Source organism: Vigna umbellata, chromosome 5 (assembly GCF_029865625.1).
Source record: "Vigna umbellata cultivar VRB3 chromosome 5, Vumbellata_1.0, whole genome shotgun sequence".
Taxonomy (NCBI): Eukaryota; Viridiplantae; Streptophyta; class Magnoliopsida; order Fabales; family Fabaceae; genus Vigna; species Vigna umbellata.
Window position 1 is genome coordinate 5,126,672 of NC_142169.1, and position 144,179 is coordinate 5,270,850.

At 36.5% G+C, this 144,179-nt stretch overlaps 8 protein-coding genes across 10 annotated transcripts; 4 read left to right on the plus strand and 4 right to left on the minus strand.

Moving 5' to 3' along the window:
• Positions 1-27,413: 27,413 nt before the first annotated feature.
• Positions 27,414-28,925, minus strand: LOC148197573 (uncharacterized). The gene has a single exon (XM_088115575.1). It carries the CDS (start codon positions 28,923-28,925, stop codon positions 27,414-27,416), a length of 1,512 nt encoding a protein of 503 aa, XP_087971701.1.
• Positions 28,926-49,779: 20,854 nt separating this feature from the next.
• On the plus strand, positions 49,780-55,148 carry LOC124824878 (dual specificity protein phosphatase-like protein). 3 transcript variants are annotated; one of them, XM_088115272.1, is made up of 3 exons: positions 49,780-50,007; positions 51,816-52,086; positions 54,857-55,148. In XM_088115272.1, exons 2-3 carry the CDS (start codon positions 51,852-51,854, stop codon positions 54,928-54,930), a joined length of 309 nt encoding a protein of 102 aa, XP_087971398.1. In that variant the 5' UTR covers positions 49,780-50,007; positions 51,816-51,851; the 3' UTR covers positions 54,931-55,148. The 3 variants fall into 3 exon arrangements, with proteins under 3 accessions (XP_087971398.1, XP_047153342.1, XP_087971399.1); XM_047297386.2 differs by lacking the exon at positions 54,857-55,148 and adding an exon at positions 52,177-52,526 and having other exon boundaries at positions 49,817-50,007; XM_088115273.1 differs by lacking the exons at positions 49,780-50,007; positions 54,857-55,148 and adding exons at positions 50,092-50,157; positions 52,177-52,526.
• Positions 55,149-67,726: 12,578 nt separating this feature from the next.
• On the minus strand, positions 67,727-68,352 carry LOC124824879 (uncharacterized). The gene is made up of 2 exons (XM_047297388.2): positions 67,961-68,352; positions 67,727-67,769 (listed from the first exon to the last, which is right to left on the minus strand). Exons 1-2 carry the CDS (start codon positions 68,350-68,352, stop codon positions 67,727-67,729), a joined length of 435 nt encoding a protein of 144 aa, XP_047153344.2.
• Positions 68,353-75,154: 6,802 nt separating this feature from the next.
• On the minus strand, positions 75,155-81,454 carry LOC124824877 (uncharacterized). The gene is made up of 2 exons (XM_047297385.2): positions 80,878-81,454; positions 75,155-76,743 (listed from the first exon to the last, which is right to left on the minus strand). Exons 1-2 carry the CDS (start codon positions 81,141-81,143, stop codon positions 75,366-75,368), a joined length of 1,644 nt encoding a protein of 547 aa, XP_047153341.1. The 5' UTR covers positions 81,144-81,454; the 3' UTR covers positions 75,155-75,365.
• Positions 81,455-86,109: 4,655 nt separating this feature from the next.
• On the plus strand, positions 86,110-92,472 carry LOC124824876 (oleoyl-acyl carrier protein thioesterase 1, chloroplastic-like). Its single transcript, XM_047297384.2, has 7 exons — positions 86,110-86,808; positions 87,540-87,673; positions 87,749-87,862; positions 88,542-88,637; positions 90,358-90,445; positions 90,606-90,674; positions 91,815-92,472. The coding sequence occupies exons 1-7, from the start codon at positions 86,467-86,469 to the stop codon at positions 92,085-92,087; spliced, it is 1,116 nt and encodes a 371-aa protein (XP_047153340.1). The 5' UTR covers positions 86,110-86,466; the 3' UTR covers positions 92,088-92,472.
• A 13,590-nt stretch (positions 92,473-106,062) lies between these two features.
• On the plus strand, positions 106,063-108,248 carry CDC45 (cell division cycle 45). The gene has a single exon (XM_047320252.2). The coding sequence runs from the start codon at positions 106,202-106,204 to the stop codon at positions 107,963-107,965; it is 1,764 nt and encodes a 587-aa protein (XP_047176208.1). The 5' UTR covers positions 106,063-106,201; the 3' UTR covers positions 107,966-108,248.
• A 4,707-nt stretch (positions 108,249-112,955) lies between these two features.
• On the minus strand, positions 112,956-118,976 carry LOC124843491 (RPM1-interacting protein 4-like). The gene is made up of 4 exons (XM_047320250.2): positions 118,770-118,976; positions 113,645-114,178; positions 113,308-113,496; positions 112,956-113,194 (listed from the first exon to the last, which is right to left on the minus strand). The coding sequence occupies exons 1-4, from the start codon at positions 118,773-118,775 to the stop codon at positions 113,165-113,167; spliced, it is 759 nt and encodes a 252-aa protein (XP_047176206.1). The 5' UTR covers positions 118,776-118,976; the 3' UTR covers positions 112,956-113,164.
• Positions 118,977-131,040: 12,064 nt separating this feature from the next.
• Positions 131,041-141,039, plus strand: LOC124843486 (uncharacterized). Its single transcript, XM_047320243.2, has 2 exons — positions 131,041-131,804; positions 140,335-141,039. The coding sequence occupies exons 1-2, from the start codon at positions 131,519-131,521 to the stop codon at positions 140,703-140,705; spliced, it is 657 nt and encodes a 218-aa protein (XP_047176199.1). The 5' UTR covers positions 131,041-131,518; the 3' UTR covers positions 140,706-141,039.
• Positions 141,040-144,179: the final 3,140 nt, after the last annotated feature.

Below are 144,179 nucleotides of genomic sequence, written 5' to 3' on the forward strand. Positions count from 1 at the left end.
AGCAGGTGGCGGAGCGGAAGTTGTTTTAGAGGGCCCGGATGGGTTACTGGTTGAACAGTTTATTCTCTTTCGATTCAATATTAGCAATAATCAAGCTGAGTACGAAGCAATGATTGTTGGTCTTGAGTTAGCCAAAGACTTGGGGGCAGCTTCCATTGATTGTCGAACAAATTCACAATTGATGGTTGGGTAGCTGAACGAGAGTTTTCAGACGAAAGACGACCAACTGCTTCGTTATTATCACAAGATCAGGGAATTAACTAAACATTCCAGACAGTTGAGGTTAAACATGTTCTTAGAGGAGAGAACGCTAGGGTCGATATCTTGTAAAAACTGGCCAGTGGGAAAGAGAAGAGTCAGTTGTCATCGAACATACGACAGGTCATGATGAAGCCATCCATTGAGTGTTTGTCAGTCTTTTAAATATCCAATCGTTCTGACTGGAGAAAAGAGATTGGAGAATTGATCCAAAGACAAGAGGAAGGCTCATTGATTAAATGGTTTTTGCTATCAATTGAGAATGTACTTTGATTGGTAGTATTAATTTCAACTATAATTAATTGAAATTATCTTTGAGTAATTAGCTTTTAATTTGGTTAGGAGGTTCAGGATACATACCTTTTACAGAAGTCAATAAGAATGGTTCATCCCATACATAGTACTTCGCCTCACTTTTCAGTTTGGCTTTCTCATATTTGGAGAAAGATGGAGGAATAACTGAAACAACCAAATAGTTAATAGTGTCAGCAAACCAAGGTTCAGGATACATACCTTTTACAGAAGTCAATGCTAGCAGGACTTCATCAGGAAAGTCATCATGAATAGGAATTTCACCTTCTTCTTTTTCAATACTACTAAGATGGTCTGCTACTAGGTTATGGGCACCACTTCTAACCCGAATCTCAATGTCAAACTCTTGGAGCAGTAGCATCACTCTGATCAACCTTGGTTTGGAATCTGCTTTCTTTAGAAGGAATTTCAATGCAGCATGATCTGTATTAAATTTACATTGGATCCAAGTATGTATGTTCTAAATTTATCCAAGGCAAATACAACAGCTAGTAAATCCTTGTCAGTTGTGGTATGATTTTCCTGTGTAGTGTCCAATGTCCGCGAAGCATAGTATATCACATGTGGTAGCTTCCCATTTCTTGGTGCAAGTATCGCTCCCACTGCAATGTTTGATGCATCACACATCAATTCGAATGGCAATGTCCAATCAGGTGGTTGTTTGATAGGAGTGGTAGTGAGTGCCCTTTCCAAGGAATCAAAATCGGCTTTTCACTTCTCTCTAAAGTCAAATGGTACATCCTTCTGAAGTAAGTTTGAGAGAGGATTTGTGATAACGGTTGATTTCACCGTTATTTAAAAGTAAATTTTGATATCAAATGAACCTTTTTTTACTTAGAAACTTCTTGTTCTCTTGATTTTGGTTTATTTTGGGAAATAAGAGAGTTGAGGTTACACTTGAAGATTTTATCACTAAATTCCCTTGGTTTTGTAGGAAATTAGGATGAATTAGAAGAGGAGTTAAGTTATTAAGAAGTTGAAACTCAAAGGATAGAAAGAGCACTAAAAGAGAAGGTTACAAAAGGTCGAACTTACGCTTGGGCACCCCTTTCATGATCGTCAGTGCTGGAGCTTCGCAATCACGCCTGGGCGCCCTGTTTTGGGCTCTGAGTGCCATCTTTTCTGCAACGTTTCACGCCTAAGCGCCTTTCATTGGACGCTGAGCGCCATTCTCTGGCAAACACGCCTGAGCGCCCTAAGTAAGGGTGCTGAGCGGTGGCAATGTTGGCCCATGGCCCAATTCAGCTCTATTTAAGGATTAGCTCGACCTAGAGAGGGTATCTCTTGACAAAATTGACACAAATTCAGATTTTCTCCAACTCTCTCAAGGCAGAAGTGGATGCGGAAGCTCTCCTCTTCAGTTTTTAGGGTTTTCTATCTTTTTCATTCCATTTTTCATTTAGTTTCTCCATGACGATGGGGGAACTAAACATTCTTTGTTGTTGGGGGATGATGTAACCTTGTGAACTCTCATGTATTTGAATTTATTCTTATTTATTTATGCTTCTTTCATTAATTGTTAGGATTATTCTTCTTTACTCAATGCTTGTTATGTTTAACTCAATCATGACATGATTATTAGTTTTTGTGATATGGACACAAACAGGGAAACCTAGATCTAGAGAATTGCTCCCAAAAGCAGTATTGCCTAGACATAGGGATATGAGTTTTGGTTATCTTAATCTTCTATGCGTATGTAATGCAGAATTAATTGCTAGGGAGACAAGACATTGTAAACTAGTAGTTAAGGATAGGCTCTCTTCGCCAAGACATCGGGTTTTAAGTAATTTAGAAAGTGATATTAACATTAATGAAGAAGATGACTTCATATATGCATGAGAGGAAACTTGGTGAAATCTAAACCCCAACAACATATTCATCTCATATTTTCAACATCATTCATTCACCTTTGTGTTTTTCTTTCAATTGGTCAAAATTACATTCATGTTTATTTTTATAGCATTTGCATTCAAAACCCCTAAATTGTTCTTCAAAAGTCTCAATTAGTTGGGTAATCACATAACTATTTAGTGTCGTGAGTCCTTTGGAAAATGATACTTGGTCTTACCATTTTATTATTACTTGATACGATTCGGTACACTTGCCGATATCTTAACAATTAGCTACCTTGCTAAAGTACTGTATAAACCTCCTGTAAAACCCTGCATGACTAAGAAAAGATCGAACCTCTCGTACGAAAGAGGGGTAAGGCAATTGTGAAATAACATCAATTTTAGTAGGATCTACAAATATACCATTCCGGGAGACAACATGACCCACTACTATACCTTGTTCCACCATAAAATGACACTTTTCAAAATTCAAAACAAGGTTAGTTTCCTCACATCTTTGCAAAACTCTTGCAAGAATAGTCAAAAAATTATAAAAAGATGAACCATACACACTGAAATCATCCATGAAAACCTCAATACAATGCTCCAATAAGTCTGTAAAAATACTCAACATACATCGCTGAAATGTACCAGGAGCATTGCATAGACAAAATGGCATTTTCTGATAAGCATATGTACCAAAAGGACAAGTAAAGGTAGTCTTATATTGGTCCTCCGGGGCTATATAGATTTTGAAAATACCCGAAGAATCCATCTAGTTAACAACAATGTGACTTACCTGTCAAACGGTCTAGCATCTGATCCATGAATGGCAAAGGAAAGTGGTCCTTTCGAGTGACTTGGTTCAATCTCCTATAGTCAATACAAACCCTCTAGTTATTCTGAATACAAGTAGGAATCAACTCATCATTCTCATTCTTTACCACTATGGTTCCAGATTTCTTGGGAACCACGTGTATAGGGCTCACCCAAGTGCTGTCAGAAATTCGGTATATAATACCTGCTTGTAGCAACTTGGTTACCTCTTTCTTGAATACCTCCATCAGTTGAGGACTCAGTCTTCTCTGAGGTTGTCTCACAGGTTTAACATCCTCCTCCAAAAGTTTTTTGTGCATACAAAAAGAAGGGCTAATACTAGGAATATCTGCCAAAGTCCAGCCTATTGCTTTCTTGTGATCTTTGACAACATGTAATAGTTGTTTTTCCTGCTCATTAGTAAGAAATGCAGATAATAATAGGGAGTTTCCCATCCCTCTCAAGATAAGCATATTTCAAATGGGATGGTAAAGGTTTCAACACCAAAACGGGTGGTTGTACCACAGATGGCAAGATTTTACTGCCTAAGGTAATTTCAGCCACCTCCACATCACACTCGGATGCCATAGAGGTATCATCTATTGACACCACGTCCTCAATATCACCTATTTTACAATTTTCTTTGTCGCCCAAAATCAGGCACGACATGTTTGAAAAAGAAAAGTCCAAAGGTGGAGAAAAAGTTGAAAAAACGTCCAAGAAACTAATAGAAAAATTATTTACAATTTCACTTAAAAAATCAATACAAAACAGATAATGCTCTTCAATTGAGTGCTTTGTGGCTTCCAATACATTAAAATGCACCATCTCGTCTCCTATCTTCATGGTCAGTGTTCCTGCATGCACATCTATCTTGATTTGTGATGTCATCATGGAAGGTCTTCCCGAGATAATAGTTGATGACTTGATTCCTTCTTCTTCCTTCATATCCAAGATGTAGAAATTTATAGGAAAAATTAGCTTGTCTGCTGTTGAGTCACCAGCAAGTGTATCAGATCGTACAAGTAATATAAAACGGTAAGACCAAGTATCGTGTCCCAAGAGACTCTCGGCACTAGACAGTCTTGTGATAACTCAATTAATTAAGACTTAAAAGGAACAAAATCATTGGTTTAGAATGCAGATACAAAAAATTAAATATGAATACAGTTTTGATCAATTGAAGAGTAGCACAACGATGAACGAATGATGTTTATGTTATGAGATGAATATATTGTTGGGGTTAGATTTCACCAAGTTTACTCTCATGTATATAATAATTCTTCTTCTTTCATTAAAGTCAACGTCACTCACTAAATTACTTAAAACTCGATCCATCGGTGAAGAAAGTCTATCCTTAATTACTAGTTCATACGATTCCTAGCATTCCTAATAATTAGTTATGAAGATCAGGAGCTTAAGACGACCAAGACTCATACCCCCATCACTAAGAAATACTAGTCTTGGGAATAATTCTACAAGAACCTGAATTGTAAGAAACCTCCCGAAACTCATGCAATTCATACATCATGCTATGAATGAGTTAAACAAAGCAACTCTATATATTATTGGAGACTCTGCCAGGCACATTATTAGCTACAAAATAAAGGGAATTTAGTGATAAAATCATAAAGTATAACCTATACTCACTTATTCGCAAAAACTAAATCAAAAACATGAGTTCAAGCAAGTTTCTAAGTCAAAAAGGATGCGTTTAGTATCAAAATTGAATCACACATAACGGTATTTTCAACCGTTATCATCTGCTCATACAAGGACATCCTCTAGCACACTTGCAGGGTTAACTGTGCTATAGTTGGCCAGTTGAATGACCACACCAGTAGTCTTAACAGGTCACAGATAGAGAAGTAAACACTGATAAAGGCATTACATTAATGGAAGCCCCTAAATCTAGCATGGCATTGTCAAACTTTGAGTTTTCAATAACACAAGAAACAGAAAACATACCTGGATCTTTGCATTTTGCGCGGTATTTCAATATGCTTCTTAACCAAGCTTGACACATTTCTTCCCAAATTCACAACCTCATTAGCCCTAATGCGTCTTTTATTTGTGCAAAGTTCTTTCAAAAACTTAGCGTACTTAGGGATTTGTTTAACAACATCAAGCAAAGGAATGTTGATCTCCACCTTCTTGAAAGTATTTAAAATCTCTTGGTCTAATTCCTCCATTTTTTTGTTTCTCGGCTTCAACCGATTTGGATATGGAGGAGGTGGAGAATAAGATGAAGAAGAATTTTTAGAAGAAGAGTTAGAGGATACTAACCTGGATTTTTCAGTGGTAGTCTCAGGTGATGGTTCACTTGGTCCTCCATTGTCATCATTCTTCTTTCTCCTTATCTTCATCCTCTTGGGCTCCTTCAAGGCCTTCTACTTGCTTACCCGTTCTCAAAGTAACAGCATTTTAATTTCTCAGGTTGATCACCGTTTGTGCAAGCAGTTTGTTTGATTCTTTAGTCTCTAACTTATCCACCCTCTCAATCAACTCTACAATTCATTTTTTGATTTCTGAATTTTGATCAACTTATTGAGATTGTTGATAGGGGGAGCATTGGTTTAGCTGAACCCACAATCTTAGTAATATCTGAGTTTTTGATGATGACAAAAAATAATTAATAATACATGTGTATTTTGTGTTACATGTTTTATGCTTACATGTTATATGTGTATGTGAGAGCATGATTGTGTTATTGTTATGTTGTTCATTGCATTTCACTGCATTCCACTGTGTTATATATGTGATTTTATACATGAATGCATGACACATGTTTCTGGATGAGAAAAATCACAAGCACTAATGTTGAATTTTAATTGTGTGGCAAAAAAACAGCTTTAAGTCGATCTCATTATGGGGTGAGTCAATTAAAACTCGTGTCTTTGCACAAACCTTTTTCAAAGTGTGCTGTGAGATTTTTCAAAGAGAAATTTTTTCAAAACTATGATTTACACTATTACATAGTCAATTATATGCGTGTTGCATTCGACTAAGTCTGTTACTGTTTTGAAATTCTGTTAATGTTTGATATAACTGTCTAACGGTCATGATTTTAAATATGTTGACCAAGCATTAAATTTCATTCGACTACATTAATTATGAATTCAATTAATTGCTTTGACTGGTGCTAACTACTATAACATAATTGTTATATTCGACTGCATTAGTAGCTTAGTCGATTAAAATGCGTCACAGATGTGTTATACTATAAATTGATGCGAATTTGATTTCTGTAAGAACTTTTGTGAATCTAACAGTTTTCGTGATATTTTTCAGAAAGTACCATCTTTTAGAAAGTACCATCTTGCAGAAAGAGGAAAAAAGCTCTAAGAATCAAGAAGTGACTCTAGTGATAATCTCCTTGTGATTTCTTAAAGAGCAAGTTTGATGTGTATTCAAAGGGCTGATCAAATATGCACATTTGGTTGTAACTGCGAGATCAGAGTCTACAATCTTGTGAAGATTTGATTGAGGTTCCCTGTTGCGACTAAAGGAAGAAGAGTGTGCGGCGTTCTTGACTTTGAGAGGTGTCTCAAAGGGTTTAGACAGTAGGAGAGGGGATTCTTGTTGTTGGTCTAGTTATTGTACTGCCTATATTTGATTAGAGGGTTAGAGAGGTGTTTTATATTTTTGACGTGAGGTCTCTATAAAAGCCTTGTTGTAAAAACCTTGATCATTATAGTGCATTTGCTTCCCGTAGTTGGATGGACACTAGATGTAGGCAGGTTAGCTGAACTAGTTAAAAAACAGTGTTTGAATTTTTTTTATCCCTACTCTTTTACTTTTAATCGACTTTACTCTATACTTATTCAATTAAATTTTCACTGCATTTGAGAGTCTTTTACCTTGCATTTGAAGAAAGCTTTAAAGGCATCACCTTTTGCGAAAAAGATTTTAAGAGACTTTGTTTTTACATTTCAACAATTCACCCCCCTCTTGGTGTGAGAAATTGAGCCATTCTATTTTAACACAACTATTGTCTTCATGAAATCTTGCATTGACATTTCAGGTTGAGATTGCTGCCTTAGTTGAATTGGAACATAAGTTTGCATGTTCTATTAATACCTATTGGAGGATGAATCATGATAATTCTGGTATGGTCTATTTCCTCCAAACATGTTTGCAGCAAAAGCTTGAGATGAGTTTTCCATCGTAGTTTCCATCCAGCTAAGACATTCATCAGTGTAGTTATCAGTTGAAATGCAAATTCCACATTTCTTAGCGATTTGTGGAGTTGAGGTTTTAAACAAGCTTGCAATCTCGTCGAGTTTGCTTTCTAGCTTATTCAATCTTTCTATCAGTTGGACTTAAGCATTCATAAAAGCTTAGTATGAAATCTTCCATTTGGAGTTGAGGGCATGAAGCACATAGTTTCTTGAATCTTTCCCAATATTCACTAAGATTCTCTATATCTCTTTGTCTTATGTCTTGGATTTCTCCACGGATGGCAGATAATCTGGACGTAGGAAAATATTGTTCAAGAAAGAGTCTTTCAATAATTTCCCAATTTTTAATCCATGCAGAGAGATAATACCACCAATCTTGAGTTACTCCTTAAAGAGTAAATGCAAAAGCTCTCATTTTAAGGCTCTCTATTGTGATCCTAGGAGATCTAAAATTTTCACACAACATGTGGAATTATCTCAAGTGTTTGTGTGGATCTCCCTTGATAGCCTATTGAACTTTGGTAAAGCATTTAACAAGTCAGGTCTCAACTCTCACTCCTTATTAGGGTATTCAATGTTACTTCGGATAACTGTATTGTGGAAGGTGGCTAACTGTCTGATGGTTCTTTATGCTATATTGTTTGGGTTAGGATCAGGTAAAGGATTAGATGGTATATTTGTAACTGGAAATAATGAAGGTGGTACGGCTTCAGATGTAGGAAGTGTTCCCTCCGTAGAACACCAAAATTTCAAACTTTTTCACAGCTTACATAAATTCCTTTCCACTTTCGGGTTAATTTGAAAAAATTATCCCGGATTAGCTCGGGTCATGCACTAACGAAAGAAGTTTTTTTTATCTTGTTGCTTTAGAGAAAGATTTCAAATAAGAGATACGAGAGATTTTGTTTGGGTCCATTCCCGTGAAAGAGAGGTGCGTCACAATAAACAACTTAAGTACTAAGTCTTTCCTAGCCAAAGTATATTCAAACTAGCCTCAAGTATTTCTCAAGAGAAATTCTTAATTAAAACAATAACAAATATTTTTGCTAAAATAGGAATTACAAAAGACTACAAAATAACTCCAACTAAATTAAATGTATATGCGTTAGGAAAATCAAATAAAATAAAAACAAATGAAAATAGAAATAAAAATAAGAATCAAAATATTCAAAATACTAACCGTACTCTCCAACAACAGCGCCAAATTTGATACGATGTCGTTGAAGCTATCAAATTAATACTACTTTTCAAGGCAACTTCAGTGTTGCCAAGTAGTATTCAAGAAAGTAGATAAGGTTAAAGTAACCCTGAGTCGTCTCCCAATGAATACAGAATTGCTTTTCAATATTTGACTCTTATGAATGTTATGCAATGCTTTATAAAAGTGAAAACTATGCTAATGAAGTTAATGTTGGAAGAATATTTTAGGAACAAATAGGAAACCTAGAAACAATTATGATGAAACAGGCTAATTTCACTACTTTTCCAAGATAGATTCATCATCGGTTATCCACATATCATTGTTCAATTGATTATTGTTTGAGTTTAAAATTAATTAAAGTACATTCTTAATTAATTTAAGGGCGATCATGTAGTTAATCAAAGTAGATTCTCAATCGAATGCAAGAGCTTTCTAGATTATTCACAATAAATTCAATCAAAGTACATTCTCAATCAAATTCTATAGTGTTTAATCAAGTCTATTCTTAAATCTCCAAACCAAATTAACAAATAATTAATCAAAGTAAATTCTCAAATAATTATAGTTGAAATTATTACCACTAATCAAAGTACATTATCAATTGATAGCAAAAATCATTTAATCATATGAAAGTTCCTAAATTTAATCAAAGTAGATTCTCAACCAAACCTATAAACCCTTGAATTCATATGATTAATATGCATGTAGATTCAAACACCTTATGATGCAAAAATAAATACTTTTAATATGATTGAGAGATGGAAGACATAGAAAGATAGCAACTCAAATAATTAATCAAAAGAAACAATTGCATTAATTCAACTTAACCTCAGAATCCATAATAAAATTACAGCGAAATAGCCCTGGAGCTTAGCCCTCCATGGATGGAGTAGAACACATGATGGAATAAAAGTTATAAGAGTGGTGGATGCTTGCTTCTAGTGGAGGAGTGTGAGAGAATGAATGAAGTGTGTTTTCTGCCTCCCCTGAGTCTCTTTATATAGGGCTTGATTGGGTTTGGACTTTGAATATTTTGTTGATAAAATATTTTATCTTATATCATATATCTTCCAAATAACTAAAAGATTTAGATAATAATAATATGATTTGGAACATATTTTCTCTTGATATTCCCAAATTAAATTAATTCATTAATTGAATTTTATCTTTTAGCCTTTCTGAAATTTCCAAAATTGCCCATAAGCCCTGAAATTTTCAATATTTACACTTAAGCCCCTTTGTTTCTTTTAAAAATTGTAGGAAAGCCCTTGAGTTAACCAACCTTTTACTAGATTCAAACAGCATTGACCAACTTTGACTCAAGAGTGATGCGCCAATGGAATCTTGACACGTGTCAGCCTCTTCCCCACCCAAAATTAAGATTTTAGATTGAGGGGAAAGCGGGAAAAGCTTCCTACGTCGTTGTGGAGAGGATGGAGGCACACCCTACTTGTGTCGCAACGTCACCCGAATGAAAATGGTTTCACAACTCTCGGCCATGGAGGCGTTGCCATTGCTATCATGGTGACTCGACTAAAACTGCAAAGTGGTCTTGTAGGGTTTGCGTCGATGGAAGCAAGGTAGTCATTCACGGTGCTTGGCAGGTTGCAGGTTTTTTCACAACGCGATGGTTATGGAGGTTTGATTGTGCGATTGGGGTTTCTTCTTCATGGCGGCGTGATTCCTAGAGGGTGGTTGTTGTAAGAAGATTCAAATGGTCTCTGCGTTAATCTATGGGGAATGTGATGATGGCTGCCGATGAGGATGGTGGTGAGGCAGTGCTCATGGCGGTGGCCTCTCGCGGATGGTGGCTTCGTGATGAAGAAGGGAGAGTGGCGGTGCGATGAACACCGGTGGTGATCCGATGAGAAAGGAGGGAGAGTACCCTTTGGTGGTGGCCTTGCGCCGGCATGCACGTGGTGGTCAGCGTCGTGGTTGTTGGTTGGTTGGCTGTAGCGGGTAGGGTTTGGCTGCATTAGGGTTCCTCTATTAGAGAAGATTGTGATGACATGGCATGCGATATGGCAAGGCTACTATTGTGGCACTTACATGGCAGCATTGGTGGGTTTGATTTAGGAGTAGTGTAGGTAGGGAAATTTAGGGGTGTAGAGGTAAAGGTTTATTTATGGCCTTTATGTTTGGCCATTTTTAGAAAAGAGGGGTGTACATTTGTAAAACAAAGGTGCATTCAGCCCTTTTCTTGAATAAACTCATTTCAATTTTGGGCCTCAATTTTTGCATCTTTGAACTAATAAACTTGTAATTTCAGCTGCACAAATAAACGTAAGAATTTCTTAGAATAATTTATGCAATAAAATCACTTTTTAAGCCCCTTTTATTTCCAAACACAATAAATCCAATCATCACAAATCCTCTTCAAATCAACCATTTAAGCACAAATTTTAAAATATAAATGCGGGCATAAATATGCATTCATCACTCATCAATACGAGCGACAGAGGCCAAGAAGATAGCTCGGTATTTCTTCATAGGCGACAACCTTTATAGGCGGGGGTTCTCCTCACCGTTGTTGAAGTGTGTCTCGCCAGGGGAAGTCGAGTATGTCATGAGGGAACTACATGAAGGGGCGTGTGGAATGCATACAGGGCAGCGAGCCCTTTGTGCAAGGATGATGGAAAGGGACTGCAAGATGTTCATGCAGAAATGTGTGAAGTGCCAAGAGGATGGGAACAACTTTCATTTGTCGCCTGCGGAGTTGTGTGGTTTGGTGTCTCCCTGGCCATTTGCACAATGGGAAATGGACATTGTTGGACCCCTTTCGATCGGTTGCTCCCAGAAGAAGCTTCTTCTAGTGGCCATTGATTACTTTACTAAGTGGGTGGAGGCAGAACCTTTGGCTACGATAACAGCTGCTCGAGTCCAAAAGTTTGTATGGACAATCATTTGTCGCTTTGGCTTGCCACAAACAATCGTGACAGACAACGGGCGACAATTCATAGACAAACGACTAGCTGATTTCTATTCGAACTTAGGAATCAAGCATGTCACAAGTTCAGTGGAGCATCCTTAGACAAATGGGCAGGTAGAGGCCGCCAACAAAGTCATAATGTCTGAGTTGAAGAAGCAATTACGAAGTGGCAAAGGAGCTTGGGTCGATGAGTTACAAGAGGTTCTTTGGGGATACCGTTGCACACCGCAGGGTACAACCAGAGAAACACCTTTAAAGCTCACTTATGGTACCGATGCTATGTTGCCAGTAGAAGTGGGGGAACAAACGCTTAGAAGGAGATTGGAAGACATACAGGTGAATAATGATGACCTAAGGGCGGACATGGACACCCTAAGGAAAGAAGATAAATAGTTGTTGTCCGACCAAGGGCACAAAAAAGGCTTATCGCTCGTTGCTACAACACCAAGGTAAAACCAAGGCAGTTTACCGAGCAAGATCTAGTTTGGCGAAAGACGGGAGACACTCGGAGAAACCGAACGGTGGAAAGTTGGCTACAAATTGGGAAGGTCCTTTCAGGGTTGTTGAAAACTTGAAGAACGGAGCTTACCGTTTGGAACACCCAATAGGAAAAACTATTCCCAACTGTCGCAACCGAAATCGCGACGAGACGACGATCCAAAAAAAAGACGGGTTTTGAAAAGAGATTTTGGAGTCGCCACCATAATTTATTATGGAAAACTACGGAAAAACCATAAAATAATAAGACACGGTCCACGAAAACCATATTCTGGGTTCGGGACTCGGTTATGCGTAGGGAAGGTGTTAGCACCCTACAACGCCTGCCCTAAGGCAGTACCTTTAACTAAATACACGAATATGATGTGGTTTTCAAAATGTTTAACTATCCCATAAAATAAAATTCTAAATAAACAAAATATATTTTTTTAGTTTTTTGGGCCCGACAAGGATTGACCTTGCTCCTACGTATTCTCATTCAAAATGAGAAATCAGGGCTACGTAGTTCTTTTGGAAACTGTGTTGGAAATTTTGTTTAGAAATTGTTTGCGAATTTTGTTTGGAAAGGATTATGGATAATTTTGGATTTTTGGGAAGTGAACCTGACAAGGACCATCCTTGCTCCTACGTATCTCCACTCCTGATGGAGAATCAAAGATCACGTAGTTCTGGGTTAAAAGATTGTTCGTTGCTTGAAAAAAGCAGATGTTTTTAATTTCTTGAAGATTTTATGTTGTTTTTTTTAATATTTTTGAGAAAAGAAGGTAATGAGCACTAGGCCGACGCGGACGGTCACACGAGCACTCATACCATTATTTAAATTTATGTAAATCAAAGAGAAAGGTATCGAATACTAGGACGATGCGGACGATCTCACGAGCGTTCGACCTTTAAAACATATTTTTGTAATTTTATTTAAAAAAAGAAGAAAAGGTTTTTAGCACAAGTACGACGCGAGCGGTCACACGTGTGCTTAACCTTCAAAACATATTTTTTTTAATTTTATTTAAGAAAGAAGAAAAGGTTTTTAGCACAAGGACGACGCGAGCGGTCACACGTGTGCTTAACCTTCAAAACGTATTTCTTGTAATTTTATTTAAGAAAGAAGAAAAGGTTTTTAGCACAAGGACGACGCGAGTGGTCTCACATGTGCCTTAACCTTTAAAATATATCTTTTGTAAATTTATTTTTTTATGTATTATTAAATATATATTTTAAAATAAGTAGATATTTAGAATAAATAAATAAAATAAAATAAAACAATAATAAAAAACAACTGAAATAAGAAAAATAAGGGAACAAAATAAATGAAATAAATACAAAGCAAATAAATAAATAAATAATAAAAATAATGTAAATAATAGGGGGTGTGTAAATGAAAAAAGGGTGTCTAAACTATTTTTCCTTTTATAAACAGATTGGGCCTAAACCCAAACTGAAAGGGGGTGTGGAAGTGAGAAACAGGGGTTGCGCGAAGGAGAAAGGAGTTTTTTTTTCTTGGGCTTGACCCAGCACTAGCCCGGGGGTGGTATGGGGGTGCGCGGGTGAGAAAACAGGGTCTGCAGAACGGAATTGAGGCTCTTTTGGTTTGCAGAAACGGAATGGGCTTCAACCCAAACAGAGGTGTCAATACCGAATTTCGTCCGGATTGATTTTTGACTTTACTATTAATGTGTTCTCCTATGTTTATTATTTATTTAGTTTTATTTCTTTATCAATTTCATTTTTATTTTTATTTTTATTTTCGTTTTTATCCCTTTTTACTATTTATTTATTTTTTGTTATCTATTATTATTTTGTATTTATTCTATCTTTATTTATATAAATCATCTTATTTTATTTTGTTCTCCCTTTTATTTATTATTTCCTTTTTGTTTTGTTTTACCTCTTTATATTTTATTTTATTTTAATATAATTAATATAACTAAAAAAAACAACAAGAAGAAAAAGGCATTTTTGTTTTTTAGTAAAAAGAAAAAAAAAGAAGAGAAAGGAATGTTTGGGGTTAGGAGACAGGGTACGGGGTGCGCGTGTTGGAAGGAAGGGGAGCAGAAACCGTTTTACAGTGTACGCGGGTGATGGCAGAGACGTTTTGGAATGGCAGAGACGTTTTGGGATGTACGGGATCGGTACAAGGGGATTTTGATACGGGGCACAGAGAAAGGATCAATAAACACATAGCGAGAGAGAGCAGAGGGGAGGATTATTCTGGTTTTGGACAGAAAAGAGAGGAGAGTTTGGAGGAAGAAAAGAAAAAAGGGGATTTGGACACTGTCTCTCAGACCTTCATCTTGGGCACCATTGGTGAGGGCTTCGAGAGGGCATTCACCACGTTTGGCACCTGCAAAAAGACGCGGAAGCCAGCTTGGAAGAGGAGGAGGAGGCACCGGATTCACATAGTTAACGGCGGCCAGTGGAGCTCCTAGAGGTAAGCACGCCTTATTCACTTGCGTAGTCATACTGCATTATACTGTGATGTTGCTCTGTTTAAGTGTGTTTGGATGTATGAATGTTCCCGTCCGTCGTCATCCTTCCACGCACAATCACCCTCCCATATTCACCATGTGACTTCCCATGTATGACTTTGCCACTAATATCTTCAGTTTCAATCTCCTGATTACCTTGTTCCTGATCCTCCTTGTACTAAAAAAAATAAGCAAACAAAAGAGACCAAATCAATATCCAGCCAAACCCCTCGGCCTTCTCCAGTGATTTCAACACCATCCCCAATTTCTTTCACCTGTAAAACGCTAATCCACCACTGAACCTTTGCATTGTCATCCCCTTTCATATCCTCTCAAGCATTCTAACCAAACCACAACCAAAAGCAATTATCAGCAAAGCCGCTCATTGCCAAATCACCAGCAAAGCAAAGGATTTGAATAGGCATATACAGAAAACAAAAAAAAAACCAAAAGCATAAGCACATTACAATATCAGATTAAAATCTCAACCCCCAAGCACGGTCTCGGTAAGCTTCCATGGTTGCCTTCACTGATAACTCATCTTCATCTGCAAACACCCGCATAAAGTCGAGCCTTTAAACCGTTTTCTTCTCACCAGCTCCACACCTTCATCTTCTTCCTCACCAAACAGCACACACGCACATAGTCTGTTATACGAATTAAGGAGATAACGATGGAAAACAAGAGAGGGAAGAGTGGTGTTGCCGGGACGATTAGCAGTCGAGAGAATCCGCGAACGGAGAGGGAGGAAAGCGATGCTGGTAGCGCCGGTGAGGAAGCGCGCTCCAGTTAGAGGCGACGGTGGCCGGCTCTGGCAGAGGCGGCGGCAGGAAGTGCCCAAGGTGGGAAAGCCTCAACCCTAGGCTAGTGTGAGAGGAGCGAGGGAGAGAAAGCAGTGGCGCCGCGGTCGGCAGTAGGGCTGGTGACGCGAGTTGTCGCCGGCGAGGCCAAGGCGTGTGCTGGTTGAGGCAAAGGTGGCCGGCGCTGGCGTAGGTGGCGGCGAGCCCGCGAAGAGAGTAAGAGACCTTGGGTCTCTGGAGAGTGTGTGAGTCGTGGGAGTGAGCTTACGGGAGAGTGTTTGAATCTGAGTGGGTGAGGAATGGAAGGGAAGGTGCCAAACCCCTAGGAGATTCTAGGTTAGAAATCACCCGGGTGGGCCAAGCCCATAAATAACGCACGTTAAGCCTTTTTAGAACGTTCGTCCCCTACCTCCTCAACGAACGTCTGTCCGTCCACTTCTTGGACGGACCATTTGGTGACCAACTCCCAACCGAACGCTCGCCAGCAACGAACGCTCGCCAACGCTCGTCATTCAACGACAACAACGAACGCTCGCGAACGCTCGTCATTCAACGACAACAACGAACGCTCGATCCAACGAGCGCTCGTCATTCAACTCCTGACCGAACGCTCGAGCGCTCGTCATTCAGCCCTTTCCCAACGAACGTTCGTCCCCAACGAACGCTCGTCCCAGCGAGCGCTCGTCATTCAACGCCAACAACGAACGCTCGTCCCAGCGAGCGCTCGTCATTCAACCCTTTCCCAACGAACGTTCAACTCCAAACCGAACGCTCGTCCCCAACGAGCGCTCGTCATTCAACGCCAACAACGAACGCTCGTCCCAGCGAGCGCTCGTCATTCAACTCCAAACCGAACGCTCGTCCTTAACGAGCGCTCGTCATTCAACCCTTTCCCAACGAACGTTCGTCCCCAACGAACGCTCGTCCCAACGAGCGCTCATCATTCAAATCCAAACCGAACGCTCGTCCCCAATGCTCGTTCCTCCTCCTCATTCTCAACGAACGTTCGTTAATCCCCGAAACGAACGCTCGTTATTTCACTTCGTTCCCAACGTCCGTTTATATTTCCCCCAACGCTCGTTATTTAACTTCATTCCCAACATCCGTTCATAATTCCCCCAACGCTCGTTATTTCTCCTCATTCTCAACGTCCGTTTATGATCCACCCAACGCTCGTTATTTTTATTCGTTTGTTTTTCTTATTTCATTTTATTCTATTTCATTTATTTTGTCTATCTTATTTCATTTGTTTTATTTATTTCTTTTATTTTTATTTTATTTATTATTTTATTTTCTTCTATCTACTCATTCTACATATTTACTTATCCTAAAATATATATTTAATAATGCAATATTTACAATTTAAATAAAGTAATTTATCAAAATACGTTTTAAAGGTTTAGGCACATGTGTGATCGTACGCATCGTCCTTGTGCTGAAAACCTTTTCTCTTTCTTAATTAAAATTACAAAAAATACGTTTTAAGGGTTTAGGCACATGTGTGATCGCACGCATCGTCCTTGTGCTGAAAACCTCTTCTCTTTCTTAATTGAAATTACAAAAAAATGTTTTGAAGGTTTAGGCACATGTGTGATCGCACGCATCGTCCTTGTGCTAAAAACCTTTTCTTTTCCTTAAATAAAATTACAAAAATATGTTTTGAAGGTTTAGGCACATGTGTGATCGCACGCATCGTCCTTGTGCTAAAAACCTTTTCTTTTCCTTAAGTAAAATTAACAAAAAAAAATATGTTTTAAAGGTTTATGCACATGTGTGATCGCACGCATCGTCCTTGTGCTAACAACCTTTTCTCTTTCTTAAACAAAATACAAAAAAAGGTATAAAATCTTCAAAAAAACCCGAAAACATCAACAATTTTAAACAACAAATAGTCTTGCTACCCAGAACTACGTGATCCTTGATTCTCCATCAAAAGTGGAGATACGTAGGAGCAAGGCTAGCCCTTGTCAGGTTCACTTTCCCAAAAATCCAAATTTATGCATAATCATTTTCCAAACAAAATTTTCTAAACAATTTTCAAGCAAATTTTCAAGCAGTTTTCTAAAAGAACTACGTAACCCTGATTTCTCATTTTGAATGAGAATACGTAGGAGCAAGGTCAATCCTTGTCGGGCCCAAAAAACTAAAAAATATGTTTTGTTTATTTTAGAATTTTATTTTAGGGGATAGTTAAACATTTTGAAAATCACATCATATTCGTGCATTTAGTTAAAGGTACTGCCTTAGGGCAGGCGTTGTGGGGTGCTAACACCTTCCCCACGCGTAACCGACTCCCGAACCCAATCTTTGGTTTTCGTAGACCGTGCTTTATCGTTTTATGGTTTTTCCGTAGTTTTCCATAATAAACTATGGTGGCGACTCCAAATCTCTTTTCCCTACCCGCGATTTCTTTTTGGATCGTCGTCCCGTCGCGATTCCGGTTGCGACAAGAGGGGGGTGTGAATGAGAAATGCGCGTCAACATGAAGAAGAGGCAGTCCCCGCTAGGCCCAAAGCCTCTCTATTCAGAAACCCTAATCCCATTAGGGGTTTGGTTGAATTCCCCCATTTTGCCATCAGCGTCCGAGAGGTCCCCTTTCCTCCTCCTCTGAACAAACAGAAACCGTGGATATTCACCTCTGACACACGACGATCATCACTCAATCTTCACACAATCGGCAACCGCGAGCCACGGTCCATGGCGTCGCCCGTGACGACGTTCGTCGCCGGAGCCGTCCCCGGTCGAGGCGAAAGCTCTCCCTTTTCTGCCGCTCGTCGCGCGCGAGTTTGGACACGCCCTCGCCGCCGCCAACGATGCCCATCGCCACAGGCCACAGCTCCAGGTTCTCGCCTCTCCTCCTCTTCTTCGCGCGAGAGGCAAGACACGTTGCTGCTCTATGACGAATCCTCACCACTAGGAGCAGAGCCAGCCGCCACCGATGCGTCCGCGGTTCGCCCCTACTCGCGCCGGTGCCGCTGTGACTCCCCAGCCACCGTCGCCGGCGTGCGCCACCCTCCGATCTCTCCCTCTTTCTGTCATTATTTCCTTGATTGTATGATGGGTTGTTATGTGCGTGACTGTTGTTTGGTGAGGAAGAAGATGAAGTCGTGGAGATGGTGAGAAAAAAAAACGGTTAGAGGCTCGACTTTATGCGTGTGTTTAGAGAGGTGGTATTTGCTGCTTGAGGATTCAATTTTGCTGGGGATTGGAGATGAACAGAAACGTTGAAGGGTTCCATGAAAGCGGGGAGAAAAGAGAAGAGAAGAATGGGTTTTGTTTTTGTTTATGTTTCTGAGTTTGGTTGACTGCAGGTGAGGGGGAGTGACACGCCGAGGGAGTTCTCGGTGGATTGTGTCGGAAACGAAAATTGATGATGTGGTTGGGAAGGTGGTTCCAGTGGGGAATGGAATGGTTCAGTGAGGATGAAGACACTATTCTATTGTCTCTCTTACATGATTTTTTTGTTGTGTGTTTTGTGTTTACTGTTTCAATTTCAGTATTGATGATTGGAGATGAACAGAGGCTTGGGGGGCATAGCTTATGGAACCTACCTCATTTTGAGCTTGCTTGGAACAGAAAAATAAGACCATAGAAGTGGACGTGGGGAGGGTGATGCAACAGTGAACATATACAGTGGAATGTATTCAAACAACAGTCATACGCAAACAGCAACTTCAACAGACATATGTGTAAGGGCAAACAAACAACTCTCTAAATAGCATTACTTACCTCTCGAAGATCCGCTTGCTATGGTCAATCTCGTGCTTCCAATGAGTACTCTTCTCCCTTGAGTGGCTGACTTCTGTCTCTCTTTGCAGGTGCAAAAATGGTGAAAAACTACTCAACAATGGATGATCCAAGATGAAGGCACGGAGCTGTGGAAAAAATCCTTTTACTTTTCCTCCAAAACCCCTAAAAATCCAATCTGCTCTCCGTGCTTGTTTTTGTGCAATTCTCTGTGCCAAATTGCTTGTATTGATTTCGTACGCACCTAAAACGCGTCTGCCACCCTGCTCTCCTCCAAAACGTCTCTGCCACCACCTTGGCTCTCTGTAGAAACGGTTTCTGCCCCCTCTTCCCAGCACACACACGTACAATGTTCCCTCCAAACCAAACATTCTTTTCTCCCCCCGTTTTTTTTTAAAAAAAACAAAATGCCTTATTTTTCTTTTATTTGTTTTCTTTTAGTTATATCATATTAAAACAAAATAAAATAAAAAGGGTAATAAAACTAAAAACAAAAAATAATAAAAAGTGGAGAATGAAATAAAAATAAAAATAAAAATAACATATATAAATAAAGATGGAATAAACCAAATAATAAATAAATAAAAAAATAAAAAAATAAAAAAATAAATAAAAAATAAATAAATGGCAATGAAAAAATAAATAAGTAAATAAAAATAAAATAAATAAATAAAATAAAAAGGATAAAAAAAAGATGAAAAATGAAAATAAAAATAAAAACAACAATATAAATAAAAATAAATAAATAATGAAACCTAGGAGAATAGACTACAGTAAAAATCCAAAAACGATCCGGACGAAATTTGGTATTGACAGTTGTCCCTCTTTACTTAGATTTTACTAGATAATATGACAAAGTGATGTTTTCATATTATATAGTAAAAGATAGGTAAAGATAGAAATACTAATTTCGTCTAGATCTTCTAAGGAAATGAAATGAAAGAGGATAAATACAAGACATAAGATTAGCCGAATCCATAAAACAAAGATTGCAATAAAAGAAGACGACCCTTGCCAAGCAGGGAGTCGAAACATAAAACAACAAGCTGGATTTGACCATTGCCGAGCAGATGGTCAACAACATAAAACGAAAATCTAGACTCGACCATTGCTTAGTAGAGGGCCGGTAACACAGAACAACAAGCTGAATTTGATCGTTACCGAGCAGAGGGTCAACAACATAAAACGAAAACCGAACTTGACCATGGCCTAGCAGAGGGTCAACACGTAGAATAACAAGCTGAATTCGACCATTGTCGAGCAGAGGGTCAACACTATAAAACGAAAATTTAGATTTGACCATGGCCTAGCAGAGGGTCAACACATAGAATAAGAAGCTGAATTCGACTGTTGCCGAGCAGAGGGTCAACAACATAAAACGAAAACCGGACTTGACCATGGCCTAGCAGAGGGTCAACACGTAGAATAACAAGCTGAATTCGACCATTGCCGAGCAGAGGGTCAACATTATAAAACGAAAATTTGGATTTGACCATGGCCTAGCAAAGGGTCAACACATAGAATAACAACCTGAATTCGACCATTGCCGAGCAAAGGGTAAACAATATAAAACGAAAATTTGGATTTGACCATGGCCTAGCAGAGGGTCAACACATAGAATAACAAACTGAATTCGACCATTGCCGAGGAGAGGGTCCAAACATATAAGAAAACTTGGATTTGAAACTTTCTGAAACGTTGGTAAACGCTGAGCAAAACATTGAATAGACTTGAAAGAAAATGTCGTATTATCCTTTTCACAACTTCTCTTGTGCCTTAAGGATTTTTCAAACAAAATACCTTGCTTATTATGAAATGTATGATGTAATGTCATGAGGATGCATGCATACATAAACACGTGAAACCTTTGCTCTCCTCTTTTTCCTTTTTTAAATTGTGCCACTCTCTCTTAATTAGACTGCCCATGTTTGAAACTCATTGTCAACATCGTCATCAAACTTGATGTACATTCAAAACGTAATCATAAAAATGTCAGGAGACAGTGAGCCCTCTAATGAGAAAGAGAAGGGTGTAACCATGAGTTCAAGTTCTCTTTATTGCTTCCTGCAATCCAATTTGGCTTGAACCCGAGAAGGTGAGGGAAAAATAGGGACGAGAAGTAGATAGCTGAATGATTGTATGTGGAGCTAACATTTGTGTTCTCCTCATCTGGGGAGGTATGGTTAACATAGAAACATGTAGGGCCCACAAGACTGCCCCAATTTTACTGTGCACAGTAAGTACGATTTGGAGAGGTGAAAAGGTTTGGGTGGGAAGGATTGCCCCAGTTGATGACGATTGATGGGGAGACTTTACATTATATTTTCACTTTTCATTTTCAATGTCCTTTCTTTTCTTCTAGTGATGATGTCAGTCACCACATCATTCCTTCCCAGAGTTAAGTTCGTGAGAAAGATCAGGACGAACAATCTTCAGTCGGCGTGGAATTTAATCGGCTTGTAACGTGGCTAAAAGGCAAACGGGTTATGAAAGAAACAGATAATGAAAGCTCAAATAAGTGTTTAACGGTTAAACCATTTTAAAAAAGAATCATCTGCAAAGTGCTAAGTCAACCAGTTTCTAAGAGTTTAAAACTCTGGACATTCTTTTATTATTTTTCCATTCATTCCTTTACTTTCTTTCTTTCCCTTTTGGTCACTTGTTTTGTTGCCTCTGTTGTAGCCCTTTTTTTAGCTTTTTTTTTCTTATCCTTTTTACAACAATTTTCTCATTGATTTTGGATGTCCTTGATGTACCTTTTAGGTTGACGTTGATATGCGAATGATTCTTGTCTAGGGTGATGAAAAATGATTACGACTTATGGTTCAAAGTGGGTGCAATTAATTAAACTTCTTTTATCATTTGGATAAAGAAAATGGTCACACGTCATCCTGAAGCTTGCTTGACTTGCCTTCCACAACCTTAACCATGAGACGAAATTCTGTAGCGGTTGACACATCGACTTCATTTTTTTATTTTATATATATATTTTTTATTTATCATTATTTTTTTTTGCTCCCCGATCACGGATCGTTGGGCACCGGTACCATGATGACAACTGCCCCAGTATTATATCCACAACAATCCTTTGTTTTGAAGGGAAATGAAAAGGTTAGGGGTTCACGCGATATGAAAGCAGATGCTTTAACGAGAAATGAACACAAGTTACCCCCGAAACCCTGAATCAGGAGAAGACTCCACATCTTTGCCACTTCAAGTTATTGTTTTTTCAAAACTTTATTTATTTGCTTGTTTTTTGAAAGTACCATGCCCTAGACAACTTAATTGACAACGAATTCAACATGTTCATTTTTATTCTCTCCTTTTTTAGTCTTTCACGACATCCCTCAGGAACAAGCTTGTGCCAACCGAATATACTCGCGATGCTTTTACTCATGTGTGCTTAATTATCATTACCTTTATTTTCCCTTATTTACCTAAAAGCTCAGCGCGACATGCAATATTTCAAGAAGCATGCGAACAAAAATTATGAATGAAACCATGCAGTATTTATTGAATGAAATAACACAGAGTACAACAAACTGTAAAGATCATGTCAATATCCCTTAACAGCATTCCCCCATCACGGAATCATCATGTGTAAAACTTTTTGACCGCATCCGAATTAACCGGTAACGGTAACTCCTCTCCATCCATCCTTGTGAGAATTAGTGCCGCACCAGAGAATGCTTTCTTCACTACGAATGGCCCTTCATATTTCGGGGTCCACTTGCCTCTATGATCCTTTTGTACAGGCAAGATCTTCTTCAACACCAGCTCGCCTTCGTGGAACTCTCTTGGATGCACCCTTTTGTCAAATGCATTTTTCATTCTTCTTTGGTACAATTGCCCATGACACACTGTTGTTAACCTTTTTTCTTCAATAAGATTGAGCTGATCAAATCGAACTTGAACCCACTCAGCCTCCTTTAGTTGGGTTTCCATTAACACTCGTAAGGACGAAATTTCCACCTCAAATGGAAGTACTGCTTCAATCCCATACACAAGCGAGAAAGGTATTGCGCCGGTTGATGTTCGTACCGATGTGCGATATCCATGTAGAGCAAAAGGAAGCATTTCGTGCCAATCTTTATAGGTGACCACCATCTTTTGCACAATTTTCTTAATATTCTTACTGGCAGCCTCTACCGCCCCATTCATCTTTGGATGGTAAGGAGAAGAATTATGATGATGAATCTTGAATTCCTCACACAACACCACCATCATCTGATTGTTCAAGTTAGTGGCATTATCAGTGATGATTCTGTTAGGGAGCCCGTATCTACAGATCAACTCCCTTTTTATGAATCTGGTCACCACCTTTCTAGTTACGTTGGCGTAAGAAGTAGCCTCCACCCATTTGGTGAAGTAATCGATTGCGACTAGTATGAAACGATGTTCATTTGACGCCTTCGGCTCTATAGCTCCAATGACATCTATCCCCCACATCAAAAATGGCCACGGTGCAGACAACACGCTTAGAGTCGTAGGTGGCACATTGATATTATCTGCATACTTCTAACATTTCTCACACTTTCTCACATGTGTGCAACAATCACTTTCCATGGTCAGCCAAAAATAACCAGCTCTCAATATCTTCCTGGCCATCGAGTGCCCATTCATGTGCGTGCCAAAGGTACCCTCGTGCACTTCTTTCAATATCAACTCGGCCTCCTTTGCATCCACGCATCTGAGGAGGACCATGTTGTGATTTCTCTTGTATAAAATATCCCTACTCAAGATAAAATTGCCAGCCAATCTCCTTAGCGACCTTTTATCGTTTTCAGATGCTTTCTCAAGGTATTCTCGGGTCTTAAGATAATGCTTGATATCAAAATACCAAGGTTTACCGTCTAATTCCTCCTCGATGAAATGGAAATATGCTGGCTCTACATGACTCTTCATTTTAATCATTGGTAATTTTGCATCTTGGTCAACTTCAAACATTGATGACAAGGTCGCCAACGCGTCTGCCAATTGATTTTCTTCTCGCGGTATGTGGTTAAATGTGATGGAATCGAAATACTCCATTAATCCCCTGATATAAGCCTGGTAGGGAATTAATTTTGTAACCCTAGTCTCCCTGATATAAGCCTGACCAAAGCTGAATCTCCGTATACATCTAGAACTCTTGCCTTGGACTCGATCGCCGCTCGAATACCCATAGCACAAGCCTCATATTCTGCGATGTTATTCGTACAATTAAAACACAACCTTGTTGTCATTGGTATGTACTGCTTCCCTGGAGAAACAAGCACTGCCCCTATTCCATGTCCCATCACATTCGAGGCTCCGTCGAATAATACCGTCCATGCTTTTTCGTCTCGATCTTCTTCGTTCTCTTCGAGTATAGCCATGATGTCTTCATCGGGAAATTCAGGTTGCATTGGTTGATAATCGCTAATGGGTTGATGAGCCAGGTATTCTGCTAGAGCACTACCCTTGACGGATTTCTGAGTAACATATACGATGTCATATTCTGACAATAGCATCTGCCACCGAGCTATCCTTCCAGTGAGAGCAGGCTTTTCAAAAATAAACTTGATCGGATCCATCTTGGCTATCAACCAAGTAGAGTGACTCAACATGTATTGCCTTAAGCGATGAGCAGCCCATGCTAATGCACAACAAGTTCGCTCTAACAACGAATATCGTTGTTCACAGTCTGTGAATTTCTTGCTCAAGTAATATATTGCATGCTCTCTTTTTCCAGCTTCATCATGTTGACCCAATACGCAACCAATTGACCTTTCCAATACAGTTAAATACAAAATGAGTGGTCTTCCTGGCTCGGGTGGACGCAATACAGGTGGGTCTAGCAGGTATTGTTTGATATTTTCAAAAGCGGCTTGACAATCCTCGTTCCAAACCACAACCTGATTCTTTCGTAACAACTTGAACATTGGTTCAGAGGTAGCGGTTAATTGGGAGATGAATCTAGCAATGTAGTTCAATCTACCCAGAAAATCGCGAACCTCCTTTTTCGTTCTAGGCGTAGGCATTTCCGATATCGCTCGCACTTTGTCAGGATCCATTTCTATCCCCCTTTGGCTAACCACAAAACCCAACAACTTCCCGGATTTCACTCCAAATGTGCATTTGGCGGGGTTTAACCTGAGTTTATACTTTCTCAATCTCTCAAATAATTTCTTCAAGTTGAGGATGTGTTCTTCTTCCGATTCAGACTTTGCAATCATGTCATCCACATAAACTTCGATCTCCTTGTGCACCATATCATGAAAAAGTGTCACCATCGCCCTTTGATATGTTGCCCCGGCATTCTTGAGTCCAAAAGACATCACCTTATAACAAAAAGTCCCCCACAACGTGATGAAGGTCGTCTTTTCCATGTCCTCAGGCGCCATCTTAATCTGATTATACCCCGAGAAACCATCCATGAATGAAAATAGCGAGTACTTGGCCGTATTATCAACCAAAGTGTCGATGTGCGTAACGGGGAAGTTATCCTTCAGACTTGCACGATTCAAATCCCGATAGTCAACACACATTCGAACTTTACCATCTTTCTTAGGCACTGGTACAATATTTGCTACCCATTGTGGGTATCTCGCCACAGCCAGAAATCCTGCGTCGAATTGTTTCTGTACCTCTTCCTTGATTTTCAATGACATTTTTGGCTTCATTCTTCTTAGTTTTTGCTTGACTGGAAGGTATTCCGGTTTAAGTGGGAGCTTGTGTTGCACAATATCGGTATCCAAACCTGGCATGTCATTGTAAGACGCAAACACATCCTTAAACTCCTTCAATAGGGCTCGCAACCCTTCCTTCACTTCCTTTTTCATGCCAATACTGATTTTTACTTCCTTTATCTCCTCTTCCTCTCCTAAGTTGAGTACTTCAATCTCTTCCTGATGGGGTTTTATCTCTTTAGACTCTTTTTCCACTAATCTCAAGAGTTCTGGAGAGGGTTCCGGATCATCTTCACATTCATCTTCCGTATTATTGACAGGGTGCTCAAAATTAGGAATATCGACATTGTTATTTTCAAAACTTTCATTGTCATATCTGCATTATTTAAATTTATGAAAAAAAGAATAAATAAACGGGAAAAATGATGAAGAATGCCAAATGATGATAAAACACAAACAAACACGATTTGATTATCACGTTGAGCACAAAAACTAAAACGTCAACCCGTAAGTCATGAATCCTAAAGCCCCAGGTGAAGCTATAGGATTAATTAAAACTATTACGTTTTATTCAAATTAAGCATCACTGGTAAATTCAGAGTTTCCCAATTGTTGAGTGGTGCATCTGGGGAGCAGGCCCGCACGAAACTTGAGCATTCAGAGCTATCTTCATCCTCCACGGCTGCTATATGGCCCGCGTTGATCCATCCAGCACTACGAAAGCTCTCCTTGATGTCACGAATATGAATCCTTTCCACCCTGGGTTCTCGCCTTTCTACACGAGCCAGACCGCGCTCTCTCCTTTCTTCCATCAGTCTTCTCTTGTCCTCTTTGGTGGGCTTGTACCCTAGGCCATATCTGTTTCTATTCTCAACGACCTTTAGAGGGAAAGTTTGCCCCTGCCCATGCTTGCCTAAACCTCTACCAGGCATATACCCTTCTTTCAGCAAGACCTTGGCCATGATGATAGAAGCACGTGACAAATGCGGGTTTACTGGGAATGGCTCCACATAGGCATTTCCCACAATCTCCAATGACTGGAAAGTTGTTTCAAGAGCTTCCTCAGCCACCTCAATATATCGCGTGGACGATGGTCCGCTCACAAGGAGGTCCTCCTCTCCTGATACTATCACCAACTTATCTCCCATGACATATTTCAGCTTTTGGTGTAGTGTGGAAGGCACAACTCCTGCAGAATGGATCCTCGGGCGACCCAACAAACAGCTATAAGCCAGGAGGATATCCATAACTTGGAATGTCACTTGAAAGACACAAGGACCGACTTGGACTAGCAATTCAACTTCTCCCATCACTACCCTCTTACTGTCGTCAAACGCTCTCACAATCATAGAGCTTGGCTTCATATGCATTTCATCACAGGGTAGCTTCTCCAATGTCGATTTTGGCATGACGTTCAGAGAGGAGCTACTGTCCACCAAGACACGTGTTATAACATGATCCAAACATTTCACAGAGACATGAAGAGCCTTGTTATGCCCTCTCCCCTCAGTGGGTATCTCCTTATCAGTAAAGGTGAGGTAGTTATTAGCGATAATGTTGCCAACAATGCCCTCAAACTTGTTCAACGAAATACCTTGCTCAACATGAGCCTCACTGAGTACCTTCATCAACAACTTTCTGTGAGAGGTAGAATGCATAAGCAATTCTAACAAGGAAATCCGAGCAGGCATGCGGTTCAGCTGTTCCACCACCTTATACTCACTCTATTGAATGAATTTTAAAAATTCGCAGGCCTCTTCTTCGGATATTTCTTTCTTTTCCTCCTTGTCAGGGGTCTCCTCTACCTGCGCGCCCTTTCCTTTTAAGACCTCCTTGGCTTTTGCGACCATTGTTGTTTCATTATTATTGGTTTCCTCTCTTGTCACCATTGGTGACGCGAAGATTCGACCACTTCTCGTCATCCCACCTATGCTTGTTATGTTTTCAATGGCCGAATCTGCGCCTTTTCCCTCATCTAACACATGTGCTCCATACATCCAAGGGAAAACCTTCTCGTTTTTGTAAGGAAAGGGAGACGGCGCCCGGATGACGACAGACGGCTTTTCTTCAGCCACTGGCGCAGGGGTGGTTCTAGTGAAATGGATCACCAACGGCTCAGGCAGAGTTACGTTAGATTCCCCACCAATTTGTGTGAACACTTCCCCCTCCTTATCCTTGTAGCATACTTGCATCAAACTTCTATCCAGCAAGTCTTGCAGAATATCTTCAAATTCAACACATTCCTCAATAGAGTGCGCATCATTCGGATGAAGCGCACACGTTACATCCTCGTCATAATCACCTTTTAAAAGGCCCACTTTTATCAACGCCTTAAAAATAAACTTTCTGGAACTTCGGATTTTACTCGCATCCCTTATGAACTCATGTTTTCCATCCTCGATGGCATTCGTCGAGGCACTCCCATGCCCAGAAAGCGGGTTAGTCTCGATGCTAGGTTTATCTTCTTGAAACTTTAACCACCCAGAGTCGATTAGAGCCTGTACTTTGTGTTTAAAAGCCAGACACCTCTTAGTTGAGTGACCAACGCCTCCCCCATGATAACCACATTTGGCCTCTACATCATAACCCCTAGGGTACGGAGGTTGCATAGGCTTCATCGGACAGATAGCAACCAAACCCCTTTTGACGAGATGGGGTAAGAATTCTGCGTAAGTTGTAGGGATAGGGGTGAAATTAACAAATTGGTTCCTTCTTGGGTAAGTGTTTTGGCCCGCATTCTGATTTGGACCCGCAATTGCCCCAGCCCTCCAAGTATCAGTCGGGGGCAACGACGATTGATAATACCCTTGTTGTTGTTGAGGCCTGGTTTGATGAGCAAACGCCGCGTTAGCCGCATAAGGGGGTTGACCCATGTATGGTCGAAAACTATGAGTGGGAGCTTGACCTCTCAACACAGACATCGTCGATGCTGCATGCACATCCCCTTCCTTCTTCTTTCCTGAATTGAAATTGGGTTTTTTGTAATTTGCAGTTGCGGGCGGACCGTTTGCAATTTTCCCATTTTTAACCCCAATTTCTATCCTTTCGCCTATTATAATGATATAGGCGATATTGGCAGACACATTCCCGACCATGTGCTCGTAAAATGGAGGCTGGAGAGTGTTCACAAACATTGCCACCACCTCCCTGTCATACAAAGGCGGCTCAACTTGTGCAGCTAACTCTCTCCACCGTTGGGCATATTCCTTGAAAGTTTTGTTGTCCCTCTTTGACATATTTTGCAGCCGCAGTCGGTCCGGTGCGATATGCGTGTTGTATATATACTGCTTTACAAAGGCGTCTGTCAAGTCTGCCTAGCAACGGATTCGAGACGACTCAAGGTGGGTGTACCAGTTTAATGCTACCCCAGCCAAACTGTCTTGGAAAAAGTGGATGAGTAGCTTGTCATCGTAAGCGTACGCAGCCATCTTTCTGCAGTACATGGTCAAATGGCTCTTAGGGCATGTATTACCCTTGTACTTCTCAAACTCTGGCGCCTTAAACTTGTGTGGTATTTTTATGCCGGGAACCAAGCTCAATCTTGCGACGTCGCCAAATCCATAGCTTTCGACTCCTTTTATGGCTCTCAGCCTTTCTTCCAGAATTTCCAGCTTATTTTTAGCTCCAATGAAGCTAACGATCCCCCCAATCACCGTGGTGTGCGGCACGGCCCCGGCTGAAGAGTCCTCCTTAGCAATCACGCGTGGCATTACAGTCACCCACGTTCCTTCAACTGTGGTCGTCTCATTCATACTTGTATTCACCATTGGAGTCGTCACTGAAACAGGTCCTTGAGTGTCGGTCGGTTGTACATTAGCAATTGGGGGAAGGGAGAACGAAGTCTGCTCTACTTCTGCGTAATCTCCCGTGGGAGGAGTGTAACCTGGAGGTAAACCATACATCGGGAAAGGGACCGATTGGTTTACAGCGTTGAACATTGGGGGATAAAAATGGGCACTTCCCTCAACTCGTGCAGATGAGGACTCCCCAGTAGTCTTTAGGGATTCGAGGGCTGCCAAGATCTGGCCAACCTAATCTTTCAACAGGCTAACATCATCTTTGATGGATTCATGCGACTCCTCCCAACTGTCCATGACTCTTGAATTGGCTCGAGTCCTGTAGGGATGTCGTGGAAAATTGGTCATTGTTTCTCTCACTTGTACTGTTTTATTATTTTAATCGAATTAATTAGATGAGAATGAGATATGCTAAAGAAAAACATGATGCATGCTAGTGAGAGGTGGAAATCACAAGATCACGATAATCATTATTGATGGCAATTAACACAAGTCGGTACCAAACGAACATCCCGCATCTTTCATTTAAAGAAAAATCAGTTTAATACATCGCCTAAAGGCAAAAAATACACAGATCTCATTTATAGATCACTCCTGAGCTCGAGCGATGAAGGATTTCATCTCGCCTACCAACCATTTACAGTGATTAATAAAAAGTTCGATTTCTTCCGGTGGGTTACAAAAGTGGGTACTCGCTTCGGCGTCCAACACCATCTTGGGGATGTTTTCAATTGCTCCGTTTTCCAGCATAGCCAATTGGGAAAAGTTTTCCTTCCAATGCTTCACAGCCTTTTCCTGCTCTGCGATGTGATCCTCCATTCGCTTCACCAAGACCTGATGCCTTTCCTCAAACTCCGTCGACCTCCATCGTTCCTCCTGCTCCTCAATGTACTCCTCCATTTGTTTTATCATGGTTCGATGCTCTTCTTCTGTTTCTGCTAGCTTCCAACGCTCCTGGTTCATATCCGCCTCAAACGACATGGCCATTTCCTTCATCTCATGCCCCGTTTTTTCTACCTGAACCTGCGCTTCTCTTAGTCTTTTCAAGGCTTCTCGCTTATCTCTTTTAGCTTCTTCGTAGAGGTGCTTCCACTGTTTTCCCTCTTCCAACGCCGCATTCTTCTCCTTCACTCTCATGGCCAGCTCTTTGCTTGCGGCTGCAAGATCTTGCTTCAATCGGAATGTATATCTCTTTCGGCCTTCTGACTTCTGACAATTTCTTCATAGGCATGTGCCTTTTCTTCTTTATCATTCATCATATCAACAAAATCTTTGGGCGCAGTTTGTAATTCCTTTCCCAGCCTAGGATTCTTCTCCCTCAATTTTTCCATCTCTATTTTCAACCTCTTCACCTCTTCGCTCTCTAGGTCTAGGGAGGGCCCTTCATTAACCGGCTGATCACTGATTGGCTTGAAAGGCAGTTTGACTTCCTTTACCCTTTCCAGGATCTAGGTATGATAACTAACTTTGCCGTCCACCACTCCCAACCTTCAATCCTTTTCTGCTCGCATAATGTTTTCCCAAGCACTTTTAACTTTCCTCAACGTTTCAGTGAGGTGCCCATCCTCATAATAGATGAACAATATTGTAAGGTAGTTCGGTGAAGGTGCCCCTTTCATGGGATGTCCGAATAGCCTTTGAACCAAGACAGGGTTATAATTGATGCAATATCGGGTACCTATGAGGGGTACATTGGGAAAGCTGCCACAATGATGGATAGAGGGCTTAATCCCAAGCCAAGGAAGAAGCCACTTTACTTTTCCTCCATTCAAGCCAGCAAAGAATTGGGCCCACTCATTTCCTCCTTTGTCTTTGGGCCCTTGGTGTGAAGGATCTCCCGACGGACACCTGACATCAACCGCCCCCTTACATACACGCGCAGTCATCCATGCATACAGCGCCAGCAAACAACAAAGAATTTTCTTCCCTTTTCTCTCATGGCAAAAACTCATGGTCCCATAAACATCTGCAAGGACTGCTGTTACAGGGTTCTCTGGTCTCGTCTTTTTTGCCACGAAGACATCCATTGCGGTATAATCCACAAAGTCCTCTACTTTAGGAAACAACACGACGCCATACATGGTAAGGGCTAACACGTCCATGAAAGTCTCCCACTCTTCCCCATCAGCTAGATGATGCAAGTACTGCTCCAAATATCCTTGTGTCAGTCCACGTACTTGATTCCTTGTTACCAACCTGTCTTCAAGTTCTTTGGGATGTACTTTCAGTATGGCGGCAATGGTAGGGATGGAGGCGTGATGCTCCAAGTGCTGATACGGAGTGGTGCCCTCTAGTGGCAATCCCAGGATGTGCTCAAACTCCTCTATAGTTGGCGCCCGCTGAAAATCTTGAAAGGTGAAGCATCTTAGCGGAGAGTCGTAATACTGTGCAAGAGCTGTGATAGCAGGCAACTGTACTTCCACCTCCATTAGACTCAACAGATTTCCGTACTTCTTCCTGAAGGCTTCTGTCTTTATGGTCTTTAACCTTTTGCCTAAGTTTATCAACCCTGTCAAGTTCCCAAGTTCGCACTATGAGTCCTCAGGCGAGATTTTTTTCTTAACACGATAGAGTCGGTCTGTTGTGTAGCACCAGATCTTGCATCAACTTCCATCTTGTACGAGATCAAGTGAATACCTGTGATTTCCCCCTAAACCCAGCATGTTACCAAATGATGAATGAACATGATGCATGAAAATATAGTGAAGTAAAACAATATGACTAACAAAAATGTATGCATGGTATGAGAATGCAAAGTCATTATTTTCAAAAAAGAACAAATAGTGTGAGAGTTACAGGAATATACATTTCTCCCTTTGTGCCCTAATAGAGGTTCAACGATTTATAATTCAAGGTCAAGTATATGCAATCTCACAAGGATGGTACCTTGAACCTAAGGATCAATGGTCACTAGAGCTATGGCCCCCTTCATAGCATCTCCACAACAGTCGAGTAATCAACTAGGTGTGAAGACACAAATGAAGAGAACAAACTCTAGCTGGGGTTCTCACGATAGCCAAACAGGAAGTATGTCCCAAGTGGCACCGCTACACAACCCCTCTATTTCTAAGTTGCACTCAAACCTGGGCTTAGGGTCCCACTCATGATATGTATAATGTGTGTGTGGGAAGGGAGAATGCAATGCCTTAACTCTCACCTCCAAAATAACCAGAAAATTTCCCAAGCAGATATAAACATGTTTTCTACCCTAGGTTTCAATATAAAACAATCTAAATAACCCGCATGCAATTATTCAAATATCAAACATAGATAAAGAAAAAAAAAGGGAAGGAAAACATAGAGCAAAACCACATCAAAATCGTGCATCTAATTAAATGTCTTGACTCTCTAAGAGTCCCCAACGGAGTATCTGTCGCAACTGAAATCGCGACGAAACGACGATCAAAAAAAAAAGACGGGTTTTGAAAAGAGATTTTGGAGTCGCCACCGTAGTTTATTATGGAAAACTACGGAAAAACCATAAAATAATAAGACACGGTCCACGAAAACCATATGCTGGGTTCGGGAGTCGGTTACGCGTAGGGAAGGTGTTAGCACCCTACAACGCCTGCCCTAAGGCAGTACCTTTAACTAAATACACGAATATGATGTGGTTTTCAAAATGTTTAACTATCCCATAAAATAAAATTCTAAATAAACAAAATATATTTTTTTAGTTTTTTGGGCCCGACAAGGATTGACCTTGCTCCTACGTATTCTCATTCAAAATGAGAAATCAAGGTTACGTAGTTCTTTTGGAAACTGTGTTGGAAATTTTGTTTAGAAATTGTTTGCGAATTTTGTTTGGAAAGGATTATGGATAATTTTGGATTTTTGGGAAGTGAACCTGACAAGGACCAGTCTTGCTCCTACGTATCTCCACTCTTGATGGAGAATCAAGGATCACGTAGTTTTGGGTTAAAAGATTGTTCGTTGCTTGAAAAAAGCAGATGTTTTTAATTTCTAGAAGATTTTATGTTGTTTTTTTTTTAATATTTTCGAGAAAAGAAGGTAATGAGCACTAGGCCGACGTGGTTGGTCACACGACCACTCATACCATTATTTAAATTTATGTAAATAAGAGAGAAAGGTATCGAACACTAGGACGATGCGGACGATCACACGAGTATTCGACTTTTAAAACATATTTTTGTAATTTTATTTTAAAAAAGAAGAAAAGATTTTTAGCACAAGGACGACGCGAGCGGTCACACATGTGCTTAACCTTCAAAAGGTATTTTTTGTAATTATATTTAAGAAAGAAGAAAAGGTTTTTAGCACAAGGACGACGCGAGCGGTCTCACATGTGCTTTAACCTTTAAAACGTATTTTTTGTAATTTTATTTAAGAAAGAAGAAAAGGTTTTTAGCACAAGGACGACGCGAGCAGTCACACGTGTGCTTAACCTTCAAAACGTATTTTTTGTAATTTTATTTAAGAAAGAAGAAAAGGTTTTTAGCACAAGGACGACGCGAGCGGTCTCACATGTGCTTTAACCTTTAAAATATATCTTTTGTAAATTTTATTTTTTTTTGTATTATTAAATATATATATATATATATATATATATATATATATATATATATATATTTTAAAATAAGTAGATATTTACAATAAATAAATAAAATGAAATAAAACAATAATAAAAAATAAATGAAATAAGAAAAATAAGGGAACAAAATAAATGAAATAAATACAAAGCATATAAATAAATAAATAATAAAAATAATGTAAATAATAGGGGGTGTCTAAATGAAAAAAGGGTGTCTAAACTATTTTTCCTTTTATAAACAGATTGGGCCTAAACCCAAACTGAAAGGGGGTGTGGAAGTGAGAAACAAGGGTTGCGCGAAGGAGAAAGGAGTTTTTTTTTCTTCTTGGGCTTCACCCAACACTGGCCCGGGGGTGGTATGGGGGTGTGCGGGTGAGAAAACAGGGTCTGCAGAACGGAATTGAGGCTCTTTTGGTTTGCAGAAACGGAATGGGCTTCAACCCAAACAGAGGGGGTGTGAATGAGAAATGCGCGTCAACATGAAGAAGAGGCAGCCCCCGCTAGGCCCAAAGCCTCTCTATTCAGAAACCCTAATCCCATTAGGGGTTTGGTTGAATTCCCCCATTTTGCCATCAGCGTCCGAGAGGTCCCCTTTCCTCCTCTCTTAACAAACAGAAACCGTGGACATTCACCTCTACCACACGACGATCACCACTCAACCTTCACACAACCGGCAGCCGCGAGCCACGGTCCATGGCGTCCACCGTGACGACGTTCGTCGCCGGAGTCGTCCCCGGTCGAGGCGAAAGGTCTCCCTTTTCTGTCTCTCTTTGTAGGTGCAAAAATGGTGAAAAACTACTCAGCAATGGATGATCCAAGATGAAGGCACGGAGCTGTGGAAAAAATCCTTTTACTTTTCCTCCAAAACCCCTAAAAATCCAATCTGCTCTCCGTGCTTGTTTTTGTGCAATTCTCTGTGCAAAATTGCTTGTACTGATTTCGTACGCACCCAAATCGCGTCTGCCACCCTGCTCTCCTCCAAAACGTCTCTGCCACCACCTTGGCTCTGTGCAGAAACGGTTTCTGCCCCCTCTTCCCAACACACACACGTACACTGTTCACTCCAAACCAAACATTCTTTTCTCCCCTTTTTTTTAAAAAAAAAAAAACAAAATGCCTTATTTTTCTTTTATTTGTTTTTTTTAGTTATATCATATTAAAACAAAATAAAATAAAAAGGGTAAAACTAAAAACAAAAAATAATAAAAAGTGGAGAATGAAATAAAAATAAAAATAAAAATAAAAAATAAAAATAACATATATAAATAAAGATGGAATAAACCAAATAATAAATAAATAAATGGCAATGAAAAAATAAATAAGTAAATAAAAATAAAATAAATAAATAAAATAAAAAGGATAAAAAAAAGATAAAAAACGAAAATAAAAATAAAAACAACAATATAAATAAAAATAAATAAATCATGAAACCTAGGAGAATAGACTATAGTAAAAATCCAAAAACGATCCGGACGAAATTTGGTATTGACACCAACACTAGGAATGCTTCGCCCCATAAATTTTATTTCAGTTGAAAGTTTATGTGCAATGTGCAGTTCAGCCATTAACAATATCAGTTGTTTCCTTCCAAATATTGTGCAAGTTATATGAAATTCTTGACCTAGGGAACGTTCTAAGTAAACTCCTAGTGTCTAACGCTCGGTGAGGAACGTTTTTGTAACTCTCACCTTAACATTTTTTACCTACGGAGCGTTTTAAGTGAACTCCGAGAGTCTAACGCTCGGTGAGGAACATTTTTGTAACTCTTACATTAACATTTCCTACCTAGGGAAGGCTCTAACTGAACTCCTAGAGTCTAACGCTCGGTGAGGAACATTTTTGTAACTCTTACATTAACATTTCCTACCTAGGGAACGCTCTAAGTGAACTCCTAGAGTCTAACACTCGATGAGGAACGTTTTTGTAACTCTCACCTAAACATTTCTGACCTAGGGAACGTTCTAAGTGAACTCCTAGAGTCTAACGCTCGGTGAGGAACATTTTTGTAACTCTCACCTTAACAGTTTTTACCTAGGGAACGTTCTAAGTAAACTCCTAGAGTCTAACGTTCGATGAGGAACATTCTTGTAACTCTCACCTTAACATTTTATACCTAGGGAACGTTCTAAGGGAACACCTAGAGTGTGACTTTCGGTGAGCAATGTTCTCAACTTGTTAGGAACGAAAAACAATTGAAAGAGTAAGAAGTGTAAAGAATGAGTAAAAATGAAAAATATTCATTCAAAAAGGTTTGGTACAAGAACTAAAGGTCAAATAACTATAGATGCCCAATACAAAAAGAAATAAAAATTACACAAGTTAAGCATTAGTCCCTTCGGTTTCTTCAATGACTTCTACTACTAGATGCTCAACAGAAGGAACGACCGGGGACGGGGTCTCGGGGACAGTAGGCATGGCCACAAGCTCCCCATTAACTATGATCTTTATCATGTCGAAGTGGGGATTGTCGAGTGGCACCTGGTAGAATAAGTTGCATTGGGCGATTGCCTTTTTAAAACCAAGGACGTGCTCACTAATAACTTCTTCGCCCAGGAACTTATTCTCTTCATAAAATGTTTACTTTGCCACCAGAGAATCCCACTCGGCTAAAAGATTATCCCTGTCGGTGACTAGCTCCTTGTTTTTCTTAGCCGAATGTTGAAGATCAAGCTTTAGGTCATCATTGGATCGTTGCAATAGACGAGTGGTGGTCCTAATATCAGCAACTAAAGTTTTGGCCTTCGCTTTCTCGTCAGCAGTGACTTTCTCGACCTTTGTGATTCGAAGGGTGAGCTCTTCGTTCGACTTAATTATCGTGTTCAGACTCTCTTGAAGAGCTTGCAGTTTGGCTGAGGCGACAACCTTCTTCATTCAACAACATAGGTCATGCACATTGTGGACCGAGCAATAAGCTCATAGCCCATATTGGAGGCCTCCTCTTCGGTCATCCCCTTGAAAAGTTCCTTTTCCTTAGGGAAAAGTTTGAATTAAACGTGTTGAGCCATCCATACATTTGGGTCGAGCGACTCGAAAACGGGAGCTCCTTCGGGAAAAGCCCTCTCACTACACTTGTAGGACACCAAGGGCTCCCGAGCGGCCTTTCTTTTACTCTTCTTCTTTTGTGTCAAGACAGAAGGATTTGTGATATTCTTGGGAGCCTTCCAAGCGGAAGCAACATCGTCTGGTCGAGTAGAGGCAGCAGCCTGGTTTTGTAGGTTAACGAGGGGAGTTTGCATAACTGCAAGCTAGATAGTGATGAGAGGACGAGAAAAGCATCCCTCTCCTGACTTCTTTAGTCCTACCTGCTTATGGGCCATCATGCGGGCGAAAATGTTGCTTCTTCCTTGATCCATGATTGTCAGATAATCTGTAAAACAAAAAAGAAGTTTTGATAAGTTACAAATTACTGCTTAGTCTAAGGTCTCAAAAGTAACTTACTGAACACTATAGTGTGAAGATTTTTAGAACCCAAGTAGCAAATGAGCGTGCGGGAGGAGGACTTGAGGGGTAGTTGACTTAATTGGCTAACCACTTCCAACTCTTCAGGCGTCATGGAGGACTTAGACAAAGAGACAAGTTTCCTGATGGAAACCCATTTAGGGCATTCCATTCAAAGGAGTATCAACTTAAGCTAAGGCTAAGAAAGGGAAGTGAAGAAGGATTGTTAAAGACTCTTTCTTAATTTTCTTTCTCTAAGTCTTAGTAGGATTTTCTTTAATATGTTTATATGTGTTTTGTAGGGTCTAATAAAGCTAGGAGATCATGAATCAACTAGCCAAGAAGCTTGACAAATCAAGAAGCAAGGAAACATCAAGAATGGAGAATCAAGATTAAATCTTCACTTGGATGCATTATACAATTGTCTAGCAAGCTATTCTAGGAAGCCAAATGTGAGCCATATTCTAGCAGCTTTGTTGAAGAAGAAATAAGTCTAGCGCCAGTAGAATGGAGTTGTGCTCAAGTGGCTGAAACTGCACCAAACTTGTTTGCCACGTGCTGCTAGCTTGTTGCCCACGTAGCCATTCACGTTTCTTCACCGAGTTGATTGCTTATTGTCCACGTGGAGCTTCACGCTTATTCACCCTTGCACAATTAGCACTTGCTTCCTTGCATCATAGCTAACGTAGTTAAGTGTAGGCGTGAACCAGGAGCTTTGTTTCTCCTTTAAATACCTTGCTCCATTGCTTGTAACCCACCTTTGATTTGAATGAAGAATAGTTTTCTGTTGATGCTGTCCAGAATTTTCTTCTTATTGAAGGTCACAGAGAGAGAGCTTGAGAGTTTCCTCTAGCCTCTCTCCCTAGCTAGGCTCCATTACTAGCACATCTCCACCCATCCGCATCACATTTCAGCACCTAAACCACTTCCCTCATTCCATTTTTCTCCATCACTGATTCATCTATTTTCTTCACTGCATCACTGTTTGATTCAATCCTCCTTTGCCTCAACCTTATCTTCATCACTGAATCATCCACTCTCCTTCCATCCAGTCACTGAACACTGTTTGAAGAGTGGGTTCCAGAGTTTATGCTTCCTCCGGTCATAATCATCTTAATTCATCTTCTTCCGCTGCAACAAAATGATGTTCAACCTCCTTTCCAGTTCAGATTCCAGAAGTTCCTAGGAGAAGTTCTGTTGATTCCATCTTGCACCAGAATCAGCTGGATCTCTCTTCCATCAAGTGGTATCAGAGCTTAGGTCGTCCACGCACCAAGAGCTAAGCTATTTCATCCATTTTTATTCCAATTCTGTTTTCTGTTTTTGCATTCTGTCCTGTTTTTTTTGGATTCTATCCAGTTTTTGTTCCAGCACTGTTTCCATTCTGTTTTGGTTCTATTCTTCTTAATTTGGTGTGTTTAATCATTGTTCGGTGTGCTTCCATTCTGTTATCATGTTTATCCTTTATTTTAAACGGTGAATTTTCTTTGTTTGAGTCATTTCCAACTTTAATTTTCAATTTCAGTGTTGTCTTGGTCATGTGCAAGTGAATATTGCAGTTTTAATTTCTGTCACTGCTTTGGTTTTTTTTTTCTGCTGGTATAATTCGTTTTGCTTGAGTTCAAGTGCTAGAAAAGCTTTAAATCAACCAAATAAGGCAATGAGAACATGTTCTAGCGTTGGTGAGAGAAGCAAAAGCACTAGAAACTAATTCTGATTTCAAATCTGCTCAAGAAATTCAAATCTGGTTTCATTTCAGTTTTGAATTCTGATGCAGAATTCTGTTTCTGGTTTTAAATCTTTAAACCTGTTTTCAGTTAATTTCATTTGATTCTGAAGCATTGTACAACTTTGTTTGATGTTGTTGGACATGGCTAAAAGTGTAGCAAACCATTACAAGCAATGAAATGCAATTTGCATAGCTTGGTTGTGCATAAACACTAGCATGTCACTGTTTCAGCTTTATTCTAGCTTTTCACCGTGCTATCATTCTTTGCTTAGTCCAGTCTGAGTTTATTCATACTAAGCACTTTAATTCTAGCTTAGTTCAGTGTAATAACATTCTCTGGAGTCATTGTGTGTGCTGTCCAGCCTTATCTCCACAAGTTTCTTAAATCTGGTGCAGTTTTGGTGGGAATTTTCTGCATAAATAGGCTATAGCAAGGGTGAATTGTTGAATTTTGCTATTTCTGTGCATTTACAACATTTGAGCAAGTTTAAATTGTCATTCCAAAGTTGTTTGCACTGTTCATTTGGTCATTTTCTAGCCTATATTCAGATTTGTTTTTTTTAAACCTTAAAATTGACTTTAAAATGGAAGTGCACCAGTGAATTCACATTGCAATCTGTTTTCCAGCTGTTTCAATGTTTAAACATCTTTAAAATGATGATACAAAGTTGTTTGATGCATCAATTGAACTGCTGAATCACTTCCAATCAATTTTGGGTTTAAAACTACCATTTCAGTCCACTTTTTCTGATGCAGAAATCATTTTCCAGCAACTGTTTTGGTCATTCTTGTTCAAATTCATTTCTGGATTGTAGTAAGAGCTGGTTCAATGTTTAAAAATGAAAAATACATGATCAAAAGAAGAAGTATCAAGTGTTAAAAAGCTGTTAGAACCAACCAATCCAGATTACAGGCCCTGAAAAATCAAAAACACAAAATCTGATTCTCTTTGGGGCATTTCATCAAACAGTTTCGGAAAATATCAAACAGTTTGGTTTCACCTTGATTTCAACCTGCATTTTGGCTTTTCTTGCTTTATTGATCTACTCTAGAGCTTTGTTAGGTTCTATTTGCAGTGCCTCCTTTATTAATAGCCTTAATTTCTTGTTTGTCTTTAAATTGAAAATCTGGTTTTGTCCATAATAAGTCAGTTCTGTTCCAGCTTTACTTTCTGATTTATGGTGCTGTTTAGATGCTTATTGGTGCAGATTTTGTGCTAGGGTGATTGCTCATGCTAGTGGTAGCATTTTGAGGGGTGGAAACTTATATAGCTCTTGATCTAAGTGCCTCCACAGCAAGAAAAAAATAGCTTCCTGAAACACCATTCTGCAGTGAGAAAAAGAGTAAAAATTTGGCAACTCCACTAGCCAAATTTTGAGACACAAGCCAAACAGTTGAGTGATAGTGAGATTGAGTGTATATCATCCAAAAGCAATTTGTCAGTGGAGTGAAAATACCCTGAAACAGTTTAGAAAGTAAGATTTGAGTGGATGCATATGAAGCCAAAATACTTGGCCGAGAGGAAAATCCTGTTTTAGCTTCCAATGCTGAAAAGTCCAATTTCTTAAATCTGATTTGTGCTATTCAATATGTCTACACAGTTTTTGTTTTGGAAAGGCAACGCCAATGATCAAAAAGATTTTTGAAACACTTTTGAACTGGTTTTTCCAATTGAAGGTGCAAATTCCAGTCTATCCAAACTGCTCAAAACAGATTCCATCACACTTGACCAATTGGGTTTTTTTTGGTTTTACTGGTGCTGCTATATATTTTGACCAGCTTGGTTCATTATTGGTGATCAATTAGAACAAACAATTTTTTCATTTCAAGTTGATTGACACTAATGAACTGAGTCTTTTGCTGCTTGAGTAAACTTGATTTTGGAAAGCTGTAGTATATTTGCTGGTTATGGTGTGTAACAGTGCAGGTTTCTTTGAACTGAAAGGACAAAGCAGAACAGATTGAACCTTCAGCACCTGGAACAGTTGAACAACGTCTGCTTAAAGTGCAGTTTCATATGACCATTGAACTAGGCAATGTCCAGGTCATCAAGCCTCCCTTTGGGTGCCTTCCAGTAGCATAATACAGTTGTCCAGAAGCCTCAATGTGATCACGTTAATCATTTTCTGCAGAAGTGGACTAAATTAGCATAGTGGCAGCAACACTTTTATTTTTTTTTTGTAGTTACTTTGAGTCATTTGATTTGTAATGTTCCTATTTTAGATCTCTTTCAACTTTCATTGTAAAAGGCCAATTAAGACCAAGTACTTGGAAGGGTCCTTGGTGCTCTATCCAATCTTGGCAATTTTTCATTTGCTTGCATTGATAGTAGACGGTGAGTGTGTCTTGTTAGCTAAAGCGACAAGCCTCACCTAGGATTTTCTTTTGCTTTATTTCCTTATTTCCACGCTTTAAGCTTTTGCTACATTAGGAGTCAAGGTGTTTTAACTCTTTCATTTTGATTGTTTGAGTCCAATTTTTTAAATTCAATAGTGAATTTTACTTTGAAAATGGTCAAGTAAGTAACCTTAGACATTCTGGCTAGGTAAGACTTGGTATTTAAGCGGCCTTTGGCTCACCTCTCTTACCTGGGAATTGTCTCTAGGTAAAATCTTAAACCTTTTCAAACTAAGAATCCACTTTTGCAATTAAAAAGATGAATGAGGAAATCATGATCACCAAGAGAGAAATAGAAATGAGTGAGCTTAGGAACTTGTTTGCCCAATACATGAAAAATCAAAATGAAGGTGAACAAAAAGAAAGAAGGAAGGATGAAAGGTACAACCAAGCTAGGAAAGATATTCCATTCTTTGGTAGGGACATTAGTGCTTTAACATATTTAGCTTGGGAAAGAAAAATTGATATAATACATCCTTTTCTTGCTAGAAATAGTGAATCCTTTGCTCTTAACATATATCTTTCTAGATTAGAAGAACATGCAAGTGAGTGGTGGAATCATAGGCAATATAGTGTCAAGAAAGGTAGAAAATCCTCCATTCATGATTGGTATGAGCTAAGAGCTTGCATGAGAAGAAACTTTGTTCCTCCTTCAGCCAAGAGAGACCTAGAATTAATGGGACACCTCATTCAAGAAGGAAAAACATTTATGAAAGGTCTAGATGGTTTCTCTAGAAGGGAAATTGAATTTAAAGAAAGACTTGAGAAACTCTTGGATAAGAGAATAAAGAGAGAGACTAGAAGGAGAGAAGAGGAATTGAGAGAAAAGATAGAAGAAGAAAAGAGAAAGAGAGAAGAAGAGAAGAGAGCAGAAGATGATAGAAGAGAAAAAGAAAAGAGAGAAAAGGAGCATTTGCTAGTGATGGCAAATTCTACTCCTACAATTCAAAGTGAACCAAAAAGGGAAGGTTTCCAATCCTTTAATTCTTCTTCAATTATCTTTAAGTCTTTGCATGATAACTTCTCTTTTAAACCAATTCCCACACCAATTATCATTATACTACCCTCTTCAAAATATGGCAATTTAAATCTTGAGTTATTGTTACCCTTAGGGATACAAGAAACTCAAGATAAAAGAAAAGTGACTTGTGAATTAGGACTTTCAGATTTCTTTAAAACTATAAAACAAAGTCTTTATTGTAAAGCTACTTCCAAAAAAAAATTCTTTCTTGGATTGATACTAATTAGAGATATATTTGATGCTTATTGTAGATATATTTTTGATCCAGGAGGAAAGTAACAAACCAAAGTTGTGCTTCTTTATATCTTTCCGATTTGAGGACAAACCGTTTTTCAAGAGGGAGGGTATGATGGAAACCCATTTAGGGCATTCCATTCAAAGGAGTATCAACTTAAGCTAAGGCTAAGAAAGGGAAGTGAAGAAGGATTGTTAAAGACTCTTTCTTAATTTTCTTTCTCTAAGTCTTAGTAGGATTTTCTTTAATATGTTTATATGTGTTTTGTAGGGTCTAATAAAGCTAGGAGATCATGAATCAACTAGCCAAGAAGCTTGACAAATCAAGAAGCAAGGAAACATCAAGAATGGAGAATCAAGATTAAATCTTCACTTGGATGCATTATACAATTGTCTAGCAAGCTATTCTAGGAAGCCCAATGTGAGCCATATTCTAGCAGCTTTGTTGAAGAAGAAAGAAGTCTAGCGCCAGTAGAATGGAGTTGTGCTCAAGTGGCTGAAACTGCACCAAACTTGTTTGCCACGTGCTGCTAGCTTGTTGCCCACGTAGCCATTCACGTTTCTTCACCGAGTTGATTGCTTATTGTCCACGTGGAGCTTCACGCTTATTCACCCTTGCACAACTAGCACTTGCTTCCTTGCATCATAGCTAACGTAGTTAAGTGTAGGCGTGAACCAGGAGCTTTGTTTCTCCTTTAAATACCTTGCTCCATTGCTTGTAACCCACCTTTGATTTGAATGAAGAATAGTTTTCTGTTGATGCTGTCCAGAATTTTCTTCTTATTGAAGGTCACAGAGAGAGAGCTTGAGAGTTTCCTCTAGCCTCTCTCCCTAGCTAGGCTCCATTACTAGCACATCTCCACCCATCCGCATCACATTTCAGCACCTAAACCACTTCCCTCATTCCATTTTTCTCCATCACTGATTCATCTATTTTCTTCACTACATCACTGTTTGATTCAATCCTCCTTTGCCTCAACCTTATCTTCATCACTGAATCATCCACTCTCCTTCCATCCAGTCACTGAACACTGTTTGAAGAGTGGGTTCCAGAGTTTATGCTTCCTCCGGTCATAATCATCTTAATTCATCTTCTTCCGCTGCAACAAAATGATGTTCATCCTCCTTTCCAGTTCAGATTCCAGAAGTTCCTAGGAGAAGTTCTGTTGATTCCATCTTGCACCAGAATCAGCTGGATCTCTCTTCCATCATTTCCTGGGATTGTCAGTCTAATAAAAAGAAAATTTAGGTCGACCATCTATAAAGTAAAAATGCGAACGACTGGTCTTAAGAAATGCAACCTTGAGATCCTTCAAAATCTGTAGGATGTGTTGAACAACTTGAAAAGATGTCTCTCCTTTATCGAGATAAGGGAAACCCAAGGCTTGTTTGAATGCGGTGTGACGCAAAATAAGTAGAGAAACGAAGCGGGAGTGGGAATTAGGGCGAGAGCGACACAGACAACCAAGAACGCTTGCATGAAAGCCCAACCGTTCGGATGAAGTTGGGTGGGAGACACGTTGAGTTCGCTAGAATGCCCATTTGAAAGCCTGGGAAGGGAAGAAGAACCCGCAGATCATGGAACATGGTGGAATATACATAAGTGAAGTCTAAGGCGTACCAATCCCAACCGTGGCACGCCTGCTCGATCAGTTGGCAAACTGCCAGTTTAAAGCAATCTGCGTCGCTGGCCACTTTCACCAAGCAAACACTATTGGCCAACTCCTTTATTGAACAACCAGAAAAGAAAGAGGAAGAATAAAGCTTAACCTCGTGAGGAGCCCATTCGTAACCAGCAAGGGTGGGTCTTGCTTTACATCTCCCATCCCGCTCACCAGTGAAGTCAACATTGATCCCGACTTCCTCATCTTCATTATCCTCGAGAAGACGAGAGGAGTTTTCAGCGGTAGGGGAGTTAGCATAGATCCCGGCGGGAGGACTTCTCTCATCAATGGGACCTACAGTAGAAGAGTTAGTAGAGGAAGGAGACGCAATAGCCTCGTCAATATACCACCGGCCTTCCATCCCGGCAGACCCAAAGCTCGTCAAGGAAGACATTATTTACCTGGAAAAAGGTGGAGGATTGAAGCCGTGAAAAGGAAGGACCCCACCACTATTTATAGAGGGTGAAGGCGGTTCATCGAAGCCATCTGGAACATTGAAAGAGAAGAGATTTGTCAATTGAAACGTCTTGACATTACAGTTCATACCCCTTCCTGCATTTTTTAAGGTCACCACGCTTCGGTTCCAATTTTTCCCGCCCTTTCGAAGGTTCTAGAGGAATACATGAAGGTAGCATGAAGAGGAGCCACTTTCGATAACGTTTTAGAGTAAAGGCATTACCCAAATGATTTGTGTAAAGGTAGCATTTCGCTTTTTGTTGTTGTCCTTTTTCCCATTTTGATTTGTGTTTTTGGGCATTTTCCTTTTGTCCATTTATAGTAATGGAACCATTTGAAAGCACAATAAGTTAATGTTTGGATGTTTTTCTTTTCTTCATTTTCGTTGAATGATTGTTTTCAATGTAATTTTGTTTTTAAAATTTTTTTTAGTGGCATTTTCAAGCCTGGGTGACATCAAACATATTGTGGAGATAAATGTTTTACTACCAGAGAGACATCGTAGGCGCATCGTGGACAGTCCCTTCAAATGGTGTCTATAGATGGAGAGACCCATACACATCTCCCCTTTACTGAAGCAAATGGTAAGCCATTGGGTGGGCACCAACGAATTGTTCCGTGTCAGGTAGAAAATGGTGCGCTTTACTGTGGTAGATGTATGTATGTGTCTAGGATTAGGTATATGTGGTTTAGATGTGAGTTTTTGATAAAAATGATTGTGGAGTTGTTGATGCATTAATTGTAAAAGACATTGTAAATATTATTAAAGTAATTATAGAAATTAATGAGAACAACGTAGATAATGTATGTCGCTTGTATATATTAGTATGTTTTTGTGTATTTTATTTTCTTAGGAAATCTAGGTTAGTGAGTAATATGCGTTGTAGAGTTTTAGATTATTTAGATAGGTTGTTTAACTATGATTGGGCAAGTATTGTACATAGATTTTTGGTAACTAGTTTAAACAGAGGTTCTTCGATGATACGAGAGCGAGAGTTTCTTGGCTCCATAAGTATTAGTGGTAATGTTGCGGTGTTGCAGGTAAAATTATTATGAATTCAGTTTGGTATTATTTATGAATGACTTCACTGTATTGGATACCTTTAGTGATGATGGTTTTAATTTTATTGTAGCTTTGGGACGTTGAACGTCTGGGTTTGGCTTTTTTCGATGGTGGTACCTTTTTCCCTAGAATCCTAAATTGGCCTTCGTTGAAACTAAGGTCAAAGAAAATTGAGTCCTATTCTAGATGAAGAATGTAAGTAATTCAAGAATTTTTGAATTGATTATTCATATAAGTTGAGTTCATATTATTTGTTTTCATCATTTGGTTATTGAAATAATTTCATGTGTTTAATGGTTTTAGATATGTTAGGATTGGTTCCTTAGAGAGGAGGATCTTGTCAACTTAACCATTCACATTGAATTCCATTTGGATGAAGGGTCAATGCCCGAAGGAGCAATGCCTCCAAACACCATATCATGATCTTGGTGACAATTGGGAAGAAGTTAGAGACAAATTTGGATGGTCTTTCAATGGTTGTTGGATGAGAAGAAATTGTACAGGATAATGATTCAATTTGACCGTCCATTCAGGTATGAAATTTGGTTGTCTATTGCAAATTATTTTATCTTTTGAAGCCACATGTTTGAATATAATTGAATATGTCTTTTTTGTTAGGATTGTCTGTGAAATTTGTGGGTAAATCCTTATCTAAATGGAATGTTACTGTTTGGGACCGACCAAGTAGGTCGACAACCTGATAATAATGCTTTAAACTAAGTGTTATTTTTTAATTTTTCTGTTTAATGTGATTGTATTAATGTTAATTTATTATTGTATTAATGTTAGTTTATTATATTTTTTTGTAGGACATGCTTTTTGTACCAACCCCTTTTAGGTACTTTGAGAAAAGGTGGTCTAGAGTTGTGAAGAGGATTGCCTTTAGCCCCTTATATGTTGTATAAGCACTGTGTTAATGTTTTTATTTTTAATTTTTGTAAAAGCAATGTTTGATAATGAATTTTCAATTTGATTACAGACCCATGTGCTGCACGACTCAAGGAAAAAAAATTAATCGCAAAGTGTGGACATTAGGTGACTATCGCGCGTACTTATTCTAAAATAATTGGTTTTGAGGACATTTTTTTAGTTGACCTTATGAGTAACCTATTATTGGTAGAGCTTAATTTAATAGCAAAGAAATTTGTATGTTGTCTGTAAAGCTTTTGACATATGTATTGGAGTGTAATTGTTTGTCCCAATGGTCCATGAGGGGCATTGGTGGTGCTATGTTGTGAAGATTCCCACATTGGAGTTCTTTTTTTTTTTGTTTCGATCACAAATAGGTTTAATCATTTCAGAGGTCCCTATTTTTGCATAATCGTTTCAAATAGGTGATATTTTTTTATCTCAATTAGGTTCATGTTCCTATAAAATTGAGTCGATTGAAACCTTGTCATTAATTGGACTGGACGGCGTTAAATTTGTTATCTTGTGGCATGCTGATTGCACAATTGTTAAGCACGTGACATAGAAAGCTTGCATTCCGTGAATGTGTAAAGTAGAAATGGAAAAGAATTGGGATTTCATTAAATCCCTAAATTCGAAGATGAAAATCCCTAATTAAAAAGGGTGCTTCAAGTGATTGAACTTGTTTTTGTGCGACGCGGGTGGGTGGGTGGTGATCGAGCTTGTAGTTGTTCTTCTTCGAACAGAATGTTGATGGACCATTCTTGCTGTTCGTCGACATGCAATGTCTGGCGAAAGGAAAACCCTAATGTTTGTTCACCGATTTGTCACTATGGACAGAGATTTATGTTGAGAACTGCTAAAACTATGAAGAATCAAGGCAAACAATTTTGGGGATGCTTCAAGTATAAGGTATGATAGATTGAACCTATTTATTTTGCGGTATTGTTTTTTAGAAGAGTCCATTGTCGTTGATTATTGTGTTTACATAATGGTACTGAAGACGCTGATTGCAACTTCAAATGGTGCATTAATATTGGGTTTTACGAAAGGGGTAGCTACTTGAACTACGAAGGAAACAAAGAAACTTTGGTGAATAATGAAGAATTGGAGAGTACAAGGAAAATTATAGTTAATTTACAGAAATTTGTCTTCATTGTTCAAAAGTGAATGAAGGTGTTGATATTGTTGGCTTTTGTTTTATGTGTAATAAACATAATTTTAGTTTCAATGTTGATGAGAATGGGATGATGTGTTGTAACTTTGTTATAGCTTTGTTCTATTTTAATAAATTGAAGACTTGTTTCGTAAGTGAAAAATTGAGCATTATGTGTTTATGACTAAGTAATTGAATTCTGATTATGGAATCTGATATGATTCGCTTCCATTCTGGTTATGTACCCTAATAATAATGTTATAATTGACAATATTGTAGAACACAAATCCTTGTATGATTGAAATTTCACTTTAATATATGAGTTAGATAATTAATGGAGTAATGGAGGCATCATCAGTAAAAGGGTAGAGTAATTGAATCTGATATCTTGTAATGATAATGTTATCTGATGTTGATGAGAACGAGCCAAATACAAAAGTCAATGAACCAAATATATAACATTGACACAATGAACCAAAGTCGTTGAGTATCAGCCTAATTATATATTCCAACTTTATTCATAAAGTAAGTCATAAATTAATAATAAAGAGTCACGCTTGATTACTTTATTCATATGGTAACTCGTCAATGAATATATAAAAGTGTTCTTTCACTGATTCTTGTATATGGCCAGTTGTAGCATAAGAATGGGAATTGACAGATAGGTGCAGAGAATAAATGTTGAGAATAAGCATGACCTATAGCACCATAACTTGAGTCAGTGTTGACGTTCACTGAGTAATATCAACAATAATATGAACAAGATGAAAAAGTTACATAGACAAATAAACATTAAGAAAGTTGTGAAATTGTTCCATAAACATGTGGCATTCCGATATCAAACATTTGCAAGTCATACATTCGTATATCAAAGATAACATTTCATAAACATTAAGAAAATGGTGAAATTTTTCATATTAGTAATATGTTACAAAATAATGTGATAGACATTACAATTGTCCATTTTTATCACAAAAACATTACAATTGTTCAGAGCAGTTATAAATATGCAATTCATATTTTTAACTTATTTAACAATTAGGACACACAAAAAATACAACTATAACAACAAAAACAAATTTATTTCTATTATAGTGACATAACTTTTATTATTTATTAAATTAATAACTAATTTTTATTACTTTTATTTCACATTTATTTTTTATTCATAAATAAAGTCGTGTCAAATTCACAATATTTCAATACAAAATTCATTTCACAGATATTGTTCCATGAACATATGATTTCAGCTCTACGCTAAAATCATCTCAACCTGTCATGATTTTAGGACAAAATCAAAATCACTGAAGTCGCTCTAATACGTTACGATTTCTATTCTCGATGAAAAAAAATTAAAGCAAACAATATTAACTTTAATGAGAGTTGTGTGCTTTAGTTTTGTGTTAAAAGTCATTCATAATTGACACAAAACTAAAGTAGTGTTAATGTTGGACGATTTCAGTTTTATTATAGTAAAATGGTTCAATCTTGCAATGACTTATACATATTGAACTCGTACCGGTATAAACTACCTAATGATGTAATTTTTGTAAGACTTACACCACATTGGTCATTTCATCCTTGAATTGCCTAATTTAAAAATAAAAAATAAACCTTTTACACGTAACAATACGTTAATAAAATTTAAAAATAACTATAATAAAATTAAACTTGTTATATTAATATTTTTGTTCTACTAAAATACTAGATCAACCTTAAGAAATATATATTGAATCGATACTTACAGATCATAAACGCTTATCACCGTCACCCATTCACTCAGCTCAACAACACTGAAACAAAAGAAAATAATAGAACGTAAAAGGGAGGAGAAAGACTACAGATTAAGGGTTTTTTTTGGAGGAATCATAAATCAGAGAAATTGGAGGAAAGGATTTCTTGGTAACTCTCTTCTCTCTTTTTTTTTTATGTATAAATTATAAAGATATCATATACATGTGTTTTTCATCTTCTTAATTTCTCTGAATGACCCGCACCCGTGTGGAAATGAATTTAAATTTTTTTAAATCAGAGTTGAATGTTGTCAATATTGTGGGACGCTTGGTATTTTAGTTGGGTTTGTGAATTTAACATCATGGTAGTTAGCTGTATACCAAGTGTTTGATGAAACGCCAACTTTGGGTGACTGCTTGCGTTGTGAACATGTTAACTCGCGCGTGTCAGAAATGAGAGGTACTTATCTGTTATGAGTTTGTTACTCTGTTGAGTTGTAGTAGTTTGTATAAGTAATTTGGTGTAAGCATTCCAATGTTAGAAGAACAAAGTTACTATTCAGGAAATCTGAATTTTCGCTCAATGTTTTTTAGTTGTATTACTTTTCGTCCTTTCCTCTTGGTTTTGGATATAGCTTATAGTGGGTCCATTGATTTGAACCTGTGCTGATTACTTCAAGGTACGGGTACTATATTCCTTTGGTTTTAGTTACTATTTGACATGTCTTTAGTGCTATTAAGTTAATCTAAATTGTAGGACTTTCTGTTTGAGATGCACCGTGCATGCTGGCTGGCTTAAGGTTTATGTGAATATGATCTGCTTATTCTGAAGCTAGTTACACTGACCTAGGTTAGCATGTTAGCAGGTTAGATATCATTATTTGATAGCTGGTGAATCAAGAGATGCATATGTTGTGAATTGGGGATGACTTTTTAAGGAATTGTTCGTTTTCATAACTTTATTTGTTTCTGTTATTGATAAAATAGGCCAAGGGAGGCCCAAATAGGTGGATTAAAGACTATATTATCCTTTTAACAATATTATTCAGTTTTATTTTAAATATCTTAAAATTTAGATGATGACACATTTAGTATTGTCATTCATTAGGTTTGTATTGGGTATCAATGAATAATATAAGAAAGTTTATTTTGTCTTTGGCCTCTCTCCATAGCCTTTTCATGGTAGATTTTTAGAAGTAGCAGTACCTTGGTTCTTTGCATCCTGACAGTTTTTATTGGTGTTCTCCTTTTTGTGCTGTATAAACAGGATTCTGGGAATATGTTTCAGAAGCCACATGAGTTTGAGTTTGGCTAGTTACGTAAATACCACTAGTATCTGTGGGTCTTTTTTAATAAAAAATTTAACTATCATTCTTGTTTGATTTACACTTCCATCAATTTTGTGTTCAGTTTTGTAATTGACCTGATCCATTTCAGTGCATTTTGCTATACAATCTGGTGACTAATGTTTGGTCCTTTATTCCATCTAATTCTGCAATGGACGCTGATTCATAGAAGTGAATTTGCATATCTAGAATAGGAATGGTTGTTGAAACTTTCATTTTTATAAATTTTTCATCTGGTTATTGGCACAAGTATTTGATTTTATTCTAATAGTAACTTGGGTATTATGGATGCATAAGTCTCACATCGATTAATATGGAATGCTTGATAAAGCATTTAATGTTTGGCTTTCCCCATTAATAGTTTGTTTTTGAGGTATCTCTAGACTCTAGTCATTAATACTAACGGACTTGATTGTTTTTACAGTGTCCTTATCCTGTATATGTTTTGCATCACATATTGTTTCATTGGTATTTTTATTATGCTCACAATGGAACTAATCTAAAACCTGTATGAACTGTGTTTTTTGGTGAAAATTGTTATATGACGCTACATGCTAATTGCAATTGTAATTGTCTGGGAGTTTTCGACATCAAATTATTGCATTATATTCTTTTGCTTATAAATTTGCAGTGTATAAACCCAATATCATTTGATTATTCAATACAAATGGCTGAAGCTAGTAGCTCTCAGACAGAAGCCACTACCAAACCTCAACTTATATACCGGTGTAAGAAATGCAGAAGAATTGTTGCTTCAGAGGAAAATATAGTTTCCCATGAGCGTGGGAAAGGAGAATCAAGCTTCAAGTGGAAAAAGAGAAGCAGTGAAGCCTGGGAAGCGGAAAAGACACCAGTTGATTGCACTTCAATATTTGTTGAGCCGATGAAATGGATGGAAGCAGGTACGTGTAAAATTTCCCTCATACATTTTATTTGCCATAAAATAATGTCAAACTTCACACTAACACTTTGTATATGGATTGGCTTGGAAGTACAAGAAGGTAATGTGGGGGATAAACTTCTGTGTATGGGTTGTAATGCTCGTTTGGGTAATTTCAACTGGGCTGGTATGCAGTGCAGCTGTGGAGCCTGGATTAACCCTGCTTTTCAGCTGCATAAAAGTAGGTTAGATGAGTGTTATATGTAAATCAATCAACTTGCAGTTTTCCAGAAGATCCAGAGCTTGCTTGAAAAAAATATGAAGGTTATTCTTTTTCTGAACAAAAGACAATGGCAGCTTAGCTTGGGAGATTGTAATGTACAACTCCATGCTTGTTATTGATTAGAACTTACAGTACATTGTTTTTATAATACTAATATTCAAAATAAGTTTTATTTTTAATTTATTTTTTCACCGTTAAAATTTGTTTCTTCAGCATGTTTATAATGAAAGGAATGACATCCCAAAAGTAAAAATACGATGTAATTTGTATCATGAAAGGGGGGGTAAGAATTTTTACAATGGAACTACGGATCTATTAATAACTTGTTATGTTTGTTAAAGATAATAAACAAATTAAATGGTATAAAAAATAAAAACATACTGTACCCAAAGAAATTCGAAGGAAGTTTGAGTGTGTCAGACCTCGGAAAAACGCACCCAAACCCTCCTGTCAGTCATTTAAAACGCACCCAAAACTCTCTGCGCGGACGCCAGGTGTCAAGCAACGAAGATTAGAAAATCAGATAGTCGAATGCAGGTGTCAACGAGTGAGCGGACGTTCGTTTTAACGAGAGAAGCAAAATTTGATTTTCTGAAATTCCCGTTTCACTCACTCTGCATGCACCCTTCTTCTTCTAACTACTCCGATCTTTTATTTTCTCTTTCTTCTCTCTAGAAACTCTCCCTTCTCTCTACCAAAAACTCACCTTTTCTCTGCTCCGACCACCGTTCAGGCACCGTAGGAGCATTCTCGGCGTCTCAAGTTTCATCTTGAACCGAACAAGCTTCAAGTTTGAGCGGGTAAGTGTATCTGTCCTTGGTCGTTCGTCTTTTGTTACATGCAAAACCAAGTTATGGTTGCATGCGGGAGTGTAGTCTAAGTTATTTTGGTTTCTTGCTGTTTGGTTTAGTTTGAAGAATTATTGATTGTCAAGGGTATAAAGATTTTAGTCGGGCGAACCAAAAACCTACTCTTAGGACGTTAATCACTACCCAGGTAAGGGAAGCTTATCTAATTTAATTGTATGTTGTTGTACGTTCGTTGATAAGGAATGCATGTTGCTGAATGGTTGAATGTATATATCAAGTATGAATACTGATATGGTAGTTGATGTGGAATATGATTTTTTAGTATGATATGAATTGTATGAAGTAAACCAACTGATTTTGATTTGAATTCTATAAGGTTATGAAACTATGTATTGAGAAACGAATTGAATATAAATGAGATCTGAATATGTATTCCCCTATGATAGTGTACGTTCGTCATTGAACAGTCCTTGACCGTTCGGTGGTCCTATTAAATTTTGTTGGAAATTGAATTCTTTCATTTGGAAAGAACTCTAGCTGTCGACGAGCGCCTTCTTGTGATAGTACTGTGCTTGAGCGTTTGGCCAAGCATAGTTGTATCTAAGTATTCGGTGATAAACTTAAACCATGTAAATACATGTATTTGTTTATAGTAATCATTCTCGAACACAATTCTGATAATATCCCATGTATAAATCTTTCTATTACAAATTTTAGTAGTGCTCGGTCTTCCACCAAGCGCTTGTACTTGTTATAGTTGATCAAATTTGATGAATCAGCGTTCGTCCACTTTAGTAGAACTTTTCCTTACCATGTTCGGTCATTGATTGGCATTAGGTTTCTGTAATTGAATTATTCTAAAAACGGTTCTTTAACGTCTTGAGGTGTCTACATCCATTGGATCCGGCCTAGAGCCTCCGTACTTAATTTGTTCTTTGAGTATTGGTCTGAACTCACGAGAGTCAGTTCATTGAACTGATTCACGTGGTAAATAACGTTCGTCATATATTGTATTATTAGACTCGGTTTATTATTAAATCTAAAAGTAACTCTCTCGGTCTTATTCTGTTCTGGAACAGGAAATTTATCGGTCTAGTTCCTATCGTTCGTCCTCGTCCTGAAGAGGGCTGAACGTTCGGTATTTGAGGTTCTTAGAAATGATGATAAAAACGACACTAAAGTGAAAGATCATAAAGGATAAAGAGTATATGAGATAAATAAAAGGTTGTGGATTTTGGACGAGCGTTCCAGGGAGGAATGACTCTTGGATGAATATTGGAATTGTAAAGTATGAATGTGGAAATGCTTAGCTGGCGGTTCATCCTGATGTTCCGTGAATACTCGTCCTCACGTAGAGGAGGGTAGGTCATGTGTGGGAACGGCAGGAGATCCTAGTCCTTAGGGGTACTTTGGACGGAACGGACTAACCTCGGGTGGCAGCTGATGAGAGAATTTCAGTTACTACATCACCCGGGTGCACAAACGTCGTAGCTACACAGAATTCATACAGTCCGGACAGTCAATCTAGTGTTAGGCTTGGTATGATTCGTATGTTGAATTTCTTTTATGTGTTGGATTGTTTAAAATATATGTTGATGCTTGAATTAAATTACATAAGCTTACCCTGTGTTTTATTGTGTTGTCTCGTCCTTGTACGTCCGTCTTGTCATTGCAATGATCATCCGTGTGGATGTGAGCAGATGGAGACGCGCTGTTGGAGGATGCGCTAGAAGAAGAAAATTTGATAGAAGTGGAAGTGAAGACCGAGCAATAGGAACGTTCGGCTAGTTTGTGGTAGTTGGTCTTTTGGTAAGGTGATCGTTCGATCACCTTCTCTTTTAGTTTTGTATGATCGTTCTGTATGGGTTTTGTAAACCGTTCGGTCAAATAGTATTTTTCTTGTACAGGTTAAGTTTGTACCTCATGTAAGGTCGTTCGGCTATTGATGTACACTCTCTTTTAATATTAAAAACTGATCTGTGTTATTGTTAATTGTAATTATTCTATTATATGGTTAAATGCTATATTTTTGGGATGTTACAAAGTGTAATATTTCTTTGTTTGGACAGTTAATATTGGATAAATAAAGTCGGATAAAATGGATAATAACGACGAATTTAGAAAGAGATTGTAATTTTGTGGTATTTGATCTCAAAGTAATGTTTTAATATTTATATTTTCAATTTTAGTTTTGGTGTAATCATGTTTTATTTATTTTATTCAAATCTAGTGATAAAAAATTAAAGTTAATAACTATTAAAATTACTTGTATGATCTTTATATTAAAGATTCAATATATTTATTTCACTTATTTAACATTAAAATAATTTTAAAAAAAATTGACTTAATATGAACTAAATTTGAATAACTTGAATAAATTCACCTCTAAACCAAACCATTCATACTCGACAAACTCCATAAGTTAAGGCTTTGTTCACTTGGAGGAGATTATTTGGGAAAGAGTGAATGGATGGATTTAAGAAGATTTGAGGGTAAATTTTTAGTTATTTATTTGAGTGAATTTAAAGGTAAGTGATAGTGGATTTGTAAGTAAAATTTATGAACATTAGTGTAGGATTTGATTGATGTGACAGATAAAAAAAAAATATTTAATTGATAGAAATTAAAGACTATCAAAATATCCCTAGTAATTGTAAAAATATTTATAGAGTAAAAAAATAAAATTAATCATTAAAATTAATTTTAAAAATGTAAAAAAAATTATAATTTAATAAAATAAATTTATTTTTAAATTAATATTTTTTGTAATATACTTTACTACCAAGTAGTCTGAGAGATTGAATATTTTTTATGAAAAAACAAACTTCTAATTGAATGGGTTAAAAAATTAAACCCATGTAAATACAAGTGGGTTCAGCCTGTAGAATCTACCCCTTCCTCTATGTGTTTAATTTCCCTACCATTTCTTCTCCCTTCCCACCTTTGTATTAAACAAAGCGGCCCAATATAGTAAAACCAGAAAGGATCCCAATATGTTAATAATGATTGTTAACAATATTTTGACAACAGACAGGTCTCAAAATGCTATTAGGTCATTTAAAATAATATTTCTTCAGAAAAAGCTGGTGTGCAAGAGCGTTGGGAATTGGTTTTCGAAAATACCCCTCCCACTTTATAATTTTTCATTCTTTCTCTATTTTCCATTTTCGTTTTCATTTTCTGCGTGTTCTCTCTTACTTGTGGTTCTTCTTCTCTCTCTCATGAAGCAAGCACAAAGGGTCGTCTTCTTCGATGAGGCAATCCGGTGAGACTTGCTAAAGCAATGGAAAACTCTGTGTTGACAGGGTCGCACCTCACACAAAAATTGATTGCATAAAAGAATGCAGTATAGTACTAGGAAGTGACTCCTAGGTCGTCTCTCAAGGACCAAATTGGGTTCAGTCTCAAATCAAACACGTAGTAGGGAGGTTTTGGTGAAAGATTTTTACTTTGATGTGGTAAAATTAAATTAAACTGGAAATTAAATAAAACACAACCGAATATAATTGAAAGCATTAAAGTGCATGAAAACATTTAAAGAAAACAATACAATAGATAAATATTCAAACACAATTCAAATTATAAAAATGCAACAATTAAGCTAAAACATTAAATGCAATATTTTAAGGTAGACATTAAAACAATGAATCTAAAAGAAAGAAGAAATATGGATGCAACCCGTGAACGTGAGAATGCTCCCAAGAGAATTGGAAATTAAAATTGTTTCTAAAATGAACTCTTGGCCGTGACACCACATCTCCTCCAACGTACTTCCCTTCTTCTTCTTTCACGTGAATCACCATCCAAATTAAATCACGTGACAACAGTAACAACATTTCTCCATGCCAAACCGTGACAGCTACTCTATCTAATCACTCTACTACTATTCTCTAAAGAAAGAAAGGGAGAATTAAATAAAAGCAAGGCTACTAAATTAAGAGTACTTGTACCAATTGAAACTGAATAAAGCTCGGGAGAAAAACGGAAATAAGCTTGGAAGAAAAATGCTACTGAATGAAACACGTCAATAAATTTAAGCACCATGAAATGGAATAAAATAAAATAAACGAGGGAGCTGAACATTGATGTAACCGAAACTGGATGTGACAATTGCAATGAAAATGTTGGAAGTGGAAGTAGCTTTTTAGAATAAAGTAAAAGAAAATTCCTTTCCAGCTCCTAGCCAAGACACCCTTTCTCCTATATTCTCCTAAGTGAGAAAAAGAAAAGCTCTCTCCGTTGGCGGCTGCTACCTAGTGCGTTCCTGCTGCTACCCATAACCCTCCATGCTGCTTTCTTTCTCTAGCTCTCTCTCCTCCTCCGTCGTGGCTACATCTCTCCTCTCCCATCTGTTTTTCTCCAAACTTCTAGACCTACCTCCACGTTGCTTGCTGGGCCGAGAAGAGCTGCTGGATGCCTTGCTGGACCGTGAGCTCCTTCAGCTGCTGTGGACGTGTTGGACGAAGCTTTCACTCTGTTGGACGCAACCCCTCTTTTACTGGATGCTCCATTCATCCGCGCACTACATTCTTTGCTGGTGCTTCTTCTTTTTGCCACTTCTTTTCTCACCGTCACACCACTTCAATCTAGCTGGACGGTGATGCTTGCTCAAGGGTCGTTTACTGCTGTGTTGTGCACCTCCCTTCCAGCCACGTGCTCTTCTAATTGAATCCAGCGTGGACGCTGTTGTGTTGGACCGAGGAAATGAGCGTGGACGTGTGCTGGATGTCTCGGGCCGTGGATGTGCTTTCATTATTGGATGTGCGTGAAGCCTTCCAAGATGAAAGCCAAGACCGTGAGCGTGGACGTGGATCCAAGCCCATGACGTGCTTACTTATTGCTGCGGTGTGCACCCAAAATTCAATCTGTGCACCTCCCTTGTGTACCTTTTTTTTTCGTGGAGAGTCTTTAATTATGTGGCAGCCTTCCAAATATCCAAAATCGTATTTCCAAAATTTTCTCTGCAAAATAATAAGCTCAGATAATTCAAATTAATTAAAATTAGAATTTTTGGTCAAATTAAGCACAATTAAGAAAAATGAGAAAATACTAAACATTTAAGCATAATTCCCTATGAATTCTAGCACAATAAGCTAAGTGAAGTGAATAAAATATTGACTCATAACTCCGGTGAGAAGTTATTCCATTTCCCTTTTGCATTATCCATTTCTCCTTTCCCATGTCCCATTTCCCCTTTCTCCTTTCCCCTTTCTCATTTCCCCTTTCTCCTTTCTCCTTTCCCCTTTCCCCTTTCCCCTTTTCCCTTTCCACTTACTCCAATTTGATTTACCCTTTATCATTTTCAGTGTTCCCATTTCCATTTTCATTTTACCCTAGGGTCATTGATTTATTTTTCATGCAGTTGAATTTGCGTCATTCTTTCAAAATAAAGTATGTTGGTGATTTGAATGGAAGATTGACCCCACACCAGAAAAAGTTAATTGCAAAGACACCATTCAGTTGGCTTTCAGAATTGTTTAACAATAACTTGAAATTAAACTCATTTAGGAAGCTTAGAAAAATGTTGTTTTTGAGAAATTAACTGCATCTAGTACAGTAGTTTAAAAATTATGATTTAGTAGTCATTTCAAAGCTCTTTGAATCTAAATTCCAATAAAACAAGAATCAACTCATTTAGAGTTCAGTAGAGAAAGTTAAGAGCAAAACAACCAAAAAAGGTCAAAGCTGACACGAATATATAAAAAGTTAACTTTAAAGAATTAATTGTACCTACTTAGATGTCCAAATATTACAAATTAGTAGTGATTGGAAAGATTTCTGAGTCTATTTTCTAATAAAAAAATAATCAACTCATTTAGGGTTTGATGGAGAAAGTTAAAAGCAAAACAACCAAGAAAGGTCAGAGATGGTAGGAATATATATATATATAAAACGTTAACTTTAAAGAATTAATCATACCTACTTAGATGTCCAAAACTTATAAAATTAGTAGTCATTGGAAAGTTTTTTGAGTCTATTGTCTAATAAAAAAAGAATCGCATCATTTAGAGGTCTGTGGGAAAGGTTATGATAAAATAGTCAGCAAAGGTCAGAATTGAGTTTTGGGCAGTCCATGGTGAAGGAAAGACCTAATATTGGTGTGATGACCAAGTTAGGTCAAGTCCACAAACAAGTGTAGGTCATACAGTCCCTTGTGATCGATTACAATGGCCCTGTAAACGGTTACGCGTGCAAAAATTTGGTTTTATACAAAATCTTATACTATAGTACCCAACTGTGAGAACGTCACTCCCCAAACATAATTTTCATACTTTTTTCAGATTTCTTCAATGGATGACACTTCTTTTTAGTGTATAAGTGTGAGTAGAGCTTGAAAACTGAGGTTTGGGCAATTCATGGTGGAGGAAAGACCCAATGTTGGTGTGATGACCAAGTTAGGTGAAGTCCTTAAATAAGTGTAGGCCATTCAACCCCTTGTAATCGATTACAATGGCCCTGTAAACGATTACGCATGCAAAAATTTGGTTTTATACAAAAACTTGTAGTTTAGTATCCAACTGTCAGAACATCACTCCCCAAAGACAATTTTTTGTTTTTTTTTCAGATTTCTTCAATGGATGACACTTCTTTTTAGTGTATAAGTGTGAGTAGAGCTTGAAAACTGAGGTTTGGGCAGTCCATGGTGGAGGAAAGACCCAATGTTGGTGTGATGATCAAGTTAGATGAAGTCCTCAAACAAGTTTAGGACATACAATCTCTTGTAATCGATTACAATGGCTCTGTAAACAATTACGCATGCAAAAATTTGGTTTTGTACAAAAACTTGAACCGTAGTACCCAACTATGAGAACGTCACTCCCCAAAGGCAATTTTAGTGATTTTCTCAATGGATGACACTTCTTTGCATGTTTAAGTATGAGAAGAGCTTGAAAACTAAGGTTTTGACATTCCATGGTGGAGGAAAGACCCAATGTGGGTGTCATGACAAAGGTAGGTTAAGTCCTCAAACATGTGTAGGCCATTTAGAAAGCTTAAAAAAATTGTTTTTGGAAAATTAATTGCACCTAGTATAGTGGTCTAAAAATTATGAGTTAGTGGTCATTTGAAATCTCTTTGAGTTTAAATTCCAACAAAACAAGAGCCAACTCATTTGGAGTTCGGTGGAGAAAGTTAAGAACAAAACAACCAGTAAAGGTCAGAGGTGGTATGAATATATAAAACGTTAACTTTAAAGAATTAATTGTACCTACTCAAATGTCCAAAAATTACAAATTAGTAGTCATTGGAAAGATTTTTGAGTCTATTTTCTATTAAAAAAAGAATCAACTCATTTGGGGTTCGGTGGAGAAGGTTAAAAGCAAAACAACCAACAAAGGTCAGAGGTGGTAGGAATATATAAAACGTTAACTTTAAAGAATTAATTGTACCTACTCAGATGTCCAAAAATTACAAATTAATAGTCACTGGAAATATTTTTGAGTCTATTTTCTAATAAAAAAAAGAATCGCATCATTTAGAGGTCTGTGAGAAAAGTTATGATTAAAATAGTCTGCAAAGGTTAAACTTGATAGCACATTATCTTATATGTATATCTTTCCCCTTATTCATATATCTATTATTTATTGAAAATTTCTTTTAAAATTTGTGCATTGTAACAACATTTTTGCATGGATTCCTCATGTTGCTCATCATTGATGGTGTCAAGTGTATCAAAACACAGTTTTTCCCACTCAATTGTGGAGGAAAAAGCCCATATATGTTTTTAAACCAAGGTAGGTGAAGTCTATGACCATTTTTGACAAAGTTATGCCTTGGTAATTGATTACGGGTTCCCTGTAATCGATTACCAAGGGCTAATTGCTGGTTTGTACAAAAAGTAATATGTGACTTGGCAGTTGGAAGAACTTGACTCCCCAAGGTCATTTTTTATGTCTTTTTGGATGATTTTAGGTATGTTTTTACGTGATTTATTCCATTTTTTTACATGGATGATTGATTTTATTTATTGATATTGCGAAATACTTCTTTTTTCTCACTGAACAAAGCCCCAGCCTTGGAGAAAGGAGACATCTTTTCTCGTTGATGGAGAGCGCGAGAGAGGTAGAGAGGCAGAACTAACGTTGATGGAGGTCACTTTCGATGTGTTCCAATGGATGAGAAAACAAGAACAAATCAAGAGAGGAAGACAATGCAAAAATGCGAAAACAAAATGAGACGAGAGAGATAAAGAAGACAACCAACAGAGAAGAGAGTTTCGGTGGATGTCACGGTGGTCGATGAAAACGACGTGCAACCAAGAGACAACAGTGAGAAAGACTTGAGATAAAGATAGAGATTTTAAGTTGTTGAGAGGAAGAAGATGAACCCCTTTTCGAAATGATATTTCATAACCCGTGAAACAAAATTCGTTCCCAAAACACCCTCTGCATAAGATTTCATTTCTAAAGATATTATTTGAAACGGACCAATCAAATGCTGCCACTTGGCGTTGTCAAAAAGGTGGCAAAACTGAGTTGTTAAACAAACATTTTCCACCCAAAAACTATAGTGTCCATGTTATTCCTAATATACAATTATACTACAACTTAAAAACACAATTTCCATTCCAATCATTCTACAAAAAATTATGTGCCTGAAATCACTTCCCTTTAGCCATATTCCTATTCTTTGTTTACAATGTATGCACTCAAACTTTGAACATCACATTTCGTTCAATAATACTCGAAAGATCCATTGTCATAATAAAGATAGCGCACAAAGACTGAAAAGAACAATTATGTCCTTACCACATTTGGAATACTATCGTTTATTCAAAACAAATAACTACACAAGTCAAACCGACAAAGAACTATGATTTCTAACCAGGAAAAAGGATCGACAAATCAATACTTGCAAACATTATTTATTCAAAAACCAGACACTCATGATGCACTAACTTAGCAACTTATTTTCCAAACAATTAAGGAGAAAATAGTTGAGCCATACCAAGGTTTGAGTCCCAGCAGTACACATCGTTGATGAGGAGAATTTAACTCAGCAGCTTATAGGTTGAAATCTCTTAGAGCACACGGTCGTGGGAAGCAGTCTCTGGCTTGTGGGGGAGGGTTTCGTAGGAGAAGGCAATGTGGTTGAGAAAGTAGAAGACGAGGTCGCCGACAGCGACACCAAAGGAGTGAAGAGAGTCGTTCGACGAAGAGGCTCGAATTTCGTCCTTTCTGTTGAGGGAAAGGTGTAGAGAAGGTAAAGGCGTTTATTATGGACTCAAGATCTTTCACTCTTCTTTTCATTCTCCAGCTTCGTCGAATGATTGAAAGAGCATGGGATGGAGGTCTCTGCATCCTCCACCATCACAGATCATGGGCCAAGGTTGATCCTCCACCTTCCTCACATAATGAGCATCCACCACCAAGCAAACTCGAGCTTCGTCAAACATCACGCCGCCTCCACCTCCACAATGAAGCTTGCAACCAAATGGTCCAAGAGAACCGAATACAGCGTCAAACGTGAGGGCACACACATGGAACCAAATATGGAGCTTGGGAACCGAATATAGGGTTGTGGGAACCGAATACGGGTAGTTCTGCATAATGGGAAACCAAATACAACTGTATGGGAATCGAATACAGGTTTTGTGTAAATCCTTGGCACGCGTGAAACCGAATACCGCTGGATTGGAACCGAATACGCTTCGGTCCAATTTCATTTCAAGCATTGTTCTTCATCTTCTTCAACTTCAAACACGCGTATTCAAATTCAACCACTTCGACATTCCTTCCTTTCTTCGCAAACAAACACGCAATTAACTTCATTTTGTCGCTTTCAAACATCCTTGAACAGTAATTTCTGCTGTTGTAAACATAGACTAAATTATGGGTTTTGAATACTAAATGTGGTTTATATTCAATTGGTTAATTTTGTAATTTACTTTTTTTGTAACTTTTTGTTTGTGAAGAGTATATTGATATTCTGGTGCAAAACTGTGCAAAACTATGTTGCTTTATTTCGTCAAAACAGACTATTATATAGCCAAACAAAATACATAAAATTTAGTCAACGTATAACTTACGTGACCGTGTTCAAAACAAACTATTCCTAAAAACAAGGTTCTCCCTATGTATCAAGATTTATTAAACAGAAGCAAAAACAACTTTAAACAATAATAAAACCATTTCATTCCCTCCCTAATACACTAAAAATTCAATTAGTTTATTTCAGTACGATCAAACATTCCCATCTTCTTTTTTAGCTTCTGCAGGCTTCAAATTTCAAGGCTTCAGTCATTAAATCTGCAACTTGTTCCTGAGTTCCACAGTGCACCAACTCAATTTCTTTATCTTTCACAAGATCTCTTAAAAAATGAAAATGCACTCTGATATGTTTACTTCTTCTTTGCATAACTGGATTTTAGGAAAGTTTAATAGTTGAACTGTTATCACAAATGACAAAGATGTTGTCTTGTGAATGAGTTGAAAAACTCAAAACTCTTCTCATCCATATATATTGCTTGACAGGCACTAGCAGCAGTAGCTACAAACTATGCCTCTATACTTGAAAGAGTAACAATTGGTTGTTTCTTTGACATCCATGACACTGCTCCTAAACTGAATAAGAACATATAACCATATGTGCTCTTAGAATCATCCTCATCTCCTGCATAATCAGAATCTGTAAATGCAAGCAAATTTTCCTCACCTCATTTCCTATAAAATATTCCATAACTAGTTCCCTTTAGACACCGTAGGATTCTTTTAGCCGCTTGTAGATGTAACTCAATTGGTTTGGAAATGTATTTGCTAATTAAACTCACACTGAACATGATATATGGCCGTGTAGTCGTTAGCTACATTAAACTTCCCACAATCAGTTTGAAGTAAATGTTATCCACAATGGCACCATCAACATTTTTATTAAGCTTACTCCCTAGGACAATTGGACTCATCACAGGTTTGCTTTCAGTGATAGCAAATCTTTTCAGAACATCATTTGCATATTTATTATTGCCAGTATACATCAGATGATCAACATAAATGTTGACGATTAATATGTTCCTTTCAGTGTCCTTTTTTATGAATGTGCTCTTTCCCTTTTTCACATATCCCTCTGGGTTCTCAACATACACATCTTCATTCAACACTCCATGCAAGAATGCAAATTTGACATCTAGTTAAAAGATGTTCCACCCTTTGTGTGTTGCAAGAGCCACAACTAGTTGTACCGTGTCCATGTGTGCAATAGGAGCAAATACTTCAAAAATTCAATTCCATGTTGTTGTGAAGATCCCTTAGCTACTAACCTTGATTTATCCTTATCAACTTTTCCCAACTCATTCAATTTTGTCTTATAAACCCATTTAACTCCTATTATTTTTGCTCCAGCTAGTAGATCCATGAGTTCCCAGGTTTGATTCTTTTCAGATTGTTAAAAAAGATGTGCTTCGTTTCTCACACCAAGAGGGGGGTGAATTGGAGATGTATAAAAAATGATCGTTTTTGGAGATGTATAAAAATCCATCGATTGCTGAAGAACTGAGGCAGTAGCCTATAACATATTACCTCAATATTAACCGAGGCCAAAAGACCCCAACCGTTTTACCTCACCCATATATACTTCAGTTCGAAAATCGAAGCATATTGTCAAAAACAATCGTTGTCTTTTCCCTTCACTAGTGCCATGTTCATAACAATCCTATTTTTGTGTTCAGCAACTCCGTTTTGATGTGGTATGTAGGCTGGGATAAGTTTTTGCTTTATACCATTTTCATCACAAAACATTTTCAACACAAGAGAATTAAATTATCCTCCTCTATCTGTTCGGAGACATTTGATGAACGCTCTGACTTGTTGATGGATTGGCAAGTGTACCAAATCACACAAGTAATATAAAATGGTAAGACCAAGTATCGTATCTCAGAGGACTCTCGGCACTAAACAGTCGTGTGATAAATTAAGTAATTAAGACTTAAAATAAACAAGATCATTGGTTTGCGATGCAAAAGCATAAAATAAAATATGAATGCAAATCGATCAATAGTAGAGTAACACAGATGAACGGATGTTGTTTAATATGAGATGAATATGTTGTTGGGGTTAGATTTCACCAGGTTCCCTTTCATGTATATAAGAATTCCTCTTTATGCATTAATGTTAACGTCACTCACTAAAGTACTTAGAACACAATCCCTTGGCGCAATAAGCCTGCCTTGATTCCTAGTTCGTGCAATTCCTAGCATTCCTAGAAAATTAAGTCTGAAGATCATGAGCTTAAGACGACCAAGTACTCATACTCTCATCCCTGAGAAATATTACCCTTGGGAGAATTCAACAAGAACCTGAATTGTAAGGAACCTCCCGGAACTCATGCAATTCATAAATCATGCAACTAAATGAGTTAAATAGAGCAAGCATTAAAACATATGAATTCCCTAACAATTAATGAATAAAGCATATATGATTCAGAATCAATTCAAATACATGAGATTTCACAAGGTTACATCATTCCCCAACAACAAATAGAGTTTAGTTTCCCATAGACATGGAGAAACTAGATGTACAATGGAAAAGCATGAGATAGTAAAACTCTAAGAGTAGAAGAGGAAGCTTCCGCCTTTAGAGAGTAAAAGAGTGTGTTGTTGTGTTGCTCTAGCCAGAGATACAAAACCTAGAGCACCTGGGTCCTTTAAATAGAGTCGGAAAAGAGTCGAAACAGGGTCCGATCCAAAAGAGTCAAAACAGAGCAAAACCTAGGCCTAATCCACGATGCACGACGCCCGGGCGCCCCTTGTTGGGTGTCCGGCGGTGGACGTCGATTTCTGGTCCCCAAGCCTCCACTGAGCGCCCAAGCTTCGCAATTGACTTTTCTTGTTGACTTTTCTGCACTCTAGTTGACTTTTCTGCATTCCAACTATTTGGAACTTTAACTCTTCCTTCAAATCATTCCAATAGCCTAAAATATCAAGGGAATTTGGTGACAAAATCATCAAGTATAACCTCAACTCTCTTATTCACAAAACTAAAGCAAAAACATGAGTCCAAGCAGGTTTCTAAGTCAAAAAGGGTGCATTTAGTATCAAAATTACATCACAAATAACGGTATTTTAAACCGTTATCACAACCCCAAACTTAGAACTTTGCTTGTCTTCAAGCAAAACAAAATGTAACTCAGCTTTTCAGAACAATCACTACAATGACTCAACATTTTTCAAAAACTTTTCCTTCCAAGACAAGAAATCACTTTTATCAATTCAGCATAAAGATCTCAGTCAAGATGTGCAGATGCCTTAATTCAATCATGTACTTCAACAGATTAATCAACAGATGATATCCTTAAGAATGATCAATCAACCAAGCAGAGATGCAATCAGAAATTCAAAGAACTATTCCTCCCCAAGAAAAGTGTTTCACTCAAGCACTCAAAAGTATTTTACTCAAGCACTCAAAAGTGTATCACTCAACTCACAGGTGTATAGTGGACTCTCTCAATCACTCTGCTATCACAATGTCACACAAATTAATTTTTCCTTTCATTTTAACCAAAATTAAACATACTCACAAGTAGGTTTTCATCACAAGGGCTTTTATTGGCTTGTAACTTGGTTGGGCTAAGAAGAAACATGGTTTTTCAGGAATGCAAAATCCTTGAGTTAAGAGAAATATTTATGAATTTAACAATTACACACAGGTTCTCTTTTCAAGAAGATCTTTTTCTTATTCCCAACCTTTTCCCTTGCAGTGAGCTTTTGTTTTTATTTTTTCTTTTCTTTTGATTTCTTTTTTTCCTTTTTCTTTATGCTCACTGCTTATTTTTTTAGCAACCCCAAACTTGAACATTTATCAATACCTCACAAATATTCTCAACTCAACTCAAGGTAAAGAATTTAAAACAGGGTCTTCAAAGCATGCTTAAGGCTAAAGGTTCAAAGGATGGAACAAACTGTTATCTTTTTATTTGGAAAAATTCATGAGTAGGCAAAAAAAATTAAGGGATAACGAAAGATGGCCTTAATCATATGAAACCTACAAACAAGTAGTTCAATCACAGAAAATTTGGGCAAAATCATTCATGCTTCCAAAGTAATAACAACTATTCACAACAACTCTGAAGCCCAAAACTCACACAAGTAAACTCTCAAGTCCCAGAATTCAGAAAAACATCCTGCTCATCTCAACTAAATTTTACCTCAAGCACCTATTTCATACTTTTTGAGCCATCACCTGTATATCAACACATCATGCATCATCTCAACATCAATCAATACACTACAATATCACAAAGCAATACTTATCACAAAACAATCACAATTGAATCGAAGCTGTGAAGTTCATTCAAGCAAAAAGTACAATAAATAAAAGAAAAAAAATAAAACAGAAACAAAATACAATCAATCAAAACAATAAAACAAAAACAGACAAATAAAATAAAGGTTTGTAAAACACTGGGTTGCCTCCCAGCAAGCGCTTCTTTAACGTCACTAGCTTGACTCAGTCTTCATCATCATAACATCCATCAGTAGATGTCTAATCACATAGCATCCATCAGTATATGCTAATATTTCTTATCTTCATTGGTATCCCTTAGTAGACACCAATCTTTCTCATCTTTATCGGCATCCATCAGTAGATGTTGTCATTACTGCCATCAGAAGCAGCATATAACCTAAAAAAATTCAAACACACAAAAACAAAATCAAATCCAAACCACACAACTAAATTAAAAAGAAAAATAAAATAAAAAATAAAAATAAAACAAAATAAGAGATAAAAAAAAAATTCAGAGACTGGGTTGCCTCCCAGCAAGCGCTTTTTTAACGTCAATAGCTTGAGACCATTAAGCTCAATCTAGATCACCCAATTCCAACTTTAATCTTGGTGTTCTCCTTTCTGTCTCCACACCAACTTATCTTCAGCAGCTTCCTCTTTGTAGGCTTGACTTCAACACCACCAATCTTTTCAAATACAGATAAGGGCATCAAGTTGATACTGGACCCTAAATCAATTAAGGCTTTCCCTCTTTCATGACTCCCAATAGTGTAGGGGATATTGGAACTTCCCAGATCTTTAGCTTCTGGAGGAAGTGCCTTCTGCAAGATCACAATGCAATTGCTTTGTACCTCAATTGTTTCTTCCTCTGGACTTTTTCTCTTTTTCTTGAATTTCTTCAGGAAGTTAACATAACCGAGTACATGTTGTAATGTCTTAGTCACAGGAATTTTAATCTCCAATTCCTCGAAGATTTCCATGGATTGCTCAAACTGTCTTTCCTTCTCTTCACTAGAATAATTCTTTGGGTAGGGAAGAGGTTTTTCATATAATTCTTTCTTTTCTTCCTTATCCTCTTTCTTTCTTCTTCTTTTTTCTTCTCTCTCACTCTCTTCTTTTTCTTTCTCTATATCTGTCTCTTTTTCACTCAAACTTTCTTTTTCTTTTCTCTCTATTTTTCTCTCATCTTCTTCCTCTCTTTTTCTCTTTTCTTTTACCTCACTCTCTTCTTTTTCTTTCTTTTCCTCTACATCTTTCTCTTTTTCGCTCAAAATTTCTTCTATTTTTCTCTCATCTAAAAACTTGCCACTCTCAGTGATAACGATGTTGCATTCCTCTTTAGGGCTAACTTCCATATTGCCCCCAAGATCGTCCAGCTTCTGAATTATGTGATCAAGCTGACTCTCTATCCTTGTGAATGCTGCTTGATTTCTTTTATGATGAGAATCAGACATCTGCATTATCTACTGAAGTGTGTCATCCATCTTAGCCCATCTTTCTGATACAGAGGATTGTTGTTGCCATTGTTATTGTGGTTCTCTATAAAATTGTCCGGCAGCATACCCAAATTGACTTTGATCCATGCTTGAGTGAGGTTCCCACTAGTGGTTGAAATTGCCTTGATGGAATTGAGTGCCCATATAATTAACTTCTTCTCCGAATTGCATCCTGCAGACATTAGACACAAAACCCTAGAAAACACTGTTAGCACAAAAACAAAAATAAAAATAAAAGATATGAAAATAAAATAAAATAGAATAAAATCAAATAAAATAAAATAAAGTAAAATAGAATAAAGCCAAAATTAATTAAGAATCACACAAATAGAATAGTTTAAACCGTGAGTCCCGGCAACGACACCATAAACTTGTTAACAGATTGGCAAGTGTACCAAATCGCACAAGTAATATAAAATGGTAAGACCAAGTATCGTATCCCAGAGGACTCTCGGCACTAAACAGTCGTGTGATAAATTAATTAATTAAGACTTAAAATAAACGAGATCATTGGTTTGTGATGCAAAAGCATAAAATAAAATATGAATGCAAATTGATCAATAGTAGAGTAACACAGAGATGAACGGATGTTGTTTAATATGAGATGAATATGTTGTTGGGGTTAGATTTCACCAGGTTCCCTCTCATGTATATAAGAATTCCTCTTTATGCATTAATGTTAACGTCACTCACTAAAGTACTTAGAACTCAATCCCTTGGCGCAACAAGCCTACCTTAATTCCTAGCTCATGCAATTCCTAACGTTCCTAGAAAATTAAGTCTCAAGATCAAGAGCTTAAGACGACCAAGTACTCATACCCTCATCCCTGAGAAATATTACCCTTGGGAGATACAAAACCTAGAGTGCCTGGGTCCTTTAAATAAAGTTGAAAAAGAGTAGAAACAGGGCCCGGTCCAAAAGAGTCAAAACAGAGCAAAAACTGGAATGCACGCCGCTCGGGCGCCCCATTTGGCCCCCTGGTGGTGGACGTTGACTTCTGTAAGGCTTGAGCCTTCAATTTCGCTCAGGTTTCAGGTGTCCGACGCCCGAGCGGCGGGCGTCGATTTTTCCACGCCCAAGCTTCGTGCGGTTCCCTCTTCTGGTGCTTTTCTAGGCCTTTCTAAGCTCTGTATTCTTAGCACTTCATCTCTACTTCCTGTATTAACTCATTTTCTATAAAAACAAAGGGAATTAGTCATAAAATCATCAAATTCAACCTCAACTCTCTTATTCACACAACTTAATGAAAAAGCATGAGTCCAAGCAAGTTTCTAAATCAAAAATGGTGTATTTAGTATCAAAATTACATCACAGATAACGGTATTTTAAATCGTTATCACTCATGTTCTTCATGAGTTTTAGAATAAATAAGTATGTCATCTATAAAGACGACAACGAATTTATCTAGAAATGGTCTAAAGATACGGTTCATGTAATCCATGAATATGGTGGGAGCATTAGTAACACCGAACGCCATTACTACATTCTCATAATGGCCATACCGACACCGGAAGGTTGTCTTCTGTACATCTTCCTCCTTAACCAAAATCTGATGGTATCCAGACCTCAGATCTATCTTAGAAAACACAGTAGCCCCATATAATTGATCCAACATATCATTAATCCTTGGTAAAGGGTACTTATTCTTAATTGTCAATTTATTCAGCTGCCTATAATCTACACAGAGCCGAGAACTACCATCTTTCTTCTTAACTAGCAGCATAGGAGCACCCCAAGGTGATACACTTGGCCGAATGAATTGTTTATCCATCAACTCTTCAATTTGCTTCTTCAATTCGACTAGCTTTGTTGGAGCCATTCTATAAGGGGCTATAGATACTGGTCCTGCTCCTGACAACAAATCAATTGAGAATTCCACTTCTCTAGGAGGAGGCAATCCAGGTATCTCTTCAGGAAAAACGTCTAAAAATTTGTTTATGACCGAACGGTCTACATTCTGCTTACACTGCACCGATCGGTCCAAATCCTACTCACCTTGAACCACTTCCAAATGGGATAATATCAAGAAGCAACTAGCACCTTCCATTATATCCTGCCTCAACTGACCGATTGCTAATGATTCTTCTTGTTCTTCATCTGGAAACAACAATTTCTTCTCACCATAATTTATAAGAATGCGATTGGCAGCTAACCAATCCATTCCCAATATTATCTATAAACCATGAAGAGGTAAAAAAATCAGGTTCACTTTGAACCAAAGACCCTCAACCACTATTGGACATTTAGCACAATAAGTGGTCGTCCTAACCTTCCCAGCTGCTGGAGTTGACACCACCAGATCAAACTAACACTCATCTACTGGCAATCCCAACTTCTCGACACATTCTTTCGAGATAAAAGAATGTGTTGCACCCCGAATCAAAAAGCATACAACAAGATATTCCATAAAGCAAGCAAGAACTGACAATGAGATTACCTGAACTTGCTGCTTCTGTTCCTGTTAGTGCATATACCCGACCAGCAGCCTGAGCTCTTCCGTCACCACCACCACCTCTTGGCTAAAACCTTCCTGCCTGTTGTGGTTGACCGCTAGCTCTTCTTCCTAAATTACAGTCTCTCTCAAAGTGTCATGCACTTCTACAACGACTACACCATCTGTTACTATCCTTATGAGGATAAACTGATTGATAGTGTGGACCCCCACAAGTGAAACACCTCGCATTCACATGAACATGTTGCTGCCCGATCGGTACTGGAGGTCTTGGAGACTGACCTCTATATCCTGAAGAAGAAGGTGGTGCATAAGGAGTCTTCCTAGTACCAAACCTACTCCTGGAGGAAATCGGTCCTCCAAGATTCGGCTGTTGCCTTTCCACTTCCATCTTGGTCTTCTCTAAGACCTTAGCTCTTTCTACTAAAGAGGGAAACTGTTTGATACACAAACCAGCCACCATCAACTTGAGATCCCCTTTCAATCCATTTTCAAACTTTCTACATTGTCATTCCTCATCCATGGCCAGCGTATGAAACCTCAACAGATGTTTGAACTTATCTACATATTCGGATACTGACATCTCTCCTTGAACCAGTTCAAGAAACTCTATCTCCTTAGCAAACCGAACGTTATCAGGGAAATATTCTGCATAAAACTTCATCTTGAAAATTTCCCAAGATATGTGAGTATCGTTGCTTTCTAGTAGCATCCTCATGCTACTCCACCAGTGACTAGCTTCTCCCGTCAACATCTACTCAGAATATGTCAACCTAATGTCGTCCGGACACCTCTTGGCATTATAAATCCGTTCCATATCTTAGAACCATTGATATGCTTCATCCGGGCTGCGCTTGCCATCAAACTTAGCCAGACGGTGTTGAAGAAAACTCTTCAGGCTCCACTCTGACTGATGATATGCAGAAGAAGTAGATGGTCCTAGTTGTAGCTCTGTCACTCGCCATCAAGTCTACATATTGTCTCTCAGACACCTCCATTGATAACCGAGCGGTTTCCAAATCTTGTAGGGCGACAGTATTATGTTGAACTAATGCAGCATTTTGTTGCTGCATTGCCGTGAGTACCGACTCCATCATCCGCATCAAATCTGATGTATGAGAATTCATGGTTGGAGAAGAAGGAGGAGACCGAGATGTCATCTATGAACATTCATAGAGAAAGAACCATCATTCTAGATCAAAGACACAAGGATATTGTCTAAAATTAACACTGAGTACACAGCACAAGCATGACATACTCATAACCTACAGGATTCTAAGGAAGGAATTGTTGTGATACCATTAATGTAACATCCCAAAATATAGCAGAATATTATATCATAGATTAATCACATATAATAATATGATAGATCAGTTATTCAAGAGTTAGTAAAGTATTTAACATTACAGTTATCCAAAATAACCATAAAACTAAAAACTTTACAAAGTACCATAAGTCTAATACAAAACATAGGAAATAAACCGAACGGTTCTATTACTAGGTTTAAACAAATCATCCTATACCGATCGGTTATACAACAACCTGTATAAACCGATCGGTTTACAAAAGATAAGCTCAGCCTAATGACCAAACGGTCTTAACTAAGCTACAGGACCATCGTCTTCCAACGCTTGTTCCACTGAACACTCATCGTCTTCTGCTCACATCCACAGGATGATCATTGCAAAAGAAAAGGTAACCAGACGTACAATACAAGACAAAACAAGAGAGTAGGGTAAGCTAATGTAATTTAATTATAAAACACATTTAATATTTCATACAAGTTCAAACAATGTGATACCGAAGGCTACCTCCTGCCAACACCGAATAAAAGCAATCTTATACAAAATAAACATCATAATTCATATATAGACCGAACACTACGACTTGACCATCCGGATTGTATGAATATGTAGCTACAGTCGTCCTTGCACTTGTGGTAGTGTAACAGCTGACACCAATCAAGCTATTACCCAAGGTTAATCCCATAATACCTACCTCGGCACCTTGAGGTGGTAGGACCTCCTGCTATTCTCACGAATGAAATATCTCTCTCTATGTAAGAATGATACTCATAAAATTTCAAGATGAATGTCAGCTTAGCATATCCATATTCATACTTTACAATTCAATAACCATCCACGAGACATTCCGCCTTGGAATTCTCTTCCACAGTATTTAAAAGTCAAAATTCTCATATTTATCATAAACAGTCATTTATCAGTTATATTTTCATTTATAGAACAAAGAGAACATGTGAATGTTGGAGACCGAACACCTTCACACTACCCAACCGAGAGGACCGAACGGTCCATAATAAATAAAATTAAAGAAAAATACCCGAACGTTATTACTAACCGACCACTATATAAAAACCAAACGCTTATAACTCAATTCGAACTTTAAAAAAATTTATACCGAATGTGTATATGACCGAACACTACCAAAGCAATATACGACCAAGCGCTACAGAGAACGACCAACACACCTAAAACCGAACGTTCAACATTGGTAACACTAAAGAGACCAAACTTGGTGACTAACCAATCAGGCCGATTGCTATTAATAACGTATACTATTAAAACCGAACACTAAATATAATATTACTAAGGACGAACGTTAATACCAACTCGAAGACTACTGAGGTTGAAAACAAGTATTTTTAAAACTGAAAGCCAATACTAAACCGAACAACACTAAGTTAAAATATCACTATAAAACCTAATATTACTAAACCCTATTTCATGACTTGACCGAGTGTTCGATAATGAGCGTTCTACTCCCTACAATTCTGCAGAACTTCTCAACCAGTTCACAGGTCTCGGCAATACACAGAAAACAAACAAATATCAATTTATTCACACATACACACATTCAACCAAACATTTCAATCATAAACGAACATAATTAAATTACTAGCTTCCCTTACCTCGAATAAACTAGACACTTCCTACGCTTCCACTATGTTGACTAACCAAAAAATCAGCTTCTAAGGCAACCTACTACTTTCTGTTCGGTGAAAAGGAACTAATCAGAGAATCAAAGACAGAAAACAAACTCAGAGAAGTAGATGATGAACACATGCAAGCTAAACAGTGCTTGCATGTATCAGAAAATACAGCAACTTCAAAGAACAAGTGAATTTAACTTACCTACTCCAAACAGCAACTTGATTGGTGAAAAGAGAAACTCTTGCCACCAGGAAACTCAGACACGGTCTAAATTGATGATCAGAAGAAAAAGAAGATGAGAATTTGTAGAGAGAAGGAGGAGAATTTTAGAGAGAAGGAGAAGAAAATAAAACTCAGAAATTTGGAGAGAAGAGGTGCATGCAAAAAGTGGTCCGAAATTTTGAAAAGTTTACTTATATACTACCGTCAAAACCGATCGATCCAACGAGCTGCATACAACTGGATTCCACTTTTCTCTGAAATTAATGGTCCTGACACTAACCAAAATATAAAAAAATACAATAATATTTTTTTATTTTGATTTACACAAAATTGTATCGATCAATATAACAAATTTTCATCAGGCATAAGGAGCAATTTGTTTTCATGTTTAAAGGCTTATTTCATATTCAATTAAAAACGTTTTATCAATTTGTAACTGTTAATAATTATTGATAAATTGAGTTAAATAATCATATGTATAATCTTAATTTCAATCTTGCAGCAAGAACTGCAGACAGAACACTGTTTTTTCAACCTTAATTTGGATTTATATTTACATAGCCAAGAACGTATGAACTCAAATAAAGGTGTTTTTAATTCAAAGCTTTATGTTGACATCAAGAACTAGACAATCCTGGGTGAAACATTGTACTCAACATGGAAGCAGTAATCACCTTAAGTGAATTTAGAAGGAAATCTACATTTTGGCTTACATTTCTTATTCACCATAACTTAGTGTCTGTGCGCGTTGCATAAAAAATATGGATAGCAAAAAGAATATAAACATGAAGCAACTATACTCTTTCTCTTTAAATTTTTATAATTTTACTGTAAGAACTTGAAATATGATCATATATGAAGTATCAATCAATCAGAACATCCATCTGGGTGAAGGAGAATGAACAGGAGTTTGCCGAGGTGGCTTGCTTGAGCTGCTGTTACGTTTCATGATGGAGGAGACAGTGGGGCTGAAATAGTCATTGCTTCGTTGAGAAGTTGCTGCACCTTGTGAGTACATTCTCTTCACATGCATAAAGCTTCTCTGATTTTCCACCATCATTCCACGAGCAACTTGGCTTCTTGGTGCAGCACCCCACCTGTTGTAACTCACACAACTCTGGCTCCTTCCCACTTGCTGAAACTTCAACTCTCTGGGGCTTGTGTAGTTCCGGCTCTCCGCGGTTTCGGCTGAGTACATGGTCTCTCCTTCGCTGCTGTATCCGTTCTGCATCTCTGGTACTTCCACCAGAGACGAGCTGGACTGAACCTCGCTCTGTGCAGCTCCATTGACAGACCCTGTTGAGGAAACGTCTGGAATAGGAGTTGTTGGCCTTGTGTGCTTGTTTTGTTCTCCTTCTGTTTGGTTCTCAGGAAAAGGGTCTTTGGCATGATTTTCAGCAGACTTTGGTTTGGATGATTGTGCCAAAACTGCAGCTTTGGCTGACCTTGGAGGAAAGTTGATGTCCAAAAGCTGCAATGGTATGTTTTCTTTCCTTCTGAGTGGCACAGCAGTTACTCTAGGTGATTCGTATATTTCTGGGGTGGGAATTCCCTGGACATGCGCAGCATTTGGATTAGTGATCAAGCTTTCTTCTTCAACTGTGTTGGTAACAGCAGAAGAGCTTGGTCCCTGATCTCTTGTCTTTGAAGCATTGTTTGATGAAGATGTGGTGCCATCATCATTGCCTTCTGTTGACTTGAAAACTTGTCGAAGGGTGAAGGAAGCACATGAATGCTCGCTCCTCGGCCCGGTAGACATCAACCGCATGATTGGTAATTTTGGCTTGTTAAGCTCATCAAGGTTGCCTTCCCAGTGCTGGTTTAACCAATCACATATGACAGGAATTGGTATGCCAAACTGCATGGGGAGTTCTTTCTTCCAAGAGGACGACGATGAGGATGAAGTTGAAGGTGATTTGGTATTTGGTGATGTGGCTAACTTCATAGGATCACATATCATAAAAGCTAGATTTCCATGCGCATCAAAACCAGCTGAACCTGGACTCCATTGAATTCCATCAGTTGATAATTTTATGAGATTGTCAGTGGCTATGACCACCTTTCCTTCACCAACAGTGAGCTCCTGTTTTTCTGTGTAGCCTAAAAGGTAAACTACACTTCCCAGATCCAGATTGGCTTTGCAACTGGTCTTCAAGTAGTGAGGGTATTGACCCTGTGCATTTGAGTCCCCATCGGCATCATCTAAACCCACAATTGTAAGATCTAATACAGAACTTGTAATGAAAAACCTGAAAGCAAGTGAAAAAATCAATGCACTACTGGTTTACAAATAAACACTCTAAGGACTACTTATAAGTAATGGTGCCAACTACAGATATTTTTTTCATAATAAGATAATAAAATTCATTGCCAAAGACAATAAGATATGTCTTCTAAATGTAGAACTCTCATAAGTCTTTTCACTATCCATCTAAGGAACTTTTTTGAAGGAGTGTCCTATTCACATCATCTTGATGTAGTGCGATGAGGCAATCATAATTTAAAATAAATCACATAAGCAATTAAAATCATTAAAAATAAGATAACAGTGTGAGTTGCATCATAAAACACAAAGTTGAATGGAAAGCAGATAAAGATAAATGGTGCTGCTCTTCAAAAAAGTACTGGTAGAAGGTTCAAACATGCTACTTGAAAGTGTTGACTCAAGTTTCAGAATGCAGAGTTCGAATTGAGATGCTAAAATATTGGATATATAATGCTAGAAACACACTACTCAAACCAAAGCAAACTTCCATGGCAAATTCAATACCACCATAATTCTACATTCTGACACATTCTCTTTTCATGACAGTCAATTACTGCGTAACTATGTTTTTGTTAGGGTAAAAGGTATATGAGAGAGGAAGGTATAAGAGAGAAGGAGAAGGGCAACGAACGGTGAAAGATGGGGAACGACCAGGCCGAACGGTGGAAGACGGAGCGATCATGCCGAACGGGGGACAACGAGGAGCGAGCAGGCCGAACAGTGGAAGGCAGGGAGCAATCAGGCCGAAAGGTGGACAACGGGAGCGAGCAGGCTGAACGGTGAACAACAGGGAGCGACCAGGCCGAAAAGGGAGAAGCAGAGAAAGGTCAAGCCGAAAGGTGGTAGGCTGTGGGGAGTCGAGCCAAACGGCGGAAGATGGTGAGAGCTCGAGCTGAGCGATGGGAAGAAGGACATGAGCCGAACGGTTGAAGAATTACCATCCTAACTGTCGCAGCGGTTAGGATGGGCGGGAACTAATTACAATAAAAGGGAGCCACATTTGGGGAGAATATCCCGTATAAGTTAATTAGAATAAATAAATATATATATTCCAGGGAAATATTTTATTTAGAACAATATTCATATTTTGTTATAGGGAAAGGATTTATTCTAGGGAAATATTTTATTTAGGGGGATGCTTTAGATTATTGAGTTTTGTTGACAGACAGCTATGTGTCATGTGAGAGAGGTTATGTTCCCAAGTAATTGAAGGAGGTTATGCTCCCAATTATTGTTTACTTTTGTTTATTCAGATATTACCATCAATAAAAGAAATTCATTCGATCATTATCATTCAGTCATTGTCTTTTCTACCTATTGTGATTGTGATTAATTACGTCTCCGACTCGGATACGTAACAGTTTTGTTTTGCATTATGAATTTAGCTAAAAGGTTAAAATTAAAAAGAGAATTACTAAAAATAATATCAGCACAAACTTGTTTGAAAGAAGAAATAGTAAATAGAGGTTACTCAAGCATTATAGTGAGATGTCAATAACTTCATAAAATTATCAGATTAAGCGTGCCAGATTAAAAGTTACAGGGCCTTTTGAATGTATGACAGTATTGAGAAATATGGAGAGAGGAAATATAGGAAATATTATTAAAATGTAATTATGAATGTGATTAGAGAGTTCTCTATTAATAGAGATCACAATGAGCTAATTAACTACTATCAGATTACAACTTATAGCTGAATATGCAGCTGTCATTGACAACTATCAGAACATAGAGACAAAAACAACAGTTGTTGAGTATTAGTAAGGATGCATCACACTTAACTTGAGTGAAACCAAAACCAGTAAGAGTTTTGGTGAGCCTTTCATACAATGCACAGGGGTTGTTTAAGACAATAAATTGCTTTATTCAGCTAGCATACTAGATTAAGATTGTCAGATTTGAAGCCGTCTGGTTGCTGCATATAAAGATCCCAAACTGAGTAGCCTTGAATTGAGGCATTGTTAACATCTAATTACTGTATAGACCATTGATTTGAAAGAGCCAGAGTCAAAATGATACAAATTGTGACAGGTTTACAACCGGAGAAAAGGTTTCAAAGAAGTCACAACCTGGAGTTTGGTGGAAACTCTCGGCAAGAAGACTCTCTCTATACATATTGACAGCATCGTCATGATTTTCTTATATTCAAAACACCCACTTACAGCCAATAGCTTTTCTTCCCAGAGGTAGAGGAACAAGAGACCAAGTCTTGTTAGCAATTAAAGCATAAAATTCATCTTCTATAGCTAATTTCCATTGTGGACAAGATAAAGCTTTCTGAACAATGTGAGATCAAAAGTAGTGAAAAAAAAAAGAAAGGTGCAGCCTGAGTTTAACTATACTGGAATTTGCGGTCGTTTGCATGGAATGGACAGATTTGACAGGATTAGGGGTTAGAAGTTGTGACAAGTTCAGGGATAGGACTAGATGAAGAATGAAAAGAAGTACTTTCAAGTGAGAATAATGGAGTAGACACACAAGAGAGAGTAATTTGAACGTAACTTCTGGTGTAGGTAAGACAGGCCCAGAAGAAGTAAAGGGAAATTTGATGTCATTAAAAACAACAGCCTTAGAAAGAAACAGTTACCATAACAAAACTAAGCATTGTGGCCCTTGTCATGAGGTTTTTGGGAAGTCCTACATCATCTGTCTCTCAATTCTTAGATTTCATCTTACATAACTATTTCACAACTTCGCTTAATGCAAATTGACTTTAAGATGAAATATGACATGATAACACTAATTGATTACAACTGTATCAATAACTATATACAGTTGCATTCACAGCTATGACAAATATCACACTCTATACTCTATCAACCAGTTATGACAAATATCCCAGTTTAATAAATGAGCCCAAACACCTTCTGAGGGTTGATTTAATCTGCAGCACTTACTAAGGAAAAGTGTGTTCTAGGTCTACTTTTCTTTTGGAACATTATCTCTAACAAATTCTTAAGAATTAGAATATGAAAGTTAAAAATATGCTAAAACATCAAAACTACTTTTTTTTTTTACTTTGAATTTGTTTAGATTGTTTTTTATTTTATGCCATGTATCACGGATTGTTCATTCCTTAAACATTATGCATAACATTAGATTATTGATACCAATACACACCACACAAGTCACTATTTACAGTAATTTTTAATAACTAGTCTGGCTTGCTATGCCTAGAAATAGCTACTTCTGACCATAAATTAAATCATTTCAAAGTTTCAAAATAAATATATAGGGCTTTGTACTCTCCAGTTAGTAGTTCTTTCGACCTGCTAGTAGGCCATGTTGGTGAGGATAGGGCAGACAGTACAGAAAACTAAATAGTTGAGCTTATAAATATATGAATACGCAAAACAATATAAATACATCACCTAATGGAAATTGAATGACATAATATTGGTACAAAGGTGTAAAGCTTACCTCTACAAAAGTAATAAACTAAATTAGCATCTACCATTAATATTCTACATGAATGTCCTTGATAAAGTGAACTAATGTTAGCTACAACTGCTAAAAAGCATAAAAAACTTTCAAACTTCACTGAATTGCAGGAACACACAAAGTCAACAAAGGAAGACCAGATAAATCACCAAATGAACATAAAATAGATACAAGAAGAATGTGTTGTGAGATGAGTCTCTGTGTTGTACAGTGCCAAAGAGTTCGGTTCCACTTAAACAACGTATCAAGTTCAACTCTTGCTACAAGTGAATGTACCCGAATCCAACTTGAATGAGTCAAAGCCAGAGGTAGCTTTCAAACACCAAGATCTCTTACCAAAAACACACAACTCTTTTCAAATTCTAACGAAAACGTGTTTCCAACCTTTAGAACTGAATTCCAATCCAACTTCACCACATTAAATGCATTGGTTACCAATATCAGAAACAAATCTTAACACAAAAGCCAACCACCTTGCACCTCAGTATTGTTTAACCCTCCACTGGCCTACTTATCTCCCTCTCTTACCTAACAAATACATAAAAACTTAACCACTACCCAAAAAAGCTTTTCGAAAAGTAAAAGATAATAATAGGTTAGCTACATTTTCTTTCAAGTTTGACATCAACTTGAGCAAGAAAAAATGAAATCACGGCACTATCGTCAAATAGGGTACCTCTGAGGAACAAGAGTTGCAGCCACACCATTGTGCAGCCGGATCTCGGCACTGTCGGCGGCCACCACCGAGGGAAGATTGGTGTGAGTTGTCAAAAGAAGATTCCGGTGGATTAAAAATCCGGTACCGGAAACCCCATTTGGAGAAATGCCGGTGATAGTAGCCATACCTTGACCCTTCCCTGTAAAGATTGCAGCTTTCATTCTCTCAGACTTACTCACCCCTTTGCAGAAACACCATGATTCCCTCAAACTCACACCCCCCATGACTCTGTGAGCAATGGGTATCTTCAAAGACTTCAACTTGAGATCTAATATCACTCAATGAAGCATCTCAGTTCCAAGATCATGGGTAGGGCAGTAACAATGCAAGAAGAAGAAGAGAAGAAGACAACAATGTAATGAAAACAAAAGTAACAATAGATTGGTGTTCCCTCTCTCCTCCCCACTTCTTATCCTAGGACTTTGTCTTTGGATGTTGTAAAAATGGTGTGTTGTGGATTAATGTCATGACCCAAAGTACATTGTTGCAGCTCAAATGGAACAACACATTAGCTTTATTAAAGCTTCATAATAAAGAGGGGAAAAAATCAGAACAGATGACAAATCAAAAAGCTGCACAAAAAATTATATCAAAATAATGAAAAATAGATCAGCAATTTCACAAAACATATGTTCATCAGTAAATATGTTTTTTTATTTAATTCACAGAGTATAAACAGTTCCAATGATAAAACACGGTTGTCAAACTCTAAACTTTTTATTACATGATGTTTGTTTGCATTTTAATAGAAAAAAAATCAATGAATGTTTTAAAAAGTGAAGTTACATTCTTTTTCATAATGATAGCTAGGTTCAGTCAATTCACTCAGTTTGAAGTTAACAGTTCGTGATTGATAATAATTGAGTTATTGATAAAGCTTTTAATTTGACCAAAATACTCTCAAGATTTAATTATGAAATTTAAAATATTTTTATACTTTTTTATAATATTCACAATGATAATTTAGTTATATTCTATTCAAATCAAATAATTCATCTCATACTTTATTAGAAGATTATTTCGGAGATACCTTTTCTGGGAATGTGATTACAAAATTCAAAGGACCCATTAAAGGTAAAAAAAGATGGAGTTATTATTCCCTTATTCATTGCCGACAAAAATTATTATGCACCAACCTTCTGAACTTGCAGATCAAAGAGCAAGCCCCGTGGATGAGTTGTTGAGTATATGATTTTTTTGGGAAGAAAATGAAACAAAAAAAAAAAGGTGAAAATAAAATAACCTCTTAATAATAATATTATACTGTCATTTCTTTTTATGAATTGTATAAAATATAACATGTATTCGATATATTTATGTTTATTTTAAAATATATATAATAATTCTTAACAAATAAATATATCATTTTTATTGTATAAATTTAAGTTTAAATTATATGTATTAAAATTGTAAATATAAAAAAAATTATAATTTATTATCATTATAGAATAAATATTATTTTTTATAAACTAAAAATTTTAATAATATATATTAATAAAGTATCTTAAAATATTGGACAAATATACATATTAAACAGGAATTACGTATTGGACATATCGAATAAAGATACTAACACATATACGTAATCCAGATTAAAATATTAATAAATCATTTTTTTTTAAATCAAAAGAATTTGATTCCTCAAATAGTCAATATCATATTTTTTTCACCTTTAATAACGAAAATTATTTTCTATTATTACTCTAATAATTAAATGCATGTATAGTCTTATTTAAGTAAAAAAAAAAAAGTAAATCCATAAAAACAGTATAAACTAGTTGTGCAATATTAAAATTATAACGAGATACAAGTTACGGATATTCCCTACGAAGAAATATTTCGGCCAATTTAAATGTGTCTCTTGTGAGTTGGCTGTCATTATCGTCACGAAAGGTTAAGATTTTTTAAAATTTACACAAATTCATAAATATATGATAAATTAAATGTAAGTAGACGAAAAATTATACTTAAAAAGGCATTATATTTTTTTTATTAGAGCACCATTATAAGGATCATTAAATATAACTTCAACGGATAGATGCTTAAAAGACGTTTGTGGAAATTCTTTTTGTAAATTATTATTTTTCGGATATTAATAATAATGTGATTTGTACGTATAATTTGTATTAGTAACAAAACTTTGTAGTATACATTAGCTTAAGGAGAGTGTTAGATATATTATCTTTATATTATTTTTTATTTTTAGTTAATTTGTTATTATTCATTATTTATATTTTGGGTTTAACTCATATTTCTTCTACTACAATAAAGTATCTTATGTGTGTTTTTAACATAAGTTAGATTAATTTAATACATAATTTTTATTATATTCAACAACTCACATTCTCATCTTTCTTCAGTGTAACGTCAATATTATTCTCCAAACTAAACAACAGCAGAAACCACAAGAGATCGTTTTAAGTAAGATATACATGCATATATATATATACATATATATATATATATATATACACATATATATATATATATATATATGTATATATATACATATATATATATATATATATATATGTATACATATATATATATATATGTATATGTATATATATATCTATATATATATGTATATATATATATATGTATATATATACATATATATATATATATATATATGTATATATATATATATATATATATATGGGTTTACTAACATACGTAAGCTCTTTACATTTTAGCAATGTTTATCGGATTTTAGCAGAAAAAATGCCCTCATATATTATGAATTTTAAGTTTTAAGGTCAAGAAACCTCAAAACTCTAACTCACATATCTCTCATCGCTCATTCTCTCAACCTTTTCTCTTTCATCTCTCTGACTTCAACATGCTCTTTGTCATCCCTATAGTAGTCCCAACTGAAAAAATCAAAAACACTCACCTAACCCTAATTCACCTCCCTCACTTATCCAATTTTTCTCTCTCTCATCTTCATCCTCTCTCACATCCACACACAGCAATCCACGACACTGCAATATGTTGTTCTTGCTATGTTTGTTCATTTGTTTTCCACTTTAATAACAAAATAAATAATGATGTTGATATTGATTTTTGATTGGAGGGTCATGTTATATCTTTTCTCTTCTGATTGTTATTAAATTTGTAAAAAAATTAAAGTCTACAATAATTTCAAAACTAAAAAAAAACAAAAAATCCCCACGAAAAGACGTTAGCATCAACCCATAATAGTTGCAAAGCATTTAGTTTCTTAATACCAATTTTGATAAAATCATAGAAATGAAAGGAGAAGTTAAATAAACTATGAGTGGTAACAAATATATTAAGTTTAAATTCCAATTTGAAATTCAGTGCGTTTTACTTTTCTTAATTTCACTTCTACGGCAAATGATAAATCAGAATGATAACATCATGTTTATAATTTTGATAAAATCATATAAAGGAAAGGAGTAGAAGTTAAACTATGAGCATGATGGAAACAAATTTATTAAGTTTAATTCCAATTTGAAATTCATGCATTTTGTTTTTCTTAATTTCACTTTGCAGCAAATGATAATTCAAAATGACAACATCATGTTTATATTGACCAAACAAGTTAGAGATGTGAATTGTTTAAAATAAACTTACATATGTGATTTACTTTGGAAAGTGATTTTTTGGTCCAACTGAGAGATAACAGATTCGTTATGACTAGTTTACTAATTTCTGGTTGATTTTTAATTAGTTGGTATAACAATGCAGTTCTTCTTGGAAACTACTTAATATTCTGCAATTTGCTCAAATCTAAAAGATGTGTAATTTATTAGAATATTTTTATTCTTTTTACAAAAATGAAAAGAAAATACGTTTATTAATACGAAACATTCGAAAGGGAACGAGCAATGGTCTCTCTTCTGAATAAGGGTACAAAGTCAACAACAACAATTTTCTTTGTTCATAACTCTCTTCAATAATTTGTTCCTATTAAATCATTTAGTATGACGTGCAAGAGCTTTTATTTGTTGTGTTTTGACATTGGTTATATGCAGGAAGGTGAAAACTATATTCCGAAATATTGTTTTGAGCAAAAACTATATTTCCAGAATTATTTTTAAGAGTTGACTTCAAAAATCCATTTTCTAGACAATGACTTACCCCTTATGGAATCCCCTTTCCACATAACGGTTTTTCTCTTTTGAAAAATATTTTTGGACAACTTAATAGTCAAAATATCAAATTTTCCTAGAGATAAACTACTAATTCTAAAATTTAAAAACGAAACTTAATAACAATGAAAAAGATATATTGTGTGTGGGTGAGAGAGACGATGGAGATGAGAGAGAAACAAATTTGATAAGTGAGGAAGGTATATGAATGTATTGGTAAATAATGTTTTTTAACTAATTCCTTTATTAGGAGTATTATAAACATTGTAAATAAGTTATGTATTAGACAATTCTGACCTTAATAATAAAACCTTTGGAGCAATTCCATCACCAACTTAACACCAAAAATATCCATATACAAATACTCAAATAGAAGTGAATAACAAAATAATTACGAATAAGCTTAAGAACAAGGTTGAACAAGCAAAAAAGTGAGTATAAAAAGTTCCAAAGTATTTAAGTAATTAAGATACATTAAACATTTTGACTAGGTTATTAAGTAACTAAATTAGATAATTTATCTCAGATAAGTTATTAAGTATTTAAGTCAGATACATATTTATGACTAAATTATATTACGTTAGCTAAATAATTGCGGCTAAAATTATTATATCAGATAAATTATTTTGACTAAACTATTGAGGCAAATAAATCATTTTGACCAAGCTATTGAGTAGTTAGGTCAGATAATTTTTTTTTTACTAATTGAGTTATGTAAGTCGAATAAATCATATTTTAGCTAAAATTAAGAAGATATTGGGACTTGACATTGTGGTTGTGAGATCCACAAAAAGAAGTTTAAGAATCTTTTTGTTGTAAAAAGATGGAAGGATTTTAGGAACTCTTCACTTGACTCCTTCAAGACATCTAAAAATATACAATCGACTTCAACAAAAAGAAGTGTAAGGATATAAAAATAATAATTTAAAAATATAATAATTGATCGTAACGATATTATTGTATAAAAAAACCGATTTTTTTTCCAATCTAAAAATGATAATAATATATAATTATTGTTTGTACTATTTTTTGGTGTTAGTGTTGGAAAGGCCTCCATTCCATGTACTCGAAATACATTATGATGAGAAATCATCTATCGTAAGTTCTGAAGAAAAATTCTTTCTTTGCACAAATTTGGTCGCACCATTTCGGTAAGAACAATACACAATAGGAGACTTTGTACGATGCAGTAGGGCAGGAGCAACGGTGATTTGGACCATTAGATTAGATGATGAAAAAGTTGAAGACGTTGAAAAAGAGGAAAATTTTGGTTAAATCGGAGAGAGAAAAAGAGCCCATCGAGAACACGTGCTGCGTTCACTAGTCCACTGTCGCTTCCCATCTCTATCTCTTTGACAACGTCGTTCATTTCAGCACCACTTCTTCCACTCTCTTTCTTCCCCTCTTCTTCTTTCCAAATAATACAAAAATGTTGAAGCTTTCGTGCAATGGCCTCGACCGGGTTCATTCCTTCGCCCAATGCGGGTTTTCCGCCCGCCCCGCATGTGTGGGCCCTCGCCGGAGGAGGAGTGGCATCGCTGGGTTCCGGTCGCCCGGAGTCAAGGCATTTCCTGTGGTGGCGGTCGTGTCGGACAGGGACGGCGCGGTGGCCAGCCGGGTGGATGCGGAGGCCGGGACCCTGGCGGACCGGTTGAGGTTGGGGAGCTTGACGGAGGATGGGTTGTCTTATAAAGAGAAGTTCATTGTGAGGAGCTATGAAGTTGGGATCAACAAGACTGCCACTGTGGAAACCATTGCTAATCTATTGCAGGTCTTTGACTATGATCTGTTTGTTCAATTGGGTGATTTGGTTTGATTTGATTGCTTCATCTTGGTTGATTGGGATTTTGAGCATCTGGGTGTTTCTGGTTCATGTCTGTTCGTGCACGTTTTAGATTGGGAGATAGTTTTTTCTCTTTCTAAGTGAAAAAGGAAGATTTTTTTCAGTTGGGGTTGTTTTTTATTCTTTATGTCTGATGTTCTAAGTACAACTTGAAGATTTGTTTCATTTTTAGGTTGTTTGGTTTATGTTTTGTAGTTTTTAGTTTTGCTATTTGTGCCGATTTGGATGACGCTGTATTCTATGCAGAGTATTGGAGTATAAGATTTTGGAAAACTGTGCTTTGTTTGTTTTTGTTCTTTGTGATTTTTTTTAGATCACTATTTTGTTCCTTGAAAAATTGTTATGTCATGAAAAGTACTCTCGTTTCTGATCTTGGTCTTGTGAAAATGCCATAATGTTTGCTCACTGTAACACCATCATTGCGTCCCAGAATGGAGACAAGAATCCTTTACTCATCCAAACTTAAAAGACAATAATCAGTTGGAAAAATTGATTGATTTTTTATGGTATCAAAAAAAATTTGGATGACTTCTAGAGGCTGCTTAATTAAATAAAAGGAAGACAGATCCAACCTTGGGAGCTGAATTTATCTGATATAGAGAACATGTGCTATTGTATTCATTGCACGAAATCTGAAACGTCTGGTGACTGTGTTGCAGGAGGTTGGATGCAATCATGCTCAGAGTGTTGGATATTCTACTGATGGTTTTGCAACCACCCCTACGATGAGAAAATTGCGTCTCATATGGGTTACTGCTCGCATGCACATTGAAATATACAAATACCCTGCTTGGTGGGTTCTTGTTTTTTATAAAAACTCAGTTTATATATTCTAATTTGAAAAGTCTAACATAGATGATTTCAACAGGAGTGATGTTGTTGAGATAGAGACATGGTGTCAAGGAGAAGGAAGGGTTGGAACAAGGCGAGATTTTATAATGAAAGACTTTGCGACTGATCAAGTTATTGGAAGGGCAACAAGGTGGACATTTACCTTCTAACTGGATGTTGTGAAATGTGACGCTTTTAGATATTTTGCTATTTTAGTTTAATCACTTTGATGATAAATATTACTTATGCACTGTATTCTACTGAGTTTTTATGGCATGACTTCTTTCGGTTCATTAATAGCAGGTAAATTGTTAATAAGCAGTAGGATATGCCTTCATCCTGTAGGATGATATCTCACCACTCTTTGATTTCTGGGCAACCTTGTACAGGACCCATCACATGCTTTTCCTACTTATCTCTTTTGTTCATGTATTGTAAAACTCTTTCCTCATTTGAATTTACCATAGTTTCTTTTGGTACCAACCATCAATGATTAGCCTATGTAATATATCCTATGCTATTGTAGCAAAGGGATGAAAAAACTCAACTACCGGTTATTAAACTTCATCCCTAGGTCACAGGGGTGCTAGGGGTTTTATAAATGCATAAAACTCAGAAATAATACTGTCCAAAGATCTATATGTGATGGAAAATTATCCATGGATGCAAATCATGATACATTAACCACTAATTCCATTGCATCGCAAATTGGTGTATCTCTAAATTTTAACATGTTTATGTTTGGTCGTATGCAATAAGAATACCGTCTGGTGAAATAGTTTTGTTTTAGACACTTTCATACAGTTGACCATTTAAATTTAATGTTTCAGCAAATGGGTAATGATGAATCAGGACACTAGACGACTACAAAAGGTTTCTGATGATGTTCGTGAGGAGGTTTTGGTTTATTGTCCTCGAGAGCCCAGGTAGTCATTTTTCTTTCTCATATGCTGCCAATGCATTACAAGATACAGAAACTGTGCCTGATGATTTCTTTTATTTAGGTGCTCTTAAGTCTTATTCATTGCATTAATAACTAGAATTGATAAGCAGAAGAGATAAAAAAAATCTCTAGTGCTTCTGAGCTCACTAGCGCAAAGCAGGATACACCACTTGATCAATATTCTATATTTTTATGGATTATGGAATAGATCAAATTATAGCATATCACCTTGGCATCTTGCATGCATCAAAAGTGCATTTTCAAATGAAATCTTACTACTTTTATTTGGTGGTAGGAGGGAGGAGCTTACTTGCTTGATATAAAATGTGGTAAAATGTAGTGCAGCTTGTCAGCTAAGCTTAAGTCATTGTCTAGGTACTAAATGAGGTATCACTGATGGGGCTGTCATTAGATGGTCAAATAAAATCTGAGACACGTGTTCACATATTTATATAGCTTATATTTTTTAAATCAATTGAATTGATGAATTAAAATCTGACACTCATGTTATTCCGTGACTCTTTTCACTTGTTCTATATCAAGTCAAGGGGGGTCTCCCTCTATCTAGTTTCTACAAGTCTATATTTGAAGTATCTCAAGTCTATTGTGTGCACATGTAGGATAAATTAGAGTCACTTCCCTTTGAGGTATAAGTATAAAGATACAGCAATATCTCTCTCTTTTTTGACATTGCCCTCCCTCAATACATATAACAATATAAATATCAGGGAAGGTCTATGTTAAGATAAATTGTTCTTGGTGTCATGTTCATGTTATATAAATCCAGGTAGTTTTGTGTTGGATGAAAAAAATTGAGGGATATTGAGTATAATATTGATAAACCTCTGATGGCATGAGTTAATTTGTTACATGCGCATACAGATTCACATTTCAAGAAATATTATTTGTTGATTTGTAGTTTCCTGAAGCAAGTTTCACCAATAGCAATGAGTTAAAATGAAGGAATACTAATCTGAAAACTAGCCTGTTGATGTTATCTGAATTTACCTCACTAAAACATTTCGGAAAATATGGAGAAGTTTTATCTAAAGATTATCCAACATAATTCTATAACTGATTGAAATCTTTCTGAATTCAATAACCTTTTAGCTCTTTATCAACTTCTCTTAATGGCGAACACATAGTGGTGAAAATAACAGTTTTGATCACTTTCATAATTAAGGATCAACTATTGGTAATCTCTAGAATTATTAATTGACAAATAAAGGATATTTATCAGAACCATCATCAATATTGTGAATAACTAGTTGTGGAATGATGCCGTTTCTATCTACACTACAAACTTGGATTCTATTACTTTCAGCGGCTTCTGCCCTTCCCATCTTTAGGAAAAGATGTGAGGAAGTTTCATAGTGGTTTCTTATAAAGTTGTGGAGAGCTTTACTTCACATGCCATCTTCCATTGTTTAAAAAAAAAGTGAATCTTTCTATAAAAGATTAGTTTTTTCTATTTTGTAATTTCTAATTGGTACAAAAATTGAATTTTGAACAATTTATTTATGGCTTAATTAGCATGCTACAAGTAGCTTGGTTTGAATTATGGCCCAATGATCATACTCCATTGGTTGTCTTGCTACTGTTTGTGACTTGATGAGTTTCAATTTTTAATACCATTTCTGGGTTACTGCTTAACTTGTGGTTAATTTTGTTTTCTTTCTCCAATTTCTCTTCTGTGGTTTTAGATTAGCAATTCCTGAGGAGGACAGTAATTGCTTGAAGAAAATTCCAAAATTGGAAGACCCTGCTCAGTATTCCAAAGTTGGACTTGTGGTATGATTATTTGGCTCAGAGAATCTTTTTGTTATTTGTTTTTTCTTTTTAACTGTCACAAAAGAAGTATTTTCGTTGGTGATAAAATAGTTGGCAAATCCAGCATATTTTAATATTGTTCAAGAACCTGCCTTCTCACCCTGCCTTTTCAAATTTGCAGCCAAGAAGAGCAGATCTGGACATGAATCAGCATGTTAACAATGTTGCCTATATTGGATGGGTGCTTGAGGTTGTTAGAATTTCTTTTAAATTTTTTGAAAACACTTTCTATTTCATGTTTTGGCTGGTTTATGTCTCACAAAATGAGCTTTTGGATAAACAGTTTATATCTTAGTTCTGATTTATCTTTATATCTCAAGGTGCAGTATTTTTAAAATTAAGAAAATATCAATACTTGATTGCATACTTACTATGTTCGATTTTTCCGACATTTAGCATCTTAGATCAAAACCACAAGTATTGTTAATTCAATGGTTAGACTAACAAAATTTACCTTAGATATTCTCACTCGATATGTTTCATATGTACTTATATGCTTCTTATCCTTATTTTCAATGTTTTGGATACTTGTGTTTTATTTCTTCAAAATGACTGACTGAGGACTTACATTTCATAATTCACTACTAATATTGACCTGTATGCTGTTTACTAGAATATTCACAATTTCTTAGATATGCCAGTGTTGCTTTGAATTTGTTAGTTATAACTTTTCTTTCATGTTTAAAACTCTGAAAGTAAAAAGAAGAAACATGGTTTTAACCCATTTCTAGAATGAAGATTGGCTTTAGCGAACAAGTAATAAAAGTAATTTTTTTTATTTTGCTCTAGATCACGATGAAAAGGAAAATTGAGGGGCAATATGTTTAACTTATAAGTTGATAATTTAAGCAGTTCAAACATTGTTTTCAAAACAACCAATTGAAATTTTGCTGCATGAAGTGGTCTGTCTAACTTTTGACCAAATGTATGATCAATAATATATTTGGTAGACTACTGGAAACTAACTTAGGTTTGAGTGATTTTTTTTTCTCCTAACCTTTTTGCCCTGCCTAAAAGTTGACTATTGATACTCGGGGTTTTAGATCTTAGATGTACAATTGGAAGTAGACCATATCTACATGTTAAAATAACCTGTTAATAAGAGTTGAAAATAACATCACGAAGATGATTCAAGCACTGTTCTGTAAAACTAAACTTTCAGACACTTCATTTGATTTGGAATTCTTTTTCTTTCTCTTCTGTTTTTTTTGCTTATTCTATTATTATCCTTGTCATAACAAATTCCCGTACAATGTCATGTTAATTTATACAAAAAAGGGTGTCGTATATCATTGATGTCACTAACTAGCCTTTGGACTTGTTATGCCAGAGCATGCCTCAGGAAATCATTGATAGCCATGAGTTGCATAGTATCACCTTGGATTATAGACGAGAGTGCGGACAACATGACGTAGTTGATTCCCTCACTGGTGTGGAAATGATCCAGGGTGATGCTGAGGCAGTTCCAGAACTGAAAGCAACAAATGGATCTGCCATTTCAAAGGAAGCCAAGCAGCAGTTTCTGCATCTGCTTCGGTTGTCTACTAACGGACTTGAGATAAACCGCGGACGAACAGAATGGAGAAAGAAAGCTCCAAGATGAAATCTATCAAGTGTGCTTCCACCTATGCCTTCATTCATGATTCTATTTTTATCTTTCTTGTGTTCTTTCCTTATGCAGGGTTGTCTTATCAATTTTCCCACAATATTTTGCTTAGAAGTTATTGCACTTGATATAGGGAGTGGAGAGCTAGAAATTTGTTACTGTTTTCTTGTCATGTTCACACAAATATAAATTGTTGCCCAAATCCTGTACTTAGACTGAATAGATTGACTTCAATCTCTGATTCATTGGCATCAATTTCCATGAATGTCATTGAATCTTGGTCGAATTTTCCAAGGATATTGTTTTTGGATCTGCTATCTACTGCATGACTCCAATTATGTATTGTTTGAAGTAATCTTTTGATGATTATTCAATTAGCCAATTATCCCGTTTCATCTTTAAAAGTATGATTTGGATTTACTCATCTTGCTCTCTGCCGTTTTCTTATGCGGCAAAAGTAAATATTACTATTCAAAACTAATCTATGCTTATCAGAACAATTTAGTATCTGTGATTGGAGTTATGCTTGCCGATGCTGTAGATACAAAGTACAAGTTCTCATTTAAATTGGGAATGGATCTAGTGGAGTGACCCTACAACTGCAGGGGATCTTAACAATTGATTAAATTTTAGGTTTAAATGCTTACTTAGTCTCCATGTTAAGAGGTGAATTTCTGTATAATACTCAGTTTTAAAAATGAAGACATTGAATTCCTATATTATGAAAAATGTACGACTTTAGTTCTGTCCTTTAAGTTGATAATAACGGCTTTAATTTCGAACTGACGTGCCTACACTTCTTTTCTCTCTCGGATGCTTTTCCTGACATATTTTTCTCTTTTTTCTATTCCTCTCAACATTAATTAATTAAAGGAAGAAAGTGAATATTACTACTCCTGCCATCTTCTGTACTTGATATTTCAACATTAATTAAAAGAGAAACACATCACTTTGCTTGCACAGTGACATTTATCACTCCATGTGTTATACTTTAAAAACATTGCATCATGATTGAAGGTGTTTGGTTAAGCTTTATGTTTGGTCCCATTTTCTATTTGTAAACCTCCTTTCATATAATCTATTCATTAATTGTCTTTTTAATATAAAAATTTCCTCATGTGGAAATACATTATCTAATATCTTTATTTTTAAAAAATACAAATTATTAACAAATTTAATGCTGCTAACTAAACTAATTCATGCTTTTCATTATAAAATAACAGTTAAGGTATTAAAAAATTGAGATTTACGGGTATAAAATTTTATGATCAAATCAGTAATATATATATATATATATATATATATATATATATAATTGAATCAAACTCTTATGACATATTTCATATCAGCCTAAACAATTTAACGTTGGTTTTCATTATTGTTGTTATTTTCATATAAAAAACTTGAATTTGTTTTTCTGATATGTGCATTGGTTCTTTGGTTTTGTTGTGAAGCAAAAGGCAGAGTGTGTAATAAACAAGGCTTTTATTAGAATCATATTCTTGCAACCACAGACTACTTACACTTCAACCTTCAATCACTGATTAAATATGGATAAACTCGGTGGAAAAAAAAATACACCTCTTATTTATAAAAACAAAATATAAAATAATTTATGTAATTTTAAAGATTAAGTTAGGAGAAGAATGAAAAATTTCCGAAAAATGAAATAAAATATAGACAATAGTTAATAAATATTTGAGATTAAAATAATTAACATGAAATAAAAATTTACAAATAATTACATATAAATTGGAGATTAAGAAGTAAAACGTGTAGCAAGCTTGATTTTAAAGCCTAAATACAGTTTTCCATATTCTAATGATAAATTAATAATATATTTTAAAAGTAGGTTAATTAATTTATTCCTACCTTTTGAAGTAAAAATATGGAAACGGAATTAAGAAGGCGAGTGGGAAGACAGTAGAACAATTACTTGGACTTCTCTTTAGCTCTACCATCTTTCCCTCTCCCTCTCTTAGCCTTCCATTCACCATGACTTTCACAATGGATACAGTTTCGATGTTAAACCGTAAACTCACCCATTCCAACACCCAGGACTCGGAGCTATATTGCACACATTTCAACACCGGTGTTGGTTTCATCGTTCTAGCCTCATTGATAATACCATTTCTCCAGTCTTGTGTGTTTCCAGTTTCAAGGGAAAATATCGAAGTAATTCCAGTGCACGAGCATTTCCATCAACTAGATCCACACGGGCCATGGGTTCACCAGCTCCACTGCCTTCTTCGGCGGTGACTCCAGGGGGGTTTCATCGTCAAGGGAGAGCGGCGGCTCAGGTTGGTTGTCGTTTTGAGGGGGAGCGTCCTTGGATTGGTGCAAGGCTCGAATGCGTTGAAGCGTTTCGTGCTTCTGAGAACACTCTTTCTCGATGGCATCGATCTGATCGAAGAACAAGCTGAGACGGGCGGAGAGGGAAGAAGGATTGGAATCAGAAAGAAGGTTTAGTAGAGAAAGGTTTGGTGAGAGAGAAATTATGAAAATCATTAATATACAAAAAGCTGATAGTTGCAAAAGGAACAGACGAGAATAAGGAAAAAAAAGTCCCACCTCAGCGACACATTTAACTTCGTTTATGCTAATTTAACGTAGGGAACTTTTTTTATACAATTTTTACAACTTTGAGACTTAATAAATTTATTTTTAAAATCGGATACTAAACAAAAATTCACCATGGAGATGAAATAAACATTTAAGCCTAAATTTTATTAGTCGAATAACTTCTTCATAAAATGAAAATTGAAAAATTCAATGGGTAGAACAATTACAATATTGAGTCGTGTAATTTTTTTTTTTCATAGGATGGGATCTGCTCCGATTTAGATTATTTAGGATCTTTAATTACAAGCTGTGTTTTTTCTTCACCAAGTGTTGCTTCCTGAAATAGACTGCAACATGTGTCATTTTTTCAAAGGCATAGTAATCTCCAATTGTTTGAAGGTCTCCATAAAACGCCCAAATTATTTTTCTTTTTCAGTCTTTGAAAAACTTTTTGGATAAGGAAGGGGCTTCTCAATTATTTTTTCTTTTTTCCTCTCATCCTCTTCTTCTTTCTTTCTCCTCTCATCTTTCTCACCTTCTTTTCTCTCAGCCTCTTCTTTTCTCTCTTTATTCATCTCTTCTTTTTCACTCAACACAACTTTTTCTTTTCTCTCAACTTTTCTCTCATCTAGCATCGTGCCACTTCTAATCATAATGGCATTGCACTCTTTCTTAGGGTTAACTTTAGTATTAGCCCCAAAACTTCTGTCAGGCATCTCTTTCAACTTCTTAGCTAGTTGACCAACCTGTATCTCCAAATTTCTAATGGCAGCTTCAGTCCTTTTATGGTTGGAGATTGACACTTGCATGAATTGTTGGAGTGTCTCTTCTAGCTTTGCAGTTCTTTCAGATAAGGAGGGTTGTTGTTGCCATTGTTGTTGTTGTGGTATATTGAATTGCTTAGCTTGCCCTTGACCCATGCTTAGGTGAGGTTTCCAACCTTGGTTGTAATTACCTGGATGAAACTGATTACCTTGACCCATGAACTTGACTTCCTCTTGGGTAACTTCTGGCATATCACATTGACCATTAATATGATCTCCACCATACAACTCATAAAGTTGTTGTTGAACTTGAGAAACGTTCTGCAACTCCCTTGACAATTGAGAGATTTTCTTCATCAAAGTTTCCAGTTGTTGAGTCATAATCTTGTTTTGTGCCAACAGAGCATCTTGAAATTGTAGTTGTAGAACTCCTTTTTGTTGAAGTTGAGTTATTTCACTATGCATCTCATTATCATTCGTAGCCATATTTTCAATCAACTCATAAGCTTCCTCTAAAGTCTTGCACTTGATATTACCATTAGCTGAGGCATCCAACATCAATTTAGTCTGCGAGCTTAGACCTCCAAGGAATAAAATGACTATTGTGGGATCATCAAAGTCATGTGTGGGCGTCTTCCTCAACAAGCCTTTAAATTTGTCCCACGCTTGACCTAATGTCTCATCCATGCCCTACTTGAAAGAAAAAAGTTTCTTGTTTACCTTTATTCACTTTTGATTGTAGGAAGTATTTGTTTATAAACTTTGCAACCACGGCTTCCCACTTAGTAAAGTTGTTTTCTGGAAAAGAGTCCAACCACATCTTAGCATTGCCTCCCAAAGAGAAAGGGAATAAGCTAAGTCTAATAGCTTCATCTGGCACGCCATTGATCTTCACGGTATTGCATATCTCATTGAATGTGGTCAGATGCTCATATGGATTTTCATGTGATAATCCATTGAATTGGTTGCTCTTCACCAATTGAATCAAAGCAGGCTTCATCTCCATATTTGCAGCATTAACCCTCAGCCTTGCAATGCTATTAAAATGATTAGGGCCAATGACTGTTGCATGATCTGCCAGGGTACGTCTACCATTCTGCTCTTCAGCCATATTTTCTGTTTCCTGGTCAGATCTTAAGAGGAGAGCTTCCGCATCCACTTTTGCCTCCAGAGAGTTGGAAAAGTTTGAATTTGTGTCACTTCTATCAAAAGATACTCCCTCTAAGATGTCCAAGTCCTTATATACAACTGAATAGGATCATGGGCCAACGTCACCAGCGCTCAGCGCCCCTACTTAGGGCGCCCAGGCGAGCTTGCGAGAGGAGTGGCGCTCAGCGCCCCAAGAAGGGCACCTAGGCGTGAAACAGTACTTGAAGACTAGCGCTCAGAGTCCCTAAAAGGGCGCCCAGGCGTGAGTGCGAGATACCTGCACTGAGGGACCCAGAAAAGGGCGCCCAAGCGTCCTACAACCTTGTGTAGTCTTCTCTTCTGGTGCTCTTTCTGTCCTTTCTAAGTTCCAACTTTTCGACAATTTAACTTCTCTTCCAATTCATCCCAGATTCCTACAAAATCAAGAGAATTTAGTGATAAAATCTTCAAGTATAACCTCAACTCTCATATTCACCAAAATAAGCTAAAAACAAGAGAACAAGCAAGTTTCTAAGTTAAAAAGTATTCATTTATTATCAAAATTTAATCCCAAATAACGGTGAAATCAACCGTTATCAACAAGATAATTCAAATATAGTGAATTTTCATTTTATTTTGTTTGGAAAAAGTATTTTAATTACCATTAAATTCAAAAATATTATTTAATTATCAAATAATTATTAAAAATTAAAAAATATCAATATTAATTACTTTTTGTAGATAATCTTGATTAATGTTATTTATTTATTTTTTTAAAGCTCTTCAAGTTTTTATTTTATTTTATAAATGTAATTTTTTTCTTAATGTTAAATGAGGTTTAGGTCAAATTGATCCAAACTCACTTGTTTCGAAATTCGTTTTGACCTTCCGACACAAAGTATTTTGATTAAACATTTGATCAAGGCCAACTTAACTCTACTGTTGTTCAAAACCTAGTTGTTTGGACTTTTAACCCTACCTGACTTGCCTTAACCTTCATTTTTGGTCAAATTGACTCAACTTTTAGTCGGGGATAACTTGTTCAACCTTCAGTACAGACTAACTCATCTACACCCTTGGCTTGAGATGACTCGTATTGTTGACCTTCATCCTAGGCTGACCCTGTCTCGATCTTGAGCTCAAAATGACTTCTCTCAACCTTCGGGCAAGGATGACTCATCTTGACCTTCAATTGGGAGCGACTCAACCTTTGGCTTGGTCCTAATCAGCTTAAACTTTAATTTGTGCCAACTCACTTAATCTTCCTCCCAAGCCAACTCAGCTAAACCTTTGGTCTGGACTTACTCGACTCAATCGTCGATCCGAACTAACTAGTATCAACCTTAAACCTAGACCAACTTGTCCCGACCTTTGGCCCAAGCGAGCTTGACTCTTAATTTGGGTTGACTTAGGTTGACCTTCGTTCTACATCGACTCGTATCAATCTTTAGCTCAAGATGACTCAACCTTTGACTTGTCTTAACCTTTAGCCTAAGCCAAATTGGTTAGATCTTTTGACTCGGGTTGACTAACCCACTTGGCTTGACGACTAGTATCAATCTTTGATCTGGGCCTGATTGTTTCAATCATCAATCTAGGTCAAATTGGCTCGACCTTTAACCTGAAACAACTTGTCTTAACTTTTAACTTGGTCTAACTCATCTTAACTTTCAACCTTTGTAGATCTTACTCAAACTTCGATTGAGCTTTCAAGTAAGATCAAATCGATTGAGTCTTTTATCTTAATTGACTAGTCCCACATTCATGAGTGAAGTGAAAAGAATAAAACTTCAAATTACATATATTTTTCTTTATGATATTTAATTTTTATTATTTTATTGATTTGAAATATCTTTCAAAAAATTTTTAAATTTATTTATTTTTTAATTATCTTATTAAAAAAAAGTTATCTTTATAAATTACTTCAGAATCTACATTCCTTGTACCCTATTATCTTAGGCAAAAACACAAGCTAAATTCCTCTAACCCCACTATATCATACAAAAGTAAATTTTATTTAATTCTCATATAAGATAAGGTTTCCATCTATATACTTATTTTACTGCTCTACACCAAACTGTGTAAAACTGTTTTTCCATTTTTTATAAAAATTAAAAGTTAAGGGCATATTTAGAAAATTATAAAACCTTTTAAAAAAGATAAAAAAATGTATTTTTTGTAAATTAAATTTAACTCATACCCCCACTTAAAGTTAAAATATAATGAAATTATATAAAAGAGTTTTAAAATGGTATATTAAGTAATTTTAGCTGTAAAAAAATATTTTATATTTTTTGTCTTTTTAATGCATAAAATATCCTATGGAGATTACACATAGTATGGAAATCATAAATGCAATAAATATATATATATATATATATATATATATATATATATATATATATATATATATATATATATATATATATATATATATATATATATATATATAAATGTTCAGTACTGTTTTTTACACAGAACAAATATATGAAAGGTGGATGATTGAGAATAAAAGAGTAGGATATAATAAATTGTTTAAAGTAAAATTAATCATGCTGATGACAAATAGCACAATATATTAAAACTTTGTCATCATATATTTATGATTCCTATTTTTATCTTTTGTAATCATGTCCTTCCTTCATGTTCAAATAATAAATATAAACTCTCACACACTGCTATAATTGTTTCAACTGGATCGGTGGGAACCCTGTAAAAACACACGAACTTACTGTCGAAGACGGACGGGCGGACGACGAAGATGCACGGACCGAGCGGACGTCCTGCTGAATCCCACGAACCGAAGGAAGCGGCATTGGCGGGCGGCACAAAGATGGACGAGCGCTACTCCTCGCTCCAAACCGGGCGGACGTCTTCCAATCCAGACGCTCGCTCTCTGCTCCTTGCCGGGCGGACGTCCTCCTGCTCCAGACGCTCGCTCTCTGCTCCAAGTTGGGCGGGCATCCTCCCTCTCCTAGCGTTGCTCCACACTCCCAGTTGGGGAGAGGCCGGGTACCTGCTAAAGGCACTCCGACGCTCAAGTCAGTAATATGACAGAGCGATTGTGATGCGTGTATGCATCGTTATTCAAGTTAGTTCAGAGTTCATACCTGAGACCTTTATTTATAGCGAATTGTAATGGGCTTTTACCTTTTGGGGGCCTGGGGACGGCCCAATAATACCTTAATCTTCGTTAAGGACTTTAATGTGTCATTAGCATTTAACCGTGTAATCAGCAACGTGCGTCGGTTGGGAATGATGGTCGGTCAGGGATGTTATCCTAGGTGGGCGTCATGCTCTCGGGCGGACGTCCAATCCTTGGGCGGACGTCCAGCTCTTGGGCGGTCGTCCACTCCTTGGGCGGTCGTCCACTCCTTGGGCGGACGTCCAGCTCTTGGACGGTCGTCCACTCTTTGGGCGGACGTCCAGCTCTTGGGCGGTCGTCCACTCCTTGGGCGGACGCCCAGCTCTTGGGCGGACGTACAATCCTTGGGCGGGCGTCCGGCTCGTGAATACGTATCAGATTATTGGGCGGACTGGCGGATGACGGGCGTCCTTGGACGGACGTCCGGTTCCTAAGGACGCTCGGTCCAGACTGTTTGGCGGACGTCCGAATTATTGGGCGGACACGCCAACTTAGGCGGACGTCCACTTCTCAAATGGCTGGCCGCTCGTTCGGTCCAGCCTCCGGGGCGGACATTTTACCTTGCGCGGACGTCAAGCCTCGGGCGGACGTTCTACTTTGGGTCGACGTCCTCTATCGGTACATATGGCGCCGTCTATGTGGGCGTCCTTCCGTACGGCATCCGGCACCTCTGGTACATAAGCCCCCCAAGTCCTAGTGCACGTAGTGTGCGTAGGATTATGAGTAATCATCTAAAACAAGAGAAGATTTGACGCCATGGTCATACATATTTCCCAGACGTTTCGTCCCTCGGCATCTTCCTGAAGAACACTTTTTGTGAGTGTAGAGAGTGCGGTGCTATCTTGTGGTGATAAAATTCCATGTGAGTTCTTCAAATTTTCTCTTACAAACAGGGGTTCTACCCGGTTGGCGGATGGGCATTTGGCCATTTAGGTGACGCTCTGCACTCCCTGGTACATACGTTCTGCCTTGGTTGGCTGGACGCTCGCCACATTGGACGGGCGTTCCATCTTGGGCGGACGTCCAAATGGCTGGACGCTCGTCCTGAATTCCATCTTTGGGCGGACGGCCCCTCTTTGGGATGACGTTCTGTCTTGGTTGGCTGGACGCTCGCCATCTTGGGCGGACGCTCGTCATTTTGGACGGGCATGCCATCTTGGGCGGACGTCCTTGGACGCTCGCCACATTGAACGGGCGTTCCATCTTGGGCGGACGTCCAAATGGCTGGACGCTCGTCCTGAATTCCATCTTTGGGCGGACGGCCCCTCTTTGGGATGACGTTCTGTCTTGGTTGGCTGGACGCTCGCCATCTTGGGCGGACGCTCGTCATTTTGGACGGGCATGCCATCTTGGGCGGACGTCCTTGGACGCTCGCCACATTGGACGGGCGTTCCATCTTGGGCGGACGTCCAAATGGCTGGACGCTCGTCCTGAATTCCATCTTTGGGCGGACGGCCCCTCTTTGGGATGACGTTCTGTCTTGGTTGGCTGGACGCTCGCCATCTTGGGCGGACGCTCGTCATTTTGGACGGGCATGCCATCTTGGGCGGACGTCCTTGGACGCTCGCCACATTGGACGGGCGTTCCATCTTGGGCGGTCGTCCACATGGCTGGATGCTCGTCCTATGCCGGGAGGTCCTGTTATTACATAAGCCCCCCAAGCCCGAGCATAATTTTATTGTGCGAAGGGATTTTCTAGATGGCCTCCGAATTGCGGGGTCCTCGTGGAGGTCGACTTGGCGTACCCTGGAGGACAAATGGCCGGACGGTTGACTGCTGAATACCAGATTTGGCTAAGTTATGGACGGCCGGCTCTTTCTGAATGCCAGATTTGGCTAAGTTATGGACGGCCGGCTCTTTCTGAATGCCAGATTTGGCTAAGTTACGGACGGCCGGTCAATTCTGAATGCCAGATTTGGCTAAGTTATGGACGGCCGGTCAATTCTGAATGCCAGATTTGGCTAAGTTACGGACGGCCGGTCAATTCTGAATGCCAGATTTGGCTAAGTTATGGACGGCCGGCTCTTGTTGAATGCCAGATTTGGCTAAGTTACGGACGGCCGGTCATTGCTGAATGCCAGATTTGGCTAAGTTATGGACGGCCGGCTCTTTCTGAATGCCAGATTTGGCTAAGTTACGGACAGCCGGTCAATTCTGAATGCCAGATTTGGCTAAGTTACGGACGGCCGGTCAATTCTGAATGCCAGATTTGGCTAAGTTACGGACGGCCGGTCAATTCTGAATGCCAGATTTGGCTAAGTTATGGACGGCCGGCTCTTGTTGAATGCCAGATTTGGCTAAGTTACGGACGGCCGGTCATTGCTGAATGCCAGATTTGGCTAAGTTATGGACGGCCGGCTCTTTCTGAATGCCAGATTTGGCTAAGTTACGGACGGCCGGTCAATTCTGAATGCCAGATTTGGCTAAGTTACGGACGGCCGGTCAATTCTGAATGCCAGATTTGGCTAAGTTATGGACGGCCGGCTCTTGTTGAATGCCAGATTTGGCTAAGTTACGGACGGCCGGTCATTGCTGAATGCCAGATTTGGCTAAGTTATGGACGGCCGGCTCTTTCTGAATGCCAGATTTGGCTAAGTTACGGACGGCCGGTCAATTCTGAATGCCAGATTTGGCTAAGTTACGGACGGCCGGTCAATTCTGAATGCCAGATTTGGCTAAGTTATGGACGGCCGGCTCTTGTTGAATGCCAGATTTGGCTAAGTTACGGACGGCCGGTCATTGCTGAATGCCAGATTTGGCTAAGTTATGGACGGCCGGCTCTTTCTGAATGCCAGATTTGGCTAAGTTACGGACGGCCGGTCAATTCTGAATGCCAGATTTGGCTAAGTTATGGACGGCCGGCTCTTGTTGAATGCCAGATTTGGCTAAGTTACGGACGGCCGGTCATTGCTGAATGCCAGATTTGGCTAAGTTATGGACGGCCGGCTCTTTCTGAATGCCAGATTTGGCTAAGTTATGGACGGCCGGCTCTTGTTGAATGCCAGATTTGGCTAAGTTATGGACGGCCGGCTCTTGTTGAATGCCAGATTTGGCTAAGTTATGGACGGCCGGCTCTTTCTGAATGCCAGATTTGGCTAAGTTATGGGCGGCCGGTCCTTTGCTTCGTCGCCCAACCAAGCTGAGAGTTGTTCTCGTTGGAACACTCTTTTTCACCAGCTTGGAGTTTGGTAGGGTGGACGGTCTTTCGCTTCGTCGCCCAACCAAGCTGAGAGTTGTCCTCGTTGGAACACTCTTTCACCAGCTTGGAGTTTGGTAGGGCGGACGGTCTTTCGCTTCGTCGCCATTGTTGCCGGTTACCTGCACCATGAAGGGAACATAGCGAATTTCAAGTTTAAAGAAAGATGTGTCCGTACCTTGTAAGGCCGAAAATATGCTATGGCCAAATGGCCGAGAAAAGGTTGAGGCCGAACGGCCGAGACTGTGCTGAGGCCGAACGCTCTCAAATGTTGAGGACGAACGGCCGAAATCATGACGAGGCCGAACGGCCGAAGATAGGCTTAGGCCGAACGGCCGAGACAATGCTGAGACCGAACGTCCTTAAATATGTGGAGGCCGAACGGCCGAGACTATGCTAAGGCCGAACGTTCTTAATTATGTGGAGGCCGAATGGCCACGATCACGCTGAGGCCGAACGGCCAAGGATAGGTTGAGGCCGAACAGTCAATAATACGCTGAGGCCGAGCAGGCCGATAATATGTCGAGGCCGAGCGGCCAATAACATGCTGAGGCCGAACAGCCGACAGTAGGTTGAGGCCGGACGGCCAAATTTGGCTAAGCACCGGGTCGGACGGCTAATACTTGAGGTCGGACGGTCATGAATGGGGGCCGTATGGCCAAGTGGCGGAGAAGAGGTTGAGGCCGAACGTTCGAGACTGTGATGAGACCGAACGTTCTCAAATGTTGAGGACGAACGGCCGAGACTATGCTGAGACCGAACGTTCTTAAATGTTGAGGACGAACGGCCGAGATTATGTGTCGTGCGGCTAGGAAGTACTGTCGATGGGGTTGTCTGTGCTCATTTCTCGTGGTCACCTTTGGGTAACCAAAGTCACACGGCCCCACGGTGGGCGCCAAATGTTTCAACTGGATCGGTGGGAACCCTGTAAAAACACACGAACTTACTGTCGAAGACGGACGGGCGGACGACGAAGATGCACAGACCGAGCGGACGTCCTGCTGAATCCCACGAACCGAAGGAAGCGGCATTGGCGGGCGGCACAAAGATGGACGAGCGTTACTCCTCGCTCCAAACCGGGCGGACGTCTTCCAATCCAGACGCTCGCTCTCTGCTCCTTGCCGGGCGGACGTCCTCCTGCTCCAGACGCTCGCTCTCTGCTCCAAGTTGGGCGGGCATCCTCCCTCTCCTAGCGCTGCTCCACACTCCCAGTTGGGGAGAGGCCGGGTACCTGCTAAAGGCACTCCGACGCTCAAGTCAGTAATATGACAGAGCGATTGTGATGCGTGTATGCATCGTTATTCAAGTTAGTTCAGAGTTCATACCTGAGACCTTTATTTATAGCGAATTGTAATGGGCTTTTACCTTTTGGGGGCCTGGGGACGGCCCAATAATACCTTAATCTTCGTTAAGGACTTTAATGTGTCATTAGCATTTAACCGTGTAATCAGCAACGTGCGTCGGTTGGGAATGATGGTCGGTCAGGGATGTTATCCTAGGTGGGCGTCATGCTCTCGAGCGGACGTCCAATCCTTGGGCGGACGTCCAGCTCTTGGGCGGTCGTCCACTCCTTGGGCGGTCGTCCACTCCTTGGGCGGACGTCCAGCTCTTGGACGGTCGTCCACTCTTTGGGCGGACGTCCAGCTCTTGGGCGGTCGTCCACTCCTTGGGCGGACGCCCAGCTCTTGGGCGGACGTACAATCCTTGGGCGGGCGTCCGGCTCGTGAATACGTATCAGATTATTGGGCGGACTGGCAGATGACGGGCGTCCTTGGACGGACGTTCGGTTCCTAAGGACGCTCGGTCCAGACTGTTTGGCGGACGTCCGAATTATTGGGCGGACACGCCAACTTAGGCGGACGTCCACTTCTCAAATGGCTGGCCGCTCGTTCGGTCCAGCCTCCGGGGCGGACATTTTACCTTGCGCGGACGTCAAGCCTCGGGCGGACGTTCTACTTTGGGTCGACGTCCTCTATCGGTACATATGGCGCCGTCTATGTGGGCGTCCTTCCGTACGGCATCCGGCACCTCTGGTACAATAATAATTTAGATTAGAAAATAAATATAATTAAGAACATCTTACATTAAAAACTCTACAAAATGAATAAAGAAAGTAAAATTCAGTATTACATACTTTTTTATTTCAACAATTATATTGAATTGACTTGTACTTTAATGAAGAAATTATACTCAAATGAATATATATATATATATATATATATATATATATATATATATATATATATATATGCTGGAAAAGAATAAAAAAATCATTTGAGTGAGCGTTCTTCAATATTTAAGAATGGAAGAGTACAAAATTGAGTGAGAATGTTCTACACAAATGCATGACTGCAATACAAAAGTGTTAATGCTACTCAAATGGAAGCAATAAAATTAAGATTGATAAATGAATAAATAAATAATTTTCAATATGTAAGAAAGTTAATACCTAAGCTTATATTTACTTGTTTATTTTATTTTAATTTAGTTAAGTTTTAAATTATTGTATATTTAGATATTTTCAATTGATTTTTTATTTATTTAATATTTAAATTTTGTATATTTAATTGAAGTTTTGTAATTAATTTTTTTTCATTTGATTGTTATCTTGTGTCATTATATATATTACTTTGTTAAATTATAAATAATTTTTTTAATATCATATTTATTAATTCATAAAGAAAATTAAATAATACAGCTAGACAAACTTATTCAATTAACAACAAAATTATAGAAAATTTATTAAACAATATACAAATTTTAAATACTAAACGTAAAATAAATTTAATAGATATTAAGTTGAAGATATGAAATTTATGAAAAAATTTGAAATTTAATTATTTTTTTATTTTTAATTATTATCTCTTAATACTACTAAAAGAAAGTCACTAAATACTTACATAAAGTTTTTTTTTCTATTTTATAGAAATTAAAAGTTAAGGACAATTTTAGACAAATTTAACTTTCAAAGAAAAGATAAAAATAGTATTTTTTGTATTAAGAAATTATATAGAGGAATTTTTTAAATCATATACCAATTATATAAAATAGTGAACTGGGCCCACTGGCCCACTTAGTGAAGTGGACCGTGAAACATTCTCCTTACACATGCCAAATCAATTCCAATTATGAAACCAATTGGCGCCTAATATTTCCCCGCCACTGCAAATTTTCATTTTCATTCCAAAAAGTTCAAACAAAATCAGTGTTCTTTCTCACATCTTCTCCCCTTCAAAATTCCCAATTATCCTCATGATTCATCATTTCCCACACAACAAATCCCAAAATCCCTTTCTTTTTCTTCATCAAGGTTACAATGAGGGAGCAGAGCGTTGATTCCTTCTACGCCAAGCTTCGTGATTATGCTTTATCTTCTTCCACTTCGCCAGTTCTCATCTTCCCTTCAACCTCCGACGTTGATTCTCTCTGCGCTCTCAAGATCATCTTCCACATTCTCGAATCTGACTCCATTCGATACGCCTGCTACCCTGTCTCCTCCTTCCAAGAGATCCACAAATATACCTCTTCCTCTGCCTCAGACTACGACGACCATCTTTCCATTGTTTTGGTCAATTGGGGCAACCACCGGGACCTCCGCAAAGAGCTCAGTCTTGGCCCTAACGTTCGTGTCTTTGTTGTCGACAGCCACCGTCCCATCCATCTCCGTAATCTAAGTGATCAAAACGATGCCGTTTTTGTCCTCTTTACCGACGAGCAGCAGTCTGATCTTGTCTATGACTTTGACCTCATCACCCTTGCCAACGCCATTGCTGCTGAGGGTGATGAATCCGAATCTGAATCTGAGTCTGAATCGGAGTCTGACGATGACGGGAATAGATCTAGGAAGAGGAGAAAAAGGAACGACGATGATAAGGACGATGATAAGGACGATGCGATTAAACTGTACCGGAAGCTGAAGAAGGATTACTATCAATTGGGGACTTTCCACGGGAAGCCGTCCGGGTGTTTGATGTATGAGCTCGCGGATTCTCTCAGGAAGAACACCAATGAGTTGCTCTGGTTGGCTTGTGTTTCGCTCACGGATCAGTTTGTGCATGAGAGGTTAAGTGACGAGAGGTACCATCATGGAGTTATGGAGCTTGAGCAGTACATAAACAGTTCTGGAAATTTGGATGTGGTTACTTCGGTTACACTGTCGGATGGTACGAAAATTCGTGCCCCGAATTCTTCGGTGATTACTTATGAGGACCAGCCAAAGCTTATGCTGTTACAGGAGTGGAGTTTGTTTGACTCCATGATGTGCTCTTCGTACATTGCCACTAAGTTGAAGACTTGGAGTGAGAATGGGGTGAAGAAGTTGAACCTTCTGTTTGGGAGGATGGGGTTTGCTCTTGCCGATTGCCATCAGAAGTTTCAGCACATGAATGTGGAGGTGAAGCGCAAGATGAAGGGTGAGTTTGAGCGGTTTTTGCCTCAGTATGGACTCACTGATTTCAACTACAGGAGTTTCCAGAGGACTCTTCAGTATAGTTCTAAGGTTTCGGCCGCGGATGTGGTGTATGGTGTGACTGCTTTGCTTGAATCTTTCGTAAAATCGGATGGTTCTAGCGCTTCTAAGCAGTTTGGTGTGGCATATGATGCGCTTTCTTTGAACAATATCGACAGCTTGAGAACCGGGATGCAACATGCTATTAAGATTCAGAGGGCCATTTTAAGGCAAGGGAGTGCTGCAATTACCAAGAATGGATGCATTAGGAGTGGAAGGAGTTTCCGGTGGTTGAAGTTGGAGGATTCAAGTGATGCTAAGTTGTTGGGATACCCACAGGCATTGACTAAGTTTTGTTTTTTTCTTATGGACGCTTTAAGGGAGAAGGGGGCGACAATGAAACCTTTGCTTTGTGCTTGTGTATCACAAGATCCTGGGAAGGTGCTGATTGTAGGGGTTTGTGGGAGGCCACGTTTGGCTGGGGCTCGTGGGAACGCATTTGGGATTGCATTTAGGACTGCTGCAGAGGAGATTGGAACTGAGTTCTTCCATGAGTTATTTGAATCATCTTGGATTCTTCTGGATGCTTCAGCTGTGAATTCTTTCATGGTTAGGTTGATTGAGAAGCTGTGAAACTGCTGGATTTCTTATTAGAATTAGTTCTTTGAGGAACTTCTCTGATTGCTGTGCCTGGGACTGAGATTAGCAATAAGTGATGTGCAGTGGTTGATATTGCACCAAGACATGACTCTTTTCTTAGTTAATTGTATTGTGAGTTATAGCATATTCATTTGACTTTTCTTACCTGTTTCCTCAAATGTTACCTTGACATTTTAATGTAACTACTGTTCTATTCCAAATTAGATGTACCATTGCAATATTGAATTGAAAGTACGATATCGATGAAGTTCACATATCTAGTGCTGCATTTTTAAATTTGTGTTGCAGTATTTCTGTGCTTTCTACCTGAAGTTGAACTTGCTTACGAAGGTCCATACTATGTAATGTTAATTTTATACGAAAAAAAGATGTTGTATGTTCTTGATGCCACCAACTAACTTACGGACTTGTTATGTCAGAGCATGCCCCAGGAAATCATTGATAGCCATGAGTTGCAGAGTATTACCTTGTATTACCTATGAGAGTGCAGACAATATGACGTAGTTGATTCGTCACTGGTATGGAAATGATCCAGGGTGATGCTGAGGCAGTTCCAGAACTGAAAGCAACAAATGGATCTATCATTGCAAAGAAAGCCAATCCCCAGTTTTTGCATCTACTTTGTCTGCTGATAGACTTGAGATAAACCAGGGACAAACAGAATGGAGAAAGGAAGCTCCAAGATAAGAACCATCAAGTGTGTTGTCACCTATGCCTTCATTCATGATTCTGTTTTTATCTTGCTTGTGTTGTTTTCTTATGCTGGGTTGTTTGTTTTATCAATTTTCCCTCGATATTTTGGTTAGAGTTAGGAATTGGTTACTGTTTTCTTGTCATGCTCACAAATATAATTTGTTGTCCGAATCCTGTACTTAGGCTGAATAGATTGATTTCAATCTCTGATGCCATGCATCAGTTTCCATGAATGTCATGGTACCTTCCTCATGGGAAAATATAAATCCCTGAAATTGTTATGGATCTGCTATCCACTGCAAAACTCCAACATGTTGTTAAAGTAATCATTTGAAAACAATTCAATTAGCCAATTATCTCGTTTCCTATTTAAAAGTATTGTTTTAATATGGTTTTAATTTTAATGTCCTTACCCGTCTTGCTCTCTGCTGATTTCTTAAGTGGCAAAAGTAAATATTACAATTCAAAAGTAATTTATGCTTATCCGAAAAATTTAGTATCTGTCACAGGAGTTATGCCTGCCGTTGCTATAGATAGTTATAGAATACAAATTTTCATTTAAATTGGAAATGTATCTTGTGCAGTGACATTACCACTGAAGTGGATCTAACCTTTGATTAAATTTTATCAGTTTAATAGTTTTTTTTATAAAATAAAAATTGAAAAATTCAATGGTTCCATTAATTATTGTATTGAATCATGTCATTTTTTTCATCGGAGAGGATCATCTCCCATTTAAATTATTTAGAATCTTTATGTATCTTGTGCAGTGATATTACCACTGAAGTGGATCTAACTTTTGACTTTCCTCATTTGTCAATTAAAAATAAAATGTATCCTGAACTTAGTGGTTTTTCGACCTTATGTCAATTAGGAAAACATGTTAGATCTATCTTTCCTAAAAGGTCTCAATCAAAATGTAATTTTAGTTTCTCTATTATCCATTCCGATATTTGGGACCTAATTGTGTCTTATCTTTTGATTTTAGGTATTTTGTTATATTTGAGTATTCAAGATGTACTTGAATTTATCTTACGAAAAAATAGTTCTAAATTGTTACTCATTTTTCACATCCGTTTTGAACGAAGTCAAGAATCAATTTGTTCAAATAATTAAAATCTTAAAAAGTGACAATGCCAAAGAGTATTTCTGATCCATTTTTTTTGCAATCTTGAGTTTACATGGTACACTACGTAAGTCCACTTGTCTTTATACACTGTAGCAAAATGGTATAGTAAAAATGAAAAGTAGACACTTTCATGTAAACAAATTCTTTATTCCAATTTGATGTAACGTTGAATTGAAACTGGGAGATTTTCATGGATATAATTCACATTTCAAGTGGTAGATTTTCTTTGTTTTTTACATTGGAACATTTTTTGTTTCTAGTCTTGCTAAGCTCTCTACCCCAAATTGAACTTGTTAACAAGGTTTGACTTTGGTGGTTATAATGAGAGACAGACCTGCTGGAACTGGAGTTTTACTCATTGTCGTAATATATGCTGAGAGTCATGAGAGACCATTTATATAATTTTATATTGTTTTATCAATGTTTTCTTATTTCGGGAAGTTTGTGCTCTGGAAGAAAGGCAGCTGTTTCTAGTTGCCTAGAGGTTCTTTAGATTACATATTGTAATTACTTGTTCGTTATGTTCTTTATTTTAATTTGCAGAATCGCAATTATTCATTTAGTATGTTTTATGAATTTATATATTTGTAGATATGTATCTTACATTATCATATCTTGTGTTTTCTTAAAATGAATTTTGTATTGGATATCTATCATATTTGCATGAGCTAGAACTATAACATTTTATGGTCCTTTCTGCTACTGCTTTGCAGAAGCAGCTCACATTGTTATTATTTTGATTTTGAAGATTTATACAGTTATTTTAATTAACATATGACCAATATATTAAGTAAAGTTGTCTAACCAATAAGGTGCATTTTAAGAAGTGAGGCAAACAATGTAATACTTGCAATACCACCTCTATATATGCCTACTGGAACCTGCGAACTTATCAGAATAGAAATTTATTAATATGAGTTATAGCATTTGATATCATATCAAATTCACCTTAAAAGCTTTTGGAACTTAAGTGAAGCTGCTTAACAGATGTTAGGTTGTACTCAAAGAACTAAAAATTGTTCTTTGTAATTGGTATGATACCGGGAAAGTAGATAAGCTCCGAGTTTCAGACAAGCAATAAGCGTGGTATTGCTGAAAATTACCAAATAACAATATATCTTAAATGTATCAGTTAGTCTTCTTTCCTTAAATTTGATGCCTCTAATGTTTTTCTCATTTTCAGCAGATGAAACTTTCTCCACCTGCTGGCCGACCTGACAGAAAGTGGAAAAACACCTCATTGGAGCCAGGTCATGATGGTTTAAGGCTGTTATACTGATAGGTTTCCGATTAAGAAACCTAATCAAGATCCCTCTAAACCACCTCTCAGAACAGAAAGATAACAAGAATGGGAACAAAACTGTGTATTATTCACAAAAGAATACTCTGGACACTTACAGAAACAAGGGCATAACCCCTTTCACAGGACAAAGCCTGTTAACAAATTAACTACCCAAAAACTGTCTTCTAACTATCCAATCAATCTATTTATACAATTCCTGTGCCTTCTGTCCTAATCCCCTTTCCCATTATATCCAAATACCCTATATCCTAACATATACTTTATAAGGTTTTATTTGCGTCTTGTTGATAATGAAATATAGTCACTTTTACACGAAGTAAAAAGGTGTTAAATCCTAATTACAAGGGGTGAGGTTGCAAGGTATTTAAATCAGTATCTGCTATGAAACTGAGGTTAAACAAGCTTGACAATTTTACAGCATAAACACAAGCAGGTAATTAAAGGTTTCTGTAAAGTTTTGTACCTACTATTTAGCTTCTTGTTAGTTCATATTTTGAGATCATTACAGTACAGTTGAAAGCGACGGGTTGCCTGAGTTTGAGATCATCATTTAAGATGACAGTGAAAATACACATATGAGCATAATAGCTAAGCTTATTCTATGATCTCAAGGAACATGACTAATGACATTGAATTCACTTAGGGATAAGTACCAGGTATTATAGTTCTTTTCTTGGTGATGATGAGAAAAGCAGATTTGGAGTGCTTAAATGTGGACAAATTGTTTACTAATCTGAATGGAAGAAAATGTTTGCCTAATGGATCAATCTTGCCTTGGGATATAAACTAATCAGGAAATGAGTAATATTATTCATTGCATGATGTATAACCACATATTTTAGAGATATCAACCATTTTGTAATGTTGTATTGTGTTGGTGTTATGCATAATCTAACGACAATTAATTTGGTGCAGTACGAGGTTGGAATTTGAATAATACATCATAATATCCTTCAAAGTCGCATTATGCAAAGTGCATTGCTTGACTGTGATTGTGATGAGACAAAATAAATAAAACCGCGTATAACCTGGTTGATGTTATTGATCTATCAATATAATGTGTTTGGTTTAAGTTTCGTACTCTTGGTGAAAACAGAGATTATAGGAATATTAATGCTAAGCCAATATGGCTTATAAAATTCGGCATGGTACACTTTGTAAAGGGGGCATCTTGATTACGGGCTTATTTTTAATCAATGTTAGAATTTGACTCGTGTAGGTTGAGAATCTTGTTATTGAGAACCTTGACAATAAGCCTCGAAGGCCACTGGAAAGGAAGTTTACAAAAACTTGAGTCTTTGTAGATACAAAAACCTTAGTCTGTAAAGACATTATATTTTTGTGGCAAAGATTAAAAGTAGTATACATAAGAATTGAAATAGGAATTTCTTTTATCAACATACTATTAATTTGAACGGAAATTCAAATTATTGGATTCAAATTATGTAGGAATGACTAAGTTGAGTGAAAAAGTCTCACTAAAAGTATTCAGTCGGATTTAGCCATAAAAATTAATCATTTAACAAGATTAGTGATTTTAATATCAATGTCAAGGTGATCTTTCTCCCAAAAATTAGAAAACATTAATGTTATTGAGTATGATTTTATACGGACTCATTTTAGAACCTACATCATAAGTCACAAAGACCAAGAAATCTATTTCTGGAAGTTTGTTATTGAGTATGATCAATTTGTGTTATGCTGCAGGTGATCAACACAATAGGACTAAAATCACAACCCATTAATCATTGTAAAAGAATTGTATAAGAAATCTTGTATATCCCACCTAAATACAGAAAATTGAATTATATAAAGCGTGGCAGTTACATAACATAAGATTAAAAGGGACAAGTCACAATCTTGCATTCGGTGTCTTTACTGACCAAAAGAAATACAGAGAAAGGGGAAGACACAGATTTAAGACATACGTCTAGAATATTTTCCTGGGAAGAGAGTGCCTTGAATATTTACAAGTGCAAGACACACCTTATGTTCATTCACAACCCTATCTTTTCTCTTCAGATTATAATTTATACTTTCACACAAATCATTTTTTCCCCCAGCAAAAGCAGCAACTCTGAAGAAGCAAGGATAAAAACAGAGAGAAGCAATGAAATATCAGTAAGATGAAAACTCCAAAGTTACAGATGAATATACTGTATAAACATTAAACAGCTTTTGCAGGCATACCTGAGCTTTCTCATCAGCAGGCTGATTCCGCACACCATATTGTCTAGCATTAGGTGTGCCTGGCACATGTCCAGTCCCCACCTGCTTCTCCTCCCGCACTCTGTTGAAAATATGAGTGTAGCCATCAGCTGATGCAGGGTTGCTCTCGTCCCACTCACCAAATTTTGGAACCGCGGCACCTTTATCAGGCTGCCAAATCAGAAAGCTACAGATTAGAAATTATTTTCCAAGGAATGTCTAATTAAGATTCCTAAATCAAACCTTAGAGATTTTCAATATTCATGATTTTTACATTTCTTGCCACACACGGTCATAAACAAGAGAATAGAAAACTTACAGTTTCATCCCCTCGGTTAGATGGTCTTAACCGGGACCTTCCTGGGGTAACTTGGCTGGTGTCATATGAATTCTTTACTTCCCATGAAGGACTATCCCTGCCAGGGGTTTTTGCCTGGCGATGAAGGGGTGAACGGTCAATGTTGTGTTCCGATCCAATAGTTTGTCTTGAAGGTTTTCTACTGTTGTCAGCGGAACCTACTCCCTGGCCTCGATGCACGGAATCAGTGCCCCTCACATGGCTACCATTGTCATGGCGAGCTGGAGACTCAGTGAAATGTTTAGCATCACCATTGTCCCTGCTCTTTTGTAACTCATATGTGGATCTCACTGATCCCTTTCCAAATGGATCCTCTGAGTGAACTCTTGGTTTTGAATGGGGTAGGTCAGCAGACGAAACTGGATATGAATTTTTTTCGGGCTCATTTATCATCTTCGAACCAGATTGACCTTTCTGGGTTTTGTCAGAATAAGCTGTATCTGAGACATTTTTTTCATTTTCCTGATTGCCAAACTTTGGATCATGAGAATTTTGCTGTCAAACAGAAATATTAAAAAGGTCCTGTTAAGTAACTGATACACGTTTAAATGCTAAGGATTTCATTCCATTATCACAATAAGAGTTATCAATGGAGAAATAGCAGACAAGGGAGATAATATTGCTCCTATTGTTTGTCTTTGTAATGAGGATCATCTTTTGGCATTTCAGGAGAATGAACATGTTAAAAGTGCATGTTTGGAAATCCATTCCAAACACTTTGAAAGTACCTTTTACTCAAAAAGATACACTTCACTTCCTTCGACCAACATACTTTGGCCACCCCACCACTAGATCCCCAAACATATCTTAAATTTTCTCAAAGCAAATGTAATAGTAAACACGAACTACAAAATTTTAGCATTTCTGTAAGCACAGTAAAATACTACAAGCAGTGCATAACCAGAAACAAAATTTCTCCATCTAACTTGTTTCCCATTCATTATTTTCCATCAAAAAATATCCCCACAGAACTCTCAAATGGTAGAAGGATTATGCAGAGAAAAACTCCAAATAGCCTTTTACAAAGTGTCATGTTAACAACGCAAAATATACAGGAACACATAATCAAAAGCAGAAGCCTACAATTCCACATTTTAGTATAAGATGTTTTACCTATCCCCACTCCTACAAGTGGGAAAATATTATTCATAACCTAGGTTAAAAACAATAAAGCATCACCTGAGAGGTATATTTTCTGTATTTATGAGACTAGGGAAGAGGCATGGGAAAATGGAATTAACAGGGATCAAACCTACCAACCAACAGTAGGTCCCTAATCATTAAGAGCAGGGAAGGGACCATATAAGCTAAGACTCGTCAAATCAGAAAGGCCCTTAACCATGCTTAAAGAACCAAAGCTGGAGAATTACCCAAAACTAAATAGTATACTCATTAACAATTATACCTGCATTTTGAAGTTCAAGTTGCATCTCACCTGTTATAATCTTCACTCTTCTTGCTTTGTCTTCAATCTCTCTTTCCCCCTCATGTATGGTCTCTATCAACACTTTCTATATTACATTTAGGTAGTTTTTACCCATTTACACATTTATAATCATTTACCATATTAATAAAAAAAATTCAATTTACTACAAGCATTTGTTTCATTAATTCTTGCAATTTACTATAAGCATTTTTTTCTACACTTTACAACAGAGTAGAATGTTCACATATCCCTCCATCAATCAACAGGTAGCATTTTTTCATCCACAGTCAATAAAGTCCATGTTTTTCTCCACTCCCTAGGAGCCACAAAAATAGAGAAAAAGACTTTAGTGTTGAAACTGGCTCATTCAATTCGCTTGTGCCATCTTATACATTCAAATATTCTGAATACTCTTGCAGGACTGTATAATTTCCAGAAATTCCCTTTGATCTTGAGGAAAAGGCAATAGATTAACTAAATCTGTAAGGCTTGAGAGAAAATTTCCAACAACCAGGTTCAAAAGAAGCAAAGCTATTATTATTCTATATTAGGACTATGAAAAGGGGGAGTTAGTTAGGAAAGTTAGAGGGGTTGTTAATTAGGTATCAATACAGGAAGAAGAATAGAAGGAGAGATTTAGATTTGTTGTCATTGTAAATTGAACCTTAGCACCATTAGTGAAGGGGAAACTCTTGGAGGAGATGTTTGTCTTCTATTCAATAAACTATTTCTTTTCTTTCTCATTCCAATTCTTGGTTCCTAACATTCTTTAATTACCTTATATAACCACCTAGTATCTTTCAGAAGGCATGATACGAGACAAAATTCAAGTTTTTGGGCTGTGGTTATATGAAATCAAGAATGATTTTGTAGGTCTAAAATCTTTCAAAAAGTCACTTTCACCCTACAAGGCTGATTCATGACAATTTACTTGTTGAAACAGGTTTTACAGATATTGTTATTAAAAGTCTTCAAATCATTCTTTAGGACTAATATTTTAGTAAGTCTCTTAACTTCAACGTACAAGGCTGATACACGACAATTTGCTTGTTGAACAGACAGTTGAGGTTAGTTCATTTACATTTTTATCAAGTTCAATTTAGATTTCTCAATTCCAGTTTCAAAAGGCTGGAGAATGTTCAAACTAACATAGCATAGTTTAGTTTACAAACCCTAGATTTAATTTACAAACCTAACAATTTCATACACATACGCATTTGCAAAAATCAGTACAACTTAAATCACAAAAAGCATTATTCATTTTCACTATCGTCTCTTCCGTCAGACCATCCATTATGTATTAAAAAGTTGTTGCATACACTCATACCACTGGAAGTTACCAACTAATTAAAAGTCAAAGTCATATGAACCAGTAAATTCCGCATAAAATTTACTGTTGTCAGTTGATGTTACACGAGTCACAGTTATCTGGAAAAACTGAAAGGATATTTCTTAGGAAAGAAAAGCGCTGTGGTGCCTCTTTGTTTCAAAGGCCAGATGCATTTGAGATACAGCCGACAATTGATTTATCAGGATCTGCAAATGTGGGTACTAAACAAAAAGGGTAACTTGGTGCTACAAAGTTCCAGCCATGGTGGGGCCCATGGAAATGCTTTGACCCATTAAGGGAACTAAAGAAAGATGGTTATGTTGGATGGAGTTACTTTGGAGCTAGGATCTAATGATGCAGTTTCAGTATTAAATTAGTCTATAAAAAAAACCATGATCAGAGGATTCAATTTCCCTGATCGCCTCAGTGTCCTTACCATGTTATATCCGTCATGTTGGACCACTCCAAAAAGTAGAGATCTTTAACCTTCCTTTTCTGGCTTTTCATCTTTGCAAGCCAACTATGAGAAAAAAAAATTAGCTAATGATATAAAGTTCATGTTTTCTTAGTTATGCCTCCAGATCATCAGATCCTAGCACCAAAATAATTTTATCCTACATATTCATCTTATAGTTGGCATTTGGGTTGTCTTTTTTTCTTACCAGAACAAATTGTAGAAACAGCTTTTCAAAGTTGCTCAAACATCTCTAGCAAATATATAAATCCTGCGAAAGTCCTAAATTTTTGTAAGAAATAAAAAATAGGATTCTTAAGCTTCTGAATTAACCAAAATTAGCTCATTGCCTCATTTAAAACATGATATATAAGGATATGGATACAAAATATAGATGAATTAAAATGTGTATACTATATCACAATAGATAAAAGCAAACCTTGATGGAAAGTGAGAAAAGCAACCATTCAGGGGAACATGCTTTCCCCCTTTATATATAGAATATTATAATATCTCCAAAACCAATTAAATAAAGAACTCTTTGTTATGCATCCTAATTTTTAATCTGGATCCCTAAAATATGCAGAAATTAAAATCAACATGATATAGCTCCATCCACTCAATACATAGCACTATTCTCTACATTAACAACTTAATCTTTATATAATGTTGTTAAATTTTTAGTTTTTGCTCTTGCAAACACTTGCACATGGGGTAGATATGCTAAGGGCGTTTGTGAATGGGTTTAATTTGGGTTGGCTTTGCATTAAATAATCACCTGAATCAAATATAAAATTAAAGAAGTTCAATTTGGTTTGGTTTCAATTTAATATAAAATCTGAACTAAACCAAACCAATGTTTTGCAGTTTGTTTTGGATTGGTTTTGTCACTATAAAATAGTTAAAACATTTTTCACAAAAAAATTGTTAAACATTTCATAATGAAAATTGTCAAACAGAGAGACTTGTGAATTATTTTTGTATGACGGTTGTTACATTGATAATGTCAACTTTCCTTCATATTTACAAGTTACATAATTTTATAGTTAAAAATTACAATACAAATTTGTTATCTTGTTTTTATAAATATAAATATATTGTAAATTGTAAATAAAATACAATCAAACCATAAAACAATCATAAAGAGACATACTCATGTATGTTTGTCCCTAAAACAATCATCAAGAGACATACTCGTGTATGTTTGTCTGTTGTTAATTAACTCTAGACATATATCATTGTATTTAAATATAATAAGCATCCTTGTTTGGTCTGGTTCTTGAATTTTGATTCGTAATTTAAACCAAACAGTTTGGTTTAGAAAAAAAATAAGTAGATCCAAAAAATAGAAAGAAAATTTGGTTTTGTTTATTTCAATCTACAAATGGCAGATCTAGTTGCTTTGTCTATGCTAATTCAACCAAAAACCACATTTAAGAGTAAGTATTTTTGTTTTTCCAATAACACTAGTATTAGTGCACATACAAGTATGCATACCTAATATATTTAGAAAAGAATTCATTTCATAAGGCTAAGCTAAAATTTTAATAAACCTGATTCATGAAGCTAGTTTCCACCATAAACTAAAATCATTTGTTAACATGAACTGTCTCATGATCCAATCAGCAGGATGCAAAGGGACAGCAAACCAGAAAAAACAAAATCAAAATGTTGGCCAACCATCAGAGCTTCAGAACATGAAGGTATGCACAGTACAAATAACAATAAGAAGGAACTGCACTTGAACAAAAGATTACAACATAATGCAAGAGATTGAAACTTTGATTCCCTACCCTTTTCCTCAAATTTTGTCAGCGGCAAGGAACACGCAATACAAGAAAAAGTGAAAGAGCAGAGAGAAGGTGGAAGAACTCACAGCCATGTCCTGCTTTACTGAGTTTGGGAAAAATAAGCACTACCCAGAAGTGGTAGAGATGAATTGCTGAAGAAAGTTGAGATTTTTCTTTGGATCAGAGCCTGGGAAAGTGAAAGCTGATAGAACCCAACAAGTTTCTCCACTGTATGAAAAGACCCAGAAAGAAAGAAAGAGAAACAAGGAAGCTTAGTGAGAAAGCTTTATGAACCACACTGACCGGCATCACCTCTCAATAAATATAAAAAAGTTTATCAATCATTTAGTTAATATGAGAGGATAAAATAATTAAATTGATAAGGTAGTAATAAATTAAAATACTTTTTGTGTTAATTTAATAAAAATGAATTAAAATTAAAATTGAAATTAAAATATAAAACAACATTAAAAATATTTAAAAAGTGAAATTTAATTTATTAAATTATTAGTTAGGTGTAGTGCACTTCTACTTGTTTTATTAATATTGTTGTGTAATAAAATATTTTATGATGTACATTAACTTTAATACAGTAATTTATTAAATTAAAACTATAATTCTGATTAAACTTATGAATTTGGACTTAAATTTTTGTTCAAATAAAAAAGTGCGGGTCCTTTATATGTGGTGTTCATGGGATTGAACTTAATGATGAGATGTTTAAGTAATTGATTTTAATTTCAATAAATCGGTATTAAAAATTATAATACTATGCTGTTGGTACACTCATTTGGAATATAAATATAAAAGTTTACTAGTTAACCCAAATTCATAATTTGTTTTATCAAATTTTTATATTATTTAGGCTTCAGCAAGTGTTTTTTCCATACTTATGTCCTAATTAACAAAATCATTATAGTATTTTATTTGTTGAAATCCATTGCTTGGGTTATAAATATAATTACTGGCTGGAATTCTTTTATAATTTAACTTGTGTATATACATGGTACAATTAACTTAGTAGTGTATTTTACATAAATACATGGTACAATTAACTTAGCAGTGTATTTTACATAAATACATGATACAATTACTGAGACAATATTTTAAACGTTCTATATAGAATGTAGATATCAAAGTAAAATATGTTCTACAGTTTGCAATTTTTTCTAATTATAAACAAATTGCTTGATATTACTCACGCGCGTACGTTTATTTTTTTAGTTGGTACATTTTAGCAATGTGTATCGGATATTAGTAGACAAAAATATCCTTTTATATCATGGATTCTAAGTTTTAAGGTTAAATGTATTTTAATAATTTTCATTCTAAAAACTAAAAAACAACAAACTCCAAACCCTTGCTCACTTCTCTCATTCCTCTCAACCCTTTCTTTTTTATCTCTCTCACTCTAACATTTTCTTTGTCATCCTATAGTAGCTCCAACTAAAAAAAATCAGAAACATTGACTGTTAAACAATCTTACAAAAAATGATTTTATAATGAGTTTTCATTTTATAATTTTCTGTCTTATCTAATTTTATCCAATTTTCACAAACATAAAGGAATTGGTAATTGACCTGGAAAAGAAATACTCACTCTTAAACAATTTCTTACAAAAAATAATTTTATAATGAGTTTTCATTTTATAATTTTTGTCGTATATAATTTTATCTAATTTTCACAAGCATAATGACATATGAAGGAATTGGTAATTGGCCTTAATGAACCTTTGCCTCAAGGTGAATATGTCAATGACTTAACTCTTTTACAAAAATAAATCGTTTAACGGCAAGTGTTTTTGATTTTTTCAATTTGATTTTTTAACCTTAAAACTTAGAATCTATGATATATAGGGTATTTTTGTCTACTAAAACCCGGTACACATTGCTAAAATGTACCAATTGTAAAACAGACGTACGCGCGTTAGTAAACCCATATATATATATATATATATATATATATATATATATATATATATATATATATATATATAAAATGTACGATGATCACATTCCATAAACTAATTAAATTCAAGCATTTCCATTAATATACACATGAATTACACAATAATAAAATGCTACTAATGAATTATATATTTTATATAATTAATTGTGTAGAGTCATTAAATATGTCAATCTGACTGGCTTTTATTTTTATTGTTATGTTAAAGATGGAATAAATTACTATGAAAGTCTTAATTTATCCTATTAATTAGTTTTTTATAATTTCTTTAATATATATATATATATATATATATATATATATATTAAAAACACTCTTAATCATAAAATATAAATTACTTCATTATAATTAATAATTTAAATTTAATTTATAAGTATTAATTATTTAAGTTGCAAGTTTTGTAATCTAAATAATATAATATAACATAAAGACTTATTATTTTAAGTTATTTTTTATTTTAATTTAAAAACGTTTGTGAATAAGTTCAATTCATTTTAGTTTTGAATTCTTAGGTAAATTAAGAACTCAAAACAAACTAATAGATTAAAATTATTTATCCAATATGTTGATAGGTATACTCACCTCATATATTTATGTTTTTAATGATGAACAAAAGAATGTTTTATAATTTTTTGCACAACAAATGACATAACAATTTATTTATCCTTTTTGTGTTTGTGCTTGAGATGCTAGTATATACATTCATTGTGTGTAAATGAATCGTAAGTTTAAACAGATTGCATATTACATAACTAATATTTTGATTGAGTATTGATTCTAGGAGAGTCTAAGAACAGTCTTGAAGAATCAAAGATCAAATTTGGGTTTATCATCAAGATTCTTTCAAAAAATCTAAGCTAAAGTGCTCTGATCAATTATGCACTGTTGGTGTACTACTGTGAAGATCAGTTTAACATTTGCAAGTGAATTGTGTTTCTGTACAGGTTTGCCAAGAGGAGAGAACCGTGGTGTTGTTCTTGAGAGTTGGGATTGCTTTCAAGGTGTTTGAAGAGCTGATACTATTCTCTTTTTTTGGTAAGATTGTGAGGGTGTTCACATCTTGTTACTATAAGTGATTTTTGAGTGGGATGAGAAGTACATTAAGATGGTATATCTCTTTATTCTTGTAACTCAATCATTATAGTGAAATCCCTTCGATTAAAGTTGTTGAAGAAAGACTGGATGTAAGCTTGGCTGAACCAGTATATATCGTTGTGTTGATCTTTCTCTCCTTTCTCTTTTATTGTTGATTCATCATATTTGTTTTATTGATGTTAAGAAACACAAAGAACTCATCAAGTTTTTGAAAGGATTATTTTTTAAAGGGCTAACCAATTCACTCCCCCTCTTGGTTGAGATATAAGGTATCACTTTTCTAACACAATCTATCAAATTGTGGTGAGTTAACCCATCAAACTTAGTTTGCTTTATCATCGCTACAATTATGTAGGAATCATGATTAATTATGATAAAATACATAATCAATTGTGTATAAATTTTCAGGCATAATTTTCAATGATCAACCAAAGGACTTATCATATCAAAAAAATCAATTCCTTTGCGTATGATGGTTGGTTTTAGTATTTATATTTTAAGAGAATTCTCGTTATATTGAATCAAGAAAACATTATGTGTACACAAATAAAATAACAAAGTTATATAAAACTGTGTAGCTAATTATCTAGGAGAATGATGCAAGCGCTAAAGAAACTAACTATAATAATAACAATTCTATGTGTTAAAAACCATAACAAAAAACTTGATAAAAGAATATATCAATGCCTCCTTTCAAGTTGGGTAGTGAAGATCACAAAGTTCCAACTTGATAGCAAAAATGCCAAAAAGGAATTTGATGAACAGGTTTAATGAAAACATCAACAAGTTGGACTAAGAAAAAGTCGAAAGTAAGTGAATCTTCTTAAATTTTCTTACCATAAATTATGAGCTAAGTATATTTCAATTGATTACCATAATGCTCTACGGTTAAAGTAAATTAGTTAATGTATAATGTTTCATCTATTGCACTCCATCAAACACATAAGCAACTAACTGTTTGTTTGTCATACAAAGTTATCATTAATAGAAGATATTCAGAAAAAAGTTTTTAAAAATAATTAAAATACAATTCAATCCTCTCTTCTTGTGTTTTTTTATTACAACATCAATATTCAACTTCAAATGAAGAATAAGAAATAATAGTTTTCTTATTTAACTTATAAAAGATAAAGGAAAAATCAAGGAAGACATAAAAAATCAACAAAATATTGTTTGCTATGCGAACAACAGGCTCAATTCAGATCAACAAAATTTGATAATATATGAGTTCAAAAGAAGTGGAGAAGAATGTGCCTTAAGCATGCGATCCTTTTTGGTAAGATAAGGAAGAAATTTAAGAGTAGCCTTGTAACGAGTATCAAAAGGATTGGACATTAATTAACTTAAGTGTTGGACATAATAGACAATATTTGCCTTAATAATGGTGAGATGCACAAGTCTCTCAACTAACCACTTGTAACTAGCAACATTAGAAAAATGTTGACCTTGATTATCTTGAAATTTGATAGAAGAATCAAATTTTTTTTTAACAGATTTAGAACCAATCAAACTAATTTATGCAAAAGTTGAAGAACATATCTCTTCTAATTAATGTGAATTCCATATTTGAAATTTTATAACTTTAAAAATATCTTCCTAATCAGATATCTTTCTAATATAACTCTAAAAATGTCTTCTTAGTGGAATATGCTATAAAGATCTTTCCAAACATATTAATCTCTTTCTATCAAAAGAATTAATTCATGAACCGAATATTGAAGCCATTAGTTCTTGCAAGCTTTCACAGACTCATTTCAACTTGTTCTTACAAGCCATTACTAAAAAGCATAGATTTCAACTCTGTCTTATCATCTTTATGCATTAATCATAATGATAGTGATTGATTTCTTGGACATTGATACTCAAGACTAAGGATGTATGAGTTGAACTTCACTTTTTATATAAAAAAGCTTCTTGAGATATTAATTGTTTTCATTTCTCTGTCAAACCCACTGTATAATATCATCAAACAAATTAAAAACTATATAATTGTCACATGATATAATTTATTTTAAGTTTTTTTTTTTCATATTCATTTTGGTAAAAAAAAACGAACAACTTTTAATTGTGGTTTTTAAAAAGTAGATACCGACAACATAAACGATAAGCCAATAATTGTAGATATAAGTTGAAAGTTTTACCTAGTAAAATAAAAGATATGCAAAGTTATTATAAGATTTTAAGTTTAAATTATTGACAAATTACTAATTCTAAAATAAAAAGCAGGTAAAATATCAAATCTCCTTAAAGATAAATTAGTGCTTCTAAAATTTAAAAATGAAATTTAATAATAATAAGAAGAGAAAAGATATAACACAACCATCCAATAAAAAATCAACATCAAGATCATCCATTACTTTGATATTAAAGTGACAAACAAATAAACTAGCAGAGTAAGAACAACAAATTGCGACACCAACATCATCAACAGAATAAGAGCAACAAATTACGGTGCTGCAAGTTGGTGTGTGTGGGTGAGAGATGATGGAGATGAGAGAGAAAATAAGTGAGGAAAGTGTGTTATGGTTAGGTAAATGTTTCTGATATTTTTATTTTTTTATTTTAAATTAAAAATAAAAATTATTAAAATACTCATGTATTTAAAGTATGTCTTTTTTTATGAATGAACTTTTTTTTATCTCCTAAAACTTAGTATACTTTGTTAAAATGTACCCACAGTTAACAAACTCATATATATATATATATATATATTATACAAAATATTTTTAGTTTTCTTAAATATATATGAAAAAACTAATTCAATAATATCCAAAATGATTAGTATTCACAATCACGTAAGAATTCAAAAAATATTGCAAAAAAAATATCTAATACGTATTGTTTTGATTATTTTATATCTTTCTACCATTAAAGTATCTAAAAATAAAGATTAAAAATATTGAAATATTTCTAAAGTATAACATGAGAAAATCATATCTACTTTCTTATTAAGAGGTTGATACAAAATAAATCAGCTTTGTATATTTTTGAAGCTAAACATTTCCTTTAAAATCATCTTTATCTTCCACTTGTTAATATTTCCTCTTCAAGCTCTTTTGCATAACTTGATTGGCGACTAAGACATTCTTTCTTATTCAATTGAGAAGTTGTTGAAAGATTGTCCAAAGAGTTTGAAACACGCTGAGTTGGATTTGAGGAATTTCTAATAAGATTTGAAGAGCTTTCAGTATAGTTTATGATATTATCATCCTTAACAACATTATTTGTTCCTGGTCTCTCGCACCTAAAGCAACAAAATATGTTAGGAGTAGGTTTCTTTTGACGAGTCTCATAATCTCGCTTTCCAGAATTAGAGTCTCCGTTTCTTCCATCCATTAAGTACCTTTTGTTCAAATTTTGTATGATCCAAATTAGATTAGTCATCAAATGATATCAATGTTACATATTATGTATAACTTGTGATTACTATGAACTAAAACGTAAAAGAATATAAAAATGAATGACTATAAGGAAAATATAATTAATTATCATAAATGTTATTTTAAAGAGAGAGAAAATATTTGTCAAGAGTTATTAATTATTATCTTGACTGCCGAGTTCTCGTTGACCATCCAGTCAACGTTTCTAAAAGTTGTTTTCAATTTCAGTCAACGGTCATTCTCATTAAGTTGATCCACTGTTAAGTTTCGCCATCACAAATCCAATATATCTACACATGTAAAATGGGTAGCTCAATTCAAAATCTATAAATACATATGTAAGAATATCTACACATGTAAAATGGGTAGCTCAATTCAAAATCTATAAATACATATGTAAGGTATGTAAGGTAAGAAAGTAGGTGGTTGCATTTATTACAAATTCAAGATTTTACTTTGATAACCCATCAAACACACTTAAGTGGCATAATGTCTTTAACAGGTCTCAACGGCTGGACTTGGAAACTAAAGACGAAAGACTAAGGATAATTGTAACAGTGACTAATAACATTAAAAGATTGACCGAATGTGAAGGAGCAGCTCTCGACTGCACATCCGAAACATTATCAATTTTCATTACAATAAAAATTAAAGTTGGTCAATTAATTTGATAATTAAATAATGAGTTATCATAACTCAAACCATGTGATGTATATTGTTCCTATGCGCAATATTAACCATTTGGAAGAAAATACATACATGCATATGGTACATTTTTGTTTACCAAGAGTGATTTCATGTTAATGAATCTTAAGAGGTGAATCCATTTAAATTTTTTTCAAAAAAATGAATTTTCATTTAGTCATTCTCACAATAGGTTAGAAATTCATAACTTAGAAAACTTTGAGTCGACAAATCTTAACTTGCATGACACATATTTCTACAAAATAATGACCATTTGTGATTTTGGTTCCCTGTAGCCATCTAAGGCTTCTTAACTAGTTTCAAACATAATAAATTACTCAAAAGCACTTCTATTGGAAAACTCAACTACTATTCACACTTAAAAACATCTCAACAAGTTGGTAAAATAAAAATCTACTAAAATGTTCAATTAGGAAGAAAGAGAAAGGGAAAATGAAAGATACACAAAAATAAATCACAACAAGATTTGGAAGAAGAAAAGGGAAGCACTCACCTCAATGATGACATAAATATGGACTTTGGGTTTCAGGATCGTTGTTCTTGTTCAAACCTTTTCTCTTCCTTCCCTTTCTTTGTTTTTTTTTTCTACCCTAACTTTTCCTTCTCCTTCTCCCTTAAAGGTGCGTATATTTGTGAATGTGTTCGTGGGTCTTAACTTATTTTGGGCCTTTATCCAATTTGGGCCTTATCAATCCATCTAATCCTATTAGTAAGACCTAACATTATGTTTAGACCAGGAAGTTAAAAGTTTTAAAGAATTTGAAATGATAGAAAATGGATTTGCTTATCTTTAAATTTTCCATTTTTTTAAATTTTTTTAATGCGTCGATTCAAATTTCTTAAATTTCAAATTTTTATTTTAGATAATGTAATTAATTTGTATTATAATCAATATATATATATATATATATATATATATATATATATATATATATATATATATATATATAAAGAAATACTAAATTATGACAATGTTATGAAATTTTACACCATAATACATTTAAATAATATAAGAAAATTTTCAATCTAATATTTGAATCAATAATATTTTTTTTCTTCAAATTTTGCATATATAATTCACATAAAAAATCAAAATTTATATAAAAATGATTCAATTTAAAGTTATTTTTATCCCATGAAAAGGATGTTGGTGTTGACACAATTAACTATAAAAAAGGTGATTGAATAAAGTTTCTGAACTTTTATTCTAGACTAGACCATCTAGCAAACAACAATAAAACACAAAATTATATTAGTTCACCCAAACTCATAAGTTATGTCTAGATCTATTTTAAAACAATTGCTTAATATGTCTTAATAATCAAATTAATTAATTGTACACAAACTATACATGGTTACAAGTACACCAAACTTCTAGCTATATGAGAACATAAATCATTCTTTCATATCTCCCCTCCAAACTAATAGCTTACAAAATAACAAAAAAAAACTCTCAAAGAAAGGACAATTTAAGCTCACATGATAACTTCACCTAGTGAAAAACACAATTTTTCACTTACTCATAATGAACACTTAAAATCTAATAATCACTGAAAAGTTGTATAATACTTGCATTTTCTTATTATGATCTTGTATTCTACCGTCTTGATCATGATGCCTTCTTATAAGTCTTTAAAGATTATTATTACTTCAACAAAAATATTCATACCTGATAACATTATGAGTTACTTCTCATTGTATTCTTTGAAATTCATTAACTGAAAGCTTAATATGGAAAGTCTTAATCAAAATGAGCTTCTATATTCTATTTGAAGAAAAAACATAATTCAAACACATAACAAATATAACATTAATAATATTTAAATGTTAGATTAAGGTGTATTGTGTTTCAAATTTTCCCTTTTGAGTTTCTAATATGAATATTGTAAAGATATAATAAAAATTCTTTCTAGTTTTTCTTTTTACATGTATACAGGTGCTTATTTTTTCAAAAGATAATTTCAATTAAATATATCAAAACATTTTGTGATTATGACTTTGATAACATTTTAAACAAGACATGATTAACATGGATGTATTCTACTAAATTGTTTGAAGCTTCAAGAAGGACAATCAAATTGATGAATGTGTCGGTGTGCTTCATCTAACACACTTTGCTTCATTTGACATTGATACATTTTATCTTACATGTTTTTCTTCACTTGACACAATTTGCTACATCTAACATTAATGCACTTTATAAATAGATCAAACTAACTTTGTCTAATGAGAAGAATAGATTATCTAAAAGGTTTAAGCTTGCATAAGACATACATTACAAGATTCATATGAAAAAAATCATGTATATATAAGATTAACAAGCCTAAGTGATTGTTTTCGTCAAAACTCTTTTGGAAGAGGCTACAAAGGGGTAAAACCATGTGCATAGGGATACAATTGTTCAAAAATAACATTGAAAATAAGATGTTGTAGCAGAGCCAAGGTTGGGTTGACAACATCTTGGGTGAGAGTAAGCTAATGACACCTTAGTTAAAAAGTATGAAGAGAAAAAAGATCAAACATGTGAGAGTAAAATGTATGAAGAACTTAAATTCATATTCTTTAGGTAGAATTGAAATTCTATAAATTTAAATAATCAAATTACTTTAAAAATTTTCTAGAATTTCATATTTTTAATTTGTTATACAAATAACATATTTGTTTCATTTAACTTTGTGTTTTTGTTTATTATTCATCTTGGTTTTTATGTGAACAATTTCAATTTGCACAATTTTGATATTAGACTTAATTTGACACTTGGTTCACACAAGACAACTTACACAAGTAAGATGCATTAGGCACATACTATAAGATAATTAAGAAAGTATATCATAAACAACCTCAAATAAACTTATTTATCATGTCAATATCAATAGTCTTTGATGACACTTATGTGTTGCTATTTAGAAAAGTCGAGCACCTTTTATAAAAGAGAAATGATATTTTGGCACTTTAAGAATGACTTGACAACCCACTTTTAATGGTAATATGGCCATTAAAATTTACTTTTGTATTTGTAAGGAGAAATAAATGATGAAGGATAAAATAACATATATAAAACGGGTGTAAAAAGTTTCTTATTGGTTTTTTCCACAATAGAAAGTTAGTGAATCTTATTCTTTAATGATATATATTTTTAGAGCTATTATATTATTCATCTTGACATTCATCATTTAGATAAAGGCTTAAGCTTATCTTGAAGAAAGTCATTAAGAAATGTTTAGAATGTTTGAATGTGAGTTTCTTCTTTTCATGATTTCATGTAAAACCAAAACTGTGTATACTTGACACAAAATTAAGGAAATATAAGGTTTATATACATACTTCATAACATAATTAAAGTGCACAAAAGTAATAATATTTGTTATCATCCAAACTTAGGATAGTCAACAAATTCAACATGCTTAATTAGGGGTGATAAAATGGGTCAACTCAACCTGTTTTGGCCTAATGAAAATGGGTTGGGTCAGGCCAAGTCATTAACAAAGCATAGGTCAGAAAATGAAATTTATCTCGTCCATGGACAAGTTGACGGGTCGACTCTCTAACCGTCCTTTAATCACCATATTTCACTTCACTAGGATTCTAAAAATGAAATAGAAAAAAAAAGTTGGGAAAGAAAGAGGCAACGTCTGGTGATAGGTGGTGTGGATGATGATCGATGGTTATGCGAGGATCATTGGAGGAAGAAAATTGGTGGTGAGGAAGCAACTGAGCCACGAGATTTGAAGAGTGTGTGGAAGTAAGATCAACACATTTCGCTAGTGGTACCAACGACACTCTCCATTACTAGTGGCAACAGTGAAGATTTTCTCAATTGTGTCACTGGTGGCGTCTGCGGGTGTGGTGGTTGTCTCCATGTGCATTATGCATTATGGGAAGAAGAGGAAGAAGAATCACTTCGCGCGAACATTGGATACAAGCAGTGGTGTTTATTGCCATGAGTACCAACGTTGCTCGCGTTCTGTTTGGATTTTATCACATTGTCTTTCTTTCGTGCTCTCTCTGTGTTGATGATGTTGTATGTGAGTGAGTGAAATGAGTTAAGAGAAGAATGATATGGGTCACAGGCTAACCCTTATACACTTGATCTTCAACTTCACTTTCACATGGTAAAACAAGTTATGGGTCAACTCACGACCAATCTATTTTGCGAACCAACATACTAACGAGTCAAATGAGCAACGTTAATACAAGCTCACAAGTTCAAGATTCTGGCCTGACCCACCTTTTTTCTGATGGATTGACGAGTTGACCTGTTGGGCATGATCTATTTTTCTATCCTTATGTTTAATCTCTAATAAAATGATGAATATTCCACTAAAATCATCTCTAGTTCAAGAGTCATCTCAAGATGATTTAATATTTTTTTTTCTCACTAGGTTTCATATTTTTTAGATTTCTTTACCATTTTTATTTCAAAACAAAAGTCTTATAAAACCTACCCTTTAATAATTTTTATTTATATGTTGATAGAAGAAATAGTTTTTAAAATAAATAAAAAACAACTACTTATTCTTGAAACTTATGATTTTAAATTTTATGCCATGGCAACATGTCCAATATTATAAGATTCAAATTTTAAACTCACAATCCTAAAATCCTAGACTATGACTCCTACATTAGAGATGTTTTTTTAAAAAATTCAATAAGAGTCTACTTATCATGACATATGTACTTTCTTATAGAAATAAAATTAGCAAAAAACAGAGAAAGTTATAGTAAGCACATAATAAACCAACATATAGTTTTAAAAAGATATTTCAATTTTTTCAATCATACTTTTATGAAAACTAAGTTGATAACTAATATATTTAATCTCAATAAAGATACACATGTTATCTTACAAATATATTATAATTTAATTTTTCAATTCACTAATATATTTTTTGCCTTTTTAAATTATATCATATTTTCAGATTCAACTAAATTGATAGAAGACCCTTTTCCATCTCTTTTATCTCTTTCTGTTTCAATTACCACCATTTACGTGGGTATGTAGTAAAAGGAAGAATAATATATATTAACTGAGGCCTTATTAATGTCTCTCTACGAATTGCAGACTAGTAGTTCGAAAATGTAGAAATATTGAAAAATTAATTAATTTTTTTCTTCATTTTACTGAAAGAGAAAATTGACATGTCACGAACACAGGAATTCACGTTCACACGAGGCGCGGTGCTGTTCAAATGCTTAACTCAATTCTGCTTTTTTTTTTTTTTTTTTTTTTTTGTTCCTTAACTCCTTTCTCAATGTACCAAACCCATTGTTGGAACCTTCGCATACTCAGATCAAACCCTCTACACGAACAAGTCTCTCTCTAAAGGGTTTAAAGACATCTCCTTTGCAAAGAATTTTGAGCCTGTTCCCTCGAAACTATTGCATGTAAAGACTCAAGCTTTGATGCTGGATATTCGTATTTCGTTTGCACATTCATGTGGGTCATTGTGTGGATGCCTCAGTTTCAGCAAAGGGATAAAAGGGTCTGTGTGAGTGTGACTTGAGGAGGGTCTTTCCTTCAATTCAGTTCAAGGGTAGCCTTGTGTTCTTTTCATATTGGAGCATGAGTTTGCTTGTGGGGTGGATTTTAATTTTCAAACCGTAAGCGATATCACCCTATTTGGAAAAAAGTAAGGATTTTGCAATTGTAGTGAAGTGGGAAGCATTTGTTTTAGTTGAGGGAGCAAAGGATGATTCAGCTTTTGTTCTTGGTAATTTTTGCTGAGGTGGTTCTGGCATTTCTTTTGTTGGTGAAGATAGGACCCTTGAGAGATCTTGTTATAAAGAGCCTGGATCAATTGAAGATGGGTAAGGGTCCAGCTACAGTAAAAACTATTGCAGGTACCATGTCTGTGATTCTCCTTTCAAGTCTCATGAGCATTGTAAAGATCCAGAACAAAGGTGCTAAACTTGGAACGATGTCGCCCATGGATCAAGTTCTGTGGAGAACTCACTTGCTGGAGGCTTCCCTCATGGGTGCGTTCGTGTTCCTTTCATCTGGATTATTTGCATCCTTGTTGACTGGTTTAGTGCTAATTGTACCCTTCATGATTTTTCATAGTCATAAGGCTCCAAGAATTGATGTGCATTTTTTTGTTTCAAACTTCTTTAGTAGGCATCAGTTGAAGAAAAGTCTTATTTGTATGAAATCTTTAAAATTGGTCAGTGTTTGATGCATTGTTCTGCTTACCATTTTTGTCTGTTCTAAACTAAAAGAACGTGCTTATATATAGTAGAAGAACTGTCCTTCTGCACATGGTTTTGAGGTTGGTGGTATCTTCTCTAAACAATGTGTCAGGTTCACGAATAAATGATCGAATTTATTAATATCTCTATATAAATGTTTGATTGAAGCCTCTGAAAATTATATGTTTGTTGCTCTGTTATTGAACTTGTTCTAGAATATATATATATCCATAATCTCTTCAATTTTAAAAGTAACTGAGAAGTAATAATGTTCGTTATTAAGTTGCTATTACAAAATTGACACCTAAACAGATCCTTTTGTCTCACTACCCAACTTTGTTCTGATTCTCGATCTTTCTGAATTTAACTGTCGTATTGGACCTAAATGATTTACTTAGAGTTTTGGTTACAGGAGTATGGAATTGCAATAAGAAAATATAAATTCAGTTTTGTGGGGCGCGGGGTGGTTGCGGGGGTTAGAAGAGGATTGTCTTGGGAATTTGAATTCCCATTGTAAGTGGAATAGTGTTCTTCTTCATTATTCAATGAAGATTACACTTTTCATTTCCTAAACTCTGTGTATTATGCATGGATAGCAGTAATAGTTCATATTCTTTAGTCTGCCTTCTTTTGTGATTGATTTCTAGACGATTCTGATTAATGTATCCTTTTAACAAACATCATAGTTATAACTTATATGTTTGTATAAGCATGAATCCTGAGTTTTAGACATTTTCTTTAACTCCTTTGTTGTTGATCTTTCACCCATGGTAACTTTGTGATGCAGAGGAATACTGAATATTAATATCACAAACTTATTAATATTCTTCTAATATAACATTAGTATATGAGAGCTTACTCTTAATAGCAATGACATTAGGGGTGGGTTGATCTTCTGTAAATGGTAGTTCCTCAACACAAAGGGTATGTTTCGACAAACTTCTCCATAAACACTTGTAGGAGAAAAGAAAATGAAATTAGTTTAAAATTAGTTTGTGCATAAACTAATTGTAGAAGGGCTCTCATACTACTTTTCCAATTTCTTATTTTAACTTGTGCACGAACTAATTTTAGCGTATGAAAAAGTTTATTTCATTTTTTTCTTATTTCTCTCTCCTATAAGTGTTTGTGGAGAAGTTACTTCAACCATGCTCAAAATCAATATGGGACATACACTACCCCATCAATCTTGTTGACTTGTAAAGAGCAAAGGAAACCATTCAGAGTTCAGAGGTCAGGTCAAATTTTTTGATCCATCGTAAAAGAAAATTCATTTTTGGTCTGACCTGAACATGTGATGGGCTTGGTTGGCCCACATGTTTGGACCTGTTATAAGGGCAGCAAGATTTGAAAAATGGTAGAAAGATCAAAAACGAGTATTGTGAAATCCACCCTTGATCTTCAGTGTGGGACTTGGGCACCTCACAATCCCAAGTTCCTATCATAACACCACCCCTAATACATGGGCAACCAGCTCAGATAACAATTAATAAATACCCAAGAAATAGTGGAAACTACTCTCTAAAGCTAGCTATTAGGGGGCAGGGGAGGGGGAGAGCCAAATATTTAGATACTCCACCAAGCATCAAATACAGATGGGCACACCATAATACCAAGTTCCTATAAGTTGAGAGAACAAGTAATGAAATGGAAATAAAGCTATTTGATGTAGTTACAAGTAGTTTGTAGTTAGTGATGAGTCTTTTTGAGAGAGAATCACCACAAAGACACAACACCAATGAGACATGAACCTAACTTATATAAGGGATTGACACTATGTTAGGTTCCTGGGTTTGGAACCTAACAACACACCCTCTCGATGCCGATAAAAGAGATGAAACCCAAACAATAACACCCACTGACAACAGATAATAGAGATGAAAGAATGGATTCTCTTATTCACAATAGTAGAATTGTCACTTTACAGAGAATGGGATTGGGAGCATAACCTCCCTGGTTGAGAGCATAATCTCTCTCTACAGGCTAAACCTGACTTTACAAAATAATACCCGATAATCCTCTACAGAGTTACAAGAGCTCTATTTATATCAGCTCTGACCCACTACCCCTTTTACAACCGACACCCCCACACCCTTAACTCCTAAACCCACCTATTCTATCATCCTATATCCTAACATTACATCCCCCTGCAGAACAACCTTGTCCTCAAGGTTGAAATCGAAAAACTTGGTCTCTTGGCTCCTCTTCATCATCTTGTTATCATCTGAAGAGAATCCACTGGCTACTGCCCACCAATTCAGGTCGGGAGGCTTAGGTGGTGGCAATTCCTCCTCCACTATCTTCCATTCTTTCTCTTTCCTTCCTATCACCCCCAAATCCAACACCAAGGTCCACGGTTCTACTTCCTTTATTTTTAACAAAGCTTCTGGCTCCCCCCACCTTCTAGCTAGTGTTGGATCCCCCTTGCTGAATACCTTCTTCCCTCCTTGATTGAACACCCTAGTCAATACCGTTCGATTTCGTCCTATATTGGGCAACACCGTGCGGTTTCGTCCTTTAACGGGCAACACCGTTCGGTTTCCTATCGAACCGTGCAGCTTCATCGCTTTTGGCTGAATAGGGCCTCCAGCCGAGAGAGTGCACAACTCCGTTTGCTTCAGGTCTAATTCAGTCTCGGATCGCTCGACAACCTCACCTGGGATATTGCGCTTGACCTCGGACCGTTTGGCAACCCTCGATCTACCGTTCGGTTCCTTCCCGCTATCTTCAACTGTTCGGTCCGTGTTGGTTTTCTTCCTCTGCTCATCCCCCAAGCTCACCTGGTATGGTTGGGTATCCTCCATGGGTAAACCCCGTTCCTCGACCAGTCCCTTGCCTATGAAATTGTGGCTGGCTCCACTGTCGGTCAAAACCATACTCGTTCGGCCCCCTATCAAACCGTTCGGCTTCATCATTTTTGGCTGAGTGAGGCCTCCAGCCGAGAAAACGGACATCTCCATTTGTTTCCGGTCTACTTCGGTCTCAGCTTCCTCAGTCTCCACCTCTTCATCCTCCCCCAAAATAACCGTCCCTCGACTCTTTTCTGGCCACTGATGGCCTGGATCGAACGGTTGTCCTGGATTATGGCGATCGGCCTCTGACCGCTCGGTAACTTTCAATCGACATGGGTTATAGCAATAGGTCTCAGACAATGTCACTTCTTCGCTCGGTCGTCCCCAAGACGACTGGTCTTCAATCCCGTTCCCGTTCCCGACCTTCTCGCCTCCCTGGAATTCTTCAACATCCTTTGTAATCCGCATCGCCACCGTCCTCGTTTGTTTCGATGCCGCCAAATGCTCAACATAGGTTCCAAACCTTGTCACCAGGGCTTCCTTCAACCCATCCCATGAACGATTCTTGGCTTTCTCCTTCCAGGCTCTGAACCAGTAGCCCGCGCTGCCCTCCATGCTTATGTCCGCGAACCGCACTTTCTCCTCCTCCGCTACTCCTTGAAGCTCGATAACCCGCCCTATTGATCCAGTTTAACGGGTCCAACCCTTCGAAAGTGGGCAATTCTACCCTTTTCTTCCCGCTGGGTTGCACTTCATGGCGTTCATCCCCTCTCTCCCCTTCCTCTTCCTCTCGCCGGTCCCAATGTTGGCCCTCCTGGTTGTGGCCTCGACCACCCAACCTCCTTATGATTTCTTGCAAATCTTGACGTATTGCTGCATAATCTTGGCTTATTGCAGCATAATCTTGGCATATTGCTGCATAATCTGCTCGCAGCTCCCCTGTTTGCGCCTTCATTCTATCAACCGCAATTTCCTTCACCCTCACACGATTCCTGCGGCGTCTCGATCTGGCAGTCCCCTCCCAAGCGGATCCGACAGTCGTCGTTCCCGTTTCTCCTTGCTAGCTCTTCTTCCCTCCGAAACAGATCCGGCAGGTCGGACCAATTTGTTAGGTTCCTGGGTTTGGAACCTAACAACACACCCCCTCGATGCCGATAAAAGAGATGAAACCCAAACAATAACACCCGCTAACAACAGATAATAGAGATGAAAGAATGAATTCTCTTATTCACAATAGTAGAATTGTCACTTTACAGTGAATAGGGTTGGGAGCATAACCTCCCTGGTTGAGAGCATAACCTCTCTCTACAGGCTAAACCTGACTTTACAAAATAATACCCGATAATCCTCTACAGAGTTACAAGAGCTCTATTTATATCAGCTCTGACCCGCTACCCCTTTTACAACCGACACCCCCCACACCCTTAACTCCTAAACCCACCTATTCTATCATCCTATATCCTAACACACTATCTCCAACCCAAAATATTAAGAGAATGGGTTTATGATTCTTCCTTTTATGGTGCTTAACTTTTTCATTTTTATTTAATGTGAGACTTAGACTCATACTTAGATTCCCAATCATTAGTAACTATGTCAACACATATAGTTATGAATAGGAGAGATTTGTATAAAAATACATTGGGCGCAAAGAAGTAGGGGCTTGTGAAAATATATGTGGTCTCTTGGAGAACCATAGTTATTCATTTTCTAATATCTTACATTTTGAACATATGCATGGTTCACATTGGGAATGACAAATAGAAAAATAATCTTTTTAAACAGAAAAACACATTCACAAATAACAGCATCAAATGATTTTTCTAAAAAAAAGCTTTAAACCTTGTGTACAATATTTTTGGCAAAAATTGCAAATTTTACAATTTTTCTGACAAATTGTAAACCTCTTCATGTAACTTTTTTACAAAAATTAAAAACCTTCTCTTGCAACTTTTCTAACAAAGATTACAAACCTTCTCATGATACAATTATCCAAGCCTCATTTACACTCAAGAAAAGTTGTAGTGACAATACTCAAATAAACCCTTTTTCTAATTTTTTTCTTCTTCGAATTACTTAATGTGGGAGTTTGGTTAATGCTCACTTGAGAACCAACAATTCAGTGTTTCTTCCTTTTGTAAACCTCATCTTTCCTTAGTTTTTTTATCTAATTTATAAAAACACTTAAGCCAACATCTACTTCCACAATCTAGAGTAGGAGACTCGACAGGGTAAGAGAATGATACTTTCATGTGGACCTACTTTATCAGCTTCTTCAAACCAATAAGGACTTGATGTTGATGATAATGAGGGAGAGGCTTCAAGATGGCTACTAACTTTTAACTGGGACGGGCCAATTTCCAATAAAATGACGACTCTGGATGCCAGGTCTGGTGCTTCCAATTCTGAACTGGTTTGTTCATCTCCATATGCACAAAAGGTAGTCATTCAAAAATTCAGAATAAAAAAAATGGAAATGAATAAAGCAAGATTTAGAAGGATTCCTATCTTTATCTATCCACGGAAATACCTATCTATACGGAAAGAAATCTATTTGAGAATCAATCAAGAATATCGTCCATCTGGATATGCAATATCCCTAAGAGTGATTATTGCAGATACAATGGTATTGTTAAAAGATGTTGGGAAAAAAACACATCATCAATGAAGAACATTACTGTCTTTATCCCTGAAAATCACCCTACTAACATAAAAATAAGAGCAACAATCCCTGAAAACCACCCTACTAACATAAAAATAAGAGCAACATAAGGAACACGGAAGAAAAACCATGACTATTGTCTAATGACAACCATATAATACCACTATGTAAAAATTTGTACAACACATAGACAACACTCTCAAACCCTTTGACCATAAGTACACCCACACACTCCAGAACAAGAATTTAACTACACTTCATAAGACTTTACTACAAGAGTATAAGAAAAAGCCAAGTGTTTTAGTCTTTGGGTGTTAGACCAACAAAAGGTGTACCTGTACGTGCAACAGATGCAGATGTAGTGGAACCAGAGTGCTGATGATCCTCATACCATTTGAGAAATTCGTTAAAGATTGCAGGTTTGTCTACGATATTAGATGAAGTAGGATGGTCTGCAGACGGTGATCGGGGAGGTGGATCAGAATTTGCCATTGCTACAGGTCGAGGAGGACGTCCATGGAGAGCATAACATCTATCAATTTTGTGGCCTAACTTGCCACAATGGTCACATTTTGGACGTCCTTTACTTGGCTTGCGAGACCGACTTCGATCATCACGTTGAGCAGCCATAACAGAGGAATCATCAGTATGAGGGGATGTCTCAGTGACGGGTTTGCTCGGTATACGCAAAAGAGCAGAACAAGTAGAAGTAAAGTTGGGTATGACAGGAGAACCCAAAATCTGATCACGGACATGAGAAACATCATCAGAGAGTCCGTATAATGCCAACAACATGAAGAACTTTGATCGCTGTTCCAATTCTTCAGCAGGAGTGGAAGCAGGAGGTAATATATCATTAAAGTCATGAAGAAGGGCATGAATTTTACCCAAATATTCTGCCATAGGACCAGGATTGCGCGGACCAATAACAGTTAATAGGTCCTGACAAACACCATAAAGACGCTGAGTGTCATTGGTGTATAACAACTTCGCTTGTGCCCATACTTCTGAACATGTTTCATAGGATCGAAACATTTGTTTCAGTGAGGAGTGAATGGTGGACTTTATAACAATGCACAACTGAGCATCAATTTTCATCCAGCGGGAAGTGTCATCTATGGGAGCAGTAGTCACATTTTGAGTAAGATGATCTAAGTACCCTTGACTCTTCAACCAAAGTTTGATGTCGGACGCCCATGTTGCATAATTTGTGCCATCTAACTTGTCAATGGACAAGTGTACATTCACATAATTGGTATATATTGAAGGATCAGAAGATGAGCCACCAATAGAGGTGTTTGTAGACGAGGAAGACGCCATAGGGAAGGAGAAACCCTAAAAATTCAAAGTGCTCCGATTGACGCAACGACCACAGATCCAGAAAGAGGGCGAGGAGGCGATCACGGCGGTGCTGATCGGCGGCGGAAAGCTCCGGCGACGCGCCGGCACGCGCGGCAGCGGCGGCAGCGGCGACTCTTGCGGCGGCGCGTGGAGGCGCGTGGGAGGTCCGTTCGCCGCGATCTTCGTACGACGGTGGTCGCCCGGCCGAGACGATTCCGATGGTGTGGTCGCCGGTCGATTCTGGAACTCCGGCGACGGCGGCGGCGGCGGCGGCGACGGCGACGGCGGCAGCAGCAGCAGCGACGGCAGCAGTGAGGGGTGCCGGAGACCGTGGAGTTGACTGGAACTATTCCTGTGCTCTGATACCATGTTAGAAGTGGACTTGAGGCCTAACTCAACCCCACAAAACCGGCTTGTAAGGTGAGGTCTGCACCCACTTATATACTTTAATTTGGCCTTATCTCTAGTCGATGTGGGACTTCCAACACACCCCCCTCACGCCGAGGTATATACATCTCGAGCGTGAGATTAGACATTAATGGGTGGTCCAATAGCGGCCCGATAATGGGTGGAACAATATGCCCAACAAACAACCAATAATGCTAGGATAGGCTCTAACCATAGCTCTGATACCATATGAGAAATAGAGAAGATTGGGAGAGAATATCCCTTGTGTGTGTTGCATACACATAGGGTAATTTATTTATATTGTAAGATATGGGCCAATGCCCTTAATACATAATAGACTAAGCCCAAATAACAGAAACACACATCTTAACATCTAACAAAACACTATGAACTTAAACCATTATATAACTACTATCACTCACTCCCTTACTTACCCTAAGTGATGTGTGATTTTCCAAGATGTATTATTTTCATAAGTCCAACAATCTCTCCCTTGATTAAAATAAACACATCTTCATTGTCTATACTAGCAATCATACTTCACCTTAGAAAGTATACTCACTAGGAATTAAACCATCCCAAGAATTTCCATACACCCTGCATCAAAGCTAATCAATGTTGATGTATAATCACAATACACCTTACATCAATATTAGTCAATGTCCATATAAAATTATCCTACACCCTGCATTAACTGTTGAATATACTGAAAATTATGTATGGGATTAATATCCCTTGTGTTGAATATACACATAGGGGCTTAATTATTTTTTGGTAGAGATGTGTTGTTGTATGTGTTTTATTTAGCAAGTTTAGTCCAAGTGCACAAGAAGATCGATGCCTATCCAATCTTCTCTTTTCTTCTAGACCTTCTTTGTTTTGAATTCTGTGAGGACACTGGTCATCAATTTTCTTGTCTGTTTTAGGATCAGTTTAGTTTAAGGACATGTTTTTGGTTTCATTAATAGTTAAACAAACTCAACAGGAAATAAAGTGACATTTTTTGCTGTTATTATTTGTAAAAGCAGAAAATGGGACTGAAACATTGACACAAACATTAGCATACATCTTAAACTAGATTTTACCTTGCCTTAAATGAATTATTTTGGTCTTGCAGGTTTTACATTATTCCTTGGATTTCTTATTGATCGAATCCACCATTATCTTCAAAAACTTGTTAATTTAAGGAGTAATGCAAGAACTTCAAACCAAGAATTAGAAAACCTTAAAAAGGAAACTGTGCAACTTAAAGAAAAGGATGAGAAAGCTTCGAAGGAGATACAACAGCTTAAGGAAGAACTTTCACGGGTGGCCGAAAGTTTGAAAAAGATAAAATTGGAATCTGAAGAGAAGGACAAGAAAGTTGAGACTGCTGAAGCACATGTTGCTTCCCTCCAAAAGCAAGCTGCAGATCTACTACTTGAATATGACAGACTCTTAGAAGAAAACCAAAATCTGCAGGCTCAAACACTGGGACACAAGAGTTGAGGAATGGCTGAGATGCATTGATAAACAAATTTTGGGGATGAGATTTCTTCAGGGCCATCCTTGGTTAGGTTGCAAAATCTTTATTTTGAAAAAAAAAAATATCTTTTGTTCCTTTTTGAAAATGCAGCATTGACCAAAAGAGCTCTGTGCTAAGTTTATAAGTTTTGCAGTTCTTTTTAGTTTGTTCTCGATTTAGTTATCAGATCATTGCGTAACAAATTCACCATCTTGGTTTTTTGTTGTCTTTACCTCTTTTATTGTTTGGATGCATGCTGAAGTATTTTTGGTGGCACAAATAGTCATCAAGAATTACAAAGGGTTTGTTGAATTTCAACATTATAATTGTGCCTTCAAGTTCATCTTGTTGTACCATTTATGCATAAACACAAGTGATAGGACTGACATCGTAGTTTCTGCAACCTGCATTCGTTGCTTCTGAGGTAAGAAATTCGTAAAATGCATTTGTTAGCGAAGTAATTCTGCATACAAATACATGAGAATAGAACGTAGTTAGGTTCAGTGTGCTATTTCAGACTGATATGTTCGTGTCTATATAAATTATTTGTGCATCAGATTTACATTTAAGAGATTAGATTACATCTTTTATCAGATAATCTTATAGTTAAAGTATATGGAGAGAGCTTTATGCTGCAACGTAGTTTTTTTGTGAAAAATTAAACAACAGTTTGAATTAGAAAGATAAGTTATATATATATATATATATATATATATATATATATATATATATATATATATATATATATATATATATATATATATATATATATATATATATATATATATATATATATATATATATATATATGAGTTTGCTCACTTATCTAAGTTTTTTTTTGAGTTGGTACATTTTAGCAAAGTGGTTAGTAGACAAAAAAAATTCTCAATTATTAAAAAAGACATATTTTAAACATAGGAATATTTTAATAATTTTATTTTTAATTTAAAATAAAAAAACAATAAAAATAAGAAACACTCATATAACCATTATATTCAAATATTATGAAAAGTATTAGATTCATGAAAATAAATTATCATTATATATCAAGATTATCTTAAAAAAAATACCATTTAAAAGATGAGATATTTTTTATTTGATTTAATATTTTGGTAGGTCCTTTTTTTGTCTATAATTTTAAATAAGTCTCCTAGTTATTTGGTATCTCAATTAGGTTCTTATTTTTTGAAAAATTGAAACAAATAGAAACTTGTCGTCAAATTGGACAAACACCGTTTAAGAGGCCCTTACGTGGCATGTTGATAGTATTTTTGCTTAAGTTAAACCTTTTCACCTGGACGAGATATGCAGAAAACTGAAACACAAGTTTTGCTGATATATTTGTTTTGTTAGGATGCAACAAATGATGTTAAAGTGAGTTTCTGAATGAAAACTCAAATAGCAATGTATTTGACTATCTTTAATGAATGAAGTTGTGTTATATTCATTCTACCGTTTGGCTCTCTTGGTAGCTTTTTCAGGATCAAATTTCAAATTTCATCAAAATATACTCTGTTATGTAATTTATGAAAATGAGCTACCTTACCTCAATATAGCAATGATGTTAATGGTATATCAAAAAGTAGGAATCCTAATCAAGAACGGATCATATTCCTGTGGAAGCAAAACCACTTTTCTTTCTGTGATAAAGTACCAGTGTTTTATCTCTTCATACCTCGCGTCTAGAGCTGTCAAAATGGGTCACAACCCGCGGGTCAACCCGACCCACTACGGGTTCGAGTCGGGTTGGGTTTGAAAAAATTATATCTTTTTATGTGGGTCAGATTTCAACCCGGCTCATTTAAATCCGACTCATGCAGGTTGAACCCGTGGTGGGTCGGGTTGACCCACCAACCCACCAACCCACCTACTTAATTTTATTTTATTAAAATTTAATTTTAATTTTATAAAAAAATATTTATTATTATTTTTTCTTGAAAAATTTATTTAAATTCCTTATTTTAAAAATTAATTAAACACCCATGTTGGTAGTGAAATTTGGGAGTGAAATTTGTTTAGAATTGAATTATAGAAAGTTTGTAAAAAAATTTATATAAAAAAATTTGTAATTAAGTGAGTCAGTGAGCCAACCCTTTTACCCACCAACCCGTGGTGGGTCGGGTCGGGTTCGAATTTTTCTGGCTTGCTAATAAATGAGCCAGGTTGGGTTGGCTCACTAAGTGATCGACTCGTGGTAGGCCGAGTCGGGTCGGGCAGGGTGACCCGTTTTGACAACTCTACTCGAGTCCTATAATTTGAGGAAAGAAAACACTGTGTTGGAAAGAAAGTGGTTATGAATCGATAATTCCTTATTTGAGTTTTAACACAAGGTCGCGTGGTCTCGCTTAAGCTAAAATTTTTTGCTTAAACTAGATTAACGAGGCAACAATTTTAAAATAATTCGCCCAAGCGACCCAAGTTTCGCCTAAGCGAAAATGGGCAACAATGTTCCAGTGGGCACTCCAAGTTTTAGTCTAAATCTTGCCTAAACAACTTAGTTTTAGCTTAAGCAAAAATGTTCCAGTGCATATCTCGCCCAAACGAGAAGGTTTAACTTAGGCAAAAATACTGTCAGCATATCACATAAAAACCTCTTAAACGGTGTTTGTCCAATTTGACGACAAGCCTCTATTTGTTTCAATTTTTCAAAAAATAAGGACCCAATTAAGATATCGAATAAGTTGAGGACCTATTTTGAAATTTTGGAAAAAAAAACTATAAAAACATTAAACCTTTTTATTTTGTTGCATCATATAATTTTGTTTGTCTGATGTTTTTGCTTGGTATTCCACGTTAAGAGTGAGTTGAATGTGGATTGAAGGAATCACTCCACGAGTGCGTTAAATTAATTTAATTTTAACTTTACACAATAGTTAAAATGAATTTATAAAGTTAAAAATTATCATAATTTAAATATAATAAGTTGTAATTTTAGTATGATGAATTACATTCATAAATAAAATATTTATGACATAACCAATTATATTGAAATCATAATAAATGTATATATATATATATATATATATATTTCATTATTATTTAAATTGAAAGAATTTATTACTATTGTTAAGAATTATATTATTAATATTAACTTGTATAACTTTTATATAATAGTAAAATAAATAACTTAAATAATAAATGAAATAAAACAGTTTAATATATTAATTTAATATTTATAAATAAATGTTTCTATGCATAAAAGATAAATGTTTAAAAAACACTAAAATGATGAATACAATAAAATACAATAAAATTTAATTAAATAATTTAATATTATTAATATATATATATATATATATTATTTATATTTATATTTAATGAAAATAAAATATTATATTAATACATAAAATATAATTATGTAGTAACACTCTCCCATAAACCTATATAACTTTTCGAAACATACCCTAAACATATACAAATTTTTTTTTATATAAACACAAAAATAGAGTCACACATAA

Excerpts from the sequence above, each read along its gene's own strand:
- LOC124824878 (XM_088115273.1), top strand. The coding sequence starts at position 50,092 with ATGACCCGCACCCGTGTGGAAATGAATTTAAATTTTTTTAAATCAGAG. Across the intron at positions 50,158-51,815 it reads AGTTGAATGTTGTCAATATT|TGTATAAACCCAATATCATT; the intron begins GTGGGACGCTTG and ends ATAAATTTGCAG. Across the intron at positions 52,087-52,176 it reads GATGAAATGGATGGAAGCAG|TACAAGAAGGTAATGTGGGG; the intron begins GTACGTGTAAAA and ends TTGGCTTGGAAG.
- LOC148197573 (XM_088115575.1), bottom strand. The coding sequence starts at position 28,925 with ATGTCAAAGAGGGACAACAAAACTTTCAAGGAATATGCCCAACGGTGG.
- LOC124824879 (XM_047297388.2), bottom strand. The coding sequence starts at position 68,352 with ATGGAAATCTTCGAGGAATTGGAGATTAAAATTCCTGTGACTAAGACA. Across the intron at positions 67,770-67,960 it reads AAGATTAAAGTTGGAATTGG|GTTATATGCTGCTTCTGATG; the intron begins GTGATCTAGATT and ends GAATTTTTTTAG.
- LOC124824876 (XM_047297384.2), top strand. The coding sequence starts at position 86,467 with ATGTTGAAGCTTTCGTGCAATGGCCTCGACCGGGTTCATTCCTTCGCC. Across the intron at positions 88,638-90,357 it reads TATTGTCCTCGAGAGCCCAG|ATTAGCAATTCCTGAGGAGG; the intron begins GTAGTCATTTTT and ends CTGTGGTTTTAG. Across the intron at positions 90,446-90,605 it reads ATTCCAAAGTTGGACTTGTG|CCAAGAAGAGCAGATCTGGA; the intron begins GTATGATTATTT and ends TCAAATTTGCAG.
- CDC45 (XM_047320252.2), top strand. The coding sequence starts at position 106,202 with ATGAGGGAGCAGAGCGTTGATTCCTTCTACGCCAAGCTTCGTGATTAT.
- LOC124824877 (XM_047297385.2), bottom strand. The coding sequence starts at position 81,143 with ATGGGGGGTGTGAGTTTGAGGGAATCATGGTGTTTCTGCAAAGGGGTG. Across the intron at positions 76,744-80,877 it reads GCAACTCTTGTTCCTCAGAG|GTTTTTCATTACAAGTTCTG; the intron begins GTACCCTATTTG and ends ACTTGCTTTCAG.
- LOC124843486 (XM_047320243.2), top strand. The coding sequence starts at position 131,519 with ATGATTCAGCTTTTGTTCTTGGTAATTTTTGCTGAGGTGGTTCTGGCA. Across the intron at positions 131,805-140,334 it reads GCTGGAGGCTTCCCTCATGG|GTTTTACATTATTCCTTGGA; the intron begins GTGCGTTCGTGT and ends TTGGTCTTGCAG.
- LOC124843491 (XM_047320250.2), bottom strand. Across the intron at positions 113,497-113,644 it reads CTAACCGAGGGGATGAAACT|CCTGATAAAGGTGCCGCGGT; the intron begins GTAAGTTTTCTA and ends CTGATTTGGCAG. Across the intron at positions 113,195-113,307 it reads CTGCTGATGAGAAAGCTCAG|AGTTGCTGCTTTTGCTGGGG; the intron begins GTATGCCTGCAA and ends TTGCTTCTTCAG.